The sequence below is a fragment of the Erithacus rubecula genome, assembly GCF_903797595.1.
Source record: "Erithacus rubecula genome assembly, chromosome: 13".
In the NCBI taxonomy this organism is placed as follows: Eukaryota; Metazoa; Chordata; class Aves; order Passeriformes; family Muscicapidae; genus Erithacus; species Erithacus rubecula.
In genome coordinates, this window is record NC_136665.1 from 17,628,838 (window position 1) to 17,773,016 (window position 144,179).

Genomic DNA, 144,179 nt, shown 5'->3' on the forward strand with positions numbered 1-144,179 from the left:
CCAGAAACATCCCTAGAGCATCCTGGGGCAATTCCCAGCTGGTTGATGGTGTTGATAGAGACCAGGCTCTGTGGCCCCACAGTGCCAAGGCACAGGTGAGACATCCCTGACTCAATTGGGAATGAATTCTCTCTTTTTTTTGCTCAAGGTGTGAATCCCCCCCTGCCAGGCTGCTGGGGGCAGGGCAGCTCACAGGGCTCTGATGTCTCTGCTGCTTCCCACAGCATTGACTTGGGGGGTTTCTTGCTCCCCAGAGCTTGAATTAGCCTAAAAATTGACCAGATTTCTGTAGATCTCTAGAGGAAGAGTAAAATCTGTTGTTGCAGTAAAGCCTCATTATAGACGTGGTGTTATGTTCCATCAGGGATCAGTTTGGGAACATCTGTCATTGCTCTGTCACAGAAGGTGGAGAGTGGAGCTGCAGAGAAGCTGTGAGTTGAGTTTGGGGGATTGGGCACATCAGGGACTTGCTGAAGATTTGCTGTAAATGAAGGGCTGCTGTCAGAGGCCAAGCAGGCAGAAAAATGCTCCTTCCTCAGCTGCTGTGCCCTCAACCTTTGGTGGAGAATTAAATTTGGAGGTGGAAAAGGGGATGACTTGTGCTAGGGATGCTGTGGTGACTGTGAGGGTGTCCAGTGTGCACAGACATGCAGGAGGGGGTCCCTGATCCATCAGCCAATCCCCAAATTATCCCAAAGGCTCTGCAGGGAATGTGCTGCACCCCAGCTGTGACTGGAACAACCACCTCTGCTGCACCACTCAGGAAATCCTGTCCCACAGGCTTGGAGAAGATTTTTCCTTGGCACAGGTGATCCCAGTGTAGCTGGAATATCCAAAAGAAGGAGATGCTCCTGAGGGTTTTGGGCAGAGCAGCTCCTGAGCTGTGTCTGTGCTGGGTGGGACTGGGGGCAATGGTCACATTTCAGCAATTTCTGCAGCCTGCTGGGGCAGAGAGAACCATCAGCAGCCAAAATCCTTCCAAACTGAGCAGAGCTACACTGAGCACCCTCCCAGCAGTGACCACAGCACTCAGACCATGCCTGGAACAATTTGGGTGCATTCTGCTGGACTTGTGGCCTCCCTCTTTGCAAAGAATAAGATTCTGTTTTTGCTAGGAGAAAAGATTCATTCCTCCATTGTTTCCTTTCCAAACATTTCCTTTGGTGTAAGTGTGAATATTAACAATTGTGTCTTAGAGTGTGGGAGCTCAGGTTAGGCTGAGATGGTGCCTTGGTGTTTAATGTACATGCACATAGCTTGGATGGAGACATTAATCATATTCCTATTGCCTTTGTTATGGTAATGGCAGAAACAGGCTCTTGGGCGTTTTTTTAATTAAAAAAAGAAGGAAAAAGGGTTGGGTTTTTTTTCTTTTTTTAAAGATGCATTATATTTCAGCAGCTAATGAAGAGGAAATAATGATGACTGTGCACTGTAATCTGTATTAGAGCACTAATTAGACTATAGCAGAACTGCTTACAGATGTCTTTTAAACACCTGCTTGGTAATTTTCAGCCCCACGTGCTCCTGCACTCAGAGCATGTGTGGTGGGAGGACTGAGGCACCAGAGCAACATGAGCAGAGCACACATCAGCCCTGGGCTGTCTCCTGCTTGCCCTGCTCCATGTCTTTAAAAATGGATTATGTGGATGGGCACTGAAGGGCCCTTTGGGCTGGGGTCTCATTGCCTCTGGCAGGTATTGGGAAAGGACTCAGATGCATTTTCTGCCTTCCTTGTGACCTCCCAAAGGCAACGTGGTGTCAGGACAAGGATTCCTGGTCCTGCATGTCTGTTAGTCCAGAATATTATGTATTGTACCTCCAGCATTTGCTTCTCATTGATTCAGTTGTGAGTGTGTGTTTTCAAGACCATTAAAAGCTCCAAATCTGGAAATAATGTTTTGCCTTCATTTTTAAAGCTGTTTCAAGGTTGTCTTTTACTGTCATAAGAAACCACAAATATTTTCACTCTGTTTTATTTGCATTTACATTTCTGTCAATTACGTAAATAGTTGAATTCTAAACATGAATTACAAACATGCCCAAAATCAAGCAGAATTAGAGTCCCTAACTCAACCTGTGACTCAGCTTGTTTTTCTCACCTCTTCCCAAAGGAAACCTTCCCTGAGTTCATGTTCAAGGGTTGGAGGATATGGAGCTGCTGCTGCTTGAGATCCTGAGCACAGCCCAGAGTGCCACAGGTAAGCAACTCTGATTCAAAGCCTTCCAATTTTTTTTATCTTTGTGATGGCATTTTTCAGCAGATGCACTCAATCCTGAGATAGTCACACATTAAAATGGAGTTTGACCACATTTTTCATGGAATAATGTGTTTAAAGTAATTGGCAATATTTTCACTCCTAAGTATGTCAGATTTTTTCTGTATTTTTTAATTTTTGGTACTACCTGTAATTTCATAAAACCATATTTCAGCTGATTATTGAGAGCTACAATTGATCTCATCCCCTCTGAGGATCAGTTCTTCCTTACAGGGGTGCTGCTGCTTTATGTAACTTCTGCTCTGAACCCTGAAAGCAGCAGTAAAATTTATACATTTATACCTGGGTGTGTGTGAGACAAACCTGTCCCCCCTCTCCCTCCCTTGTGGCTTCAGAAGTTGTGTCCCCTCTCCAGAGGAGATGGAACCAGCATGAGGTAAATGTCCAGTCCAGAAGAGCTGAAATAAAAACCCTCTGCAGGGTGTGCCCTGCTTCCTGGGGGCACATCACTCCCTGCCAGCTCCCCAGGGCATTTCAGGTGAACCCAAGGGTCTTGGCTTGTATTGCTGTTTAATTGCTCACCTATCCCAGCAGTGTTTTAAGACATGAGCCACATCAACCTAATCACAAACCCAAACAAAGCAGCAATCACTCCAGCCCTTTATCTATTGGCAGGCAACAGCAAGCCCTCATCTCTTATCCACTCTGCATACACACAATTTTTCTGCAGCCTTCATCAGCACCAGGAATTCAACAGCTGAGACCAGCATTTATCTCAGTAAATCCAGCATGTGTGTCTGCCCCTGCCCTGACTATTCAAACACGCAGCCACATTGTGCTGCTCGTCTGGAGAGCGATGACAAGGGTCATCATTTTATTCTTTATCTCCCGCTTCACCTGCTCCTGATTGCCCAAGCAAGGCAGGAAACAGCATCCTGGGGAGCTGAGGGGTGTGGGTGACAGCCCTGCCATGCCTGGCTGTTCATCAGGGTGTCACAGGAAGATGAGGAGCAGCGGGAGGCAGAGCTGAGCATCCTCGCTGAGCTGGGAGGGAGAGGATGCTGCCAGCCCTGCCAAGCCAAAGAATTGCCATGGCAGGCAAGAAACCTTCAGCCTGGTCAAGAGGCAGTTTAATTTCTGAAGGCAGGTTTGAATTGAGTTTGAATGTCTCATGCTTCTCCTTAGGGCTGTGTTTTTGGGAAAAGGTTTTGTTCAACCGCTTTCCACTCACGTGGCATTGATGTGCCTGAAAGGATTCAGCTGTCACAGCCTGACAAGAGCTGAAAAGCTCTTGTTAAGGTCACTGGTATCAGAGAAGTGTCTCTCCTACAACATCCCAGTGACTCAGGGCCAGTGGCACAGGGAGGCAGGGGCTGATGTCAGGGCACTGTGCTGCAGACAGGACTGTGACCTGCTGTCCCAGCACGGTGCCTGCTCCCGAGGAGAGCCCTGCAACTCTGCTCCAGCTCAGTGCAAAAAAACCACCCAGCTCTAAACATCCCTGACCTTTAAATTCGGGCTGCAGCGAGCAGATCTGCTGCTAACCAAAAACCCAGGCTTGCTTTCATGTGTCTGATGCTCAGGGAATAGATGTAGCTTAACATGCAAATGCTTCCTGCAGCACGGCTTCTCGAGCTCTCTCATTCCATGCTGTTACCTCCATCCCTGCTGTGCCTGTGAACAGAGCCTCTCTCAGGAAAAGTTTCCCACAGACACAAATTTCGACTGATGATGTAAAAAAAACCCCAACAACCATTCATTTATGGTTTAATTTCTGAATGCAGTGTCCATCTGCAGCCTGGCAATCTGCAGCATCTCTGCTGCCAGCGTGTGGAGACACCAGCCCCTTATTCCATCAGGTTTTGGGTGTGTATTTTATATATTTGTCCTCATGTTTAAGTGAAGAAGGGCTGAATTTGTGAGCCAGCAGCCCTGTCCTGCCACAGGTGTGCAGGGGAAGGTTTTCCCTCTGGAGCAGTGATGCTCCAGTGCTCTTTGGTGTGTTCATCCGAGCATCTCTGTTTTGAGTTCCTGTGCTCTGCAGAGAGAGGGAAATGGATGTCTCTTGTCCCAGGTAACGAGCCATAAGAGAGGGAAAATGGCCTCAAGTTGTGCCAGGGGAGGTTTAGATTGGATATTACGAAGAATTTCTTCCCTGAAAGGCTTGTTAAGCCCTGGAACAGGCTGCCCAGGGCAGTGCTGGGGTCACCAAACCCAGAGGGATTTAAGGGAGGTGTAGATGTAGTGCTTGGGGATGTGGTTCAGTGGTGACCTTGGCAGTGCTGGGTTAATGGTTGGACTTGATGATCTCAAAAGTCTTTTCTACACTAAATGATTTTGTGGTTCTCTGTTCAAATGCTTTTTTCCTTATCACCAATGAAAAATGCCCTTCCAGCCCATGTACAGCAGCTGCTGGGCAGGTGGGACTCACCAACAAAAATGTCACTTCAGATATCTTCCTTGAACCTTTTTTGAATCCTTAAAGCAACACATGAGGCATTATTGGCAGGTGAAATAGCCAAAATGTTCAATGTTTTCTAATGCTCTTTTTTATTCTCTTCTAATTTCAATTTTTCCCTATTCTATGCCATTACCATATAATCCAACACTTTAAGCATATTGTCCCTCATGGTGTCTGTTTATATTCATAAGCTTGTCTGGTTATTTTGGCCACAGGAGGCATCATGAATTCCATCAGCAATTCCTCTCCTTGGGAGCTTGGGAATCCCAGCCCTGTGCTGCCCCAGTAAGAGCAGTTTGGGAATGGCAGGACTGGGACCTGAGAAAAGAGCACATGCCATACTGGAAATTAATTGAAAGTGGGGGGGAAAAAAGAGATTTAAAGCTGTTTTTCATCAATTCAGTCTTGAAGTTGTGGCTGGATGTGATGGAGGCCATTAGTAGATGATCCAGGTCTAGAAATCAAACCATGGTCTCTAAAATTTGGGCTTTCATCCCAAACGTGCAGCTGGGTGTTCATGCTCTTCAGGTAAGGGAGAATTCTGCTCCATAAAGCTTCCAGAAAATTAGGAGATATTTAATTTTAACCCCCTGAAGAGAGGCCTGACCCTGTCCCACATTTTCTAGCACAAATTCCAGTCTAGCAGGGAAGGGGCCCCAAGCAGCAGAATCTCATTTCATGAGAAACAAGAGCAATCTTGCAGCAGCAGGAGTGACTTTTCTGCAGGAAAGGGAGGTGCTGGCAGCAATGCCTGCCTCTCATCTGGGCTTTTCCAGGCTCCATCAGCTCAGATGGCAACACTCTGACCCCCAGCCACCTTCTCCATCTAAACAATCATTATGGAGCACTCACCCAGGACAGATGACAGCTCCAGAGCATCACACAACTCTCCTCTTTTGAAGAAAAGGGTTTCATTTAAAGCAAGGCCTTTCTTATTTCTTCCCAGAGAACTCTAATTAAGAGCAGGAGGGACAGTTCTGCTCCTCCCAGGGCAGGCACAAGTGGGTGTTTGATATCAAAACATTTATGGTTTGGTTTGGTTCCAGCACATCAGTGAGGAGAGATGATGAATTCAGTAGAATAAATATCAATAAATGTTTTGAACTCCCTGTTTTATCTGAATTTGGCAGAGCTGGCCAGAAAGAGGTGAATTCTGGAGAAATAGCTTGTGAAAAAAATGTCTCTAATTTTTTATTGCAGTGGCCAACCCAAATTCTGTGTTATCTGTCACAAATTCTATTAATAGTCTGCTGCCAAAATTGGTGATTGCAGCTGGTTGAAACAAAGTTCTTGTCTTGCTTTCCAAGGTCTGCCTGCTCCAGCCCAGTTGTTCCTGGCTGCCCTTTCCCAGCTAATTGTCTGTGGTGGGAAACTTTATTCTCTTTTCCTCTTGTGCATCCAAATGGCTCCAAGAGATTCTTCTCCTCCAAGAAACTCTGGATCTTTTCAATCAGCTGCATCACAAACTGATTTCCAGCCTTGCCTCTCTTCTCTTACATGAGTTATAAAATCCCTTCTCTCCTCCCCAGCTGAACTAAAAATGGCCAATTTTTTAACATGATTTTAACAAGCGTGTCTACATGGTAGAAATGAGGAGTTCTGGCTTTTCTTGTGTTATGTAAATATTTATGTGCTTCCCAAACAAAGTTTTTCTTTCCCTTTGATCCAGCTTTTCTTGTAGCCAGTTTAACCTCCAGAAAGAGTCAGGAGATTCACAGAGATTGCCACTGGCATCAGTCCTGAGGAAAACTGGAGAGAGAAAAGAAAACTCCAAATTACTGCTGTAAACAGCTCATTTAGAAATGGATGCTCACCAAAGGGAAAGGTTGTCTTTCAGTGTCCTTTTTAAGCAAATTTTCACTTAAAATAGCTGGGACCAATATAAAAATAGCATTTGCTTAGTGTGGTACAAGATGAAAGTGGAGCTTTTCCAGCAGCCTGGGAGGTGGCTGTGCCCCAGACTTGGGCTGTGGGCAAGATCTCAGAATTGCTGGAGTTATTTTTATCCTTCTACACTTTTTGTGCCTAAAGTTTTCCCTGATTGCTTTGGGCTGTGTTTGCAGGGGGGTGTAACATTCCCAAAAGAAACTTCTATGGCAACTTCAAACTCCTACAAGAAGAGACTGATTTCACAGAGTTATTTATTATTAAAGTTATTTCAGAGTTATCCTACAGAGTTCTATTTCCTAATTATAAAATTAGCACCAAAGCACCAGTATTAGAGGGAGGAAAAATAGCATGTGCAGTCTGTAGATAAAAATGTTTAATTACACTTAGAAGTTGTTATACAGAAGATGGGACAGCAAAGATTTTGGCAGTATTTTGGGTAGAATGACAGAAGGTCTGGCTGAACTCCTGGTTCTGTGCCAGTGGCCAGGACTACCAGAATGGTTTCTACATGGAGGGAGGGGAAAAAAAAACCCCGAAAAATATATATTTATATATGTGATGGGGGATTTATATAGGGCTTGCATATGTGTTTTCCTGGACATTTATCAGGTCTGCTGCTTGCACCTCCTTGAAGAAAAAGTGCATTTATTATAAAAACCAGCCATCTAAAGATGTTTTTGAGGTCATGGATGTGAAGACAAGAGGAGGCAGTGCCCTGGGAGTGCCTGCCTGGAGCCTGGTGACACTCTGGAAGTTGGCAGAGCTTTGCTGTGCTCAGCCCTGCCCTGGTTCAGCAGGGCTGATTGATCAGCCCAAGCTGCTGGAATTGGGGTGAGGGATTCATTAGCCTGGGATCAGGCCCTCAGCACTGGATACACTGCTTGCTTCAAAATAGGTAATTAATGGTGCTTTATTTTCCACGTTTCCAAGGCAACACAAACCCCCAGGACATTGTTTTCCAGACCATGAACTGATGTTTTGGCTGCAGAAGCTCCCCCATCTCATCTGAGGCTGCTGCAAAGGTATAAAGCCATATTTTCTGTCATTATAGTCTATCTGCATCCTATATCCAAAAAGTGATGATGATCAGATGCTGCTGCTGAAATGATCTGCTCTCACTGCAGAACTCATTCAATCAGCAGAGAGCTCTGCTATTCAAATAGATAATTAGTGTTGTGACAAGGGTGACTGTAAGTGCCTCAGTTTGGTGGCAATGTTAGGAAGTGTGACAAAAATTAAATTATTTGTCTGCCTTAAGCATGGCCCTCTTTGGATTGCTAATGAGGGAAATTCTTGTTAAACACATGTCCTGTTCTGACTCCTCTACAGGTCCTGGGAAAATGATTTATTCTTTGTATCACCAGGGGGAGGAACGACAGGGCTTTCCCATGTTCTCCCTGACTCTTTTTTGTGTTTTTTACCTGGTGTAACAGATCACTGCTTGTGTCCCAGCACAAAAGAGAGATCCCCCAGGGACAGCAGTCCCAATGGACACCTTCCCTGCCCATCTTTAGAGGGAATTGGCTCAGGGAGAACCTTTGGGTGCTCCAGTCTCAGGGGAACATTCAGAGCATCTTCTCTGGGGGTGACAAAATCCACTGCAGGGTTCAGGGTTTGTCCCCCCTGTCCTGGGAGTCCCTGCCTCCCTTTGCAGGACCAGGAGACCCCCAGAGCCCTGAGCAGGAATCCCTCTGGGGCTGCCCATGGCTTTTGTTCAAAGGAATCACTTTTACTGTGCATTTCCATTGCTGGCCACCTGCTTTGGGTCCCACCTTTGCCCAAGGACACTCAAACCCTCCCTGTGTGCTGCTGGGCTCTCCATGGAGTGAGGAAACAAATCCCTGTCCCTCCCCCTGCAGCTCTGCATCCCCAGAACTGCAGGATTTGGGGAACCAGCAAGGAGCTGGACTCCCCCCAAACCTTCCCTTTCCTAATGGACAATTCTGGCTGCCCCACTGTCCTCAGAGCTGTTTTGAGTTTAAATTATCATGGGCTGAATTAATGAACATCCTGAAGTTACATCCTTTCACAGGCTCCTAATAGGATGCTTTTGGTTTTTCCTTTTCAGCCTCTGCCAGTGTCTTGATGTTCTCCCCCCAAAGGGAATAAATGGCTGGGAAGGAAGAGCACAGCACAAAGAGCAGGCATGGCCCAGACCTCACAGGACTAATTATGCTCTTAAAGGGTAAGAAAATAATCTTGGGTACACTGGGAAGAAAATGTCTCAGTAATGCTGCATGGGGTTACAGGCATGTCTCCTATATTTGTGCATCTGGAAAAAAAAAAAAAAAGAGTTTCAAAGACACTTTTTGACCTCAAAAAGATCAGTGAGGAGTTCAAGAAAAGAAATTTAATTCCAAGCGAGTTTACCAAGTTTTCTTGACCCTTAAGGATGGAAAAAGCAAAGGAAGGATGCACATGAAGGTCCTGTGAAATTCTAATACTAAAACACTCTCATGCACAAACTGTGAAGTCTGGAAACAGAGTTCAAGCCCAAAGCAAACCCAGGGCAGGGAATGAATTCCAACGAGGGCAGTGCAGGCTCAGCTGTGCAGGGGGAACAGAAGGAGAGGTGAGTGTTTAATGAAACCTCAAAATGTGGGGACAGCTCTGGGGTGCATCTGGGAGGGAGGACAGAGGAAAACAGGGAAATCGATCCCAAATTGGTGCCAGGGTTATTTGGGAGTGACTGTGGGCTGGAATTTGGCAAAGTGCTCGTGCACAGCCCCACTGGTGCCTCTCCAGGGACAGTGGCACCCCAGGACTGTCCTGGAGGAGATGCCACTGAGGTGCCACCCTCAGCCACCTCCAAGCCAAAGATGACACTTGAACAGCTGCAACAGAGCTTGCTGGGGCTGCTGAGCCTGGAAAAAAAGGAAATTCTGTCCTCTCTCCTAGGCTGCTCCCTCCTCTCAGAGACCAGGCTGTGACCTGGGGGATTCTCAGGAATCCCTTTTCCCAGAGGACAAGGACAAGGCTTTTCCCAGAGGACAAGGCTATCCCCAGAGCAGCTCCCAGCTTCCAAGTGCCTCTTTTCATCCCTCAGCCCTTCTAAAGCAGCTGCAAGGTGCACCCAGCTCTGTCTCTGCCAAACCCATCCCTTTTATTGCTCCTCAGCACTTCACAGCATTAGCATAAAACAACCCAGGCTGTTGTTTCCCCTAAGAGAGCCAGGGCCTGTTTACAAACTCGTTTTATTTTCACAATATTCCATTGTTATTTATTTCAGCCAGAGCTGTCAGATGAATGCACTCCCTCATGCTGGACAGCTTTGCTTTATTGCCTGTTATTAAGACATAACAGATAGAACCTGGCAGGCTCTGCCCACGTCTGCCTGCCACCACTGAAAGGCAAATTAAGTAGAAAATGGAGATCTCCAATATTTCTTTGGCCCAAAGTGATATTAGTTTTAAACTCATTTTGTATTCATGGAGGATCCTGCGTGTTTGTAACATATCCCACAGTAAACTGTTCAAAGGAAAAAAGTTGGGTTTTTAAAAAAGAAAAAAAATCGTTACTCCAAGTACCTCTGAGAAATTCAGGCTTTAGAATGCAGTTTTAGAATTCAGGCTTTGGATGGGGAATTGGAAAGAATGCAATTTCTAAAACTGTAACTGAAGCCTTCCATTCTTCGCTATGAGATTTCAAATATTAGTTGTTACAAAGTGCTGGTTATTTTGGGGAAGCACAAGTCCAATAGAATGGCAGAACCACCTTCCCCACCACTTGCAGTTCTTGTTGTATAAGGAATTCTATTAACTTTTTTTTTTTTTTTTTTTTTTTTTTTCCCCAGGACTGAGTTGTTAATTTGGGATGGTCACAGGAGGTGCTCTGGAAATGCCTGCAGGAGGTAGGAATATCCCTTACTGCCTCTCCACCCTTTCCTCCTGCATTTTCCCAATGCCAGCTTGTTTTTTATCAACTCACTGGAGACCCAAGCCACTTCTATTAGTGCAAAAAACCCTGAGCTGCATTAACATAAGAGAAAGAAAGATCAGTTTAAGGGAATCTGGACATTGGGGAAGGAGTGTCCACCCAAAACCATCTGAAAGGAAAGAAAACCTGATTTACTCAAGAAAAATGACTTCAGTCTTGTGTCCACACTTGTGAATTGTTGGGATCATTGTTAACCCTTACTGCAGCATAGGTTTAGCTCCCTGTTATGCAGGTAAAACTTGAAAAACTTAAAATAAATAGTTGTGCTGTGTCTGTGTTCCCAAGGAAAAGGTTTTAGTGCTGGAAAAATCTCAGGTTTTATGGGAAGCTGCAGTGTGTAAGGAACAGGGAACTGCAGCAGCAGCAAGCAGGACCTGTAATTTAATGTTAAATAGTGATACACTAAGAAATAATTATAAAATACTAATTCTTCTTCAGTGTAATTATATTGAGGTTTTTTTTTTTCCACTTAAGGGAAGAGGAAACAGCCTGATTGGATAGATGGAAAGTGAAGCCAAGGAAATGGAGGTGGATTTTTGCCCATCCTGCTGTAAACCTGTAGGCAGAAGCTTGGGCACAACCATTTTCAGATGTATTAAACCCCCAACGTGTGCAAATATGCAATAGAACAAGCAATAACACTTTGAGATATTCTATTATCCCTCAATGTAATAAATATTTTATTAGAGCCATAGAAAAGAATGCATACAGATAACCATAGGATACACACACAACTGGAAGTTCAAGGATAAATTTCAACCTTTTCAATATGAAACAAGGTACTGGGTACATATCTCATGGAGATATAGAACTAGAAATCAAGTAAGAATACAATGTAAGCTCATGAAAAATGGGCAGTACAGGAACCTGGACTAGAATTTTGTGAAACAAGAGTCACCCTTTGTTGCATGAAATATTACTATTTACTCACTAGGAACACCTGGATTTCCATGTCCCACCCACCCCCCTGTTTGCAAGTGTCTGAAAACAAGACTGGTCAGCCACATGGAAAAACAACTAATTTTTAACTCATTTATAGCTCTCTATGTACAGTATATACAGCTCTTGCTTTCCTCAGCAGCACTTTGTCTCATCTGGAACTCATCTATCAGCTGAATGTGTATCAAGGTATTTTCTTCTACAGTGCTACCATCATTTTATTCATCCTGGTTCTCCCTTTGTAGTTCTGTGTGTTGTAATAGTATTGTGAAATGAAAAAAAAATAAAAAATAGTCTTTAAGAGGAGATGCTTTATGCCATGTGAACACGTGCTGGAACAGGGATGCTGTGACCTCTCTAAAAAGTGTCTGAAAGGTTGATTTGACTGAAGCCACAACTCTGCAAGTCAAATGGACCAGGCTTAATGGATCTTTAATTTCCTGCCAGGAAAGAAAGCACAGATTTCTCTATAACAGCAAGTCTGAAGAGTTGTTTTACCATTATTTTTTTTTTAAATACCCTAATATTGCCATGAACTTCCCCATGTGACAGCAGTGGGATGCAGCTGAGAGCCAGAGCAGTGGAACAGCTCAGAACTGAAACTCCTGAAGCTCCTGAAAACACTGCCAGGAGAGAAATCACACCATCCTCAGGGTGGGGGAGCCTGGCTATGAACAGAGCCTGGCTGGGAGAGCTAAGGTGGGGAGATGAGGAAATGAACTGCAGAATTCACTGCTGAAGGGTGGGTGGGTGGGTGAGGAGGTGTAAACATCCCCAAAACACAGCTGGGGTCATTCCTCAGGAGCAGCAATGGAGGCCCAGCCCCTGCCCTGCTCCAGATGGGATTTCTTTTGGGATTTCCTTCCATTTAGAGCAAATCCCACAGGAAAATGAGCCAAACTCCTGGGTGCTGGCACTGCTTGTGTTACCCTCCCACTGCTAACAGCCACATCTCTGATTTCAGCTTTTTCCATGTTAAAATGTTATTTTAGCAATGCAGAACAGAGCCAGAACAATTCAGGGCTGCTGCAACAATGGAGTTTTTCACTCTCCCTCCTAGCCCTGACCTCACAGTGCCATCCCTCCCCCTCTCTCTCTCACACTGGATCTGAAGTATGGAACATGTAAACTCCTTTGGTTCAAGTATTAAGGCATTTTAGATTCCTTTTTAAAGGATTTGCTAAACTTTACATGGTATTTTTTTACTTCAACTTACAGTGAAATATAAATAATTTAAAAACACGTCAGGATAGAAGAAAAAAAACATGCATTAACCACTGCAGTTTTTTTTTAAAAAAAGCACTTTAGTAACCAATTTTTTTCCTCCCAGCAGATGCAAATGATCAGCACAACATAGAATTAAGGGTCAAGGAAAATATTGTTGCTAAGAAGCTGGAGACACTGAAGATACTCAAGACTGATGGACCAGAACCTCTTGCATCCATACCTGTGACAAAGGAAAAAATGAATTGAGGATTAAAATAAAGCATAAGTATGTGCTGTGCCACATGCTAAGCAAAAAATTACTGTAATTTATTTTTTTTCTTGCAAACACTAGATATCTACAAAAAATACAGTAAATATTTTAAAATTAAAGAGATACCTTGCAAAATACTGTGATCATGAATAGTTTTAGTGCTCTGGTTTAGCTGACAAGGTGGTCAAAGGTTGGACTCAATGATCTTGGAGATCTTAATGATTCTTTGAGTCTACTGTCAAGGTAATAGGTTGGGGTTTTTTTTTAAAAGAAATGGAGAAAAAAGTAAAAACACTTAACATTTTCAATACCAATTTCCATGTTAATTTAGCAGTTCAGCAGAATGGAGTTTGCCATGCATAAGAGCGTGAGGATTTTAACTGTTTCCTTTTGATTACCTTATTACCCTACAACATCTAAACATTAATTTTAGTTTTTTTTTTTTTTTTTTTTTTTATCATCAACAAAGGATGCACAACCAAGCTGGCACAAAGGAGAAGTGGCTGAACCTACTGGCTGTCCTGGGGATGAGGATCTGCTGGCTGCTGCTGCCATCTCCCCCCTCGGTGGTGGCTCTGACCTCGATGAGATAATCGTCCTGCAGGCGCAGCCACAGCTCGGCCGTGGTGCTGGGTGTGCTCAGCACCTCCAGCCTGCCCTGGCTGCTGCTCCTGTACAGCACCTGCAACACAGCCCAGCTCAGCACCCCCACAAACACATCCACAGCTTCTACAGGGGGTGGGAGGGAAGAAATGAGATGGGTTTTGGTTAATATCCCAGCGCGGAGTTACAGTGAAAGGAAGAAGGGAACGTCGGTCACAGCATTTTATTCCAGATTGAATTTAAAACGGCACAATGGGTGATAATACCTACTATTTATTATTTTTATTACACTAATATGAAATAATGGCTGGTGGGACACTGGAACAAGCTGTAAACATGTTCATCTTGCTTCTACAACTCGGTGTTGTGCTACACAGCGGTGTTGTGCTCAGATCTTCAGCCTAAATCTTTTATTCAGGAATATATCATGTAGGATCCAGCTGTACAGAGCTTATCAGCAGCATCCTCAGCTATTTTTTACAACCTTATATGACATATTTAAACACCTTCTAAATTTGTGTGCTGATCAGATTTAGAGCAGATGTAACAGTGTAATTTCTACCAGGGAAATGAACATGGTCCACAGCAGGTAAGAGGTGAAAGGGTTTTAAAATATCAGTTTAATATATGTGATAATATATAATAAATATAATACATGTATCTGGCCAGCAATGGAAGCTACATCCATCAGGCTAAATCTTTCTTTCAAAGTTTTATCCATTGGGGTAGGTGTTACACATTTCAAATCAGTGTTATGGATGAGGTAAGTGTTTAAATGTTCTAAGATCCAGGTGTGGGTGGGATCCCAAGAGCTGAGCTGAGTGGGGAGGGAAAGGGAGCAGGGGATATTAATGGTGAGACACTGATAGAATAGGATTTAAAATTTCTAAAAAATGGCTGAGGGTGGTATTGAGCATCCCTGAACATGCAAACACACCAGGAAATGTCTGGGCTGCCCCAGCTCTGTCCCCACTGACCTTGTAGCCCGTGACCTCAGACTCATTGTCCATGGCTCTGACCTCCTCCCAGCTCAGGATGACTCTGGAGTCTGTGACATTCCACACCACGTTTCCTGGGGGTTGGCTGGGTGCTTCAAACACACAACAAAAGCAGGAATTTAATTTAAATGGCACTGGTGATGGACCCACCAGCTCAGGTAATTGGCTGTCATTACATTTGGGATGCAAAAGCAGCTCCAGTGCAGGCTCCTCTCTGTGCATGTTATGGTTCAGAGGCTGAATTCCAAAACCAGAAGGAAGGAAAAAGCCAGAATGGCACATAAATGTTGGTTCTGAAGTTGAAATATCTGTTGCTGGTCCTTCATTCAATACAGCCAGACTGAAGCATGTGCCTTAGGACATGGGTGATTAATTACAACAAACTCTTAATGATGGAAACAGACAATTTCTAGTTTTAGTACAGTGCCAAGAACAAGAAAATTCTTCACAATACATTGTTAGACCAATTTAGTCTTAGTGAATATTCCAATTTACCCACTATGTTGATTTACTTTAGGATGTTATGTAAAAGATTTGAAGGGTTTTTTTTGTCTGTTGCTTCTTCCAACTCGAGTTGTGGTTCTGAACTGAGCCTGTGCCAAAAGTGGGTTTTGGCCAAGGAAACCTGCTGGGATTTTTTGTTCATTAGCAACCCCAGGCTGTTATTTCCAAAGCTGCTGCCTGCTCTGGGCTCTGCCCCTTGGAGCTGCCAAGCTTTCAGGGAAGTACAAACCTCTGCAAACACCTCAGGGTTGGTTTCCCAGAAAATGAGTCCTGCAGTGACACAAATCAATGATTAAAATCTTTTCTAAATGTGTTAAGGAAAACAATTTACTGTTGCTGTCACCTAGTGGAGGCAACTGCTGCTTAGGTGGACTGAGCTGTGCTTTGAGACTGGAGATTCCAGCTTTAAGCACTGAGAGTGCTTTGGAACACTTATATCCATGTGATTATGGGTTTTTTCCTCTCTTTTTTTCCCTTCCTCTTTTCAATTCTTTCAAACAGGAAGTTCCCTGCCTTCTTTCAATAAGAAGTCAGATCAAAATTCACCTGATTATACAAAAAAAAAAAAAAAAAAGAAAAAAAAAACAAACCCTGTGAGGCTTAAAAAAAAAATATTCCAAAGTCAACCAACCAGCCACAGCTATTTTTTTTTCACTATTTGTCTTGTTCTGTGTACTGAGGAAGATTTAACCTGATGTTCTAATAATAACCACTTCTTGTAAATGTAAGAGGAGATTGTTTCACTCCTGAGAATGAAGTGTTACAGCATGTATGAATCGTTTTCACACAGAGATATTACAGCTGAATTTCAAAGGAAATGAGTCAGCCTTGAAATCCACAACAAAATATTAAGATGACACGTGGAAAAAAAAAAAAAAAAGAAGAGTAATTATCTCTAAGAACTGGAAGCCTCTGTCTGTGGGATTCAGAACTCCATTTGCTGCAGACACCAAAATCTCCAGCAATCATCAGTGCTCAGAAATTCATCTGTGGCAGGTCCATCAGTCACATCAGGACATGGCCAGGGAACTGCAGGGATTTCTGAGCTGCTCAGGTGCTCTCAGACACAACACTGGCATTTATTTTAAGACTTTCTACATGTGAAATAATTGTAACAACTTTTGCAAGTCTTCCCCACTGACTTGGCATTTTACACAGCAATATTTAAATCTCCACTTGTTATTCTGGGCTGTAAATATATTTTAAATTTAAAAGCAATGATATTTGAATTGTCAAAGGCTCAATTTCAGTTTTGAAATACAATGCCAATAGAACTGAACTATATGTATTCCTTGATATGGCAAGAGTTTCTGAGATGTACCTGGCAGGTCCTGTGGGGGGATGCAAATCCTTCACAGTGAAAACCACACCAATCACAAATATTCAAATTAAATTACAAATTGGGATTGATTAAAAATCATACATTTGAATGAAAAATCAGTTTCTACTGCAGTAGCATGGAGAATTATTTCTCTTAGCAATTAAACTAATTTATCAAAATCTTCAGACTGACATTACATGGTCTTGCTCTCCTTATTCACCAGAAAGATCCATGGACATAATGCAATTAATTTTCCTTTTTAATTATTCCAAACAGCAGTGACTTACCCAAGGGCCTGATCCAGATCCTGGTCACACCAGTGACATCAGGGCTTGTCCAGCCATCAGTCACACACCCCAAAAGTGGGGGGCACACTCAAAAAGGACTGAAAATCCCTGAGCTGACCAGCCTGCCACCACCTCCAGTGAGCAGCCACAAAGAAAAAAAAAATTCCTTTTCCCATGTCCTGTCCAGGCAGTCAGTCACTTCAGCCAGTTCATGGTAATTGTGCAGATAATATATTTAAACTCTGGCAAATCTGAGTTGGTTTAGTCCTCAGTGACAGACTGACACTCATTTTTGCATATAATAATTTCTGATAAACTAGCTTATTTCATAATATTAATGCTACAACTCCGTCTGCTCAGGGGATGTTAATGACTATTGCAGGGAATTTGACCCTTCAGACAGATTTAATTGTGTGTTCTTGTGCCTCTGACAGAAACACTTCAAGACTGATGACCCTGATTCTGAGTTGTATTACAATGGAAGAGCACACTAAAAATATTTCCACTTGTAGAAAAATTAGTGCAGCCTTTGACAATCTGTTCTCCAGTTTAATTTTGCCTCTGCAGCAGCAGAGTGGCCTCCTGTGCAATTTGTTCAAGGGGAAGCAGTGGACATGAAGGATTGTTTTGCATGAACTCCATGAGGTTCATTGCATTTCAAAAGCCATGCCCCAGAGAGCTCATAAATATGTTATAGAACACTGAAAAATTCAACAAGTCTCTTTTTTTTCCCCCCCTTCTAAATAACACAGATTTTTCTTCTCAATTCCTCCCAGTCATTAGCAGCATAATAAAAGTTCTGTGCAGAAATTCCAGCTCTTCCTTGGGCTGCCTGCTTGGGTTTTACTCACCCTGCTGCAGCTCTGTGCTTGACTGCAGGGAAATTTGGCTCACTCCTACTGTGATTCCCAGGAATTCTGTGGTGCTGCCACACCATGTCTGGCTGTCCCCATTGCAGAGTGAGATACTCACGTGGCTTTTTGGTGGTGGCATTGACAGTGGCACTGAAGGGACCTGCTCCAGCACTGTTGTAGGCACGCACTGCTGTGTAATAAGCCAAGTTGCTCCTCAACCCTGTGATTTTTATTGATGTTTCATTCCCTGCTGCTTTCACTCTGTTGGAAGATTCTTCTTTTTGGTCATTATTCCAGTACCTAACCTAGGAGATAGAAACCAAAATCATTTAAGGCTTGCTGTTCACCCATTGCACTGTACTCGACTCTTTTCAGTGCATTCCTTTTTTCCTTCAGCTGAAAAATGGTAGAAATGCATTCAAGTTTCAGAAATATGTTTACTGGGCAAAAATAAAATATTCTTATCCATCTGCTTCTCACGCTTGCTGCTCTTTTCAGTGTGACTGCAGGAAAAAGGCAACTGAAATATTAGATCTTGCTTGAACTAAAGAATGACAAGAGGAAAAACATTACTTCATTAAGAAGGAAACAAGCTCAGAAAAATGCACCTTATGAAGAAGTTTCTTTGAAAGTAAATGTAATTCTGAAAAAAAGTTGGAGTTATGTCAGATGCATGACTATCAGCACACAAAGCAAAACACAACTTCATTCTGTGTTGTTTTTTTTTTACAAAGATAGTAAAAATTATCCTTCTTCAGGCTGTAGGTGAGGCAGGAAGAGCAAGATTTGGGGTGAATCTGTGTGGTTGTGCTGCACGACCCTTCTGGCCCACATCCCTTTATAAAGACTGGATTTTATTGAACAAATAAAGTTGATTCATGGAAATATTTGAATTCCCACAGACTCACCTCATAGCCCAGCAGCCTTCCATTGCTCATCTTCCAGGGAATGGCTGTCCAGGACACCTGGATGGCTGAGGAGGACAGGCTGGTGGCAGACACCCCCAGGGGGGCTGTGCTGGGCTCTGGTTGGGAAATCAAGCAGGGAGAGGTGACTGGATCAACCCTGTCCTCATGCCAGCCCCCCTCACCTCCCTGAGCTGCTGCTGGGCTCCTGCTGGTAGAAAAGCCAATTCTTTATTCACAAAAAAAAAAAATTATAGGAAATACCAGAGGGCACCGTGTCAAATCTAACTGGCTAATGACACACTGAAAGCCAGTTTACTTGTTGGCCTGTATGTTCAACAAATCTCTCTGTTGCTGGTTAGTTTGCATATTTTCTTCACAGATTCTCATGGGACAGATATTTTGTCATTACAGGTGCAACCTACTTTTCTCTACAAGAACAGACTGCTATAGAAACTGATTCTTATTCCTCTGATTTTTTTCACACGGAGATTTATAAGCTAACTGCCAGCTTAGCTAGAGCAGCAGGGCCTAAACCATATTTTATAAAGACTAAACCATATTTTATAAGGACTATACCATATTATATAAGGACTCTAAACCATATTTTATAAGGACCTAACCATATTTTATAAGGACCAAACCATATTACGTAAGGACTAAACCATATTTTATAAGGACTAAACCATTTTTATAAGGATGAAACCATACTTTATAAGGACTAAACCATATTATATAAGGACCTAAACCATATATAAGGACTAAACCATATTATATAAGGACTAACCCATATTTTATAAAACTAACCCATATTGTACAAGGACTAACCCATATTATATAAGGACTAAACCATATTTTATAAGGACTAACCCATATTATGTAAGGACTAACCCACATTTTATAAAACTAACCCGTATTATATAAGGACTAACCCATATTTTGTAAGACTAACCCATATTTTATAAGGACCTGAACCATATTATATAAGGACCTAAACCATATATAAAGACTAACCCATATTATATAAGCACTAACCCATATTATATAAGGACTAACCCATATTTTATAAGACTAACCCATATTTTATAAGGACTAAACACTATTATATAAGGACTAAACCCATATTTTATAAGACTAACCCATATTTTATAAGGACTAACCCATATTTTATAAAACTAACCCACATTATATAAGAACTAACCCATATTATATAAATATTAACCCATATTTTATAAGGACTAACCCATATTTTATAAGGACCTGAACCATATTATATAAGGTTCTAAACCATATATAAAGACTAACCCATCTTGTATAAGCACTAACCCATATTTTATAAGGACTAACCCATATTATATATATAAGGATTAACCCATATTATATAAAGACTAACACATATTATATAAAGACTAACCCATATTATATAAGCACTAACCCATATTTTATAAGACTAACCCCTATTTTATAAGACTAACCCCTATTTTATAAGACTAACCCCTCTTTATAAGGCCTCTCTTTCCCAGCCCTGAGCAGGGAGCTCTGGGGCTGCAGGCTGTACCTTCCTCAGCTGAGAAGACGGTGGCCACGGCGCTGAAGGGCCCCTCTCCCTTGTTGTTGTAGACCCCCACTTTGACCTCGTAGGGCGAGAAGGGCAGGATGCTCTCGTTCCTGAAGACATATCTGGGGGTGTCAGGGGAGGTGACCACGGTCTGGATCCACGTGCTGGTGCCCGAGGGTCGGAAGGCCACCACGTAGCCAAAGCCCTCCCCGTTCTGCAGCTCCTCAGGGACGGGCTGGGACACAGCAAAGGGGCAGCTCAGGCACTGCACTGGCAGCAAATCTCAGCCAGATCACTCTGCTGCTCAGCCTGCAGCTTCAGCTTTTCCATTTCCCAGGTTCTGCACTGCATTGGTGACTCTGCACTCCATAGAAAGTGTCCCAGGTTCTCCTCCCAGCTCAGTCACACAACAATCCTTCCCCAGCCCCAGAACCAAGGACACACTGCAGCTCCAGCCCCAAAAAGTGCAAACAGAGAATTGAGGAGAGAATCTGGGAGGGTGGGACTGCAGAGCCTGGAGCTGGGATGGGACAATGAACCCCAACGTGGAAATGGAGCAAAACTTATAAAAGTGTGAAACTCCTGGCTTAGAGCCCATCTTGGGTGTAGCCATGGCCAGGCTCTTGCACTGCCCAAGAGGAATCCTTTGAAGGGTTTTTAATAAGCCCCTGCTTTATTCCTTTAGCTCTGTCCAGCCTCTGCCCCAGGTCAGCCTCTCTACAGCACAACAAAATGTGCTCCCCTCAACCTATTTTAAGGTCTGCATTTCAAGAAGAGAACAACTTTCAGGTATAACCTCTGGTTTTCTCTAAGTATTCTGCTTCAAGACACTCTTCAGTAAATACAACTTTTCTTTCATCAATCCACAGTTTATAAAAAATGAATAATTGCTTGGTCAGCTATTAGAGAATCCAATACCACCTTCATATAGTGGCTTAAACCTTCTTCTGATGTGATTATGATTAGATAACCACACAGAGTAGTCAATGCTACACAGAGTAGTCAATGCTAGGAACAGAATATTAACAGTTCTTTAAATCATTAAAAAAGGGATACATAATATGAACTGTATTGGTTAGCATGTGCATCCAGATTTAATGGTGGGAAAGGAAGAACTGCAGATCTGCACTGCAAAGTCCAGTTCTCTGCTAAACCATCCCCCTTCCCTCCTGCCCTGCCCTCCTGCCTCCTTTTTATGCTTTAACATTCAGAGAGAGCAGAAAGAAAAGAAAGAAAGAAGTTCTGTGAAGAAAACTTCTCCTCAGCAAACTTACATCCCAGGTTATGACCAGCTCAGATCTGCTGCCTCCTCCCCCACTGACCTCAGATGGGGGAATTTCAGGAACTGTGGAAAGGAAATGCAGAGATGTCTGAGGGAGTAGAGACAGGAGAACACACCACATCACCCCCATGCACAAGTTTAACACATTCACACTCCCTTGGCAATCAGGGTAGATGTTTCTGGGGCAGAACTAGAAAGCCCCAGCCCTGACCCACATTCATCCTTCCCTGGGCCAGGCTGGGATTTCTCAGAGCACCTGGAGCTCCTCAGCAGCTCCCAGAGAACACCACATCTGCTGTGTTTAGGAACTTGGAAGAACTGGAGACAAGCTTCATTTTTCCAGAGTTAACTCAGAGAATGGCCAAAGATCATCTGGTTCCAGGACACCTTCCAGTAAACCATGCTGCTCAGAATTCCATGTCCTTGAACACTTCAAGGGGTGTTATGCAGATAAACTAGGAAATGGCCCCATTCCAAGTGAACTGGGGTTATAATTGATGGGTTCTTCTGAGCCACATGCTTGTTACATGGAAGGGTTTCACTGATCAAACACCAGGAATGAATAGTCCCTGTCAAAATTAACCTCTTTCCATCCATTAATACCTTCAGACTCTGCCTGAACTGGCAGATTTTGGCACAGTAAATGCAGTTTAAATGGATTTAGATGTTATGCTTCTGTGATGTTCAGTAATGCAACACAAACTGTTCCACAGCTCAGTGGAAAAATATAAATGAACTTGTTACTGGCTTTTATATGAAATGGCAATCCCAAGCTTGTCTGCAAACAGCCAAAGACAGGAACACTCCTTTTCTTTATTAACATTCCAGATTCTTGAATTAAAAACAAATAGAAGGACCCACTAACCTGCCTCTTCAGTTCTTACTTTTTCTGAGGGCAAACTAGGCTCTCCACCTCCTATTTTGTTACTGGCAACTACACGAAATTCATATTCAACCCAAGGATTTAAATCCACTACTGTGCTGGTGAAGGTTTTGCCATCGATCACATCTGGAACTAGGAGATAAAGAAGGAACAGGCAGGTGAGGAACAAGGTGCAGGCATGCCCAGGAGCTGGGCTGGGGGCTGTGCTCACCTGTGGTGGCTCGCTGCCAGCCCACTGAGAAGGGAGTCCTGGCCTGGATGCTGTAGGTGGTGACAGGGCTGTGGTTGTCTGTGCCCTCCTGCCAGGAGATCTGGGCAGTGGTGTCTGTGATCTCATCCACCTTCACGTGCCCAGGGGGCCCAGGAGAGCCTGCAATGGCATGGAAAGCAGGCAGAGGTTTGGGGGAAGCCCTGCAGCAGCCTGGATGGATTCCAGGAGGAAAACAATCCAGACTGAAATAAGAACACCTGTAATTATGGTTTTACAGTCATTAAACTTAACTCTGATAATCTCAGCCCGAAACACTCTCAAGCACAGAACAGACAACTGGATTCTGTTTTTTTTGGTTTTTTTTACCAAGAACCTTTGCTCAGCACATCCCTCTGTCTTTCCAATATCTTTTCCTTTACTCCTAAATATCATATTTAATATACAGATACATCGCTGTGGTCTGGATTTTTTTTTTTACCTACAACTTCTTTACTGTAAAAGGCACTGGAACAATTTTTCAGCACCCCAAGCAGCAATTCAGTCAGACAAACTTCATACTGCCTTCTGGAAAATCCTCATTCTGGGCATTTCCTGGGTTTTGGCTCACATGCATCAGCAACTGGGGTTGAAATGAGTAGCACTGCATTAACAATGAGAAAATACCCAAAATATTTTAAAATATATTGATTAAGTGCTGATTGCATAATATGCAATCTAGATCAAAGCTTTTACCTTGCAATAAATGTAGCTGTAACATCAGCAAAGAAAGCCACAATTCTGGCTCAAGTGTGAGCATTCCAGCTCAGAATGAAAAGGAATAATTCTGCATTATAGGCTTTAAACCCTCAGACAAAGCCTCTCCTGGGCTCTGGCAGAACTGCCCATTTCACAGGATTCTGGAGTTCCCAACACTTCAGTCTGCACAGGCAGCAACTCCAACCCCCTCAGAGCTCCAGTGAGTTCCTCTTGGCACTGACCTGAAGGACTGGCAGTGAAAAGAGATGTGAAATCACTGTCATAACCTCCAGTTCCTCATTTTTCTGATAAAAATCAGGCTTCACCCAAAATCTGGGCTGTAATTCTCCCTAGCTGCAAGTCAGAATGACACAATTCAACTCAGAGCCATTCATCACCCCATCCAAGCCATGGATTGGTTCTGTATCCTCCAAGATCAGCTGTTTCTAGAGTTATAAATATAAAATGAGGTGGAAAAGGTGATCCTGGGCTGGGCTTTACCTCTCACAATGAGGTCAGCAGCAGAGGCCACACTGTCCACCTCTGTCTTCACCATGCACACATATTTCCCACTGTGCTTCAGCTGGATGTTCCTGATCATCAAATCACCTGAGGCACTCTGGGGGAACACAGAACATTCATTAATGCAAATAAACCTCTCGTGCAGCCCAGTGTTTTCTTTGCAAAGGGAAAAGAAATCCAGCAAAAATGTGAAGTTGCTCAAAAGCTGCTCTGCAGGACAGCAAATTACTGCCCATCAGCAGCTCCATGCTTGTTTGGGAGCATTTTCACAAAAAAAACCCACATGAGGTAATGTTCTTTTTTTGGGAGAAATGAGCTACAACATACTCATACTGGGAACCCCCAATAACCTCAGTGCCCTGTGACCATTTGTCTCAAAGCCCTAAAAAGAGAGAAATTATCAATTTGATTTCTAGACAGAATTCACAGAGTTTTGATCTAGAACTTTTAAGTCAAGTCATGACAGATTTTTAAGGAGTTCAAAAGAGTAAAAGGCAAGTCGAATTCCGTCCATTCTCCAGGTTACTGTGAGCACTTTTTTAAAGGTTGCACATTCTAGGCAAACATTCTAAATTTCCCATTTTACAATCCCAAGTTCTACTCCTTGCTATTCACTGAATTTTTAATCTTTAGTGTTTTCCCCCATTGTTCTCTCTCAGATCACAGCATGTGGTTTTTTTCTGGATCATGGGAAACAGAAATAAAACCTGAATGAAACTGTAACTTCCTATCACATTGGGGCTCTCTGTGCCCTGTTCGTTTTCCACACCACTGAACACAGAACTTGATATTAAACCTTTGCTAGACAATATCCCTTAAAAAAAAAAAAAATCATCTCCTCTTTGTGTCAGCTGAATTACTGCCCTAACTCAGTTCCAGTTGAATTTTCCAGGTGAAAAATGCCTCAGTCAGATTTTAATTTTTAAATTTGAAGTTTCTGGAGAAGCAGCATTTTCTTCAAGGGCAGAACCCTAATTCATGGGTATTTTCATCTACTTTTGGCCACTGATTCATGGGCAAACAGTAGTTTTGGGAGAAAGGCAAAGACATGACTTTGAAGCTTATTTTACTCTTGGAAAAAACACGAACCTTTCAAAACATTTGGTTATTTTTCTTTGTTTCAGCATTACAATGTCTCAATTCTTTACTCAACACAAGCTGAAGCCAATTCTGCCTGATTCCCTTCCATGTGTGTGCCTGGTCTTCTGTGAAAGCACAGATGGAAGTTGTTTGCAGGACAATTCAGTGCTGATTGCTTACAATAAATTAGAAGTTGAGTCAAAAGCAATCTAAAATCCATCTCCTTGATTGGAAGAGGATATTCAGGGAATGCCCAACACCAGTGAATGCAAGCAAATCACGTCCTGCACCAACTGAGCTCAGCAAACTCAATTTGAGCCATCTCAGCAAAGGGGAGGGGGATTCAAATAGAACAGTTTGATTTGAAATAGCCCCCAGCAGAATGTTAACAGTGCATTTCAGTTATTTGGGGGCTTTGGGATTTCTCAGGGGGCTGGGGAAGAGCAGGAAGCTCTGCAGCAGGGACCCCTTTCCATGGGTATCCCATCCTGGGTCACAGCAGCTTTTGGCAGGGTGGACAAGCCCAGGTGACAGTGAAATGTCCCTCACCCCTTCCCCAGCTGCCTGGAAGACAAACACAGAGTGTCCCATTCCTCAGGGCTGCCCTGGCTGCAGAACAACCCCAGGCATCACTGGTGATCCCCAGTTTTGGGGCAAGTCTGCTCAGAGTTTGGGCATCTGCTTGGTCTGCCATGCTCTTTAATAAATCACCTGGCTGACAAAAAAATCCAAAAAAGCAGCAAGACAGCCTCGTATCCCACAGTTTTCCAACCATCTGGAAGATCAGGAGGTGCTCCCAGAACATCCAAATAACTACAGGATGTCAGAAACCTCAGGCCTCCCAGATGTGAGTACGTGGAAATCTATCCATCAAAAAAATAATTTCCAACCAAGAAAACAGAATTTATTTTTGCAATGATACTTTCTTTTAATAAATACACACTGTACCTACTGTAAGGCTTAGAACATATTTAGGATTATTTACTTACCACAACCTGCATGTAACTCTAGACTGAATTATTCCACTGACCTTCATGTGATACTAAACCCATCAAATATTTCCATGGATCTCTTGGCAACCTGTGGAGTTTTCTACAAATGAGCTCAAATTTCCTCTTTACACAAAAAACAGCTTAAAAAACAAAAAACCCTGAAGTCTAGTCTAAAAATCAGCTTAAAAAACCAAAAACCCTGAAGTCTAGTCTAAAAAATCCCTCATGACGAATTTCTTTGTGTCAAGTCATTGCTGTGTTTCATGTGATCTTGAGAAAAATTAGGTAGAAATGGAGGGAAGAACTTAAAAACTTCAGGTCTAAAACACAGGGCACAGCAACAGTGAGTGATGGGCAGCAAGCTGGGCTAAGGGACCATTCCCTTTTAATACAGAAGAGGATTCCCAAAAAACAAACATCTTAAATTTTGGGATGAGGAAAAGGGGAGGGGAAGGGAAGGGAAGGGAAGGGAAGGGAAGGGAAGGGAAGGGAAGGGAAGGGAAGGGAAGGGAAGGGAAGGGAAGGGAAGGGAAGGGAAGGGAAGGGAAGGGAAGGGAAGGGAAGGGAAGGGAAGGGAAGGGAAGGGAAGGGAAGGGAAGGGAAGGGAAGGGAAGGGAAGGGAAGGGAAGGGAAGGGAAGGGAAGGGAAGGGAAGGGAAGGGAAGGGAAGGGAAGGGAAGAGAAGAGAAGAGAAGAGAAGAGGAAGAGAAGGAGAAGAGAGAGAAGAGAAGAGAAGAGAAGAGAAGAGAAGAGAAGAGAAGAGAAGAGAAGAGGAAGAGAAGAGAAGAGAAGAGAAGAGAAGAGAAGAGAAGAGAAGAGAAGAGAAGAGAAGAGAAGAGAGAAGAGAAGATTTGCATCTCACCCCTCCAACCCTCTCGAAGTGGGAGGCGTCCCCCTGCAGGTCGGTGAGGGTCCCGTTGAAGTACCAGGTGAAGCTGATGTCCAGCAGGGGGTCGTGCTGCACCTGGCAGGGCAGCACCACGCTCTCCCCCACGGTGACATCCATGTTGGAAGGTGCCAAGGTGATCCTGGTTGGCTCTGCAGGGAGCACAGATATTGGTTGTTGGGTTTTTCTGCATTGCTGAGCTTTGCCTGCCTCTGCTCTATCCCCCCAAAGATGGGATCAGTGACCCACTGATGCAGCTGGGCTGGGAATGCTGCCTGTGTCCAATGCTGCCTGCAGCTCTGTGTCCTGGCAGTTCCCAGCAGGAGCTGCAGGCCACTGGGAAGGTGAACTGGAGCCTGCTGGGTGCAGCCAGCCCACTGCCCCAAGCTGAATCCCCAGGCTGGAATTGCCACTGCACAGCTGCCTGCTCTCAGCAATCCCACTGAGCTCTGGAGCAGCAGCAGCCCCTGGGCAGATGAAGAGGTGGGAGTAAGGGAAGAACCTAATACACCCCAGAAACTGGAGGAAATCCACTTAATGAAGAATACACTGGATATTTGGGTCCATATATCACACAAAACATAAATAGTGTCAATAAGAACAGCTGTTTGTTATTCCAGAATCACATTAACGGAGAAAAAAATTTAGCTACTGTAAATACTGTAAAAATAAAATTTAATTCTAGGAATTCTCTGTATATAATTCTATTATTTGTATATAAAGGGGATATGAATCATTTAGGAGCACAGGCTGAAAAAATGAAGCTGTTAATTCACCAAACAAAATAATTCCGTTTGGGCCTATGAGATATACAGGATATGTAATGCAGTGGGATAGTAGATCATTCTGAGTTTGGGAAATCTTTCAGGTATTAAAATCTTTGAAAAAGAACATTATGAGATAAGACATTTTTTAGATAAACTTCACAAACTCCTGGCTCTTTTCATCCAGTATCTCCAGAAGCAGCCAGGAATGGATGACTTGGAGGAAGGATCCCTCTGAACAACCATTCTTTATGAAATTTGCTTTTGAAAGACTCTGTTCTCCTGCCTGTGGAGCCCCTGAACGGTCCCCTGCAGCTGGAGTTTCCACCACATCTTTTTCCATAAGCAAACAGCATTTAAACCTCAGTTGGGCAAAACAGATTTTCGAGTGAAATATAAAATTACCTCCAAGATTTTTTTTTGATTGACATGTTTTTTTCATAACAAATTAAAAACCCCCACGAACTTAAAAGCATAATTGCACTATTTAGTGTTTAGAGAAGTGAGAGGAGGGAGGGAAGTGTTCAGAACTCCCTCACATCTGAGAAACATCTCTGTCAAAGACAGCAAAATCCCTCAGTGCCTTTTCAACTAATAGAAGAGCTGTAACAGCTATCTTTTTATCTTTATACATTAAATAAATAACTTCTCACACTCTTTACATTCTGCCAGGCTCCTGAGTCTGTATTTCCAGCTGCAGTCCCAGCTCACCCACCTGTAACCACCAGGCTGGTGGAGCCCCTGGCTGTCCCAAACTGGTTTGTGGCCAGGCAGGTGTAGCTGCCAGCATCCCCCTTGGTCACGTTGGCTATCCTCAGTCCTCCATCCTTCAACAGGCTGATCCTACAAAAAAATCACCAGGAGATTTTAAAACTTGCAGCTTCTGCAGACAAAATGCTTTCATACTCAACTGTTATCTCAGACATATTAAACTGTACCAATAATTAAGAAGAAAATTAGTTTTATGCCAGCTGAAATCAGGATAATTACCAGCCTGGGGTCTGAAAATGTTGTGACCATCCACTGGCAATACACAACAAATCTGAACCCAACCATGTATCACTTTGGAAATAACACTCTGGACACCAGCAGAACCAATGTTTGAAGAGATGTGGGCACATGTATATGTGTGAAAGAAAAATCCTACATGAGCTCCACCTTTTTTAGCTGCACCAATTGAAACAGGAATAATTTTCAGCTCTTGTTGTTTACTTCAAGCAATCATGCACAGCAACTTTGAAATAACTGTGATTACCATGACAACTCCATGGGATTGTTCATGAACTTGCTTTGTGGAAGGACTTGCAGGACAGAAAATTCCCTTTACCCCACACAACCTCCAGCAGTGAGAGCATGGAAAAGCAGGGAGGTGTTTATAAAAGATGTGGACTGAAAAAAACCCAGAGCAGTGAGAGGGACAGAGGAGCAGGAATGTCCCCACAGCAGAGGTGACATCCCAAACAGCATCACTGTAGGTAGGCACAGGGAAGGCTGATTTGAATCCCTCTCTCCCTATTTCTTCTCCTCCCATCTGTTCTATCCACAGCTTCAGGGACTTCTACCCTAAGACAACCTGCAGTGAGCTGGAGGGTTCTCCTGCTCACTTCCCCCTGCTGCTTTCTTCAGTACAAAAGGAATGAATTAATTACACACCTCTGTGCTCTTTTTATTTTCAACACTCTGGAGGTAAAATGATGTCAGCAGATCCCTGTCACTTGTCCCAGGTGAGTGCTGGGGTTAAATCCTGCTGTGTTGGGATAAATTTCCCCAAGGTTGCAGTGAGGGGTGGCTCTGTCCCTTCTCCCAGGGGCAAGGAGCAGAGGAATGGCCAGGGAGGCTTAGATGAGATTTTGGGGAAAATTGCTTCATGAAAGGGTCATCAAGGGTTCAGTGATCTTACCCTGATCCAAACCCACATTCCCTAAATTCCCCCCACAGCAGTGGGAGTCCAGCAGGGCTCTGGAATTCCACTGCCCCCCTCCCCCAGCTGCAAACCCATCCTCAGAGCCTGTTCCACCCCTCTGAGAGCAGGAGCCTGGACTCCTGCCACAGCTGCACTGCTCTGCACAAGGAAACAGGATTTTTGGAATTACAACACTGAAATATACACAACTTTTAAACACTTTTTTTCCTTAATTAGTTCAAATTGCATTTTGTATTTCCTCAAAAAAGGTGTTTCAGCTCTCAGGGCTGTAGCTGAGCTATTCTTCCTCTGGGCAAAGGCAGTGCAATAATGAAATTAGCAGATGCAAATTACAAGAGATAACAAGTCACCCTGTTAGAACAACAGACAAAAGCATCTTATTGGGGTGAGAAAGAGAGCTATAAATAGGCAGTTTAATCCATTTATAACCACAAAGCATCCCGAGGTAGCTCAGCTGATGAGGTGGCATTTGAGGTGTTTTTTTCAAGGGAGGATGTGCCTCACCAGTGACTTCCCTGAGGTTCATTAACTTGTTGGGGAAAATTCCTAAGTCATATTTGGCTGCACTTCATGTGAGATGGAACATTTAGAATTAATTAAACCGTGCCATATGGTTTATAGGTATTTTAAATGTGTTAAAGACATGAGTGATACATTTTATAGGTAATTAGAATGGCATCAAGAAAAGGTGTTAAAATATATCAATTATGGTTACAAGCAAGTGCTGCTGCACTTTATAGCTGAGGCTTCATCTACTTTGATGCAATTTCCAACAGAAAAAATACAAAACCAAAGAAACCCCAAGTGCTGAAAACGCCTAAAATCAAACAAAAGAAAAGCAGGATCAGGGAATAAACCTGGAAATGTCTATTGTTTAATTAAAATGAATCACTTTTAGAGTGCTCTGAGCTACCTGCAAGCCTAGCTTGCCTAAAGTAATTAAACAGAAAGCTTATTAAAACTCAGATATAATTAAGAAATTTTTTTTCCTAGAATTAAAAACAAAAAGAAAACAATACACCAAAAAAAAAAATCAATTGGAGAAAAATATTGTAATCGAAATAAAATCTTTACTGGTAAATTAGAAAAAGACCAAGGCTCCACTTTTTCCAATTACGAAACAGTAAATGCAGCTCAAAGCCTATGGAAACCCTAAACCCAAAAATAGCTTTGCCCCTCCTGCTAAACATGAGATAAAACACAGTTTTTAGTTTACTCAGAATTATTCAATATTCACACAGGGTGCTGGAACACTGCCAGGGAGAGACCCAGACCTGGGACACACCAAAAAAATGCAAGTCTTTGGAATTCCCTGCACCTGCAGGTGATTTTCCAAAACATTTTGCTCAAGGCCAGCAATTTTCCATGGAAATTCCATTTTCCACAACTTTCTGATACCCTGTCAAATGGCACAAAACCTTAAAAAAAACCCTTTAAAGGGATCATGGGGGGAATGATGGTCCTAAATCCACCTCAATTCCAGCTGGAGATGGATTTTGGACCTGTTTGGTCATCAGATCAAAGCATCACTGACAAACTCATCATCTCCCACTAATTCCTGAGCAAAACTGGGGGAAATTGATGTTTGGGGAGATTCTTTTTCTCTACAGTCAAATAAATCTCACACCCACACCCTGAAACTGAGATCAACAGGATGGGGAGGAGGATTTAACAACTTCAGGACTTTGGAGTTCCCAATTTGAGAGAAATGATACCTCTTTACCTATTTAATGATTAAATTTTTTACCTATTTAAATATATATAGAAATAAATATATAAATATTAAAAATTGATATTTAGAGAGCAGACAGAACATGCCCCAGTGCCATTAATGCAAGTGTTAATGACTGCAAACCTGTTCATCCTCCCAAGGCAATCCTTTCTTCCTGAGCTACCAGACATCATCCAACTCAGCAATCACAAAAGCACAACTATTTTAGATCCTTGTTGATATGGTAATAAACACAAACACATTCCAGTCTGTAACACTTCAGTGCAAAGGAACAGTGGAAAAGTGGGTCACCACTGTCTTTTAATGTATCAATCAAATTCTAACTAAATTAAAGCAGATTAATTAACAGGCAAGTCAGCAAAAAAAAAAAAAAAAAAAAAAAAAATCCCATGCAAGTGCTGCTAAGTAAATGCATTACATTTCACATCACAGCATTTCAAACTGTAATACAAAATGAATAAAAATATTTAATTTGAATTGCAGGGAAGCTAAAGCCATTAACTAACACTTCTAAATATCATACAATTTTTTTAACAGGAATCATTTCTTTCCTCCCTTAATTTTCCATCACTTGGCCACAATGAAAACTGCTAAAACTGGAGTTTTCCTAAAGGAATTGCACTGGGAAGTCTTTTAGTGAAGTTTTTGCAGCATCTCCTCATCTTTTTCTAGTCTTGGTAAATTTAGAAACATCTAGGAATAAAGGTGAGTTTGTTTAAAGGTGAAATGCTGCTCTGCATTTTCACAAAATCCTGGTTTTAACCCTTTTCCAGTCAGATATTTGAGCCAGGAGTTCAGGACCCATTGCAGCCCACAGGCAGTGACTGTCAAGTACAAACTGAAAATTCAAAGTCATGTTCATCCATAAAACATCAAGGAAATCTTGGAAGGGGTTATGTCTGGGTTGCAGCTATTTTAGTATTTATCCTGGTTTTGGTGTGTTAACCTTGGTTAAACATCTAATCCTCCTTTTCTGGAGGATAAAAATACAACAAAAATTCATCCATCTGGAGGTGGAGTGTCTCAGGCACCTGATAAATTTAATTCCCTTTTTCTATCTTTCCTTCTGCCTGTTATCCAATGCTTTCACTTCTCTCTGCACTCCACTGCTCTTTAATGTTTAGCTCTCTTTATTAAAGATATTCTAGGAAAAAAAAAAATCACACACTTTGCAAAATTAACAAGAAACAAGATTGCTTTCTTCAATGCTGAGCGATTTCTCAGCCCAGAGCTCATGAATCCATTTTGAATTATATTTTCTCCCCTCCACAAGACACACTATATTCAGCTCATTTAATTAAAATTTACTGAGTCATTATCCAAATCTCCTACATACGGAAAAAGCAGCACCATTTAAAAATAAATGAAGAATATCAGCAACAGTGCCATCAAAATGAAACTCTGAGGCTTTACTGGAGCACTGTGGTCAGTACCTCAGTGCAACCCAAGTTCTCTGATGACATAAAATTCAAGTATTTCTGTTTTATCTTTATTACTCAAATAGGAATTTCCTCAAGACATATCAATCCTACCCCTGCTGCTGCAAATGTAATTAAAATTCAGCTCCCCACCTCTCCCAGGTGTTGTCCACGCTGGACCTCCCTTGTGGGAGGAACTCATTCCTCCTGTTGGCTGCAATAAAAAAAAGAGCAATCCCTCCCCACCAGACCTCTCCACTGGAAATGGCAGTTAATGGCTGAAAAATATCCTGCTAATTTGAAACCCTTTCCCGAATTGCAGGAATTTGTGGAACTGCATGAAATTCATGAATTGCAATTATTCACAGCAGACAATAATGAACTCCAGGGTTTTCTGCAAAGAACCACACTCTGCTCTTCTCCAAAGGCCAGTTTACTTCATTTAGATTAATTTAGGATTACTGCTTTGTTACTGGGCTTCCTCTGGAAGCCATTTACAGTATGTTGTCAAAAATAAAAGCTCTGGGTCATATTTTGGAATTACCTGCACTTGGCAGAAGTAACAGCTGTAATTTATGTTCATAAACCTAAGCAGGCAGCATCATATTCAATTCATTTTTGGAAACTGAGTGTGGATTTCTTCAGCCTGGTATGATCACCCCAGATGATTCTATTTTTTATAGAAATGGAACTGGGACAAAAGTTAGGAATTTTCCTAAATGGACAAAATCAGGTGCTGTGCATTTTTTGCTTGCTTTACAAAAGTGGCCATAAAAATAAAACTGATTGAGATCCATCAAAAGGCAACAAGTTTCACATAAATTTTACAGGTCATTGTTTAATTTAATATATTAATATTGTTTAATTAATGGCTAGAAGCATTCAATGACCAAGTAGTGCTGTTTTGGAAGGGACTGTGCTTGCCTGCTTGCAGGCAGGCAGCCAGTCAGGCTGTGGCACCACGGCCAGCTCTGCAAAATTGACAACTCCTGCCAAATTGGCACATTTGACAACACTTAACACCAGAACACAGGAAAACTCTTGTGGCCCCTGTGAACAAAGAGCCAGGGCAAAGATGAGAGTGCCCAAAGCTTCTGGGTACAAGGAGACAGCTCCAGCCAAATAAACAAATAAATTCTCCACTGCAGTCTCTCCAGGTTTCATCTACCTGGGAGCAGCTTCTGTGCTCAGGAATTGCAAAAGAAAAGCACAACGTGGTGTTTTACAGGAATAGGACCAGAAGAATGCTGTCTGATTTAGAAGCAACACCCAGTCCCAGAGGAGCAGGGACACATTCCTAAAATCACACTGTCACAACCCTCCTTCACACCCCAAAGGTTTGGTTTCTTCAGTCCCACATCTGGCCTTTTGGACTCTTTTGTGACCTTCCAGGGCTGGTGCCTGTGTCTGGCTCAGACAGAAAATCTGACCTGGTGCCAGAGTGAACTCCTAAAATCCAATTCTGGCTCCTATGAGTGTGCACAGCCTGTCCTGAGCAGGAAATGCTGCAGCTGGAATGCCCAGAGTGCCACACTGACCTTACCCATGCTAAACCAGACCTGTAATTATCTTAATCACACCTCTCCTCCAAGGAGCTTCTTTGCTGCCCCACTCCACTCCCAGTCTGTGTAAATACTGAAATGTAGAGCAGAAAGGCTGGAAAGTCAGCAGTGCCAGTGTGAGAGATGCAAACCCAGAGCAGCTCCAGAGCAGAGAGTACAGCCCTGCATTGTCTTTTTATACAATTTAACCAGCACAATTGTGCAGTTTGAGTTTATGACTAATTCAATTATGCTTTAATGGGTATTTCTGGGGAAAAAAAAAACCTATTTACATGTTGTTGGAAATCAGCAGCTGGGGGTATGGGTGAATCACAAGCTCTCCCCTGAGAATTTCAATCCCAGAACACATCCACTATCACTCTAACCTAACAAATAAACAAACAATGATGACATCTGTTATCCCTGGTAGGATCATGGCTGCTTGAAAAGAACCTGGAAGCGCATTTTCCTTTTCTTTTCATCTTTTCATCTGTTATTCTTGACCTCCCAATTAACTTTTCTTTCTCTTCTCAGCTGTATCATCCCCATGGCTGTAACACACCTCAAATGCCCCTTTGCCAACATTTTCAGAGCATTTTGTTGAAGCCTTTTAGTACTTTTGACAGCTTTGCATTTCCAGTTTTCTACCTGGTTCTCTCTAAATCAAGCCCAACTCTACATTAAACTGAAAACAAAATCTGGCCCCTGACCTCAGAGAAAGCACCACACTTGCACTTTCAGTGCTCTTATACCATCACAACAAAAAAAAAATAAGCAAAGAACCCCAGGCCAGGCAGACTTCAGAGAGACTTTACAAGTGTTTGGATCTACAGCTGACACTGCTGCATAAAAAGACACACAAGAGCTTCTTGTAAGATTAAAACAAATAAACCAATGTAACGTGATACCTTTCATTTTCGTGTAGCTGCTCACCTCCCTTCTTCCAGGAACATTTGGCCTTAGGGAAAGCTTTGGGTTTGCACTCAAAATCAACTGTGCTGCCTATCTGAACCTGGATCAGCTTCTTCATTGGACTCTTGGAAAAATCTGGAGCAGAAGCTAAAACAGAAGGGGTAGTAGTAGTGAAATAAAGCACATTTAATGAGATTAATGATACTGCTATTTAGCACTTACACGGGCACTTCTCAGATTCCAAACATAATTAACACCATTAATTAGTTCAGACAGATCTTCTATTGGGCAATTAGGCATTTTCTCCTCCTTTTTTGTACCTCATGCTGCTACCAAAGCTGCATGCATGCAGGTGAGCACCCAACAGGGCAAGCAGAGAGGATCTCAGCTCAGTGACTCCAGGGAGTGCTCAGCACCTGCCCAACTGATGCTGTGCTGAAGAGAGCAGATTTATTTACCTGATCACTCTGATCTGTGTCACACCAGGAGCCTCACTGAACCCCAGGGAACTGGAAGGTTCCCAGTTCCATGTGTCAGATGACAAGAAATGACAGTGCAGCTCATTCTGGGTGAAGTTCTCACGAGCTCACAGCTTGGAAAAGGCTTGTGGCCTCTCCCTGTGCTAACACTGAACTTTGAAAGGAAATTCAGTGTTTGAGGAGAGCAAAGCTGAAGGAGATAACCAACAGCACAAAGGAAATAAATAATCTGTGTCCCCAGCACACAGCTGGCACTATTCCAGCCCCAGCACAGGCAGGTTGGGATGGGGGATGCCACTCCCTGTCCCTGCTCCAGAAAAGCTGCACATTTTGGTTTTTAACCCCATGGTGGTCCCAGACAGAGCTGAGAGCAGCTGATGGAGCCAGCACCACCTCCACACCACACCAGAGGTTTTAATCCTCTGGCCCAAACCCAAACCCCCATCCCTGCTCTTCCCCTCGTGAATAATTTATCCTGCTCTCTTTTAAATGAATGATTGGCCTGAAAATCCTCTGGCAGCAGATGACTCAACTCCTCAGCTCTGCAGATAAAGACATCAGGTTGACAAAAATGTTTTATTTCAGTGACAGAAGCTGAGTGAGTTAAATCTGAGGGGGTGTGGAGAGGGATAATGAGGTTTGTGTTTTAGTGAAAGAAGTAACATCTTACCTACAACCCTGAGCTCTGCACTCGAAGAGATGACACCATGTTTATTTTCAGCTATGCACTGGTATCTGCCAGAATCTGTCAGATTTAGATTTGATATTGTAAGTGCACCATTTTCAATTTGGATCCTTCCCTGAATATTAAGAAAAATATCTTTATTGATGATATATTTCCTGTGAAAAATTTAAAATAAGTAAGGAATAGGACAGCATAAATACAATGAATAGGGTCAATGCAAAATATAATCATGAAAACAATTCTGAAAGAAGTGACACAACTGCATCATGGTACAGCAATGGTGATCAGATATGCAGATCAGTGCACTGTATGAAGTCATTCTTCAAACTTTCCCAGTTGCACTGAGGTCTGGCAATCTCAAATGCCCTTTTGTTTCTCCAGAAATATGGACAGAATCCTCCCAGCCCCTCAGACAGAGCAGAGTAACCAAACTGTGCAGATGGCACTGGCATTTGCACTATTTAGGGATTTCACATGTGCCACTTGCTGATGAGCTCTCTAACACTGTGCAGAGAAAATTCCACCAGCCATTAAAGCCAAGACACAAACTGAAGTGCCAGCATAGCTACTCAAGGATCTGGCTCTTCCCACCTTGCTTGTTCTTGGAAAGCTCAATTACAGCAGGAAGTGACTAATCTGAGTGCAGAACTGGTGAGAAAAGGAACCATAAGAAAGAAAAACCAAAGGAGCATCAGCTGTGGGGAGCAACCTTTGGGGAAAACCAGAGACACAGCAACTAGAGCCCACACTACCTGCCCAAAAGTGTTTTCTAAGGGCTGGTTTTTGGATGTGGACCCAGAAGGAGACTCAGAGCAGTCACAAGGGCAGCACCCTCAGCTGGTCCCAGCACAGCTCAGCTCCTTCCCTGACAGGTCCTGTCCCAGCTGAGAGTGAGGGGCTCATCCAGACAGACAGAAAACAACCCCAAAGAGGAAAAACCCTGAGTCTCCATGTTTCATCTCCCAAGCTGCTACTCTGAGAAAAATTCATGGAGAAGGGGAGAGCTGAGTGAACAGCCCCAGGAGATGTTTGTGAAGGAGACCCAGCACAGGGATTTCTGCAGTGAAGGAGCAGGACCCTGATCACAGCTCACAGAAAACTCCCCTGGGTCTGCTCAGTGCTCCTCAGTTCCCCCACACCTCTGCCCTGACACCACACCAAAAGGCTGGACAGCAACACTCCAAACTGAGACAGAGAGACTGAATGATGCCAAGGTATTTTTGTACTTCCTGAGGTAAAAAATGGCATTACCTCAGTGACTGTGTATGACACAGCAACAATGCTCTTAAAGCACCCAGAAGAGATTCTGTGCTCCCTCATTTAACCTGGCCACAAAACACCACCACTCCTTTTAGCCAGTAAGAAATGCTCCCCAGTGCTCTGCTCATTTTTCAAAACCAGTGAATTCACCTGAGCAGTCCCTTTCTTCCCAAAATACTCAGTGCTGAGCACAAGGCACTGGCCAAGGGTAAAGTGCTTTCCTGCAAAGTGCCTGGAGTTCATATTCCTGGTAGCCTGAATGGGTCTGCTTTCCAATGAAGCAATGATACTAACATCAATAAATAAGGGGTAGCAGATCCTGTTCTGCATTTCTGACCTTTCACCTTCTAAGTTCAACCTCTTTTTCCTGTCACCAAATGCCTTACTTTCAATTATTTTACTGTGACAACAGCATCAAAGCAAATTGCTGTTTGTATTCCATTCTTTGCAACAAGTAGTGGTAAACCCATGAATCCTCATGAAGTTTTGTCAAGAAGTTGGAAAGTATTTTCTTACTACCTTTAATGAAATGGCAGCTGCAAATACAGTAAAATAATTCAAGTTCTCCATCCTTTATTTATAACATTATTAAACTTCCTTCTCCAGTCGTTCTTTACATGTTTCATTCTGTGGTTCTATCGTTTTCAAATCTGCTTTTAGCTGGAATATTTTTGTACAACTAACTTGTCTTTGCAGCTTTTGAGGCTTCTCAAAAAATACAAACCCAGTATCAAAGGTTTCTCATGACTAATACCAGGAATTTTTGGATTCTCCCATTTACACACTGTTTTCCCAAACAGAATGTTACCTCTGTTGCCAGCTGCTCTCCATTCTTCAGCCACCTGTAGGATGGTTTGGGCTTCCCACTGGCTCTGCAGTCCCAGTATAAGGTGTCCTCCACAGCAACTTCCACATCCTTTATGGTCTGGAGCCAGTGAGGCTTTGCTGCAGATAAAACACAACAAAGACCCTCACAAGTTATTGCTCCAGATCAGCATCAAAGGGTTAAACTGGCACAGAACTCATCTATTTTCTGCACAGGCTGATCTGTACCAAAGAGCTTCCCACTGCTCCTGCTTCAAGCCCCCTGATGAAACAAATAACTTATTGCTCCTCTTATACATTTTTATTATGAGCACTAAGCCAGGAGAAAATTGAGAGTACAGATCACTAAAGCTGGACTATTGTGAAACCAATATTAAAGTCACTAATGATTAAACAACATCATTTTGCAATCGAGGCAAATGTAAGAGAAAGACATTAATGGTGAGATTGAAATTAAATAAGTGATGTGGCTAAATCATCAAATTAATGCTGAAGAGAATCCTTTAAGTCCTAAAAAAAAATAATGGTATGTCAGCCTTAGTGCTAAATACCATTTAAATTGTTTTCTAATGCAAGGCAGCACTTAACTGGATGAAAACATGGATCTATGAGATTGTTTTTGAAAGCAGAAGTCTTGGCACAGAATTTGAGTAACGCAAACCAGTAGAATAAAGTCCATAAAAATCACCATTTTTTAAGCCAAAATTTGATGCAATAATACCATACATCCTTCAGAATTACCCAAAATACAGTTAAAACTGTAAAGATATTTAAAACATCTGTTACAGCTTTCACAGGAAGGAGAAAGCTCACTTGGAAAATAAACATCAGTGCATGAAAGACAACAGCAATTTATTTTTATTCCTTTAGTGCTATTTCACACATCAGTTCAACACTGTTTTATAGCCATTTGTGAATTTTCTTTGAATTTATTTAATTTACTGGAAAGTTTATAATCTCAGCCTTTGCTATTTCTCCAAGAAAAGATAAATCCTGAACGTTGCCTATGGAGGAAACAGATGAAAAAGCAGGATGAAACTTGGCTGCAAACTCTTAGCTATGGGCAAAGAATTTTCCAGAGTTCATTTGCTTATCTTAAGTAAGTAATTCAGGAAAATCTCATAACATCCTCATATGAGAACAACCAGGAGAAAACAAATCCCTGGTGATGTAGGAAACATTATTTAATGTTTTATTTAATTAATAATTACTAATAAATATTGGAATTTGCTGACAGTGATACTCTGTGAATATTACTTTTTTTTTTTTTTTTTTTTTTTTACATCCCCATGAGGATTTACACCTTTCACTGATTTGGAGATAATTTATTTTTTGCACCCTCAGCTGCACAAGACAGGATGACCTGATCTTTGTGTCACATGGATGTACAATTTCTCTGGTATTAAATGGGGTTAAATCTTCAAAGTTGATATCACAACACTGGAGCTTCAGCCATTGCTTCATCTCACATTGTCACTGGGAGGATTTGCCTCCATGTAATGAGCACTTTGCACCCCTAAATATTTCTGCAACATTCAGCAGGGCTTGAATTACTGATGGATCCATACATGTGGAATATTTAACATCTGCTGCCTATCTCCACTTGAAAGTAAGTTAAATATAATCTGTTTTCAAGCCTAAAGATCTTGGATTCAATTCTACCAATAAAAAAAATCATTGTCTATCTGATCTTGTTTTAGAACGGTGTGTCAGGCAGTCTCCATAGGAAGGTTTCCCAAGTTTCACTCAATGAAATAAAGCAGAAATGCACAGAACAGCTTCCCAAGGCACAGGGTGAGAAATTCCTGCTGCTTGTCCATCCACAAGGGAGTGCTGATGGAGACTTCAGTGATTTCCTTTTTCCCTTCCAATTACTGATGAAGGAGTTGAGCAGGGACAAAAGCATCATTTTCAATCTGTCTTTGAAAGAGAAGAATTTGACCAAGCAGCTCAGAATTGAAAAGCAGCTCAGCAGGGGCAATTCCAGCTGGGAATCCTCTGACTTCTGGCCAGGATGAAGGTTCTTCATTGCAGAAAGGAGGTCAGGTACCAGGAGCTCTGGTACTTTGACACCCTCTCAAAAGAGGAGCAGTGTTACATATAGATAAAAACTTATAGGAGAAAGGCTTAGTAAAGCCAGGCCTTGTAAAATCAGGACTTGTTACTTTGGCTAAGCTAAAGCTAGCCAGGTAAGTTCCCATGAAAAAAATAATTGTAACAGTGAGAACCAGTTAACAATCTATTCTAATCCATTCAACAACAATCTATTCTTGTGGAAAGACAGTTTATACCTGTGAAGAGAAAGATTTTACCCGTGTGAAATATCTACTTGCCAAGAGACAAGAATGTAAACAGATCTAACAAGAGAAAAGTTTGATGAATATTTACACTAGCCATTACCAACCAATGAACTGAGTTTCAGTGAACTGCTGTCCAATTAGATTTAAACACAGTACCTTCTAACAATCACATAAATATAAGTTATGTGAAAAAAGATTCAGCTATTCTACATGAAGAAAAGTGTTTTTCTCTGTCTCTATTACAGCAGAGCAGGACTTGTCAAGCCCAGCACTGCCCCTTTCTGTTGAGCTCTGCCTGAGGACACTGGATAAACAGCTTTATTCCTCTCAGGGTTTAGTCACTGCCAGGCAAATTTTACTGCCCAAAATATCTGATTCCACCATCACTGCCACATCTGAAGAAAGACTTGGTAGCAGCCTCATTTTCTCCTGGAACTACTGCACAGTCATTGTGAAATCTGGATCTTCCTGAGGAGAGAAGAAGGAGTCACTTCTTCTAAAGCAAGAACAGGCAAGCAGGCAGAACATCCTTGCTGAGATTAAAAAAAAACCCAACAAAACAGACATTGTCCTGTAAGCTGAGAGGCTGGAAGTTAATTCTAAAGGAGTTCACAGGGTTTGAGACTGTGACAGGAATCAGTATTTTGGGATAGCATTAAGAATTCTTTGGAACTTGCTGTGCAATCTTCATGAAAGATTCATCTGGAGCTCCCCCAGGATGAAATGCTTGTAGGTAAGTGATTTTCTAAGGCAGGTTAGCCATCAGCTCCATGGCCAGTCACTTGGAAAAGCACCAGCCTGGATTTTGCTTCAGTTATTTTAGCCTAAAATATTCCTTGCAGTGCTCATGGTCCCAGAGGCAGGGAGAGAACAAGTGTGTAACTTCATAAAAAGCATCCCAGGGAGAGGCCTCTCATCTTTTTTTGGTGGTGATGATGACCCTTCTCTTCCAGCCAGTTAAGCCTGAAGCAAACAATTGTTGCTTCATTACACTCCAGGCCTTCAGTGGAGGTCAAAAGGGAAGGAAAAATCATTTTTTTCCCAGATTTTACAAAAGCCTTTGTGACATTCTGGGAGTTGATGAAGGAGGACCAACTGCAGTGATGCTCCTGGAAGCAGTGGCTGAAGAAATGAGGCTGTGCTGGGATTTGTGAATTATTTGTGGGCTAACTATTCACAGTGCATCCAAACAACTATTTTTATCTATTATTTCCTTCAGAGTGAGAGAATCCAACAAAAATCTGTTTTTAATCCTATAGGCCAGGGGAATAGAGGGAAGGCAGAACTTCAGGGGCAGAGCTCTTCCAGGGAGTTCTGTGCTCTGGAGAGCCAAAGCCTCTCCCAGCACAGATTCACACAAGATTTTGCCTTCTTACAACTGCACTTTGACATTCCCACTGTGAAAGCTGGGCTGGAAATCTCTGAAACACTTTGGGGAGCTCAGAAATCAGAGCAGGACAAACCTCCTGGAGCACCAGAGGATGCAGGATGGAGCAGCAGGGGAAAACCCAGCCCAAAGTGGAACCTGCAGGTTTCCAGCAGTCTGACCCAAAGTCAGCCTCTGACACTCACACTGATGCCTGAACATTTATTTCCTTATTTTATTTTCTCTGAAAATGTCCATTTTTTGACTCCACTTTGAAAATGAGAACCCCCCCCCTCAAGCAACAGGTAATTCCAAATCACAGGGAAAAGCTTTAGCATGTAAAAAAAGACAAACTAGTTGTCTGGGTAGCAAGAAAATTATATTATTAGACAGCATTAACAATTAAATTTGAGGTTGATCAAACTCAGCAACTCATTAATATTATTTAATTGTTTGTAGCTTTCCTGTTGATGGTTTGATGACATCTCTTAGTCAAGCTATCAGATAAAAACTTTAAGCAGAGATATTCTTCCACATACACAAATAACACAGCTTCAGTTTAATTTTGCTGGTAGATTATTAAAAAAACCACCAAAATATACCAGTATTTTTTAATACTCTAAAAAAACCCCAAAAAGATGTAGATTCTACTTATTCCTGGGGGATTTTGTTATCACAGCTCAGCACTGCAGAGCAAAAGGAGAACAGCAGCAGAATTTCCTTCTCCCTGTCAAACATTTTACCTTGGTGCTGCCAAGCAGGACCACTGGTACATCAGCTAATTAAGAATATATTTTCTTCAATTATACTTTAAATTAATTGTTTTACATATCTTTACCATGCTTCATGTTTAATTGCATCCTAAAACACAAAAAAGCAATTGTTTCATCTCCTCTCATTTTTCTCTGCCATGAAACATCTCCCTGAAATTTTTTTTTTTCTGTTATCTTTTTATGGGAAGCTAAAAGAGATGACAAATGAACAGGCTAATAAAAGGAAAGCAAATTATTTATATATTCAGATTCTACACTCAATCAAAGTTGGATAATCTTGTCCTATTTTTAGCACAATCTGAACTCCCCTGAGTAGAAAACTGGCATTTAACAAATGTTGGAACTGTAAAAAGGACAAAAAACTGAATATTTGATGTTAGGTTTTTCTCGATAAAATCCTTCAGGAGAAAAAAGGAAGATTAAAAGTCTGTGAGTATTGTAATGAACCCAGAATATCTGGTTTAGAATATCTGTTTTAATTAACAGCAATGATGGATTGAGAGCTACAGTTACAACACACCATAACTACATAAAACAAAGTAATTTCATTTTTTTTCAGGATGAGAGTTACAGATGTGATAAATTTACAGGAATTCTTGAGGAACTGGCCATGGGCAGGAGTGAAGCTGAGCCTGTGTTCAAGAGCTTTGTGGATTTAAGGCTGTAATTCATTATTGGGTGAAAAGAAGGTTTTAACCAAACTTTTTATGCACTGGAAAACCAGATTTCCAGATTTGAAACTTTCCAGTTTCAGCTCATAAACCAAAGCAGATTAGGAGCAGAGCAGTTCATGTTTCAAGCTTTTGTTTAGGACCAGCTTTATGTTACATTTACAAAGAATCCTTAAAGTTTGCAAAGAAAGAAAAAACCTATTTTTCCAGCACATGAAAGATTTTTATCAATATCTTTTCTTCCTGAAGATTTCTTTTTCACTTTATCTCACTATGAAAACCTGCAAAACATTAACTCCAATTCTTCTCATACTGTTTTTTGTGGGTCAGGCAGAAACATGCTTTGTTCTGCCAAGAGGAAAATCAATGTTGTCACTACTGAAATAAAAAGATATTTGTACTTTTGTTATGTTTATATTTTTCTATGTTTGACAAGCAGATGCCTTCAACTTTTACCACAGCAGCCACCATCCCCTAGAACACCAGATCTGTGGATTTTTGACAGCATTGGTATTTTCTGGCAGATTTTTTACTCTGTCTTCAGTTTATTGCATTAGTTTCCCCAAAATCCTCATCTGCTTTTAGAACAACTTCCTTAAATATTGATCTTTTATTGGAAGGCTGAGTGGGATGTGGTTAGATTTCCTCACCAGACAGATTTCTGGGCTTTGGCACCAGATGAGGTGGCAATCCATCAGAATATCTTCTGAATATCTTATCTCTAACTTCAAATTATCAAAAAGAGTTCAATGCTCTCATCCTGAATCCAGGCTTGTTGGAATTCTAACTGCAACAACAAAGCAAGTACCAAAATAAGAAAGATTACTTAAATCTATTTAATTCTGCAGAATGGGTTCCATGAAGCAGAACAAATGAAATGAAACAGTTGGAGTCCCATTACTGCCATTACAGCTCTCATTATTCTTTTGAAGATAAACATCCATATCAGGGATGACTCTAAACATGGGCAGCCATTCCTGCTGGAATATGAACTCCATCTGAGGGTTCAAATCCCTGCCTAGATTTGCAATGGAAACATTCACACTGATCCAAGTGTTACAGAACTGCAGCTGGGTTGATTTTATTGATCAGCAACATCCTTTATTTCAGCTCTGTGGCCTTTTAATGGGAAAAGAAGAATTTGGGCAGCAGGGCATGTACCCCAGGAATGGCCACTGTTGGAATTACAAGGCTGATGAGCTAATCAGTCCTTGTAATTCCATCAGAAAAACTCTATTTTATATGTAATTTATGCTGATGTATCTCATAACTGTCCCAGTTTAACACTGCCATAGGAATGCTGAGCCAAAATGATGCACAAACCACAACTCTGGAACTTTCAAGCACCAAAAAAAGGCCACTTAATAAAACCAAAAGCACAGTGCCAAGTTTGGAGGGGCAGAGCACACTGGCAGGTGAAGCAGCTTGGATTTATTGCCCTATGTTAATCACAGGATTTCTCAAAAAGTCATAATTACAATTAATGCATGGAAAATTTGTGTTGCTTCAAGTCCTGACCATGAACATTTCCAACAATGGGGCTTTCATTCAGTGTAAAGATTAATTTGGAAGCTGGTAAGGAGAGAAATCTCTTTTCCTTCCTCCTTAAAAAAAAAAATCTATTGTGACTTAAAGTAAAATCTTCATGGACCAAAATCTGTGTGTTCTACCAACCACAGCTCCCCGTGGAGAGGCAGTGAAGAACTTGCTCCCAGTTGCAGAGGAATTGTGCTCTGTGCCTTTATCCAACTAAAAAACCATCTCTTTGCTCAAATATTTCTCCATGAGGGAAACATTCCAAGGCAGAGTCAGAACCACTGTTTAAATTGCCATTGAAGTAAAGAAAATTATATTTGCTGAGATCTGGCTTTAACAAAAATTGTCAATTACCACTTTGTTGCAAATCACTCTTGCTTTACACCACCACCAGTGTGCTTTGCTGATACTCATTTCACTCTATAGCCTCTAAATGCACAAGAGACTGCCTTTTTTCCAGCTATAAAATTTCATATTATTTCATTTCCTATACTGGATTATATCCTCCCATTTATTTACTCATTTTAAAATAAAATTGGCTGTTTTGAAAGCACAGGATTGAGAATATCCATCAGTAATCTTTTCACAAAGCAAGACAAAATTTGTACTTCCCATAGATGGGAGGCCTAAATGATCCCCCAAATAAATCCAATTGACTGAAAATTGAAGGTTTCACCAATGGAGCAAGAAATGTTTTTTAAAAAAAGTCTGTCACAGAAAAAAACAAGCACTTTATTCTCAGCAATCCTTGTGAGCTTTAAAACCATTTCTTAGAGACCTTACCAAGAAACTCCTGCAGAAATTCTCATTTTCTGGGAGCACTTAAACACCATGGATTTTTGAGCCCAAATAACTGATGCAACTGCAGAAACTGGAAATTCCAGAGCACCCCAGAGCAGTTTGTGTTTGATGAGCAAAGAAAGGTGGGAGAGAGGCAGACCAGAGGGTCCTACCATAGTAAGTGAGACGTCCTCTTGCAATGTTTTTGCCTCTGGAGTTTTCAGTGATGCATTCATAGAGCCCTGCATCCTCCTGCTGGAAATCAGGGATTTCAATCATGCCATTGGATTTCCTCAGCTTTATTTTACTTGGGAATGGCAGCCCGTCAGTTCTTCTCCAGTTAATCTGAGGCACAGGGCTAAAGAGAGAGTAATGAGATTTTAAACAGTTTTGCTTGAAGTCCTTGATTGTCATAATGAGATACTTAAAGCAAACTAAATTCAGCAGTGGCTTGCAGGCTGTGTTAAAAGCAGTAACCACGCTGTACATGACAGATGGGCAGACACTCTGGCACCTGATTTGCATTCACTGCTGATTCCTACACTGCATTTGTGGTACCAAATTTGTCAGGAATAACTCTGTGAATGCCCAGTAATTGCAAAATTTCCTGTAAATCAGCACTGGCCTCCCCAGAGGATGGGTGAGGAAGAATCCAGGCAATGCTTTTGGAATTGCCATCCTCCAGCAGCCTTTTATACTCTGATTTGCAAACCTTCCCTCCCCTCACCAGGCAGGCAAAGCAATAGTGTGTGATCAAATTATCAATCTGATATGGGCACCTGACAAAGCTGCCTGCAAGCAAAACCCACACTGGTAAGTAAATACATTTACAGAAACACAAATGCATTCTCAGATCATCTGTGAAAGAGAAAAGGTATCAGCTGTGAGTGAAGCATCACTCAGAGGAGAAATGCATTTCAATCTTTATTCTGGCTATAAAGAAAGAACAATATTATGAAAGCATCAAGTACATTTAAGAGGAAAATTCAGACAACGTTCTCACAGACTTCAGCACCATTACCCTGCACAGAGAAAAGAGACTTAATAAAAAAGGTCATATGCAAAACCACACTGAATCTACTCAATTCAAAATGAAATGTAAATTCTTGTGCTGCCAACATACACATCTTAATTCTAAACAAAATCAAAACACACTCCAGGAGTCTTTGCCCTCTTAATTCAAGGCAGGAGCTGTGATGACAAAAATCAGAGAAAAATTGGGAAAACACAGAATTACTTCCAGAACCCCACAACTCTTGTGCAGGGGAACCCTAAAGTGCTTCAATTTTCAGTGAAGATGAGAACTTACTTTCCCAGTGCAAAGCACTCCAGCTTCACAGTGGAGCCCTTGGCTGCTGCAAGAGTCTCTGGGAACTGAACTTCTATTTTGGGCTCATATTCCCCCATCACACCTGTGGGAAACAATTGAGAAGGTCAAACTTTGAGGGTGATTTTCTTTTGCAATTCAAAATGAAGTTTATTTCTCTGGCAATCTGCTTATGAAGGGAAGCACAGTGAGATCAGGGACAGAGTCAGGATGCAACAGAGTTTATCTGTGTAGAAAGATAACACTATCTTTGTATCTTAATGCAATTATGTATTAAATTATTTCAAAAAGAGAAAAAAAGAGAGTACACCTGAGGAGTTTGAAGGGGACTATATAGACAGCAAGGAATGTGTGGTCTTTCCAAATGGGAAAGGTAGAAAATATTGGAGAACTCTGTACAGAAGAGCAGAGTGGAGATCACAGGGCTGAGGGGCTGCACACTGAGTTAGGGACTAAAAAACCCAATTTCAGCTGTACACCAATACATGAGACTACACACAAAAATTCATGGTGCTGAGAGAGTAGGATTAAAATGTTTATAAACATGGGAATTGTGTACAAAAGATTCAGGGGGTGGAAAGAAAGATGGGGTCTGGTAGGGCTGGGAAAGGCAACCAGGCCCTGGGAATGAACATTGAGCTTTGTCTGCACCTGTGTATTCATCACATGATAAATAATATGATTGTTAAATATAATTATTGTTTGGTAATTTAATATAATTATTGTTTAATTATAATAAGAATCATGAGAAATGATGTAATAGTAACAAGAATCATGAGAAAGGATGTTTGGGGGGTCCTGATGAAAACTACAAGAATTCATGGTTGGATAAGATCAATGTATACAATAGAGCAATATGGGTTTAATAATTAATATACAATTATGTAACAAAAAGGGTATAAAAACAAATCCATCTGGAATCCATGTCAGAGTCAGGTTTGGGTTTGTACCCCTGATTCCCAGAGCTCCTCAATAAAAGCTCCTGCATATAACCATCCTGTGATGATGTGTTTCTAACAGTGCAAGAGCCCAAAAATCCTGAGTGATGCAGGGAATTGTGGACACCACTGAAGGCCCAGGCAGAGTTTGCCAGGCCCTTTTCAGGTTCTGAGATCTTTTTCTCAGGCTGGGAGGTTTTTCCCAAGCTGAGAGAACTTCTCAGCTCCAGCCTGAGCCTTTCCCAGGATAACTTTATGGTAAATGAAAGGAATTAATAATCAGAGATTAACACCTGCTGTTGACTGAGAAACAGTTTTTGTGTTGTACGTGACAGGAGATGTTTTTTCCTATTGTCCAATGAACTACTGTCCTGTTTGAGACTTGTGAACCACTCTGTAAATATGGTTCAGTTTTTTAATAAAGTGCTTCTTTAGCTTCTCACGCTTAAGAAATCATTATTACACCTTGTTGGAAAGGATGAATCAGGAAATCCTTATAAATATGATTGCCTAGCAAAAAAATTTGAGAATATAGAAACCATCAGCGAGATTGAAATGAAAACCATCTTTGAGACACCAAACCTTGGTTAGTAAATAACTAGAAGACAACAGGATGGCTGCTGAAAGTGATCCCCTCGTGATAGAACAATGGTCCAAAGGTCAGAGAAGACCATGCTAGGGTCCAAAGAGTCGTTTTTAGGGTTTAAAGTCTAAGACATGATGGTAATGTAAGGATTCTTGTAGGGTGTGTGTAAGTGCTACAGGATTTGTATCTTGTGTTAGATTGGTGAGAATATTCAACATAGAAGAAGATTTATTGTATTGTAAAGGGGGAAATCACTGTTTTGTCTCTCTCTCTTATTTCTCTCACCACTCTCTTGCTGTTCCTCTTTCCCCCTCTCTCCACCCCGCTCCAGCTGCAGCTGGCATCTCCCAACAGCACCCCATCCCTTTACAACAAACCCAGCTCACAGACAGCACCCGAGCCTGTCCTCACAACCATCCCCCGACGGGTCCCTATCGCCTGTCGCGACAGGCGCTGCCCCCGTACCGTCCGTGCGCAGCACCAGCGGCGTGGGCGAGCCCAGCGCGGGGCTGCCGCTGCTCCTGCTCCTGTCGCTGCTCCTGTCGCTGCTCCTGTCGCTGCTCCTGTCGCTGCTCCTGCTGCTGTCGCTGCTCCTGTCGCTGCTCCTGCCGGCCCCGCTGCTCACCACGCAGGTGTAGTTGCCCACGTCGGAGGGCTCCACCTTGGCGATGTACAGGTGTCCGGTCTCCTGCGACACGAAGCGCCGGCTGTCCTCCTGCACGAACGTCGGGTACTCGTTGAAGATCCAGGCGAAGGACGAGTCTGCGTGGGGAATGAAACGCTCACGGAAAGCTGTTTGATGTGTTTTTCCCGTTTTTTTCACCCCCCTTCAGCAGCTGGTTTGTTGTGGACACATATTTTTTTCCTTATTTGGCGACCATGGATAAGGTATTAGAAATTGCAGTTATGACTCAATTATTTGCTTACTACATCTTGCATTATTTGGTTATTATTTACTGTGCAGTCTCCAGCACACTCAGTGTGTTCACACTGTTCCAGGCCTTTGGTGCATCTAAGTGCTCGATTAAAAAATGCTTATAAAATTACCTGTCATTTTTCAACCTGAATTCTTTATGAAATTCAACAATTAAATCACCACGGCCTTTGAGGTTTACCAGGGTCATTTCCTGCTATTTATGAACCTTGCAAAACCCCAAATTACTGTTGCAAAAGGAACATAATGGGGTAAAACCCACACATTTATTAGTTTTTCACTGTTATTGGCTGCTCCTAGCTCAACAGAGACACTTTATTAATTTGACAGCGTTGCATTGTTTACGACACTTTACAGTGCAACAAACAGAGCCCATGACTGAGAACAGCAGATTTTAAAAAGTACTAGAAACTAGCAACATCCCTCACTTTTTCCTCCTCCAGCAGAAAAATAAGGCTAAAGAAATCCAGTATGTTAGGGGGTTTCTTTAAATCTCCTTAAATCTCTTTTTTTTCCCTTAAATTTAATATGCATGGAAATAGGAGCAGACAGCAAAAATGAGAGCAAACTTTGCTAAAATGGAAAGATTATTCCTTCAGTAGCTGCTTAACCCCTCAGCCAGATGATTAGCAGGTAGAAACAGGACAGGAGTATCCACGTGATGAGAATGTCACAAGAAGCCTAAATTCCCAGTAGGGCTCATCACACAGCAAAACTAATTTTTCATACAAAACTCTGGAAAAGCTCCATTAAAAAATGTCTCCATGATGGGGCAAACTAGCCCTCACTACCATTCATTATGATTATTTGAAAGGAAAGAAAACAAATCCACACCTCAAAAGATAAACTAAGAGATTTGGCAAAAAAAAAAAAAAAATCCACTGAATTAGTTTTGTTTTCTGAGCATCACTGTGAGCTTTGTGTGCCCAATTTTAATTGACAAAAGCCCTTCCTGTGCAAGGCCACCCATTTCCTACAGGATCAAAGGGAAATAAATTTTTAATGGTGTTCTAGGCAAGGAATAATTTTTCACCCACGTGCCACTTATACAAAGATTACAGCTTCTGCAAGTGCTAATTAGCAATGATTACAGCTTGATTGACCTCTCTTGGTGTTGCAGTGGCTGCAGCACTGGCACTGCCCCCACGAAATGCAGATCAGCCCTTCCTGCACAGGTTTAATTTGAAGGTGCACAAATTTGGGTGCAAAGCCAACAGGACAATTTAACACAAGTTAAAAAGTGCAGGTGGAATAAAACCCACTCAATAAATGAAATTATTAAGATATTTATGGGCTGCCTAATGCAAAAAAAGGCATCAAATGAAACTGCTGATCATTAAAGTGCATTTAATTTTCTTCTATCAATATTTAAACCTCTTCCATTATGAGAATTTTGCAGCAGGGGCATGTCCTGACTATTACCAGGCTCAGGAGTTAAACTTCTGTCATATTTAGAAATATTTATTGCCAAAACCAGAACCATAAGGAGGAAATTCCTGCAAGATCACCACCCTATGGACCTGCAGCATCTCCTAGGAGCAACAATGGCTTTCAGCACAATTCCCTCCTCCAGAACTCCAGAGGTGGAATTAATTCGTGGAAGGGAAAGCAGCAAGGATTTGTCAGGAAACAATGAAGGAATTACTGCAGTGGGAAGCATTAAATTATTCCAAAGAAAGAAAAAGGAGAGTAGACCTGAGGAGTTTTTACATGGTTTTTCTAAATGGGAAAGGCAGAAAATAGAGAAAGAGCAGGGTGGAGATGACAGCACTGAGGGAGGGGCTGCACACCAAGTTAGGGACAAAAAAAAAAAACCAAACATTTTCAGCTCCACACCAAACTCAGACACCCACAAGGCAGCAGTGGGTGACACCAGGCTTTACTGGTTCTGGTAATTATTGAAACACTTTTGTTTCCTTGATCAAAATATTATTTCATGCTTTAGAAAAAAAAAAAAAAAAAAAAGAAAGGAGAAAATAAAAAGAAAAATATGTGCAGAACAGTGTGAGGGGTGCAGAGATCTGGAGATGCAGCAGGAAAAGAAGCAGCTTCATTTCATTCCTATGATGTTGGGTTAAATCAAGAGCAAACCCACAGAAATCCCTCACTGGGATTATGGCAGCCATGCAAAGTGGATTCCAGTTTAATTGGCTCCTTCCACAGCCTATGAATAAACACTCCTGAAAACCTAATTCCCCATTCAGCACATATTTTCATTGACTCTCTTAAAAAACTCTGGGGTATTTCTATCCCTGTGCCCCACCACCACCACCACCACCTCATTTTATATTTACTGTCCTTTACAAAATTGTATTCTTATTTTCCAAAATAATAATAATAAACAAAAAAAAAATCACATTAAACAACTTGTGGTGTGATTTATTATGTTTACACCATTTGCCTGTTGCTGATCTTAGGGCACCTCCAGGGACACAAACTCACTCCCTTCCTGTCAATTACAAGTTTTCAGTTGATTTTCTGTTATAAATGGAAGTAATATGTCTCTCCTGGGCTTCCTCTGAGTTCTAAGCCTTTTGCTTTCCAATGCATTTTTTCCTTATTTGGCGACCATACATGGATAAGGTATTGGAAATTACAGTTATTACTCAATTTTTATTTGCTTACTACATCTTGCTTGGCGGCTTCTCTTTATTTTGCATTATTTGATTATTATTTACTGTGCAGTCTCCAGCACACTCAGTGTGTTCACACTGTTCCAGGCCTTTTGTGCATCTAAGTGCTCAATTAAAAAATGCTTATAAAATTACCTGTCATTTTTCAACCTGAATTCTTTATGAAATTCAACAATTAAATCACCACGGCCTTTGAGGTTTACCAGGGTCATTTCCTGCTATTTATGAACCTTGCAAAACCCCAAATTACTGTTGCAAAAGGAACATAAGGGGGTAAAACTCACACATTTATTAGTTTTTCACTATGTTCAAAGTCAAGCCTTAAGTTTATGCACATCCTTTTGAAAATATGGCTTTAAATTATGTTTAAAGAATTTCAGAAATACAGAATTTAAGGAAATTACACATTCCTTCTAAGTGAGACTGAAAAACTTCACTAGGAGATCACTTACAGAATCAGGGTGATTTTACTGCTTGGAAACAGAATTTAAGTGACAACAGCAGTGGTGGAAATCCCAAACTGTAATTAAATTCAGGAAGTTGAAAAAATAGAAGACTGGGGGGGAAAAAAGGCACAAAGTCATGATCAAAAGGAAAAGGACAATTCAGAAAGTTCATTTTATCCACTATTTGCATAAATAATGTCAGCTCTTGCTCCTTGTCTTATGGGCCATCTCTGCTTTAGACCTGCTCAATATGTACCCCATAATTCACACCTAAATGAAACTTCTAAAATTTAAAATGTTCCAAACTGATTGGGTTTGAATTAGCCAAGTGGGTGTTTCCAGAAAAACAGCTGGTAGGAAATGAAAATTCTTAATTTTTGGGGAGCATGGAGCACACTGAACAATACAAGGTTAAAAAAAAAAAACAAACAAAAAATACAAATCAAATTCATGCCAATCATTGACACCCAAATCCCAATTATTTAATGCACTTCTCCAGATCTGATTTTACAATATTCTGTAGCAGAGACACAAGGAGAAGCTAAAATACTCTGGAATTTTGTCTCCAAATGGCTCTCTGCCTATCACGCAGGATGGCACCTGGAAAACTGTTTCCAAGAAAGTAATCAGACAGAATTTAGCAATGTCAGAAACTGCAATTAAAACCATGGAAATCTGTAGCAAACAGCTATTTTGAATTATCTATCTTAGGTTAAAAATAATAGAAAAGTAACACTGATTTTGAGAGGATAATAACAGACTCCATAATTAGGGCAGAAACCAATTAGTTCATCACTTGGCCCAATTTCAGCTCAAAGTGTGATGAGATGGCAGAAAAGGGAGCAAAGTCTCTGGTTTGTGGATGAGCATCTCTCACTCACTCTGGAGGAGCTCTGAGCACTCAGCTTGGGTTTTGTGGGACCATCACCCACAAAAATGTCCATTCACCATCACTGGCTGTCTGCAGGGACCTCTGGGAAAGTGCAAACAAATCACCTACAAGGAGGAAATTAATTAATGAGGTAAAAGTGCATGAAGGTGCCAGAGGATGCTCTTGGGTGCAAATCCTTGGGTTACACAGCTGTGGGATTGGGTAACTGCAATGTGAGTGTTCCCAGAGGTAAAATTGATTTTATTTGATATAAATTACCTTCAAACTTCTCCTTAATACTTTTGTTCCTTAGGTCAATGTTCCTGCATCCTCCCCTGGGCAAGCCCCCACCAGCAGCTGCTCCTGGTGGCACTTTCTCTGTGCCATAAAACAAGCAACATCTCCCTCATTTCTTCTGGCAAACGTTAAAGGTTGCCTTCCAAATAAAAATCTTCTGCTCTGGAGGCGTGGGACAAGGTGTTTATGTTCTCCCATAACATATGTGTAAACTGCAGCTTCAAATGTCACGAGGTGCCACTGTCAGAAATGGAAGCATTTTGGCAATGAAAAAGCAGTTTAGAGAGTTATTTGGGATAAACTGTACATCATTGCAAGGGTTTAGGGTGAATTCTTGTACATATTCAATGCCCAGGAATTAAAAGGTGTCCTAGGTATGTGCAGCTGGGAAAAACAAACCATACCAAGGCTCAGATTGCATTTCCAAGGGGGATCATGGGCTGTTGGCATTCAAATAGTTCTGTCACTGATAATGAAAAAAGTCTTTAGCTCCAGTCACACTTCAGAGAACAAACTGGGTTGGTATTTACTTTTTGTTCATGTGCTCCATATAAAAATAATGATAATTATAGTAGGGCTTGAATTGTGGCCTCCAGGAGTGATGTGAGACAGTGAGATCTGCTTGAAATAGGTGCAGTGTTCTCTCAGCATCTGAAATTTCACCTGAACTCTGCAGAACTCTTTTGGCTGAGTTTTTGTTTATACAAATGTAAACTGCTTGATGGGAATGCAAATCCAGCTACAAAAAAATGAAGAATCCCCAGAAATTAATTTTATTCCAGAATATAATGGCAACACTCTAATTTGAAACTAATGTATAACATTAATTGTTTTGGCATAAAAGGAGAATTATTTTATAGCTAAAATATACCAGATCAATTTTCAGCCTGCTGAGCAGGTCATCAGGCATGCAACTGGTGTGTATGGAACAGCCCAGAACAACGAGAGCAGTGAGACACACACAGTATCCTGCAATTCCAATCTTCTCATTTAATGAGAATATTGAAACATTTCAGCTGAAGTTGCAAGGTTCCTACTTCAGGCTAAAACCTGATTTTCATTTTTAAATGAAACAGGGTAAGAGTCGACTTGTTTTTATTTTATTTTGGAAGCTTTAGTTTGATGTAAAAACAGATGTAATTCTTCAAGAAGACTAAACTGTATTTTTTTTTGCTGTCCCCACAGCCACAGAACTGGCCAAGAGGAATTGATCTGTCACACAGGGATGCCAAAGAGCCACTAAAGGTCCCTTGTTCCACTTTATAATTCCTGGAGCTTTTCTAAATCATTCAAAGCACCATCACATGCAATGCTCACCACTGGAAGGAAAGCACCAACACTTCTAAGCTCATCCTTGGGGGGACACAGATGCTCCAGACTGGCAGCTGATTCCTTTATCACCACCAAACCCCTCCTGCAAGTCCAACTGCAAAGAGCACATCCCTGGGGAAGGGCTCAGCAGCCCAGGGACCATCAGCCAGGAGCAGCTTCTCATCCCCAAGTCTCCTCAGCTGGCAGCTCACACATCCCTTGGTGCTCCCAGATGTTAATGAGAGCTGCCAGAACAGCCCTGTGCTGAATAAAAAAAAAATAAAATCCCCATTTCCCTTCCCCTGGAGCTGTGCAAGGGATGGATTGGTTCCTCTCCATCACATCTCTGCACTAATTGCTCCAGACTCGCTGTGGCATTCCCAGAGTCCTGGCTCTGAGCACGCTGCTCCCACTCTGGAAGCTGCAGAAAAGGAAGAAAGTGCTTTAGGAAGCAATATGTAAATACATCCCCATTAGCCATATCCATTTCAAGTGACAAATTGTTCTTTTAATCACCTCCCTACAACTTTACATTTAATTGCTGAGAGCGTTTCCAGAACTCTGTTGTGCTTTTTCAATAGCTGGAAGGATTTTAAATTGCTTCCTGCCTGTAATAATTTTGAGGATTAAAAAAGGCAATAGTTTAGTTTATTGCTGAACTAAAATAAATCTGATTTCTTGTGAATGTTAAATATTAGGGACATAAACCAAGAAAAATTAATGGAAATACCCAGGAGTCAATTTTCAAAGTAAAGCGCCAATACTTATATGTGGAAGCAGTAATTAGTGACACTTTCATTTGGTACTCTTGCACTCTTTTAGGAGAGGGTACTTGATAAAACCCTTGTGAAAAACAGAAATTCCTTTCAGCACTCTTGTTTTGAGTGCTGGGATGAGCTGGGACTGCAGCCACCTCCCTCCTCCTAATCAATTATCCTCTTTCCAAAGAAAAACCCAAATATTTTACTAGAGAAGATAATAAAGAGCTGGAGGAGAAATACCCCACAGTCACAATTTAGGGATAAAAATAAACTTGGTGGAGAGCCAAATGCACTTATTGTCTCCAAGTTTTCTCCTCTTTTCCCCAAGGCATAACTGAGATACCTGGGACTGGGTAAGTGAAAAGGTTCAACTGAATTTTTTTTCTTGCAATTTGGTTCTTTCTAATCTATTTCTCCCTTTTTCCTTCCATCCCCTCATTCTTCCAAGAGATACCCCTCAATGGAATGTGGAAGAGTTCTGTAAGATTTTGGGTTAAGAAACTGGTAAAAGCTTCTTAGGCCACTTACCCACCTCTGTGTCAGCTTAAAAATATGCAGAATAAAGCAACTGAAAATATGCAGAATAAAGGAACTGAAAATGGTGCACAAATATATAAATAAGATATATTAATTCCAGCCTGCATTACCTCAGCCACACAAACACAGGTTTATCAAAAGAAAAAAGTGTTTCAGGAAGGCTGAATTTGACAAAGTGCATAGCAGAGTGTCCCTGCAGCACTGGTTTGGTCCTGGTGGTGAAAATAATGCCCTAGCAGATAGAAATCAGTAAAGATGCAGCTGAGAACATGTATTATCTCCCTTCACATGGACAAACACAGGTGTCTCTCAGGTACCATTTGATTCCAAACTGTCAGCTGAAATTTGTGCAGATGATGATGACAACACCAGCAGGACTATTGAAAAATATGTTTTTAAATAAAAATGCCATTTCTCCTTGGCAGATTGAAACAGCACAGGAACACTATGAAGCTGTTTTTAAGGAGAATGCCCTTACAATATTCAAGGTACCACTCTCCTTAAAATACATTTTTGTGCAAGAAGCTCTGGAAATGTGATTTATTGCTGGTGCCCAGACGTGTCATCCACAACCTGCAATGAAAGCAGGAAGCAAATGTGCAGAACCAGGATGGTGAAAAGGGGAGTTTGGATGGAATATTAGGAAGAAATCCTTTCCTAGGAGGGGTTCTGAGCCCCAGAGCAGCTCTGACTGCCCCTGGATCCTGGAATGTCCCAGGCCAGGCTGGACATTGGGGTTTAGAGCACCCAGGGACAGTGGGAGGTGTCCCTGCCATGGAGGGTGGAATCAGAGCTTTAGGTCTCTTCCAACCCAAACCTTTCCACAAAACACTGATGTGCAGCAAGAAGGAAATCATAATCTGGAGTTGCACCTATTTAAGTTTGCTTTTCTTCAAAGGTACAAAACGTTTCCAAAGCCAAATATGTAAATTTAATTCAACTTATAGTTCCCTGAAAAATGTCATTGCTATTCCAGAGTTGCAGAAAAATCAAAGCATCCAAATATTTTTTGGCATCTGAGGCTCTTTCCATGTAATGCTATCCACAAAACAGAGCCCTGCTGGAACCTGCAAGTCCCCAAATGGAGACACGAGCAGGAATTTGCAAGTCTAAACACTGGTCTGGAACAGACATGCCATTATTCAGGGAAGGATTTGTCATAGCAAACACTGAGTAATAAATTGGGATCTATTTTTCCATGATCTAATATTATTTCCTATCAGCTTGTCACAACTCTGATACAATATGCTGTGAGTTGAATTGATCCCTGTCCTTCAAACCCAGCCTCATTTATGGATTAAACCTGCATTTATCATGAAGAGGGAGGACAAATCCTTGCTGCTTTATCCATGTAGGAACATCCCTGCCTTAGTGCATGACATAGGAACACAGAGCACACAAGGCTGATTAGGAATAAAGCAGAATTTCCTTGCTATTTCCAAGCAGCAGCTCATCAGCTCCACAAAATCCTTGTTATTTATTTAAGTTCTCCTGGGTTATGGTTCCATTCCCCACAGGAATAATGCAGCAGGAAGTACACCAATGAAAAACTAATGTTGAGTTTTTCCAGGCTAACAAAAATTTGTTGAAATTTTCAAATAAGCATCAAGCAAATCTTCAGTTCCACCATTAAAAATCATCTTTTTCTCTGTGTATAAAGCAGATTTAAACCACCCCAGCCAACACAAAAGGACTATGCCTCATTGCCTCCTCCTCTCTTGAAGAGCAGAAATACCTCATAAATCCAAAATCAATGTCAGATGAGGAAAACTGACTGTACTAAACAAATAGAAATCAGAGTATACAGGAACAGCAATAACAACTGAAGACAAGCTACACAATAATCACAATTCAGTACAGTAGTAACAGGAGGTAAAACCCTACAGGAACTCAGATTTTACTGAGGGCTTTGTCACTCGTTAGATACCAATTTTGGAACAAAACCAATAGCAGAGAAAAATCATTTTTAGATCTCCATATGTCTAGCTTTCCCCATTCTTGGCAGAACAGGCAAAAATTAGCATCACATGAATGTTTTTTAACCAGCTGCACATTAAATGTGTCCAACATTAAGTTTGGGATATTGAGATGTTTGTTGGATCGACAGCCCCTTAAAATCATTAAAGACAGAACAGTAACACAGTAAAAAGTCAAAATAGCTGCAGGGATTCCAGTGCAATTTAAAGGTTGTAACAACTGGAAAAGTAGCAGGACAGCTACACAAACCCATTTTTATGGTATTTTAACTTTTGAGAATGGGGGTGAGGTGATTTACTGATTTTTGGTGGCAAAAAAAAAGGGTATTTTTACAGGTTCCCTGCAACAGAATTCAAAGATCCAGAAGTATGGGCATTTTAATTATCCAAACATCACTGCTCAATTATGATACAACTTGGAGTATTTAACATAAAACCAGCCTGGATCAGGAAAATATTTGGGGGGTAAATGTCTTCACACTCAAAGCCAGTCATTTAGCAAATCTTCCACTCAGTAAATCCCCAACAAGACTGCTAAAAAATGGAATTTTATATAATTTTCAGAAAGGGGAAATGTTGTAGCTCTAAAGAAAATATTGGAGTGGTCTGTGATTGGTAAATGGAGTTTCATTGTTGGTTTAATGCTGGATGTCCACACCCCAGTGGAGCTGGAACTGCACATCAAAAGGACAAAACCACTGCTAACAGCAGGAATAATTTGCTCCCCATTGAAAAGGGACATTCATATGACTTATGTAAATATCTGTGCCTAAGATAAGCAAGGAAAAAAAATATGATAAATTGTAGAAGGGAAGCAATTTTCTTTTCCCATACTATGAGCTGGGGATGAACATTGGTTTCTATTGTAACTGGGATGCTGTACATGGAGGAATAATCACTATTTAATCAAGTCTCTTCTTGCAAACTCTTTACAGAGAATGCAAGAAACAAGTGCAATTAAGTTAGTAAGATCTTAGAAACTGCACAACATGCCAGAAAACAAAAGCAGAGTGTTTTGGAGGCTGCAGGGGGAAAGGAAACAAGCTGGTGGAGAAGGTTTTTAGAATTAATATGGTCTGGAATTCTTCGATAGCTCAGCACAATAAATACAGACTCAAAATAAAGAAATAAAAAAAACCATCAGATCACTGACCTGCAAAGGGCTGAACATCCCTCAGCCAGGTAAGCTGGTCCTAAACCATCCCTGCTCTTCCTAACAAACCACTTCTGCTTCCTGGCTGGATGTTTTATCCCAGGCTTCCTGCCCTGGATCCCACCCTGTCAGAGGCACTGGGTGTTTGATGCCACCTTGCCACAGCTTTATTTCAGTGAAGAAAGGAGGAGGGTTTTTCTTTCCACCTTGCTCCATGTCTCCTGAAAACCTTAACAGTTAATCCTCCAACTCTCAGACAGATTCAAGGATCTGAAATAATTCTGGTACCAGTTCTCATTCTCAGTCCCATCTGGTAACTCTGGGAGCGCTCAGTTCTGCTTTTTGCATCAACACCACAATTAGTGTGGGGGTGTCAATCCTCTCCCATCTGCTGACTGCAAGAGGAGTTCTCACCTCTTCCAACCACTGTTCCCAGCTCCATGAGCATGTCTGGCATCACCTCCTGCTCCACACCTCAAACCCAAACCTTGCCAGCAGCGTTGCCTCAGCTTGGCCATCACCTCTGGGTGTAAACCCACACACAGGACACAGCTGCAGGAACAGCTGGGGCAGTTCAGACTTTGGACTGCATCTAGGAGGAAAATGTTACCATTCTAATTCTAATAGATAGCTGGGAGAATGACCCATTTTCTCAGCTGCTGAAAGACAAAGCTGTTGTAAGGCCATAAAGATGATTTAAGAGTATGTATCAGTTTAGAGGGGAAAAAATTCTGCAAGCTCAGACAGTTGTAAAATTGCCACTTTTATGGCTGTGTCTGCTTGGACTCTGCCAAATTTATGAGGCCACAATGCCTATATTATTGAATATAATGTCTGGCTTCTATTACCTTGTCTTTGCAATCAAATCTAATGTTTAACATCACAGCCCTTCAATAATGACACTGTATCAATTAAAAACAATAAAACCAGTTCCTTTCAGATATTACTTGAGGCTCAATAGCAATTAGTCAAAGACTGAAGATGCAGAATGAAGGATGAAAGGTACTTGCAACTTCTGGTCCACCAAGAATCCATATATCCACTTTTCTCAGCCCCTCAGTGCAGCAGTGGTTTAAATTGCACAGCATCATTCCATCCCACCACAGAATGTCTTGATTGCAAGAACACAGGCAGACACCAGCACTGGCAAAGACAAGCATCTCCTCTCTGCAATTCTCTGCTCACAGGGAAAACTGGATTCATCGAGGCTCAGCAATTGTGAAATTGGGCAGAATGTAACTCCAGAAGATACTCCATTAATTGCAGGCAATCCCATAAAAATCAGACACATTAAGTGCCCAGAAATTACTAGGAACCAGAAAGGCATTTCATGATAAAAGTAAATCCTCTTAAACACTTCCCTCCTCCCTCTTTTGTTTTAGGTTTCTTTCTCTCTCCGCTTACTTCAGAGCCCAGATTTTGCTGTGATTGTGATTTTTAGCATTTCCAGGGGTGCTGCCCAGCCCAGCAGCCCCAGGTCCCCCTTACCTCCTGCCTGGGGTGGGGTCCCACAGAGCAGCACGACCCCCTGGCCCTCCCGCACCGACACCGCGCTCCTCATCTTGGTCCTGGAGCTCTCCACATCTGCAGGGAAACACAGAGGAGCAGGATTTCAGGAGACAGCAAGAGACACCCAGAAACACAACAGCCACCCAGAAACACAACAGCCACCCTGACACCCTGAGCTCCCCTCTCCTCTGTGCAGCTAAGCCCAGCAGTTGCAGAAGAGGATGCTCAGCACGAGGGAGGGGGACAGAATTAGGGATGAAGGAACTAATCTGCAGAGAGATAATTGAGCAGATCCTGTGGCTAATTTTGTTCTTCTGCCTGGCTTCTGCTACTCTGCCTTTGATAATCAAAATAGAGCCAATAACTTAAAAATAGGTCCTTAAGCCACTGTTTCTCTGCAAATGAAGGCTGTGATGAACACAGCATCAAGATCCAACTAAGCTCCCCTGTCCTATGTAAAATAACATTAATAACAGCTATTCAGAAAACAGATATGGATCTTTTCCAAGAGAAATGACCCTCCTGGACCATATTCCTGCAGGAGAATCCCTGGAGCATCACTAAGCCAGAGCTTTGCACCTCAGTGTGCTGACCCAGTGCTCTGCTCTGCCTGGACTCGGGTCTCTGGGATTATTTTAGGCTGTGTAGGGACCACAGGATGTCCTGAGTTTAAGGGATCCACAAGGATTATTGAGTCCATCTCCTGGCCTTGCACAGGGCACCCCAAAAATCACACATGGCATTGTCCACCACTTCCTGGGGGGAAGCAGTAAGTTCAGTTTCCATAAATGTAAGAATTTTATCATAAATTTATACTGGCTTTCCTTCTCCCTGGTGAGTCAAGACCCAAGAAAGTTGGGCCTTATTACACCCTTAAACTAAAGACAACATGTAATACAAACCAAGTTGAAGTCCTACACTGACAAAGGCTTTTCCATAAATAAACCATATATTTTTCCATAACAGAACAGAAGACAAAAAAAATGTTTATAACCTTGTAAAGGATATTAAACTAACACAGTCTTTAAATAAGGCTGTCTTTATAACCAAGCATAATGGGAGCAGTGAGTTGACCAACAGTAGCTATTTCCCCATAATATAATGTTTTTTATTACTGCAAAGCAACAGCTGCTACAGTGAGAACACTGAATAAGAGCGATTAGAATTTCAATACTTCCTTTAAAAAATGCTGCAGTCAGAGAGTGTTGTACAATCCTTTGTTAGTGCACATAAAGTTCACAGGAATGTTGCTCAGAAGGGCTGTTTTCAACTTCCCAAGTGAATTTCCACACAGGTATCCTCAGAATAAACTCAGATCCTTTTGCTGGACATGATGCAGAAGTCACATACAACCCCAGCCAGACTGATTTCACTCAGGGATCAAAACAGAACAGCCTGAAATTCTTGTTTCAGGCCTTTCATGCATCTTGCTCTTTCCCCCATAACATTATACATTCATCAGCTGCCCCAACACCATTCCCCAGAGCCATGGAAGGAAAAACCAGGAGCTGACAGCACCTCAGAGAGCACACATAATTCTACATCAGGATGAATCACATCAAAAGAATTAGTATTTTACATAAAATATTAATTTAATCACATTGTGCCCTCCTATATCACAAGCAATAAATCTTAAATAATACAATTTCCATAACTGAAGTGGGATTTTAAGCCCATGTGTTCATTTATTGCAACCACAGCCCTTCAGAACCTTCCTTGTCTTTGTGTTGTCCAACAAATCATAAGGGCAGGGTGGGATTGGGCTGGGAGCACCTTGGGAGGGATGTGGGACATGTGGAGGATTGGGAAGGCAGGACCCACCACAGCTCTGCACTCTGAGCTGCTGCAGTGCTGGAAAAATTGGAATTATTAATCACTGATGGCAGGTGAAGACTGTTGCCACAGAAAACCAGTTTTTGGGGAAACAAGAAGCAATGAATACACATCCAGAATTGGAAAATATGGGCCATGCTACAATAAAAGAATAATTCCCCACAGATTAGCAGGAAGTTCCCATCCCACCTTCCAGAGCAGCTCAGCACACAGCTGCCAAAACACCATCACTTCATTTCTCTACAAACTGCTGTATTCTCTTGTCTGACACAGCTTTGAGCATAATGAAAACCAACATGCAGAACAGGAGCAGGGCTCTTTATTAGCATTGCACAGTGAAGTCCCAATCCCTGACCTTGGAGAGCACTGGCTGCTGCTGAACACAATGCTGGGCTAATTTTCAGGTGTTTCTGCAGCAGAAGGTCAAATCCAAGCATGTCTGGAAGTAAATCAAGAGTGACTGTTTATCCTTGAGCCTCTCTGTTAGGTTTTTATTTGATTTTTTAATAAAGCTGCTATCCCAAGCACAATAACATCAGGGAGAAGAGCTGTGTCTCCTAACAAAACTTAGATGACATGAACTCATTGGGAAGGGACATTAAGTCCTCAGGGTAAATAAAATACCTTAAAAGGTGAAGTAATAATGGCAAAGTTTGTTTATTTTTACAGATTGAAGTGTATCCCTGCAATCAGAGGCTCTTATCCTGCTGAAATGTCTCAGCAGATAAAATATAACTGCAAACAAAGAACAGAGATCAGGACAGAAGATGGTTTTGAGGAGAGGTGAGTCAGAACAGGACAATATCCCATTGTTCAGTGAAAAAAGGCCAGAAACACACGAAGTATTTCAGCATTTTATCTGCTGGACTAAGGACTGGTTCATTCATCAGCAGATTTTTTAAACTCTCTCACCCTGGTCACCAAACTGAAGGGCTTTCATTAGTTTCTCTTGCCTTAATCTTTCCACTTCTTCCTTGCATTTATTGCACCTCACTTCTAATCTCCTTTCATCTGAACTGCAACCATTCATGGAAAAAATTAACAATTTAATTACTTAACCCTACCAGGCAAAGGCTCCAATTGTGACACTGAAAATATTTTGGTTAAAATGTTACAAAAATCCTGACTACAAGGGAAAAAAAAATCCAGCATAAAACCAGCTAGAACTGTAATTTGCAAATTAAATGCTTTTATTGCCTGTTTATAGTTTGTCATATAGAAGGAAGTTTAAAATTAGCAAGTGAGGCTTTCTGACTCCTGAAACAGCATTTTCTTCTCCTTTCCCCTGCTAATACATGTATTTGCCTCATTGCTTTAGTACCAAGTCCATAAAGTTGTATCAATTGAAAAACACATGCCATTGCAATAAAAGGGGGAAAAAAATTCACAATTCAGCTTTGCTGAAAAGTCTTTGATTCTGCCCAAAGTGTCAACAACAAAACAAGTTCCTGCCCATACAAAAAGGATGTGAAAACTGGATATTCCACTGGGTTCTGTCATTGAATAAGTCAAGTTTTCAGTCTCAAGCATTGAGACAAAGTTGCTGAGAAAGATTCCAAAATGTGGAGTGACAGTAATGTGAATATCAAACCTGTAACAGCTGCATTTGAACACTCCTGAGACACTCAGGACAATTAAAAGACATGGATTTGTGGATTCCTGAGGGGAAAACACAACCTGGAGCAGCTCTGCAAGGTAAACCAGACTGAAAACAGTGACATTTTATGAAAGAATAAATCAGAACTCATCTGCACAGCTGACTGACCACATTCACTGTGAGCAGCTCCCAGATCTTTGTGATCTCATGTAATCAAGAAGGGATGGGGCAAGATCACATCAACCCCCACAGCCTTGCTTTGAAGAGACACAGAACATGATGCCATGAAAAATTCAGAGTATTTCTGATGACAGAGCTGCTCCACACACACAACTGCTGGCTTGTGGCAATGCTGAGTTATGCTGCATTTTGTCAGGAAATCTGTGTGATATTTCACCCCCAACACCAATTCTGTACACAGGAACTTTGTAAGATTTGCAGGCACTGCTAGAATTTACACCAAATCCTATTTATTAAGTAATACACAGAACACATTCGCTGTGAGAGGAGCAGGATTCAGTTTTCCACCTGTGGTTTGTTTTTTTTCTCTAATTCAGGTTTTCAATTCCAAGTCTAGCAACACCCAAGCATCTCATCACGCTTGTATCAATTGCTCTTTATTGTCAACACATGTTTATTAGCAATTCTACCACGTTTTGAAAACTGCAGAACAAGAATTCAAGCTCTACAAACATAATTGTCCCTTAATAGCCATGAAAAATATTTATTGTATTGCTACATCAGACCCACTGTTATTCAAAGGAGCAGAACTTGTTAATATACTTTAGGTATAATTCTCTATTGGTAAGATGTTCAAGTGCCTAAATGAGTCAGACAACCAAATCTAAGCTGTTTTCTTGAGTGGGTAATTCTGAAGTGGGGACTCTGTTTGATGTCAGCCCATAATGAAGCACTAATTCACAGCCCACTGGTAAAAATCACATTATTCAGGAGATGGGAAATTCCACTCTCCCAGCTCTTGAGGGCAAATAACAGTCTCAGCACGTTGGAATAGCTGTGCTGGTAATGAGAACTGCTGGAGAAAACAGAGTAACACCCATCTGTTTCTTTAAAAAAAAAAACAAAACCCAAACAGCCTTCACCACCAGCCCCTAACTCACCTGTGTGCATGAACAAACCTCCCCCACACCCTAAAACCCAAAATTGGCTATACCACAGGCATTGCTGTGGTCAGGAATTTTGTATTTCTTTAGGCAGGCACCCAAAACTGAACATGCACTTTGCATCAATAATTTCCATCAGGATATTTGGGATAAACTGCCTGTGAAGCCCAACACACTGCCTTGACAAACACCACACCAGGGCTGCAGGTGAGCCAGTGAAAAAACCCTTCTGCTGCCTTCCCAGGGCCTGGAAAAATCACACTGAGGTAGGAGTGAGGGATGAGACCAAAAATTACCTCTGTAATCAATTTCTGCTGGGCAGAGAGAAGAGGAACAAAAATATGAACAGTGCAGGAGTGAGCATTACTCAAAGCAGGCAGGGTGGGGGTGATTTGTCACTCCAGGAGAGATCCAGAGGCTACAGAGAAATCACAGAATTCCACATCAACCTCTACAAAATCCCTTCCTGCCGTGCCACATGGCTGAACTTGCATTTTATGCCTTGAAAGCTCCATGACAGGGAGAGCAAAACAACCTCCCACCCTTCAAGGCTCATTTTACACCCAAAATGCTGCTCCAGACAACTTGAGAGTTTGAAATATTGCCCCCATCTCTGCTCACATCAGTCCCACCAGCAGAGCCCATCTGAGTGTTGGTGCACCCATAGAAATATTGCCAAAAAAATGCAGCAAACCTCAGTGCAGAACAGGCCCTGCAGGTTGTTTCCATCCCAGGAAATGCTGAATATTTCACAGGTGAGTCCTGCTGGGATGAGCAGGCTGCTGGAGCCAGGTGCAGTGAACAACCAGCCAAGAGTAGCAAAAAAACCTCACAAATCTTTGAAACTCTTCCCTTCAATCAACTTAAGGTGCAGGAAAACATGAAACAGGAGAAAATTGAATGTTCAATTAAAGGAGAATAATTCAAAAGTCTGTGTTATATAAACACACAAAAAAAAAATAGGAAAAGCTAAAAAATAAATTGGCACAGATGTATCAGAATGTGGTGAACAGGAGATGCCAGCATGGGGAAAGGTAGAGGAGCTTGAAATAATCAGGGGAAAATGGACAGAAATGGATGAAGTGATTTGTGGGCTCTGAGGAACTGAAGAAAGGGACCAGAGACAGCAGAGATTAAAAAAAAAACAGGCAGTAAAAGAATATTAACAGCATAAAAGTTGAGTCAACATCCAATAAGCAGGGAGTATTTTTTTAAGCATGCTTTGCACTGGCAAAAACACACTGAAAGAACTGGAAAAAAAAAGCCAAACCAAACTCTAACAGTGTTACTAGGGAAATGCATGTTTTGAAAGGAAAATCTCTCCAATAGGTATTTCCAAAAATATGCCTTTCACAAATTCTTATTATCTGGGAATTACCACTCAACTCCAGGCAAACACAGCACTGAACAAAGCAATTCAAGCAATTTGAGAAGCATCTCAGGAGGTAAGGATGTTTGCTCAAGGAAATTATCCTACAGTCAACTTCTCAGATGCAGCACAGATTTTTTTCCCTCTAACACTTTCCCAAAACAAGCCCTGAGAACATCCTGACAGTGTGCTAAGCACCAGCCCTGGTAACCACAAAGCAGGTTTAGTGCTGGAGAACACCAGGCTATTCACATTTCAATAGTTAAACAGATGGCTAAAGCCCTGCCAGATCCAGCTCTAATTATGTGAAGGTTTGTTTATTTATTAAATATGCAGCAGTGTTCCCAAAAAGCCTTTCCTCAATAAATAAATCAATGAAAACCATCCTACAACAGCTCAGTTTGAAAGCATTGGGAACATGCTGATGACAGTGGGATTTGGTTTTTACCTTTAAAGCTTTTAGAGATGCCACCTTTCCACAGAGAAATGGACAGATTCTGCTCCATTTATTACAAAATATTTCATCCCCAGAAAGGATTCCTGGGGTCTGGCTGGGCAGGATTTGCCATTTCCTCACCTCACAAGGTGTGGAGCACCTGGCTCAGACCCAGCTCTGAGTGACAGAGAAGTGTCCTGCCCACAGATGTCTCACACCTCCAAACCTCCAACTTGTGAGTCAGCACAAAAATCCAATGTTCACAGCCCTTCCAAATAGTTGTGTTCTCATCCAAATGGTTGGTCTTACCTGGACTGAGCAAAATAATAGGAAATATTTTGTTGCATGTGCAATGAAACAAATCATCTCCCCATCCATGAGCTACAGCAGTGAAATAATGTGCCAGGAATAAGAGATCCAACCTTAACCCATTACTGACCCTGCCAGAATCCCCCAGGCCATTTTCTGTTCCAAAATCAGCTGGGTTTTATTTCCAGTTCCAGCTGCTGTTCAGTAATTTTAGCTGGACATGTTAAACATTAATATACTTCAATTTTTTTCTATTTATTTTAATAATTCTCTAGTTTGCTGGTTCTCAACCTCAGGTATGTTATGCCTCAACTCTTTATTAAAAGAAATACAAGGGAACTTGGAGAAGGTGACTATTCCTACATAACTGAATTCAATAACCCACTTGAAGTAAGCTGTAGAGAGGATAAAGTGCAAGGATAGATTCATACTGTAACAAAAATAATATTTACAGAGGAATTTAAGAGAAATTGAAACTTAATTCTATTACTGAAGATGAAAAAGAGGCAGAAATAAAAGTAATTTTTGGAGCACATTTGCCTGGCTCATGCAGAGGAAGAAGTTATTTCACTGTATTAACTATTCACATCACAATCTGAAGGAAGAGGTGGGTGAATTTTCATGTTTGACAATTAAAGTACCTCAGCCTCAGTATCCTGAATGCAGCAGTTGGGACTGACATTAATTGCTCCTGTGAAGTTCAAACCCACCATTTCTGAATGAGGGATAAAATGTGCTTCCCTCCCAACCCCAGCAGGATCTGAGTGAGCACCAAGATGTCACCACAGCATAAAACAGGTTCTGGAAAATTGCTGCAAACATTTCTGACTATAAATCTCTGGGGTTACTCGCTGGGATTAGACTACATTAACAGGCTCAGAAGGACAGCACAGATAAGAAAAATGATCTATTTCCATCCCAGCACCATACAGCAACACTGAGGTGGGAGCTTAATGGATGTTCAGGAGCACATCAAAGCAATCCAGAAGAGATTTTGTTCACCTCCTTCACAGTAGAAAAAAGTGGCTAAAGCAGGTCTGGAGTTATTTCCTTACATTATTCAGGAATGCAGGGAAAGGCATTTCTTACCCTGATGTCATTTGCAGCTGACAAGCAAAACTGGTATTTTCTGTGGTAGATAAGGCAGAAAAATGGAGAGAAACTCCATGTTGCTGTGATGTGGACAGAGGAGATGTTTAAAACAACAACAATTTGCCAGGTTCACATAAAAAATGCAAAAATGAAAATTAGAACTTTATCTCTAGGAGGCAGACCATGGAGGAGTCCATGAGGCAGAATCATTTCTTCAGTGCTGAAGATGAAAACCAAATGATGAAGTTTCCCAATGAAGTCACATCTCCAACCTGTGCACAAGCACGAGCTGTTAATTATTTAATGAAAAGCAGAAAAACACTGCATAACCTATTCAGTACTGCACAAACACATTCCTCTCTAGTCCCTAATAAAATTAAAAGAACACACTGAGGCTGCAAACTCAATTATTTGGAGGTAGAAAACACCAGAATTAAGGTTGTCTAAGACCACAAGCACTGGCAGAGGAACAAACCAAAAGCCCCAGCAGTGAGATTTCAGCACTGATGGTTCCCAGCAGAGCCTCCTGCTATTAAAGCAGCCACTTCCCTGCCTTACCTGGGAACCTCTCCAGTGCTGCTGAGTGTGTTTAATCAGCTTTCAAGAGCCTGAGTGCTCAGAGGAAGGTGTGAGATTCTCTTCACCCAGGGTGAGCTGCAGCAGGCTCTGAGCTCTGGTCTGTGCTCCTGGGGGATGTTTGGGGCAGCCAGAGGAGCAGTGGCCACTTGTAGCTGCTCCAACACGCAGAGCTGGACCTGTGGTTGCTGTTCCACTGATCTGGAGCTCTGTAAACAACTTTTCACACCTGTACTTTCCCCCAGCAGCTCCCAGGAGGCAGGAAAGGCTCCCTGGAGCAGGGTGAAGGGGTTTGGGAGCAGCTCCAGGACATGGCCAGAGTGGCTCTTGGCAGGATGCTCCCCCTTCCTGCCCATCAAAAGGCCAAAGCACTCGATCCTGGGGACATTTCTGAGCCAGGACAGCCCCAAAGGCTGCAGACAAACTGAAGTCAGAATGCCAACCTCAGATCAGTGACAGTGGGGAAGGGCTAGCACAAGGGCCATGCAGTAAAACTGTGCTGGGATAGCTGTGAGAGCAGCACAGACATCTCTCAGCACCTCTCAGCAGAGGGACACAGGAATTACCTCTGGCACAGCTGATTTTCTCCAGGTCAGTGCTGTAAGCACTGCCTTTCATCCCAGCAGAGCATTGCTCCTGCCAGTGACAAGCCCAGGCTGAGCAGGGATAAATTCCACCTGCTTGAAATCAAACCCAAATTCCACTTGCTCTGCCACACATCCCCTTCTGCCCCTCACAGCTTCCCTAAAATCACAGCAGCCTTTTCAGGACATGGGCTAGAGCCTCAGCCTGGTTACAAAACCTCTCTTTCAATATTAATCATTGCTCTGACCCAGATGTAATAGTGACACATTTAAAACCCAATCATTGTAATCCCCATGCAGATAACAAATCCCATGTTTTGCTTTATGAAGGCAGGGATGACAATCGTTACAAAATTAAACAAAGAACAGATAACAAAATTGCATTTGGCCTGGCTCAGCCTGAACTGGGATCTGCACTGGCTGGAGAAAGAGCAGGAGACCTTTGCAAGCATGACTTGGAATAAATTAAATTCATTCCACAAAGCATTTGTGGTAAGAACTCAGCACCTTGACCTGCTCAGTCACCTCCTACAGTGACAGATCAATGGCACTCAGGGCATGTGGCACACCAGGACCTCGCTGTGCCCACGACTGTGGATTCCAGCTGGGAGCAGAGCAGCCCTTTGCAGCCTCTGGGATGTGAGAAACCCACTCTACCCCTGCCAAGGAGTCAGTAAACATCAGAGCCTGGAAGGATGCTAAGGTCCCACAAGTTTAGATACAAAGCTCAGACCTGCCACCACAAAAAAACAAAGTTGATTTTTAATTTTTTTTTTTTTCTTCTACTAAAGAAGGATTTATTATGAGTCAAAAAGGTTTCTTGAAGAAATAAGACAGTAATTCCACTGAATCCCCATCAGGAAAGGCAGGAGAAAAATAAGGGATGGATAAGGTGCAACTGGCTTAAAGAGATGCTAAAGCTACTCTTAAATTGGAGCAAAAAAGAGATACAAAAAAAGATGAAAGAGGAAGTAAGAGCAGCATGTGTTATTAAGAGCTGAAGTTATGAAATACTAAAGAGAAAAATGCTACATTTTGCTAACCAAAGCAGCATAAAAACTCTTCTGAAAAGAATCTAAAATAAAATCAGAAAGAGAGATGTAGTAAGAAATCAGAGGTTCAAAACCAGCTGAATGCAAAGGAGTGCTAACAGATAAGGAAATGCAAAGTACCACTATTAATATCAGATTATTAAAAATCAAAAGCATCATATCACACACTCATTTGATATCCAGAGAAGCCTCTGGCAAATCACACACAAGAGTTCAGCCAGCAGATGAGAAGCTGTGGCATTGCAGCACCAGCCCTACACCCAACAAATCACTGGCTCGTTTGATTTTTAATTTAATTAGCCAGTAAAAAAAAAAATAGCAATGCCTACAGTAGAGACAATCAATGCAATTCCAAGTCAGCAGATGTGACAATGACAGCAAGTTCATCCAGGGAACCTGCACTCAGGGACAGGATTCCTGCTGGGGCTGGAATTGAGTCCCCAGGCTCATTTCTGACCATCCTCTCACTGCCAAAATCAGCAATTGCTGAGCACAGGCTGCACAGCTCTGACCCTGCAGACATTCCCACAAGCTCAGGGAGTGGCTGGGTGTTTTCTGGAATTTACCACTTGTAAATGACAAACAGCTGTGGGCAAAACACTGCTTCAGCTTCAGACTCCAGTGATTCCCCCACACGTCATTAATATTTAAACCTGGCTTAGCTTGTTTTGGGTAAAGAGGTTTTGACTTGGTTATTTCAGGAAAAACATCTGTATAACATTTTTGTAAAAGGTTGTAAAAATAAAAAGTGCTAAGGAAACAAATGAAGACAACTGAAACACAAGTGGTAAAGAGAGCTTCTACCCAGCTGGTGGGTTCATGTTCTATCTGCTCCATCCCCCAAAAGCCAGTCCAAACAGATTATCCAGGAGAACTCTATTTTTTTGCTCTCCTTGCAGCAAGAGAGCAAGAAAGAAAATGCAGGGATCATCTGAGCACATTAACCTCCCTGGAAGAGAAGGGAATGAGACAAGATCTTCAGAGAATTGCATTCTGTCTGCCTCTGCAGTAATGGCATTACACTTGAATGAAAGCAAAATTATGTGGAAGACTGTTAGTTTACTGAGGGGTCAAAGAGATGACAGCTGTGGCAGGAGGAGGCAAACCTTTAATATGCCATGATGGGCCAATGTGCACATCCTTCAGTGGATGAATAAATGTGGCTGAACAAGGGATTACACCTGAGCAAGCAATGGCATAGATTAATAAATTCAGCATCAGACCATTCAACAACAGAGGCTGCAGGAGGGGGAAGAAAGCAACTCCTGAGAAATAGCTGAGTTCTGCTACTCCATTTAGAGAAACAAATACAATCCCAGTGCTGCTGAGGAGAGTTTAATAGATTGAGACATGTACATAAGGAGAAAACCCCCAAAACACAGGGGGACCTCCAATCTTTTTGCTGGTGTCTGAGCAGAACTGCTCTGTGACAGATGCTCCAAGTGCAGACTGATCCCCAGCCTCAGCCAAACTGCTCCTTGCAGGGTGATGTAATCCTCAGAAATATATCCTTAACTGCAATTTAATAAAAAGTCATGGGCTGAAAAAATGCAGTTTCATAAAAAAAGAGAGAAGATGTCTCGCTGCACAGGGCTGAGAGAGGCAATAACAGGAAAATAAAATCAGGTACTGCATCTCTTCTCATAAGTACAGAGAATTTCCTTGGTTATTAAATGAGACTCCCCACAAGTCCCAGCTCTCTGTAACTACTCAGTGCCACACTGGATGAGGAACAAGACAGAAATACATAATCAATACAAGAATAAAGACACAAGCAGTGCAGTGTAACAGGAGCAGCTCTCTAACTTCCACTGCTTCAGTTTTAAGACGCCTCCTTTGCTTTGCAATGAACATCAGAAAGCAAAATACACAGGCTGGCAGCAAACTGGAGCTCTGCAAAAGTATATTTAAAGTAAGAGGATAGCCAGTGAAAGCCTTGAGATTGTTATTTGCAATCTGTCCACGTTTATTGGGCTGCAGCCAGGGTTAATTCAGCCAAACTTTGCTGTGTTATTTCTCATAAATTCACTGAATGTCAGAGTAATTCTGCACATCACAAGACCTGTACTTGTTACAGAATAACAGTGTCATTTAGGCTGGGAAAGATCTCCAAGATCCTCAAATCCCCAGCACTGTCAGGTCCCACTAAACCACATCCCTAAACTCCCTACCCATCTTCCAATGACCTCAAAAGAAAAGGACATCTGCTGTGCATTATTTGAACAACACCTTCAATAGGATAATGTTGTCTAAAACCATTCCAGGGCACTCCACACCTCAAAAAAAAAAAAAAAAAGAAAAAAAAAAAAAGAAAAAAAAAAAGAAAATCAAACCCTACATCTACTAAATGATGAAGTCAAATTCCCTCAGCCACCCAGCCAAGCTTTCCCTTATTTCAAGTCCTTATCAAAAGCCTTTCAGCAACACCCTTTTTTCTCCATCACAGCTTGTTGCTGTAAAACACATTCCAAATTGATATTCTAAATCTTTATTTCAGTTTGAGGAGGTTCCAAATCCAATAGCTTTACGAGCCATGAAGGGTGGGGTAGGACACAGCAATGCTGTGTTCCTGTTGACAGCAACAATTTTCATGTTTGATTTTTTTTTTTTAACTTGCAAAAACTGCAGTTGAAAGATCAAAGCATTCAATTCCTACTGAACATTCCTATTAACTTCAATGGGCTTTAGATCAGGCCCTTAATGGGGTATTACTGCAATGTAAACATTTTTAAGTATTATCTTAATATTATCAGTAGCATGTGAAATGGGCTAACAAGACCCCATTAGGGTAATTCTGACAAACAAATCAAGGGCTGAAATACTTTCCTTTGCAAGGACTTGCTTTGATTTTTCAGTGAATACAAGCTCTGCTTTCCCTAAATAATCCATATTTCAGAGTTTTAAGAACAGCCCTGCAATGCAAAAGTCCTAAGGAACATCACTACTTTTCTTAAACAAAGAAACCAAGCACACACACACAAAAGAATTGAAGTATTTTTGATTTAGAGCTTTCCTGGGTGAGGAAATGGACAGGAAATGCTGACATTTTTAGTTATTTATAAATATTTTTTACAGAAATGAAGCCAGCATTTCTAAAGGCTTGTGGTAAAAAGAATTCAGAATTTAGGCATAAAGTCTAAAAATATAAAATCATATTGGTGTCCACTGTCTCCCTTGCACTTCAGACACATCTTACATTGGCAAGTCCAATCAAGGGGAGGATTTAAGAGGAGAAAAAGATGTGGGGAGACAAAGTCACAGCTGCTTCCAACCTCACTGAGGATGTGCCTTTTGTAGGTTTAATGCTGTGATCTGGAACCTCATCCCTGGGATTCTGAGAATTCAAGGACCAGAATTCTCTCAGTTCTGGAGCTTGGACCAACAAGGAGAAGGGCTGGACACAAACTGGGGGTCCTGCCCAAAATTCCACCTTCTCCCAAGAAATTCCATGAGGAATTCAAGTTCCATGAGGAGCAAAATCATGGCAAGACAAGACCTGCCTTTGCTCAGAGTGGCATTTTTCCCAAGCTATAGAAACCATAATGCCACAGATCATTAAATCTGTATTTTTTTGGCTGAGCTCATGAGCTGGCCTAAAGTTTTTGGAGGAGTTCAGCTCATGCAACATCCTAAAAAAGCACTAAAGCTTCAGCATTCATGAAAAAACTACATGATGCAATAAATAGCTTTGGGAGGAAAAAAAGTATTTTTTAGCTCTCTATTTCTAGCTCCAAAACATTCTTTCCCTTATTTTCTATGCCAGAAAGTCTCTGCTCTCTCCTTGCCACACTCCTCTCCTTCACAAGCTATTCATGCACAAGCTTTGAAAGATAGTAAGAGACAAGCAGATTTACATCAAAAAAAATAAAGAGAGATAAGGTTGCTATGGGAATAAGAAGACAAAAACTGTTACTTAATCCAACATAAAAAGGGATGAGAACTGGAGAGAACTCAGATGGAATTGAAACTGTCACCCCAACCAATGAGGTTATGATCTGAAACAACTGCTTTTTCTCCCTCATTTCCTCCATGCTTTTATGTAATTTCATTTTCTAGTCAGAATCTCTTTACAGAATACAATATTTCACGTTTAGATTCAAAAAAACTTTAAAAAATGAATTAGAAGTAATATTTTCCAATATGTTGCTCACTGCTGTCACTCACTAGGCAAACTCTTGCAAAAGCTGAAATATGTCCCCTCTGCAGCAATGCTGTGGATGGAGATGTGAAATTGGAGATGAATCTTTAGATTTTATATACAAATTATGCATAAAAAATAGATTCAGCCATGCAAATGTCTTACTTTTAACAGTCTATGGTCTACAATGAAGTTTTACATAGGCTAGTAAGCAAATTCAGATTTAGGGTACTTTTTACAGCTGCAATCAAATGCAATTCTTATAAACTGTGAAAGAAGTGTCACACACCCCCTCTCCCCAAAAGTTGAGGCACCATTACTGTCAGTGGTTATCTCACAAAACACTGTCTCTTATCAGGGCTTGCTGGAATCACTTCCCAGCCAGCACAAAACATGGCAAGGAATGAATCTGTCCCATTTTCAAGCTGTTGATACAGGATAAATGTTTCTTTTCATTCTGAAAAGGGTAGGGAAAATGTCTTTCCTTCCATTCCACACCCCCAGAGCTGCCCTGAGTCAATAAATCCAGGGCCAGATGATCTCCCTACACAGCAAACCTTAAAAATGAGAAATGGGATGAAACTTTAAAATACCCAATTCATAAAGTCTCTACCAGTGGATGATCTTTGGCAACATTTAAGACTGGAAGTAATCTGGAATAACCAAGCTAAAAACTTTTCCTGGACACACAGCACAGCTCTGGAAGAAGAATTCTTATTTCCCCTTATCTCTCCCAAGCTATGCCCCTTATCTCCAATATCCAAATTTGCCTTTCAGGTGTTTACCAACAGTGAGATCTTTATGTGCCACCTCTGAGCTACAGGAGAATCCTTAAGTGAATCAAACATCAAACTACCTGAGGATTTTCTTTATTGCTTTCATAGTTATAAATAGCTGAATGAGGAATCAGGATAAAATATACACTAATTACCCTTGACTATGCAAATGAAGCTGTTTTAAATTCAGGTTTAGGCCATTTTCCAGTTCTCTTTGCACAACAATTGCCAAAGGCAGGGGAATGCTGCACTTTCCTTTTGCAGTCCTTTGCTTTTTGGTGCATGCAGAGCACCTGAAGTTGCACCAAATAATTCTGCAGAGCAGGTTCAAGGTGTGACTTGGCAGCTCACTGGGGCACAGCCTGTGAGGGGGGAGTGGCAGCACTGGAGATGCAAAAGTTTCTGATTATTTCAAACAGGATCCAGTTCACTGTGCTGTCTTTGCTGAGTAAAGTGATGCTTGTTCCTCACATGGTACTTTTTAGCAAAATGACACTTCAGAGATAGGAACAAACCCTGATGTGTATTTAGGGTAAAAGTAGCAAGTCTCAGCTTTGGGGCTCTTTTAACCCAGACCTTTGGGACCACACAAAAACTTCCAAAGTGTCATTGAGTCTTTTCCTGGCTACTTAAATGGAAACTTGTGTCAGCTGCACAAGCTCACAGCCATCCCTCTCCAATTCCAGGTCTCCTCAGAACTCCTTGCATTGTGCTATTATTCCATGTTTCAGTGTCCTTACCCATGACAGGAGGTGGAACTAAATATTCTTTAAGGTCTCTTCCAACCCAAACCATTCTGTTATTCTCATTTAACACCATAGTTGGCTTCAGTATGGAATTCCTTAATTTCTATCACTGCACAAAGTCACTCTGTACCTCCCCTTCTCCACTAAGGCTTCCTGTCCCATCTCCTGAGTGAAATACCACAAACCCTTGTAGTGGCTGCTTCAAATAAAGTGATTTCTACATTCAAATGTTCCTGAACATCTGACCCCCAACGATGCAGAAATAAAGGACAGCCAAGCACAAACACATTTACCTACAGATCATCATCTGCTTTCTCTTCCACTTGCCTACAGAAAGTTCTGCTGCCCTGCCCAAAAGCTTTGAAATGCCTTTGATTTCCTTGAAAAGCCCCTAAAAAGTCACCAAGAAAGTCACAACTCCATGTTCCATCCAAGGAGGGGAAAAACATCATGCTCTGCTAGTCAACTACATTTTAATATTCTGTTTATGGTTATGGAAATTTGGCTCGTTTTAGCATCAATAAGTCCTGATTGTGCTAATCAGACAAGAATATAAATGAGCTTTTCTTCGCTTAGGTTTTCAAACACGTTTAGTAAATATGGTTGAGGTTAAGCTTTTCTACTCCACGATGTTGTGTTATTTTGTTACTGAAAAAACAGTGTGTAAATTGTGTTCTAATCCCTGACAAACACTGATCCCTGAAATCTCACTGCTGATATGTACATCCTGTATTGGAAGAGCTAAAGGCTACTATTAGCACATGTGTTATTACACAAAAAACTGAGAGGTTAATTATGGCACAAATAAAGCTTTTGTCCAAGGCACTGGAAGCCACATATTTAAAATCACCCAAAATTAAAAACCTAAAGCATTCATTTTGAACATCATCATTAAAAACAAGAAGAAAAATCAGAACAGTTTTTACTGAAGAGCTTTTTTTAAACACAAAACTAAATTATTCTCAGTTCTGCTGTTTTGTTGAACATCTGCCAAATGACTCAGCTTTAGATTTCAACCTCCCCTGTTTTTCAACTGTCAGTCACAGCCTCTTTAATCTGATTTTTTTAACTCCAAGATGTCCTGAACTTCCCAAATAAAGGGCTGGAAGGGATGCAAGCCTAAAGTCTTCCAAGAACTTCCAGGACCTCACTTTTTTTGAAGCTTTGGCAGTGTTGGCCCGCATTAAAACCCAAAAAAAAAAACAAAAAAACTGTGGAGAGGCTCCTGTCCTGTCCTTGCCACCAGGCAGGCTGGCTAAGGGAAATCAGGGAAAGCTGAGAATCTCCCAAAGTCACTTTTTTCAAAGTGTTTGGGAAAAAAGGCTGAAGTCACACAGCAAATAAGTAGCCATAAACAAAATATCAAATGATCTACCAAAAAATTCAGCAAACAGAAATCCTGAGGCTTCTGTGGGAGTTGTCACAATTCCTATTAAATCAATATTTAGCTTATGGATTGGAGTAAGTATTCCAGTAGGGATTACTATTCCATGTGCTCAAGCTCCATAACAGTTTACAAGAAATATATTGGAATTATTTGCTCTATTGTATTGCACTTTAAACTGCAGTAGGCAGAAGAACTGTCGAAGTACAAATGTACAGCCTTCATGCTCAGTAATATTTGCAGTAAAAGAATTTTATTGCAGGATAAACTGCTTGGAAATTCTTTTCTTGGTAATTTATGTGAAAATCAGAATTGCCAGTAGCTAAAATTTCTCCATTCCAATGCCATCAAATCAGCAATAAGCTTAATTAATGAAGATGAAGGCAGCATTTGTCTTGTTGAAATGAAGCATTAATTGTGTGAAGGTGAGGATTCAGCTTTAAGGTCAGACAGCATCTGCAGCACAAGGGAGATGCTTTTGAGGAGGATTTCTTCAGCTTGAAAGAAAAAGCAGAAACCAAGGAGACTCCCCAAAAAGCTATGAAAGGTCTCTCTTCAAAAAGAATTTGAATCTAACAGCATTTTCTGCACTTGTGGAATTAAATATTGTAACTGGTAAGAGCACACCCAGCATGGAAACCCAAACTCCTGGAAATGCAGGAACTTGGAGAAAGGCTGGATGTCAACAAAGCTCTTTTCATGGGCTTTGCACTTGAATTTATACCCAAGTTTGTATTTAGCTGACCAGAAAACACAGATCCTCATGAAAGAAACTCTTCTTTTCCTCTCACCTAATTCCAAGTGAATGAATTAAATGGTCACCTCACCCAGGAGTGAGGAAGGAGCTGAAGAGAAAGGCAAGATTTACCCTGGTACAGAGTAAATAATTAAAAAAAACAGAAGGTGAAGACCATACAGAAATGAGAAGTGCAAGAATTTACACCTGGAATTAATTCATCACTTCACCATAGCTCACAGATGAGTTTTGCACTCCCAGTGTTGATGTTGTTTTGCATATTTTGCTCCTTTTTGCCTTTGAAGTTGCACTTCAGAGCAACTTAAACATAATAATGCTAAATTGTGAGGTTTGAAATTTCAAACAAGGCAGGCATTTTGAAATTCCACATATATATACATACATATATAGAGAGATAATATATATACACATAATACATATACATTCAATATGTGTATATATGTGTATACACACAAATATATATACACAGACATATATATTCATATATATATATATATGTACACATATATACACACAAATATCTATCTTTTTAATTTTTTAAAATGCTCAGTAATCCCCTTTTTGCTCCCCAAATGGGGCACCAAACACTTCAGAAAAAAAAAGCAGAACCCTTAAGAGTGATTTCTCATTTTTTTAACTAACTGAACCCAAACTTTCTGTCAGTGCAATGAATCCTGGTAGTGCTGCACAAACCATCCCAGCTAAACAATTCTGACAGTCACTACTGCCATAGCTGCACTTGAACATGATGGCTGGACATGTATAATGCACAAAAAAAGAGATTACTATTAATATGCACAAGCATCATGCATCAAAAGCCAGGCTGGCTTTGTCTGAAGGTTGTAAATCTTAATGAAAACTGAATTTGAACAAGAGTAGTAGATGATGCTGTTTATTTTTTTTTTTTTTCTTACAAATGGACTTTTACCCAAAAAGAAACTCCCCACCAAAGACTCTGCTTTCCTTGTGGAATGATTTAATCACAACATCAGAGCAGTAAGAACACAGAAGGTTTGTTTTCATGCTCTCAGGAAAATAAAGAAAGAATCATGCTTTCCAATTTCATAAGTCTCCTAAACTTGATACTAAAAAAGAGGAGAACTGTGAATCTGATACATGACATTGCTGTGCCTGAGGGTTTAACAGTTTATTTCTGTATTAGCTTGAGAAAACAAAATGAAAAAATGAAAATTAAAGCAATAAAACCACCTGAATTGACATAAAGAAATACATAGAATATGATCTAGTTTTAAACTCAAATGGACTGCTGAATAAGGAATTAGAAGAAAAACCTCCCTAGTGACAAATTTTAGTATAAAATGATAGAACAGGAACCAGACTTCAATGTCCAAATAGTTTCTATATATTACAGTAGTGCATCGGCTGGGTTTTTTCTTTGTGGCTTTGTGTTTTTCTTTGGTTCTTGTTGTTTGGTTTTGTTTTTTTTTTGCCAAAGCTTGCAATGGCTGCATGGAAAAGAGATTAATGATTATTTTTGTTTTTCTCTGTTTAAATAAAATGCAGCAAAGACACTGTTTGTGGTGGCAGGGAGTCAAATTTGAGGAGTCAACCCAAGTGGAGTCTCCAGGTCTTGCCCTGGACACAACATTTGAAATGTGCCCTTTCATCTCAAGGAGAAAAAAATTTATGCATTTACACACAGAATCCTCCTTGTTCTGTTTCTTTTGAACTCTCTCTTTATTCACAGCTTTCCTTCCCCTTCAAAAGTTGTTTTTTTTTTTCCCCTAAATTCTCAGAAGAAGCTTTAAGAACATCCCTTTCTGGGGAGAGAGTAGTTGGTTTAGCTTCTCAAGGAAACAGAAATCAGTGCCTGTGCTCTGCAGGGAAGTTTTTACACACTTTGTGTGATGGGGGCTCACAAATTCACCAAATTGCTCAACAAATTCACCCTCACTCATTCCAGACAGGAATTGCTGCCCCAGTGCCCCAAAGGAACAAGTGCAATCAGGGCACTCAGGAGGGGTGAAGACCCCACAAAAATCAGAAGTTGCAGAAGTCACACCTGGAATTAATTCATGACCTCACCACAGCTTAGTCTGGCACTTTCACTGTTGATGGTGTTCTGCATATTTTACTCATTTTTATCTTTGAAGTCGGTCTTCAGAGTAATTTAAAGATAATAATGCTAAAGTGTGTGTTTTGAAATGCCTCTCCTAACAAGGCAGACATTTGGAACACCCCCATATATATATATACATATATATTTAATACTCAGTAATCACCTTTTTGCTCCCCAAGGTAAATGGACAAAAAGACCATGGGATCATTAGTCATACAGATGTAATCATACTTCAGTAAACAAAAATCCAAGGGTCACTGTTTATTTTCATTAGATCCTCTCACATTCCCCTCTATGATGAACTATGAAGATTCACAACAGATAAAGGAAAAGCAATTCAATACAGAACACTGCAATAAGGGGCCTACTTTGAAATACATTATCTGCAAAGACAGAGAATGTCAGGGTATATAAGCCAAGATCAGCATCATCTCCTTTTCTGCAGCTATGATGTTATTTCATAACACTGAACTGCAGACAGCTCTTACAAGAACTGTCTTTTTGCTTATAGGCAAAGCAAAAGAAAAATGGTTTTCTATGGGGAGGCAGAATACCTGCTGATCTGTCTTAATAAGAGGTTAAAATAACATTCTCCAAACTGTCTGACAACTTGTTTTTACATTTAGAGCATGCTCTTACTAAAATCTGTTTTGAAATCAATTCAGCTGCAGGATTCCCAAGTGGATTTCAGCAGCCAGCTGTTCCAAAGGTCCACTAAAGGGATTCATGCAATTGAAGCAAACAGGCAATGTTAGCATTGAGCACACACTTAGGCTCCAAATATCAGGAGATTTTTATGTCAGATTGAGCCCTTCTGCAGAGTTTGGAGGGAGATGGAAATGCTGAGATCCTCAAATTGCATCTGGCTCAACTCTTGTCTCTACAAGTGCTGCCTGGGACTCCACAGAACCTCCTCAGGGACAGCAATTCAACATTAAACCAGGGATGTCCATCCCAAGCAGCCCTGCTCATGCCAGCTGGCTTTTGGAAATAAGAAGAGCAGCTTTTCCCTTCACTTCCTGCTGGTTCTCCAACCTACCAACTCCCCATGGCCACCAAACTGATGTTTGGCAAGTACCAGCTGCAGGGAGTGACCTGAAATAGGTGCAGAGAGGTGCTGGGAGGATGGACACTGGTTTAACAATGACATTTCCCTTTCTTTAAAGTTCTTGACTAAGCCATAAACAAATCCTGGCCTTCTGAAGCTCCATGAAAAGCTGAATCCATCTTCCCTGGATGTGCAGGGCTCCAACCCTCCTGAGCACAGCCAGAACACAAGCACTGGTCATGGGAGGAAGGGGATGGAAGGAGAGGCTGGCACAGCACAGGACCAGGATGAAATCACAGCCAGGGGACTCCCAGGGCAGCCACAGCATTTCCCTCCATCCCTCCTGCACTGGAGTTCTTGGAAAGCAAACTCATCAGTCCACAGCAGAGCTGGGGATAAACCACAGGATGTTCATCTGCATTAATACAGCACTGCCCTCCTGCCCAGGGCTGTGCTGGCCACCCTGAGAGGGCATTTGGGCACTGCCCTGCTCTTGGCAGGCCTGGCAAAGCCCAGGGCACAGAATCCACCAGAGCCCAGCCCTGATGGCAGGACAGGAGCTCCTCCTCTCCCCTGACACACTCAGCATCCCTGGGGGTGCTGGAGCAGAAAAAACTGAGCAGAGATCAGCATGGCAAGCCCTGTGGTGCTGTGAGTGAGCCCTGAGCTCCAGCAGGTACAGAACAGACACTGCAGAGCTGCAGGGAGCAGACAGCAGCTCCAAACTCTGAGAGCTGCCTGGCACAGCAAGAAAAGCAAACCTCTGCACCAACTCAGCAATGACACAGTGCTGCTCCTCAGGAACAAACCCCATTCTGAAGCAGAGTTTTGAGAAGAGCTGCAGCAATCAGCCACAGCAAGAATCTGAAGTGTCCAGTTAAAGACAAACACACTGCAGCTCTTCAATCAGCACACCTACAGTGCACTGCTGCCAACAGCATCCTTAATGCATTCAAATGCCTTCTGCTTGCTTTGAAAGCACATCCCTAAGTAGCAAAGGTGCTTTTAATTCACTCACTTTTAATATTTTGCATTATTTAACATGTCTGTTGCACGGTTGCTTTCTAAACTGCACACAACTTGTGCATTTCAAAGCCTCTGGGTTCCCCTCCTCAAGTGCAGCTGAAACCCTGAATCTGGCAATTTGTGCACAGTTCTAAAAGAGAAGTTAGAGATCACTGTTACCTGCAAGGCAGCCAACAAATGACACCAGGAAGAGCTGCTCCCACAGCAGCAGCAGCATCTTCAGCCTCCTGAATTCAGTGACTCTGCTTGTCTCAGAGGAACTCTGTGTTTAAGTCTTTCAGGTGGCAAGGTTCAACCTGTTAAAAGAACAGACATAAAACTGAATCCCTTGATGGTCCTTAAGAACTGGCTTCCTTGTTAATGCACTTTTAAATAAATACAAAGTTGACAGATCCTTTAATGTTCCTCTTTTTTCCAGGACCTAATCCCCCAAAAGAAGGGTACATTTGTATTTCACCTTTTTTCATGTACATGAGGTGCTGCTGGTTTTATTCTCCAGCAGGAGCAGAGCTGGGAGCTAAGTTGATTTTGCAGTTCCCACTTCCCACCAAGCTCCAGCATTGATTTATTTGTGAGATACAGGGGATTTAAAGGAAGGGAGTGCACGAGGTGCAGCCATTCAGCACTGAACACATCTGGGAGGAGCAGCTTGTGCAAACCATGCTGGCAGCAACACAAACCAGTAACTGATTTCATTAAAGCCATGTCCAACCCATCCTTTTGTTGATGTACTGGAGTGTGATGTGCTCACTGATGGCTTTTCTGGTTTTTAATTTCTTTTTGGACTTCGGCAGCAGGTGCAATGAACCAATTCACTGCCCCTTTGTCACTGGCCAGATGATAAACCCTGTGCCTACCAACCTGGCTAGGACATTATTTTACTTGTAGTTTTTCCCTAAAGAAACTTTACAGTAATTTTTTTAGTTGTAGGACAACTCTGGCCTCTGTATTTTCTGGATGTCACTTCCACAGCATCCTCTTCCTTCAGAGGAAGGGGAGACAGGCAGGACACAGCCCAGACTAAATGATTCCTTCTGAAATTAGCCCACAGATCACTGCATGCAATATAAAGGTAAAGAAAGCAACTACTAATTCTGAGGAACCAAATCTGAGCTGTCTGAACTTGATGTTTCCATGTGAACTACCTTCCTTTTTTTATTTTTTTTTTAATTAAGGGTTTAATACTGCTGCAGAACAACTGTTTGAATTTCTAGCTAAGCTCCCCAGAAAAAGAATTCAGAGGGTTCTCCCTGATACATCCCCAACCTGTGATTAGCTAGGAGAATTCACTCTCCTCCAGAACACATCACCCTTTGCCACAAGGAGAATATTTTTCCTCATCCTGCTCTCCCTGGCTGCTGTGGGACTCACTGTCACCTCCACACAGAGCTGGCAGTGCACCCAGTGTTCAATTCTTGCTTTCTCATTTTCCCCACGTGTTTCTAAACCACAAAACAAGCAAACCCAAGCACTCCCACCTCTATCAGTAACAGGTATTGATCCCCCAGCAAAGCTGGCTCACTGCAGGGATGCAGCAATTCCCAGGCAGCCCAAACCAGGAGGGGAATATCCCACCCCAGGGCAGCTCCATCTCAGGAGCCTCACCCAGGTTCTCACAGATCTCAGATTGAGAAATGTTATTGCTTTCCAAAAGGAGTGATGGGATACAATAAACTCTGTTAATTTTGCATGGTAAAAACTGCAGAGCAGTGCTTTGGCAGCAGTGCAGTTCTTCACAGAACACCCTGAGCTGGAAGGAACCCACAAAGATCATAAATCCAACCCTTAGCCCTGCACAGGACACCCTGAGCATCACCCTGTGCTCAGAGCACTGCCCAAACTTTTCTTTGAGCCAAAAAAAAAAAAAAAAAAAAAGTGAGGTCACAAAGAAATCTGTTCTGTGGCAGATCTGCAGTCCAAGGTTTTACTTGTCTTTTCTGTTTGGTTTTTAGCTTTGATTTTTTTTTTTCCTTAGCAAAGCAAAGCAAACCCACCAAAAAAAACCAACACCAAACCAACAGAATCAAAACAAAACAAAACTCCACAAAAAAGCACAAACCGAAACCACAAAAAATAAACCAAACAACAACAACAAAAACCTTCTTGCTGAAGCTGTAAACTTGGGGTTGGCCATTCCTCACTGGAATTTCCCAGGGAATGTTCTCCAGCACAGGAACATCCCAGAACACCTTGGGGCTGCAGAGCTAAATCCTGCTGGAGCATCTCCACCCCAGCCCCTGGAATCCAAAATTCCACAGCCAGAAGGGCAGGGAGGGCTCAGGGGAGGAGGTGAAGCAGGAATATTAAAATAGGTCACTCCTGTGTGTCAGATTTCTTGCAGTCTTGCAAGGGACAAAAAAAAAAATTATGGAGAAGCTAAATTAATTTGGTTTTGTTCTCTAAGTGCTCTGGGCAAAGCAGAACATGATAGATTTATTTCAGGCCAGAAAAAAACTGCTTTGGTAGAAGCTAAAAAAAATTAAAAATTGAAAGCTTTGTATGTGGGTATAAAGTCATAAAAATACATCCCAACCTCTGGCTGCATTATATTTTAATAAATTTTAATATCTAAAGAGAGAACAGTAGCTACCAGCTAACATTGTAAGACTCGAATTACTTGAAACACTTCATTTTCCCTGTGTTCTGTGAGGTTTTGCTAATCTAGGATCTATCCCTGAATAGCACAGCTTCATTTGCAGAGCACCACACTCAGGAGTGCTCAAACTCCCAGCTCCAAGCCAGGTAAATCCATCCTCGTGCTCAATAATGGCTGTTTTTAGCAAGATGCAAACCCAGATGGACACCCAAAGCAGGAACTTATTGAAGTTTCTCCTCAGTTCATTGCTTTGCTATAAAGAAAAGGAGCCCAAAGTGGTTTTTCTCTGCAGAGGAACATGAAGGGCTACAAAGCAGAGCTGCCCCTGGCCAAGTCAGGGGGATCAGGCTGTTTACAGACCCTTGGTCAATGCTTGGCACTGGAGAAAGCTCCTGCCTTGGAAATTGCTCCAAAAGAGAGAAAAAAACAATAAAAAAAATCAAATATTGAACACCACAGCAGCTCAGCTTCCCTGCAAACTTTTCTTTCTTACTGCAATGATCTAAAAATTAAGATGTTAAAATCCCCAAAACATTGTATTAGAAAGGCTGCAGTGGGTTGTTTTTTTTATAAGATACATATTGCAATTATTTCTCATATGGAAATAAATGCATCAAAGAAATCCAGGGATCCAAAATCTCAGAACAACACTGAGCATCTCTGTCACTACTAATAAAATATTATTCTAAAATTATTCTTCACATTAAGAATCATTTCATGTCCTCCTTTAGAGGAGCAAACCACAACATCCTCTGGGAGGGTTTTGGAAATAAGACTTAAATTGGCTACGCCCCCAAAATTCAGCATTTTGTATATAAAGGCCAGAAAGAATAAAGGGAAACAGCAACTGGTGTGATTGGAAAAGCTTGTAAAGAAACAAAGTAATAGCCACAGAATATGCAAAAGGAAATAGAAATGTGGTTTTTAAAGCAGAAAGTTTCCTATTATTAGGCAGTGCTCTGCTTTCAGAAGCCAAAGTTATTTCAAGGCAGTAAAAAAGGAAAGGTGTGAAGTGGTGCAAAAAAAAAACACCAGAAAAATTAACAGATTAGATTTATTATTTATTTAATTAATTTTCAGAGAAAAGTTAATTCTCAAGAGCTGCTTCAACCATTTTTTTGATGGAAACAACCAGTTATCCTGAAAAAAAAAAACAAAAACAAAAACCAAACCCCCAAACAAACTACCAGCCAAACAAACAAAGCAAGATGGGAGCAAACACATACTAAAAATTCTTTTTTTTTTTTCTTTCCTTGAAAATTAGCCTTCCAGACCTTTGAATTTTCAGATCATATAATATGGCAAGTGATGCACATGAATGTCTGCAAGAAATAAAAAGTTTGGGAAAGGTTCAAGAGTCAGTAATTTTATTCAGTGACCTTAATTTTTACTACACAGAGTCAAACATAAAAAGCAGTAGTTCCCTGAAGGTGGAATTTTTATTTCTATATATAGAACTGGAACTTGTCAGAGCTGGCTGGCAAGTTCATTTTAAACCTGGAGTTTGAACAGGAGGAATTTGTAGAGTCATTGAGTCTAAATTAATCAGAAATTCCTGGAACTCAGGAGAGCTCTGGAGACCCAGAGCTTATTTTTCTGTATTGATCACAAAGCACAGCACAGAAAATCAAGTGATGTCCTGACACTAGAGGTCAGCAGATCTTTGCTAAGGCAGGGAATTATTAAAATCTCATAAAACCATGGGATTGTTTGGGTTGGGAAGGACCTTAAAGCTCATCTCATTCCCATTTCCCATGGCAGGGACACTTCCACTGTCCCAGGTGCTCCAGCCCCAGTGTCCAGCCTGGCCTGGGCACTGCCAGGGATCCAGCAACAGCTGGATAAATTATGAGATCTGCACTCAAGTGAATGCTAAAGTCATCTCCAGCATCAAAGGATGAGGTGCTGAACACTCCACAAGAAGCTCAAGCAGCCCATTTTGCTTATTGTTCAGGGAGGGCAGTGACATCCATTCCTGATTGTCCCAAAATGAAATCAGCTGTTGTGACAAGTGACCCAATGCAGGTGGTTTCAGTGAGGAAAGAGCTGAGCTGGTCATTTCCCTCCTTCCTGAATCCTGCCTCCTACAGCCCCCCTGCAACCAGTGCCATGATGGAAACATTCCAGTTTGCATGGGAGCTCCACACTTACCCCTCCATGGTCAATCAAAAAATAATTATACAAATGCTACAATCCCAGGTGTTTGAAAACCCAAAGGAAAGGAAACCCTTGTGGTATTCTCCATTTGTACCTGATTTATCAAGCCAATCTTCCTCTAATGCCAGGTAAACTCCAGATTTTGCTTTGATACCAACACAGCCCAGTTCATCTGGATCTGTCTGTGTTGAGATGAATCCAACTCTAAAGGTACCTGCAAATATCCAGGCAAGGTCAGACTGTCCAATGCCACAGCTGACCACTCATTATTCACTAAAATCAAACTGGGATCTCCCATTTGTTGCACTGAAGCAGAAATGATGCCATTTAAGTAGAGAATTTAGAAGGGATTTCTGTCAGTTGAAGGAAAGAGTTAATTCAATTTGACATCATCCACCAGGCAGATGCAGAGAGTAAGATATCAGAGTAATTTCATGTAAGAGATTGGAAAAGCTTTGGAAAACAAAACACAGAGGCAATATTGACCAGCACAGAGCCAGCAGTGGCAGCACACTTCTGAAAGAAACACAAATGCATCCACTACACCTGAAAGGCTGTAAATAAAAAAGGATTGACCAAGTTAAAAGCTCCAGCAGCAAGACAAAGAAGAGAGTTAAAAAACTTGCTAAGCAATGCTGTGGCCTGTTCCTGAGATAACTTTAGAATGGTGCTCCAAGGAAAAAAGTGATTGCTCCAACTCCTTTGGGGTCTCATTAGATCCCTGCTCCATGGCAGCATCACTCATCAGGAGCTGCAGCCCAGGAAGCCCCTGTGAGGTGCCCCTGGCCCTTCCTCAGCTGCTCAGCTGTCCCTGCAGGGGCACTGACAGCAGCACATCCTCCTGACCCTGCTGCAAGCACAGACCCAGCCAGCCACTGCCACAGAAACTTCTCCATTACTGAGCAGCATTCAAGTTCTCTCCAGTGTGCCATTAGCAGAGGCCTAGTTAAAAGCATCGTTTTATACAAAATTAATTTACAACAGCTTAATATGGAAGGAGCAGCAACTGTTCTGTGGAGAGTTTTATTACAACTTCTCCTGTCTGGCTGCATTTATTGACTCTCAGGCACTGTCCCCTGCCTCCCCAGCCCACCCACCCTCTGCACCTGACCCAAACTCCCTGGAATGTCTCACACAGGTGGTTCAGCTCTGCAGAGCATCCCTGAGCTAATCTGAGTCCCTCCTTCCATGCAGCAAAGAGCATTTGTAGTGATGAATGCCCCTGTCCCCACATCCACACAGACTGTCTCAGAACATCTCTGTTTTTATCTCTCACTGCTCAGGACAGTCCTGCCCACACCAGAAGGGTTTTCTGAACTCCCCACCTGCATTTCTGCCATCTCAGAGCTGTAACCACCACAAAACCTTTAGCCCAGCTCAGCCTCTACCACAGGGAATTATTCCATCTCAACAACAGCAGCTCAGTTGCAAAAAGAATCATTAAGGAGTGACATTTATCCTAAAGTCCTCAGGAATCCTGCTCTGTGCACCAACCACTGAGAGCCTCTTTACATCTTGGCAGAGGTTTTGACTCTGCAGCACCTGTGGAGACAGCTCAGCTCTACCAACCCTGGGACATCCATGGGAACAATCACAGTTTTCCTTGGAGCACCATTCTGAACTTATCTCAGGAACAGGTCACTGCACACAAGAACCAGCTCTGCACTCTTCACAAAGTTTACCAGGAAATGTTTACCAGACTCTTTAAACTCTTGCCATTGAATCAGTTACAAAATAAAATTTAAAATCAGTAACTCTGAAGCAACTCAACACCCAACACACACTGAACACCAATTCCCACTCCAGTGATCAAATCTCATGCCATGTGCAGTTCCTGCAAATTAGTTTTTGGTGTTGGTGCAGTAAAAGTGTTACACTGCTAGAGCAGGTTAATTGTCCAAATTCAAAATGCAGCTGTTACATTAAATCAGAATTATATTGCCTTTTTCTGCATTACTTAGTGAAACATCCACACAGGGAAGTTCTGTGGAAATCTTTGTGTGCCCTGCTTAACACCAAACTCACTCCCAGGCTCCAAGCAAAACCTCCACTCAGTGCCAGAACTGAACTTCCCAAACATATAGGAGGGAAAGGATGTTAGAAACAAATATTTTCAGGCTGCAGTGTCTTGGGAAGAATTCTTTACCTGTGGTATCCCAGAATTTTGCATATTTAGCACAAAGAAATGTTTGAGATTCTGTACAAGTGTTAATAAAATTGAAAAGCAGATATTCATATTCAGCACTCACTGCCAAAAGTCAATTTCAGCTGCTTTAAATATTTCTATTTATTACTCTGGACAGATTCTCTATACTTCAGTAATTATCAAATGCCTTCCCAACCCATCACAGAACAAACTTGTGCATTTAAAGCCACGCTGACTAACAAAAAAACTGCAATGCACCCTTGATGACATAACTTGTGCTCTGCCCATCAATTCTTCCTTTCTTGGAATAACAATATTTTAAACCAACAATCAACTTGAAAAACTCTTTTTTTTTTTTTTTTTTTTTTTTTTCCAGAAGAGTGACCTGTCACAAATCAAGTATTTCCTGCTATTTTCAGGCCCCTGTTGTTGTAATTTGTATGCCTGAAGCTTTTCCCCTGTGACCTACAATTCCAGACACCTTTCTGATAACATTTATGGGTCATCACCTTTAACCAGGCATCCCTAACAGGTGTTTCCAGAGGTCAGGAATTCTGTGAACCCACATGACAGCATGTCACAAATTATTTCAAAATAATGTAGGGCTTGAGAATTATAAATAAATCAGAGCTGCTGGAATTTTTAAAAAATCAAATATGAAGCTGGCTGAACTCTGGCTTGTGTAGCTGTAGTGGTGGAAAGGGTGAGACCTGATTGTTATTTCTGTATTTCCATATCAGGAGTGACTCTGATGTCTGGATTTGTGTTCCAAACTCTCCAGGGCTGCCAGGACTCACTGCCACGAGCACAGGGAGCCTGGGGATGGAGGAGATGCTGCTGCTGAGTCAATTCTCAGCACCTGAAAAGGAGGGTGACCACTGGAGTCAGGATGGTTTGGGTTGGAAGGGACCTTAAAGCTCATCCAGGGACACCTCCCACTGGCCCAGGTGCTCCAGCCCCATTGTCCAGCCTGGCCTGGACACTCCAGGGATCCAGGGGCAGCCACAGCTGTTCTGGGCACTGTGCCAGGGCCTCACCATTCTCACAGGAATGAATTTTTCCCAAAATCCCATCTAACCCTGCCCTCTGTCAGTTTGAAGCCATTCCCTGTGTCCTGTCCCTCCATCAATTCTCTCTCTCCATCTTTCCTGTGTCCCTTCCAAGGTCACACTGAGCTCACCCCAAAGCTTCTCCTGCCCAGGTGAACAATCCCAGCTGTGCCAGCCTTTCCTCCCAGCAGAGCTGCTCCATCCTCTGCTCATCCTGGAGCCTCCTCTGGGCTCTGCAGCAGCTCCAGCTCCTCCTGTGCAGGGGCAGCTCTGCAGGTGGCTCTCACCTGAAAGGGGCACAATCCCCCCTTTCCTGCTGGGACCAGCCCAGGAGACTTTTAATGATCCATTCCCCACACCTTTATCAACACACTGTGTCTGGTGAGGCACAACCATCAGCATTTCTCTCCCAGCACCTTCAGCTCCATCCACTACAAATCACAACTTCAAAAGCCTCTTTCATCCTGCACGGCTGCCCCAATAAAAACCCATCACTTCCCACTGCATACATAATTCCACTTTGATATTCCTTGGCCAGAACAAAGCTGATCTGTGCCTCTCGTGGTGTCCCAGCCAGAATTAACACCCACATCCTGCACAGATCCCCAGGAATGCTGATCCATGCTGGCTGCCCTGGCTCCAAGGGTCACCTGCAGCAATTTGTCAGCAGTTCCTTCTTCATCAAAAATTTAGAGCCTGCTGAATTTCCAGTGATGCTACAGCTCACGGTAAAACTGTCTACCTCAAATATTTTTTTTTTAACAGAATGTGCTGTTCTGCCTCATATCTCTACTCAAAATCACAGGATAAGATAAGATCCTACACCTGAGATGGACTGCAAATCCCAGAAAGTGAAATTTTTGCTGCATGCAAGAAGCAAAGTGACAACAGGACAGCAAACACTTGAAAAACCAGAATAAACATCCAACACAAACCTGAAGCCTGTCCCCAACTCCCTCCCAACATAAAGATTTAAAACAAATTAAAAATGAAACAACAAAAACAAACCACAGACAGCCCATTAAACAGCACAAAACAGTGACACAGACATTCCACTTAAGAAGTGCTGACAATGTTACTCTGCAACTTAAAAGAATCTAAAATTCAACACAAAAATGCTCCCAACATTCAAATGTACCAAAATTTACATCAGCAGGGCCCTGTGTTTAAAAGAAGTTATTTTGATTTTCAGAGCTCCCTGTTGTTGCTCTTAGTCCCCAAAATTCCTCATCAAAATGAGCAGTGCCTGGTCCCTCTCACTACAGGAGAGACTCAAACTCCATCAGAGCAGACAGAAACAACATTTCCAACCCACTAAACTTCCCTTGCACTGACACTTTAAACTGCAATATATGAGAAAAATCACTCTGTGCTGAATGCCTTTAGAGCTGAAAAATTAAACAGTCAGACACTTTGGGATTGAAAAACTCCAGAGACTTTTTAGGTTAAACAGTAAAATGCTGCCCACACATATGTACATGTGTATTTACAGAGAGATATTGATATATATGTTGGTTTAATGGTGAATACTAAAGAGAGAATGGCAGAAAAACCTCCTCCTTCTCACCCTCTCTTTTGTCCTTCCAAATCTCATGAGTGCCCAAATGTCTGTAAGAAAATTTATTCCATTTAAATAAAGTTTTTGTCCTATGACCAGTCCAACACAGGAAGAAATCCCCTACACACCACCACATCTTTAAACACCCAATCCAACCTTAAAACATGACTGTGCACTGCATTAGCCAGGAATTGCCCAGAAAAAGCAGAACAGGTATTTCTTTGTGCCAACAGAAATTTAAAAAATTCTAACAGATGTTGAGGATGAGAATCTGCACCTCTCCCCCACAAATGCCACCACAGCACTGGGGCTTCCCACAAAGCCCTGGCCTCAACTTGGCTTTTAAATGGAAAAAGCCTCTAAGATTGCAGATTTTAAACTCTTTAATAATGCATTTTAATGCAGACTTTTCTGGCCAATTTACTCAGAGCAAGACAGGACAGCATTTCCCCACTGCCCTGCAGATGTCTGATGGCTGGGTTGGTTTTATTTGGGGTTTTTAACATTAGAGAGTCTAATCCATCAAAAACTCAAACAAATAAATGCATTACATGACATAATGGCAGATGATGGGTTTTACACACAGTGTGAATTTGGTATTTTATTATTGTATTACACATTTGTTTCTTCCTGATCAACATCAGTGAAACCCCCCAGACCAAAGCTGACATAAAATTGATGCTCCAACACCACATTTGTTTACAGCCCAACAAGTAACAGGTAAGGAGATGTTTTATCTCTATTTAATCACAAAGGAACAATTAATTCCCAAGAACAGAAAAATGGGATAGATTCTTCAAGCAGGGAAGCAAACAAAAGGAATAAAGGAAAAAATGTGAAATTCATATTTCATATACAGCTTTGCCAGCTCTTTCTTATTCTTTTCAAACATATATATATATATGGGGGAATGAAGGAGCTTGATAGAAATATTCACCAATTTCAGCAAGGAACTGAGCTTTGGGAGATATGGCCACAGGTACCCTTAATCCATCCTGTCTGTGATTATCTCCCTCCAAGTCACATGCAGGAAAATAATCCCCAGCAGCATAGAGCACTGATGTGAAAGGAAAGAAAAGCTCAAAGTCACAGCTGAATGCTTAGAGCTGAACCCATTTCAGCACTTTTTTTTTTTTTCCCCCCTTCTACTTCTTACTTGAGACCAAGGCAGCTTAATCTGCATTGATGTCTATGAAGTTTCACTTGAAAAGTTCTTCAGTCTGAGAGAGTTTCCTCTCTTATGAATAGGAATAAAATGCTCAAATATTTTTTATGAAAAAGTGTTTTTTTCTTTTTCACAAAGGAAACTATGAGATGTTGCCTGAGAACTTGAATACTGCATCTCAGCCATATTTCAAACCAGTAGCACAGATATCAATCAAAAAATGAGATTGTAAGAGAAAAAACACCCAACCAGGAGGCAGAACAAAACCCTCAGGAGACCATGAGAAAACCATTAGAGATGTTCAGGGGATGAGTTTGGCTGATTTGTGTGCACATGACAGGACAGCAAGAGAATCAACCCATTTTATGGTTATTATTAATAACATAGAATATGTTATTTTCAACTATCATTTTCATTTTAACAAACATTTCACCACCTCCTCCCACTCCTTATTTTCTCTGTGTTTTACTGCCCACATCCCTGCTCCCCTTCATTAATCCACTTAATTCCAGCATTAGTTTAGATACACATTTGCTTCATTAACTCACTGCTGGAGGAGACCAGTACCCAGACCCCTGTGATAGAAAGAAAAGTTCATCTCACTTCTGTATAATCTAGATATTATAGTTATTATTATTTGGGTATCTTTGGTCCTTGTGTCTTCAGGAAAATGAGTCTCAGCCTAAAGACCATAATTTGGAAAAAGCAGAAATTAGAGGTTAAATTCCACTGAGTTTTCTTTCACTGACACTAAAAGATGAATGTTACAGCCCATCCCAAGATTGATGCATGCAAATATGGCCAATCCACCAAACGCAGCAAATAAATAATCAGATTTTTTAGCCAAACTACTGTGGAACACTTCTTTTATCTTTCCCATCTAATGAGGCCTCACTTTCAGGGAAAAGAAAAAACAACCAAGTATTTAAATTACTTAACAAGATCTCTTTAAATATCAGTACAAGGTTAGATGTGATAAAGACTCCACTGGCTTTGCTGGGCAAGTTTGACAGCTTTGGTTTAAAAAAAAAAAAACCACCAAAAACCCAAACAAAACTAGAAGGAGCAGAGAGCTCCACAGAGATAACATTCAGTGGTGATGAACCTAACAGTATCTAAAGAACTAAAAAAATCAATTTCTTGACTTAGGAACTAAATTTAAATTAGGAAATCTCCATCTGACAAAGGGCTGAAAAACATGGAAGGAAGAGAAGATGGGGAAAGAGGTTAATTGGTTTGCAAAGTATTGAAAGTACCAAGATACAAAATGTCCTGGCAGGAAAATAAATCTGCAGAAAGTGATGCAGGGACAGCCCATGGAGGGGAAAGGAGAAACAAGCACAAATTTACATGGTGATGTTCAGGAGCTTCATTTCATAATGATAATGATAACATTGTGAGGTTAATTGTGGCACCAAAGTGAGACTGAGGTACAAAGTTACTTTGGGAGCTTTACTGACCACAAAGCTCCACTTGCCAAAGATCACAATTCTCTTGCACCATGTCTAACAGGAAAGCAGCAGCCAGCCCCAGGCCTGAGGAGATGCTGTTTTTCTTTCAGATCTCCAAGGTTCACTTCATGTCTTAATGCACTTGGCGTTGCTCTCACCATTAATCGTGTATTGCAGACCAAGAGAAAGTGCTTTTCCAGAAATGACCTCAAACTAAATTCATAATTCTTTAAAAACCAATAAACCCACTGAAGCAGAGAGCTCAGCCCTTCTCCAGGCACACAGAGCTGCTTTACTCCCTTTAGCAAGATCCACTAGCACCTTGATTTAAAGCACAGAGTGGGAACTGTCTATGTGGTTTAACAGCAGCCCTGTGTTCTGAGCCAGGAAAGGAAGGGAGAGGCCAGAATACACCAGAGGTCCTTTATAAACAGAGACTAGAGATGTGCTACAGAAATCAACCCACCACTAAATCTGCATTTTTCTGTGTTAAAACACAGTCCTACCTAATACTTCTTCCTAAACTTCTCAGATGTAGAGGCAGCATCCCTTAACTCTTTCCAGATGTTCCCAGAGAACTCCAGATCTTCTGCATTTCATTCTTCTGGAGTTACCATCACCAGGAGGAAAGATCCTCTCTGAAGAATGGATATTTGTGTGTGGCAACACACAATATATTGATGGGTTCTCATCTTCCTCACAGGGAAAAGTTATTCTAAGCTGAGTATAGAATTTGAGTAGCCACATCTTTTTCAAATGGTCTGGAAGAGGCTGCAGCTGCTAAAACATTTGGGACATTTGTGCATCTTTCACTGTACAGGAGAGTGAAGGTGAAAATCAGAGCCTTGAAGAACACATTGTGCCTGGCTTGGAGTGGTTCCATTAATGCAACAACAAAGTATAAACTCATCTGCAAAAAAGCCTTGCACAAGAGTACTTGAAGCTGTGCCTGCAATGTGTGTTTTAACTCATAAAAAAGAATTTTAATTCTACAAAGGCTTTCAGAGCCTTTAACTTTTTTTTTTTTTTTGACTAAGCAGACCATTAAATTCACCTGACCACAATGAATCAGAGAAACAGGATTTTTCAAAGCCTAATATTAAAGGAGATTTTCACGACTTGTTTCACTCTGCTACAATATTAATTGGATCTCCATATACTGGACATCATGGAGAAGAAGAACACAACCACAGAGCCTTGCTGTGATTTTGTTTCTGCAAGTATCAACCCCTGTTTATCATAAAAGTCTTGGGTATTAAAATATACCCTGTGAAACAAAGGGCTGGATTTTTTTAGAAATCTCCACAATGCAAAGAGAATTAATTGAATTTATCAGAATAATGCACCCCTCAGGAGGGTTTGCAAGGAACCAGATAAATAAAAAAATAAATGTACTCAGAACTGCATTTTCTGCATCTGGAAGTGTCCAAGACCAGGCTGGACATTGGGGCTTGGATAATCTTTAAGGTCCTTTCCAACCCAAACCATTCTCAGATTCTCTGTAAGTTCACTATGAGTTAAACTTTAAAAAAGGAAAGAGTAAATGGGTTTTCCATCAGTGCAACATTAACATTTCTTTTGTGAAAGTAAGAAAACCACACCAGTTCTCTGCTGCCATCCTTGCCATATCTCAGCCCTTTTTCCAGGTGCCATTTAACCAGCTCAAATCACTTTCCACAGGAATAAATCAATCTGAGAATGGAATGTCCATTACCACCTTTAATTAGGCTTATTGGACAAGCTGCTGAGCCTTTTGGAAAAGAGAAATGTGGATCTTTACCAATCTAGAATTAAAAGAAATTTGCATTAGAATTACAGGCACTTAACTGTCTGCAGTGCTTATTCTGGGGAATAATGCACTTCAATTTTTTTTCTGAAAATATGGAGGGACTGCTGATTCCTCTGTCCCTGCTGCAGGGAGCCAAGGGCTGGGAAAAGATAGCATTTGTTACAATATTGTAAAGGGGCATCAGGACAGAGGAGACTTTTTTACTCTGCTTGTTTTGCTAGGTTGACTGCAAGGGAAAAAAATTGTCATTTTTACGTTCAGGGTGTTGTTGTATGCTCCAAATAAATTCCAAGCTTGGTTCTCTTAAAAATGTCACTCTGGACTATTTTCTGCTGGACAGAGAACATTCTCAGACACTGAAGGTATGTCTATGCCATTAGGGATTTATAAATTTGAGATATATATATATTTTTATTTTTTTTCCAGGCTGGAAACACCTACTGTGACAATGCCCAAGGTTCTCAGAAAAGCAGCAGGTACCAGGTGAGGAATTAAAGGGATTCAATGACCCAGCTCAGAACTGATGCTTATTCTGCATTAAGTAATCAAGAGTCCACCTCACAATGAGAACAAACTGGAGAAAACTCCAGATTTAATCCCAAACCTCAGCATTGTTTTTTATCAGTTTCACCCATTTTACTGCTGTGTTTTCATTCTGCATGCCCAACTCTGCCAAGGTCTGGGAGCTCTTTGTTCTTTCAGGGGCAGAAAGCAGTTAACTGTGCAGGTTATCACAACCTGTAACATCAGGATGTTCAGAGGCTGGGGGAGGACAGGACTGTGTTAAAAGAGCTCAGCTGATGGAAACATGAGGTGCTGGAGCTTTGCAACTTCCTTAAGCTGCTTAGCTCCAGATAAAGAGCTTATGCAACTTTCTTAACTCTGGAGAACATCCAAGTGATGGCAAACAGTGCTCAGGTTAAGTTACACTTGGGACAGGCTTCAGGAATCATCCTGCCTCTGACCAAGGAAAGATGCAAAAAACCCAAGTCCTCTCCCAAAAAATATATCTGCTCAAGAAAAGTCAGGTCCAGTGTAGTAGAGGAGATGAGTTCCATGTTTTTTTTCCTTACATGGCATAGTAAACTCAGCTTCTGAGCCAGAGATTATTTTACATCTCTAAGTGGAGCCTGACTATGAAGAAGCTGCTTTGTGGTAGCACCTTTGAAAGGAGAAGAGGTTTAAAAAGGAATATAAACACTGCAGCCATTCCAGTCACCAAACACACCTACTGGGGGCTGTTCAGATTCTTCACCTGGAAATAAATCTGGAAATCAACCTGGAAATCAACCCACAATGGGCCTTGCCAAGGGTGTTTATGGAACAGCACAGGGACAAGGTCAAAGCCTCAAGGACTTAAAATAGGCTTGATGAAACTCCATCCAAATAACTGAGAGAGTAACAAACAGGAGAGAGACTCCAGTCCTCTTGGCAGGTGTTGAAGAAAGCTTGGAGAAGTCCATTTTTTCACCTCAGTGCCTTCTGGAGAGGCACCAAATGCCACCCCCACCACTTGCAGAGGTGTCACACAACAGGTCAGGGCTCAGCAAACATCACAGGAGCTCCCAGGGCTGCTCCTCAAGGTCCAGCTAATTTCAGCTGTTTTGTAGGACAGATCTTCCAGTTTCCAAGGACACCTGACAAAATACTGGAACTTTTTAAATCTCAGGATTTTAGTGTGTGAGCCACAGTTCTGTGGCAGGGAAGAACCTGCTACAGAGAAAAAAATGCCAAGAAAAATCCACAAACTCTTATATCAGGACATGAAACTCTACTTCTCCTTCATTTAGCAGTCACAGAAGAACAGCACTGTTAGATGTAGCACCTCTTGTGTTTACATTTTCAGCTTATTGATAAAAAGGGATGCTCAAGGAGACTATAAACTACAGCTCTTAAAGCATTAGAAACACTGCTCTTTGCCAGGGCCATAGCAATTTTTATTTTCTTCAGCAATACAATAGCAAAAATAGTCAACGTGAGATTCAAAATCAAATAGCTACAAAAATTATAGTGAGAAATTGAAAAACTGCAAGATCTATAAACAGATTAAGCTCCACAACCAAAAGGAAAATGACCATGTGTATGCAACCACTTCAAGAACTGCATTTGATTCTACAAATAGTTTGCCAGTCCTCTGTAAGGCTTCATTGCTTTTTCCACTGTAATTTCAACAGGATTTTTAGACCAGGAAAGATGTGACACAATCAATGAGAGAAATAGCACTGTGTGAGAATGCAGCCCCTCAAAAAATGGGTGGGAAGAGGAAAGCAACTCAGGTTTACATTAATTTAGCTCTTTCTGGGATGAAAGCTAACTCTTGCTTAGTCAAGAGCAGAAAATAAACAAGTCCATGCTCAGGAATGGGAGAGGGTTACACTGAGCAGCTGCTGCCCCTCATCTCAAATGGAATAAAAACCCATTTAAGTACATTTCCCCTGCAGGCAGGAGTGATGGCACAGAACTCCTGGGGGCTGCAAATGCAGCTCTGGGCTGAGACAGATCCAGGTAAACTGGAATTCAACTCCAACACACAAAACTGAAGTTTTCAGCAGGAATTTAGCCAGCCAACTTCTTGAACTTTCAGCAGGAAGACATCATGGCAAGTAAGTCAAGGTACAGCTTCCTTCTTTTTGGACCATGATGAGATTTGAAGTCTAAAACAACAAATTGTTTTCTATGGGGTGGAAAGCTCAGTGTGCAAACAGATGCTTTTCATACACCACTGACACACACACAAATGTAACAGCTCTGCAGCATCAATAAATCTTCATCCAAAGGAGGTGCACACTGCTAAAAACATTCACTTAAATGTTCAACTGAGGCAGTTGAGGGACTACAAACCACAGAAACCCACAGAAACCTGGGGTCTCCTACTGATCTTAACGGTGGAAATGAACACACTATGTCTGGGTAGATGCCAATGCTTCTTCATCCTGTTTCTTTAGAGCATTTGTTTTTAAAAAGTGAAAAAAAGGTCACTGTTATTATTTATTTGTCCAGCAGCCTGCTCCTTGAGCACACAAACTTCAAAGATAAAGAGGTGCTGGTGGTCAAGCAGTGACCTGGCAGAAATGTTCCCAATTATACCCTGCTTTATAAATTACCCAGGCAAAGCAAACATGCATATACAGCCTTTTCTTTTTATTGTCATTTACAGCCTACACCAACACACTGGGCTGAGATGTTAAATAAATAACCCAGGGTGCTGCAGGGAGCTCTCCTCCCACTCTGTGCCCACACAACAACCTGCACCACACTCACAGCAGCAGGCACCCAAAATTTCCTATTAAACAAAGGAAAAGTCATCACAGGGATGCTGATATTTTAGTAATGGGATTTTGGTGTGAAAACTTCATCACCCAGGACCACACCAAGGTTATCTCCCTCATTCTGCTTTCATGGATTTAGAAACCAACTATCCTAAAGCAGCAGGACAGATGGACAGGTGGGACAGACACATCCAGGTGACTGCACTGAGCTTTTACAAGGCAAGATAAAATCAAAATATTTCGCATTATCCAGGGAAATAAACAGTGGTTTCTGCACCAGCCACAATTTGCTGGTTTCTCCCTATAAAATACTCCAGAGTAATAAGTCATTAGAACAGTATTCTTCATCTTGCACATTCTACCAGGAATGTAAGAGATGCCAACTTCAACAAATGGAATGTCTTCCAATGCAGAGATGCGTGATCCTTCTGCAAATGAACTATGAAAATCTGTATGCTTGCAAGCTAAACAGAATTTATCATTTACTGATCCACCCTGAATTGGATTAGACAGGAATGGCTCCTTATGTAGTCAAGCACTGCAGTACACTGGAAATTACTGTCCTGACCTCAGCACAAGCTAAAGGGATGCTGGACATGCTTCACATTAAGCCAGACTGTGGAAAACCAGTTGATTTTCCCCACCAGTTTACTCCAACGAGAGGTTTACAGCCACAAACAGCTGTAATTTATTATATTTTACATTTCACAAAAGGCCTGAACATGTTGAGCAGTAATACTCTTCAGAATTGTCAAGGCCTATTGAAGTGAAATATGCTTCCCACATCAGGAACATGGCACTGTGATTTCAGCACTGCTAGAAAAGCAGTAGAATTTTTTTTTTTTTTTTTTTTTTTTGTTGAGAGTCAGTCACAAAAAAAGGAATAGTGAGAGGAGCACTTTTAGAATAGTTAATACCAGGGTAGCTCATTACTCCTTACAATGTTGGTGGAAAAGGAATCTGGATTTAACCATAAATTTTCAGCAAGGCTCAAACCACTGTTTCAGAACTACAGTGAAATTTAAGAGTTCTCACTTCTCTATTAAAATTGAATGTACAAGTAAACCTTTCCTTAACCATACATCTCAAAACCAAAGGAACAGGATACAGGAACAGATCTACAGGAATGGGTGGGGCTCCCAGGGAGGTTGGTGGCACTCTCTTCTAAGTCAAATTTCACTTGCACAAAGGTTTCTTTTCAGCTCTTTCCTGCTCACACCTATTCACTCCCTGCCATCACAGCCAATGCTTCCCCTCCAACTGCAGCTCAGAAATGCATTATTTGTATTTTCCAGCAACCAAGACTGGCAGATAAAAAGAACCTCCAGACAAGTCTGGTCATCCCTGCTTTTCTCTTCCTATTACCTCTCACTCCAAAGCCCTCTACAGCCCACATCTCATTTTCCTGGAGCCCCTCACCCTGGCTGCTCTGCAGTCTGGATTTTAAACATTTCATCACTCAGTCAAATACAGATAAAGTTCTTCCTATGTGCAATCAAGATTAAGAAAATACTAAAATACATGTCCAAGTTGTGGACTGGCTGTTCCCATTAAATGAGTTTCTCCAGAAGAGCAAGAGCTGCAGCTGGGATTGTCCAAGGCTGGGATAATCACTGACTGAACTACTCCTGGTTTGGCTGAGAGAGGGAAACTTCAGCAGTAGAGCTGCAAAACAAAACAAACAAATGAAAACACCTGAAAAAAGAACTGCAGATACACTTTAAGGATGGCAGCAACAGAGCACCAAGGCAAGTCCATTTCCAGCTCCTGTGGCACATCCAGTTTTGAAGAAACAAAGTATTAAGATGCTAAACTTCTTCAAACAAAAGTTAATTTCAGAGTATCCTCCATTTAATCCATCTTGTTGTGCATCACCCATGCACAACAGGAGGTTAAGCAATGCTTGCATCACACAAGTCCCTTGAAAAAGTCATTTCTCACCACTTGTATCTCCAGTAGTGTTCAACTCCAATGTGTGCATGCATCCCAGGAGACTCATCCACTGTTCCCTGGTTTCCCAACATGAACTGGGAGGTTATGGATCTGACAGCACAAGACAGACCTAGCTCCAAGAAGGATGAAAAATTACTTTACAGATGAAAAAGCTTCCCTTGATTTTCTAGTAAGCCAGGCTTGTAATTATTTCCCAAGTTATCCAAAGTCAGGAGGGATGCTCACATCCAGCCCCACCATCCCTCATCACTAATAAGTTCCCTGTCCCTGCAGGCTTGATGCCTCCTCAGACACTGCTCACACCACTGTGAATACATTAAAAAAAAAAATAAAATCCTGTTTGCAGACTGCAGTTAATCTGTGTCTTCTGGTATCAAAGTAAATCCTGAGGATCACTTCCACACATATAAAACCACTGGCTTATGTCACTTGTAAGACTCAGCCTCTTACAGGAAAAACAGTAAAAACATTGAATCTATTTGCAGAAATCTGCTGCTGTATCACAACAACATTAAGATGTTCTTGTGGTATTGCAATGGGAAAATTCCCACAAGAAACACCACAAGAACATAAACATAAACAACATCAAAGACAGTGAGGCTAGCTCAGAGAAAAAAAACAAACAACAAAACCACCGCCCCTGCAGAAGTGGTGGGAAACATTTGTTTGTGGGTGGAAACTCCAAGAGAAGCATTATAGGAAAGTGACAGGGAAATATGGCATTGCTCCTTAGCTACGGTGACGTGATCTTTAGGAATTTAAAGAACAAGTTGTTTAGGTGGGTCCGTGTATCACATCCAGCTCCAGCATTTGCAGGGTGTGCAGCCAGCTGGATGCATCTCGGATTTCTGCACCAGACCCCAACTTAGCACTGGAGCTGAGCGAGTGACAGAGCTATAGGAGCTTGTTATCACCCCACGACAGCTCCAAACCCCCCAAAAATCCAAGGTTTTAACTTCCTTAACACAGAAAAAAACTCAAGCTTCAGATCAGCTAAACAGCCCCTACCTGTTCTATTCACCGAGGCGCCATCCCCAAAATCCACTCTGGAAAAACCCCACTGGCACTGGCAGCTCGCAGACCCTGCGCTCCGAGCAGCACCTCCCACTGCTTTATTCCAGAAAACATCACTGCTGCCAGCTCCAAACCTGCCGCTCACCCACCCCCGGCAGCGCAGGGCAAGGCTAGCAGAGATGCAGGAGGATGCAGGAGGATGCTGAGGGATGCTGAGGGATGCTGAGGAGCAGGAAGAGCGAGGCAGGACAGAGCTCACAGCGCTCTGTGCCTTTAGCTGCAGCCCCAACAGCCCATCGGCAGCATTTTGGCAAGAGTTAAACACCTCCACCAATCACTACCCTCAAAAGCTTTCAGAAATGCATTTGCCAGATTACTATGGGAAGGCTCTTGCATAATAAACAACTTTCTGGAACAATTCCACATGGGGTAGTAACACACTTTCAGTGCTTACAAGTTCAGTGATTTCCACTCCTGATTTTAGTATTTTGTTCATCATTTCCCATGTACATTTCAAAAATACCTCACTGAACAAGCCTGGCATGCACCTTAAGCTAGAGTTCAAGTTTCTCTTGCAAAACACAGCAGTCAATACTTTGGAGAGTTTCCTGTCCAGGTTTTGATTTTTGCCCTCGCAATAAAAATAGTGACATTCTTTCCCCTCGTATAAAACACGCACGTTGAGCACAGCTATCAGTATTGATTCCGTGTGTGTGTCAGTGGCACCACTAAGGTAATCCTGACTGCCCAATTCCCACCCAAGGCTATTGCTGGATCATTCCCCATCGGGAGCAACTGATCTCCCTCCCCAACAGCATCACAGCCCGGCACCACGCTGGATTGGCAACCAGGTGGCACATCACCGTGCTGGGGACACCAGCAGCTCGCACCCAGCCAGGTACGAGCCGTGGAGTTGCAAGAGAGCAGGCGGATGAGTGTTTAGAGGAGCAGCAGAGGCGGCCGAGGCTGCAGCGGGAGCGGAGCAGCGGCTGTGCCGAGCACCGAGCCACCGCCGCCACTCGGTGGCCAGCTCGCCCCGGCTCACGGCAAAGTCCCGCGGTGGCCAGGACTCGGGCAAACCCGAGCGAGAGACGTGCAGAAAGAGCCAAATTGTCATTCGAGAGGAAAAGGAAAAAGCTCTTCAAGGAGCGTTCACCGGCGAGGCGCGGGGCTTGTTTGAAACCAACACGCCGCATCCCCGACACCAGAGCTGGGGGCGAGCTCCGTCCGCGCCTTCTCGCATTTCAGACTATTAGCAGTTGATTAAAATCAAAGCCAGAGCCGCCCAGCTTTAAAACTTGAGCAACTCCAGACTCAGAACAATCCTAGGGGGGAGGAAAAGCGCGAACCCCGTGCAAACGCTCAGACCGGCAGCAGCCGCACGCTCCGGTGCCGCCGGACCGGGAGCATCCGCAGCGCTCGGGGGAGCCACGGGCAGAGACCCCCGGACAGGCGGACCGGGGGGCACAGCAGCTCCCTGCAGCCAGGAGAGGAGCCCCAAAAGTGCCACCAGCGAGCATCACCCAGGCGGGCAGCGGCGAGTACCGGGGCTGCATCCCCCGAGCCCGGCAGGGACGCGGAGCCACCTCCGTGTCCCCGGTTCCCGCTGCCCCAGCCCGGCTGCCCCGCTCCATCCTCCGCGTCCCCGCTGCCCCAGCCCGGCTCCCTCTCTCCATCCCCCCAGAGGGATGCGGGGGGCTCGGCGCTCTCCTCTCCGCCGCTGCCCAACTTTGTTTCCCCGAAGTTGCCCACCTGCAGCCGAGCCGCTGCAGCCGCCGGAGCGCTGCCCTTCCCCGCGGAGCCGGCGCTGTAATCCTGCGGCTCCCGGCGCCTCTTGTGGAGCGGCGCTGGCCGCGCTCCCGGCGGCGGGGCGGGCCTGGCGCGATCTCCCGCCCACCGCCCCTCACGGCTCCGGGGCTGTGCGGCCCGGTCCAGCCCAGCCCGGTCCAGCCCAGCCCGGTACAGCCCGGTACAGCCCGGTACAGCTCGGTACAGCTCAGCCTGGCCCCTCCGGACACAGCCGGGCCCGCCGGCGCCGGGGATGCTCCGCTGGCGGCGGCCGCTCCCCCGAGAGCCCCGCTGGGCTCTCCCCTCGGGGTGGAAGCGCTGCCGTGAGGGGGAAGTTGAGGCGTTATGGATTAAATAAAAATTCCATCTCGCTCTGGGCTGGCAGCCCAGGGAAAGAGTCAAGTTGGCGTAGGTCGCTGTGCAGGAGCCGGATGGAGGTTTTATTGGATCTGGCTCCGGCTGATCACAGCATTAGAGTTGTGTGGTGTAATTAGGGTTGAGCAGAATTCCTTTAAGTCCTTTTTTTTATTTTTTTCTTTTCTGTAGCCGGTAGTATACTAAATTTCCTGAAACCTGTGTTATCTTTCAGCATCCCAAAGCACAGGGAATGTGTTACAATAACTGTGCATTAGCTCCCTGTGCCTCAGTTGAAGTTTGCCAGGGATGACGGGTCAATCATAGCACCACACAATGGTTTGGGTGGAAAGGGACCTTAAAGCTCATCCAGTCTGACATCCATCCATGGGGACACCTTCCACTGTCCCAGGTGCTCCCAGCCCAATGTCCAGCTGGCCTTGGACACTCCAGGGACCCAGGGGCAGCCAGAGCTGCTCTGGGCACTGTGCCAGGGCTGCCCACCCTGACAGGGAACAATTCCTGCCCAAAATCCCATCTCACCCTGACCTCTGTCAGTTTGAAGCCATTCCCTGTGTCCTGTCCCTCCATCAATTCTCTCTCTCCATCTTTCCTGTGTCCCTTTCAAAGCCACACTGAGCTCACCCCAAATTCTCCTCCCCAGGTGGACAATTCCAGCCTTTTCTCCCAGCAGAGCTGCTCCATCCTCTGCTCATCCTGAGCAGCAGCTCCAGGTCTCTCCTGTGCTGGGACATTCCCAGAAGGGGGAAAGGACTTGCTGGCTGTCCTTCTGTACACAGAGGAGCTCTGGACAGGGTGGTGATGCTTTGCTGTCATGGCATAAAGAAGAAGGACGTGAGGAAAACAATTTGCTTCTTCAGCAAATAAGATTTAAGTCACTGCCACCTCCGTTTCCCTTTCTGTCCAGTAGTGTAATGAATTATTGAAATGTGCTGGCTGAGGAGCAATGACATCTCCTCTGGAGATAGCAGAGACTTGACACAGCATCTGTTGACCCAGACTTGGTATAAGAGCCTTGACCTGAAGAGATTTTTCACTTTTCCATGCATGTGCAGGTCTATAATTAAGAAACGTCCAGCACAGAAGTGTAGCCACTTCTGTAATGAAATGTGGCACTGGTCTGAGGAAGGATGTCAAAAAATAAATTATCTCAGCAAAACAAGATGCATTTTTAATTGGCAGAGTGTGATCAAATAGGACTCTTAGAGATGATAGAATTACAGGGATTTAATGAGTTCCCATGAGCTGAGCACTAAGATTTGTACCAGCAAGGTCCAGCTCAGCCCTGGCACAGAGCAGGAAGGTGCTCTCAGCCTCTTTGGGCTTTTGCCTGGAAGATAACACTAACTTTCAGTTAATATTGCACAAAGCCTTAGCTAGTGCTGGGTCAAGCCTTAGTTCCCCAACAAACTCCAGCTCAGGTAGAGCACAGTGGCTGTGAACTCCTCTTTCAGTTAAGGACTTCAGATTCCTATCATAGGTATCAAGTTAGGCCACATAAAAGATGCTTTTATTTTAAGTTTGTCAGACAGGCACTTTATGAGATTGTGAGGTTGAAAAGACGATTGATCTTTAAGATGACAAGTTTAAAAGGACAAAACCCACTCTTGCCCTCACTTATTTTCCAGCAAAACCAGGCATGCAGAAATAGTGGGTCTGTAAGTGCTGTTCCTGTATTCATTTCAGAAAACACAGCAAAGCTGCAGTATCACCACATACTTACTGAAGAGAAGCAATTTGCAGACAGTGAATTCTCTGAGGTTGCCTGGAAGGTTTCCCCACAGCCCCTGAGCCTGTGCTGCCCTTGTGCCACCCAGAACCCACTGCAAAATTCACCTTCAGTGATAACAGCTGAATTGCCAGCCTCACACTCCTTCCATCTAATGATGTTTTTTTTTTTCATTCCCACTTGTCATTCAGACATCACTGTTGGCAGCTCTCTGAAATTACATGTGAAGAACAGCAATGCTTCTACTCTAGTGTTGTCTAATTAATGCTTCCTAAGAATCAAAGTGGCAAAAAAAGCCCTGCACAGGTGTATGCAGGTACATAAATATCATATTTAAACTTCCCAATTAGTGTTTTATTTTGAAGACCTGGCTTAACCCTGTCCATCCTGGTGGCAGCTGGTGTAGACCTAAACTATCAACAAAGCTCTTGCTTCTATAAACTGCACCCTCTCACTGTTCTCTGCTTTAGTTGCTGTGTCCACTTCCAAGCAATTTTTCCACATTCATGTTTTCACCATGTGGATTGCCCATATAACTTTTGTGTCCTGCTTTGACAAACGTTGTTTTTTTCAAATTTTAGATGAGAATTTAGCCACCAGCAATGAGCAGACTCAGATACATGGTCAATTCCTCCATAAAAAAAAAAAAAAAAAAATCAATCATATCCCTTTTTTTAGATATCAGTGCTTTTCTCCCAGCTGCTTTAACTTTTGAAGAGTTTCTCTTACCATTGGCAGAAATACCAAGTAACTCACCTCAAGCTTAAGCTGAACTAGGTTTGTAAATCATCTCTAGGACATTGCCAAAGTGGGATCTTGCCAATGGGGCTCAATGGACCATTAGTCTGCTCTTACCACTGACAATCACTATCAGTTTCAATTAACTGAAACAGACACTAGAAAGTAGAATATTAAAAATAAATTGAAAACCTGTTGAACATTTTAGTTTTCAATCCTAGGTGTAAAGGTTGGAGCAGCCCACCTTTTCAATCACATTTTCAGGCATAATAGTGTCAGTGGCAAAAATATATGGACAAAATGTAGGAAGCTTTGGATGCAGTTAAATCAGGAGAAAATCAACTCTTTCTGGTTATACTTATGGGATTCTTATTTAAAGGGAAGTGCTTAATCTCAATTTAATCTTACTAATTTTTAAGTGACTCTTCCCTCCTTAAGCTGACACTGATACTAACTAATCTAAGGCCTTGATCTGCAGGCACAGAGGTTGTGCATTTCTTCCAAGATTGAGGTCAGCTGTAAAACCTGGGGGATTTTTTTGGAATATCACAAGTCAAGGGGAGATTTCTTGGAGTGGTGGTGCCACAGGATGAGCTGCACTCACCCCCTTGCCTGGCCCATGGTCACCAACAATGACCCCAACATCAGCCATGCTCCTCGTGCCCATGGCCAGCTGGATTTTGACCCCACTTTGGATAATCCTGCTCTCCTCAGGTCTGGGAGGGGTTACTTTAAAATAATTCTGTTCTCAGAAGCAGCCAGCACAATGGTTCAATTTCACCGAATTCAATGGTAACACTTTTGGCATTGAACCCAATTGATTAAATCACCAAGCATCTTAAAATTCCCATTTCATTGCCTCCAGGAGCTGCTGCTCGTGCTAATAAATGGAGAGTGCAACTGGTGTTGGGAGCAGCAGGAGGGAAGGGCCAGAAGGGGGAGGCTAATGAGAGACCCTGTTTGTATTAAGGAAATTAATTCTGTAGCTGGATTCAAGTGCAGCACTGGAAGCCTCACTTTGCCCTGACAGAGTCTGCATTTAAGGGTTTACACCTCTGTAAAAACCCCAGTGGTGTTCAGGGGATGCAAATGTCCTTAATGCAGGCAGGACCTGCAGCAGGCCACTGTGACTATTCCAAAACCCATCAAAGAAAGTGGATTATGTGCAATTGTGCTGGAGAGCATCACACAGAAAGAAAATGATAATAGGAAGGTTAAGTGCCCAGCGAATGCAAACTGATATACAATATCTTGAAATCACAGAGAAAGAAAATTAAAATGTGGAAATGATTTCACATATAGGTAGATGGAGGCATTAAAGCAATCTATAAACTCTGGGAAGGAGAGCAATGAGAGTGGTGCTGTCAGATGTGCAGCCTTTTGCCCATCAGAAAGAAGTGATTGAAGGCTAATTCCAAGAAACAGGCAATTTTAGTTTTGTCATTATTTCAGGGTTGGTTTTTTTGACTCTGCTTTTGTGTGTCGTTGAAATATTTGTGTATTAATAGCTACTCATTTTAATAGCATTACAGTAATTTGAACATCTGCAGCTACCAGGCATTAAAATACCATCACTCCCCTATATTTCAAGTTATTTTTGCAGTACTTCTGCCTGATTTTGTCACATCTATTAAAATGCAAGGGATCAGTTCTTATCATTACCCATTAACTGGCAACCTTGAGCTGAAGTGTTCAGCAGGAACCAGCCTGATGCCTGGAGGCCTGGCCAGCAATTCAGTGGAAGGCAAAGACATTTTATGGCTGTCCTAGAAGCTGAGTGATGGGCTGTGTAACTTTCCTAATCAAATCCAATTAAACACAAATTTCTATTCCCACCACCCCTGCCATCCTTTGTTCCAACAAATTGCCTGATGTAACTATTCAGGTTTGCAAAATATGGAGCATTTTCTAAATGAGAGGTTTTAATTCCACCAAAAACTCAACTTAGTTTAATAAAGAAATGAGATATTTTGTTTAGAGTGTTAAGGAGTTCTCACAGGGCAGGAGTCTCTTTATGGAGGAGAAATTACTCCTCTCCTGAGCTCAAACTGACTTTTGAGGAGGTGAACCCACGAGGATAAAGGAATCCAAAAAACTACTCTGAATTTGCTCTTCAGGGGGTGAGGACACAAACCAAAGCATAGGCAGCCATTGCCAGTAAAATGTGGTTGGTAAATATTTGACCAGCAAAGAAATATTCCTGAAAATGCTCAGAAATGTGATCACTGGCACTGTCATGCCAAGAAGAGGAAAGAGCAGCTCCTCCTCCTTCCCTTCTTAGCCTCACAGAGATTTTTCATTCTACACCAAAGAGCTTAATTCATATTTTTAGAGTGATTTCTATAATGGGACAATGCTTGCTTGCAAATATGATGCAGGATTTTTGTCTTTTCCAAAGCTTTCCCTCTAGCTGGGGAATTCATGGCAGCAAAACATCAGGAACTGTCTTCATCCCTTCAGCCATTCCTTACACAGCACCTTCCATGCAGCCAAGGAGTAATTCTGTAAAACTTTAAAAATCATCTGACATTTTAAATGTTAATATAATAAAGTAGGTTCAGGCTTCAGCATTATGCAGTTTCATTCATGAGTTAGCTCAGGCATCCCAAACATGTCTGAGGGGAAGAAAAGGTAAATGCATTTAATCCTTTGCCAGCAGGATCAGATGCAGCCAGATAAAACAAGGAGCATAAATAACAGTGACCTGGAAAGAAACAAAATGAAAACCAGCCTACCTGAGAGATAAACAAGGCAAAAAAAGGGCCCCAGGAGCTTGGATTTGGTGAAGTATTTCAGCCACTCTCTACATTTGTCTCCATGAAAACACATGCCTTAATTCCTGCCCAGGTAAAGAATATATCCCTAAATCAAATATTAATAATTTTGAGATCTATAAATAGCCTGATGGGAAAACTCTGCATCAGTAATGAATACAAATGACCCTGTGCAAATGTCTTTGAGCAGGAAAAATAAGGAAAACAGCATGGCAGTGACCTCCAGCCAGAACATTCCTGCAGCTCAGCGTGAGGGCACTTGTGAACTTTAACACATTAAAGCAGATTTTAAAACACTTGGAGAATGTTAAAATAAAAGGAAGATTCTAAGAGAATTCAAGTTGACAATATGCTATTTTCCTGCTTGATCCTTCTCGTGCATCTCTCCCAAACACCAATTCCATCCATGGCTGGCAATTTTCCACGTTCTTCAATAATTCTGTCAAACTTTCCTTGACAGCAGAGTGCTGGTTGGCTGGAAGATAACATCTCTAATTTCAGCATTAGAATCAATCCAATATCAGGTTTTCTACTCACTGAAACCCTGCACAGAGCTGGCTCCAAAAATTTAGTGATGTTGGCCAGAAAGTGGAAGAAAACAAGTTAGTGTTTTTTTCTGTGTTTTATTAAACTTTGTCCCACTGGGTGCTCTTTCTGTTAATTAATTTTTCCTTTACAATTCCAGGTAAGCTATTAATCTATTGACTTGAGGATTTTTCAAAGCCTTTCCAGAAATAAACTCTGGGATGAAAGGATCCTAAGCTATGCATGAAAAGTAGAACTGCTGTTTTGTCATTTTCAAGCCCATAGTTTATCCCAAGCCTCTCTAATTCCCTTTATATGGATGTCAGATGTGATAATACAATGAAAAATTACCCCAAGATTTTGTTTCCCATTGCAGAGGTGATTTGTACAGAAACTTTACGAAGTTTTCATTTAAAATTTGATTAAAAGTCGCAAACATTCCAACTCCTATTATTTAAAAGCAGCAAATTAATGGGTGTTTGGGTATAAATTAACACTGGTTTTATTCTTTTCATGCACTTACATCTCATTATCTTTCATTCTCTTAATCCCATTGCCCAAAAATTTGCTTTCTGATAGTGAACTCGACAGGAACACTCAAACACTCTTGCAGTTGTGGAATGCAAAATCATTGAAATAACATTCTTTTTGCTATTAACAGTTCCTGTTAATACAGGAAAATGCCACAAAATTTTCATTATTGGGAATAGATGGGATTTTTTTTTCCTATGAATTTTTAAATTGCCTCTATTATGGTTCACTGTGTATGAAATAAATGTGATTTAAACAGTTGTGCCCTCTACTGGCATAAAGAAAATCATGAAAAAAAAGAAAGAAATCCCTTGTTTCTGGATGTTGTACCAAAACACAGTGCCCATATCAACTTCTTTCTTGTTCCTTGGGGTTTTTAAAATTATGCTTTAGTCACATTTGAAGACTTAATTTGAAGATTGTTTTCATCATTAAATCTTAGCACATTGATTGCTTACAGATTTTTTTTTTCTAAATAAAAAATCTGTTTATTCTGCTAAGAGAGTATAAAAAGGGTTTGCCATAGAAGAATATGATGGTGGGGAGGGTGTGTTTACACAGTTAAGAATAATTTCATTTTTATGAGACTTTTAAGAGCTGTGCTGTCAAATACCATGAGAACAAAGCTGTGTGACAAAGTCCTTTATGAAGTTCAGAGCAACTTTGGTGCTTCATTCATTTTAAAGAAAATCTGTAGGAGTTGATGCATAATGTGACTTTGAATATAGAATTTCATGTAATACAGGAGAATCAAGAACTCACCCTCTGCTGAAACCTGATTAATCAACCCTTCACCTCCCATTTAAAAGAAAACTTGATTTTCTGACCTATTCCTCACTGCTGCAGTTGTCAACTGGCATTAAAGTGGAACAACAGAGAAACAAAACCATCCCCTTTGGTGAGGAACTCGTGTGCTGCAGCTTCCCAGCATGGGCAGGATTAGTCAGGGATGCTAATTGCAATCCTAATTGGCCAATTTGTGCCATAACATGAAATCCATTCAGCACAGTGGCAATAATGCTGATATCTAACACAGCTGTGGGGAGCAGCCCTGTGATGGGAGTCAGCTCCACACCTTTCTTCCAGCCTGTAGCAACACATCAGATCCCTCATTTTTCACCTTTTGTAAAATGTAGTTACACACTGCAGATTAAATAGATACCAGACCACACGGATCAGAGAAGAAAAAAAAAAAAAATAAAATTACATCCCAGAAAACTTAATAATCAGCAGATGAAGGGGCCAGTGTAGTCTTGCCCCTTTCTTTGGCTCCAGCATTGTCCCTCTGCAGTGGAAGGAGTTTGTTTACCAGCAGAATCCAAATCATAAATCACAGAATTAAGTTGTAATGTCCCCTCTAAGTGGCTTTATTCATCAGGACCTGCATCTGGAGATGAGGTGGGTACAAATAGCACAGGGTCAGCCTTCAGAAATCTCAGGCTGCTATTAAGGGCTTCATTGCCAGAGAAAACTGCACTGCCCAAATGAGCTGTAATCACACAGGGAAGCAGAGGATGGACTTGTGTTACAACACAATTCTTTCTGCCAACTTCTCTGTGCTGAACTGTGCCACCACAGAAGTAAATATTCGTGTCTCAGGCATGACTGTTGCTTTGAACTGCTGAGCATTTCAAACATATTTAGCTTTATGGCAGAACCTTTTCCTGGACAAAAAAAAAAAAAAAATCCCTTAATATTCTAAGTTAAGAATCTCCTTTGTGACTTTGCTGAATCAGTGGAAAGCAGAATGTTTGTTTATGTATCACAGGAGTATCTCAGAGAAGAAAACCAATTATTTGGCCATGACCATCTTCCCCCCTGAGCCTGGTAACCAAATTCTCAACTTTCAGGCAGCTGTTGAGACAAGTTCAGTCCTTGCTCCTGCCTTGAGCTGCATGGGGCAGTTTGGGCTTCACTAAGTGGACTCCAACTCATTAATTGGTTGCAACAATTAGCCACAGTGGCCAGGACTTGATGGCCCTTGGTTCCTGTGGGTCAATCATAGATATTCCTTCCACTTCATGCACCCACCAGAGCTGCTTCCCCATTCCTCTGCCCAGATCCTTGTCTCTGGAACAATCCCAGCCCTCTCTGAAACAGGAGTGGAAAGATTTTCCCTTCCTTCCACATTTTGTTGAAATCAGGCATTTTCTGTGGCCATAACTCCCGTGGTGGGAATGCAGGTGAAGGACATCTGGGAGGGAAGTGCTGAAGTGGCCTGGCCCTGAGACAGAGGGAGGGATTGAGCTGGATCCTTCCCTGAAATCCCCTGGTGAAGTAAATTAACTACAGTGATTTATTCTTCTGGCTTCACCACAGGAGCATCTCTCAGTCCCAGACACCCCGCAGGGAGGACACTGTTCTGCTTCCTGCACTGGCAGCTGTGGTTTGACCTCGCCCTGTGCTGCAGCTGCAGCTGAACAGCTCCAGAGGCACTGCCATGGGCAGTGAGGGCACTGCTGGCCTGGGACAGAACAAACCCAGGGAGCTCAGATAAGCCCAAACCTACCAGCAAACCCAGATCCCCCATTCTGTGAGCACTCAGACCTCAGCAGTGAGTGTGGGAAGCTGTTCTGGGATCCCCTGAGCACCTGGGGCACCCACCTGGCCTTGGCTGAGCTTTGGGGCTCCTGGGGGCACTGGGGGTGGCAAATCCTGGGATGTGTCACAGCATCTTCAGGCAGTGTCATCTGGGACTGCTAAAACTTCATCTCTAAGAGCTTGATTCAGCTGCTGACCTCTCTGCAGCTTGCTTTCTCCTCTTTTGAATTGGTTTACAATTCTTTCCCTTTTTGCTGCTGCAATTTTGCTGTTATGGGAACTTTGCAGAAGAGAAAAACAAACAGATCAGTGTTTGATGTTGCTCTTTCTGTTTAGAAGTTTGTTTTCCTTTCTTCTTCCATTGCATCAATATTAACACGTTGATTCATAAGCCAAATAAATAAAGGCTATAAATACATTCTTTCTATTTTGTTTTTTAAATTGTGAAACCTCAAAGTTACAGTTCCCACAGCAACTGCACAATGTGCACATACATTAAAGGCAGGGATATTGCCACCCAAGGCAGCAATCAAATATGCATGAGGGACTTATTTACACATGAGGACTGTTCAAGTTTGAAATCCCAGAATCAAGAAGCACCTTGGATCTATCCCTGATGCTCTGTTGGGAAGGAAAATCCAAACATGTTGATCCTTGTGGGCACAGGGGGACTCAAACTTGGCCTGTGCAGAAATTATGATGAATAATGGGATGGGGTGCCTTTACCAGAGCTAAAGATGCTGTGGGTAAAGTAATTACTGTAATTATCTGAAATCCACAGCCAGAAGGTGTCATAACAACCAAAGCAGAAATCATTGTTCACAGTCCTGACGATCCTTAAATGCTGTGAAAGAATTTCTCCCAGTTTGGTTGGATAGTAGTGAAGAGTGCTCTGTATGTTGGAGAAATTCATGATATGCAAATGCTGCTTCTTTGCCATCCATGAGTTGATTTAATCCTGGTTTCTGCTCCTCCACCAATTACTGGTTAATCAAAATTTATTTTTTTAGGTGATGAATTCAGCATTTCAGCCCACGCCCTTGCCCAGCACTGGGATCTCAGTTTGTACCAAAGGTTGCTCAGCTGCAACTGATGTTTTTCTCTGGCCTTGCCATTTTAAATTCAGGTTTTCCAAAAATGCAAGCAGTGCTGGCACTGCACCTCCAGCCAGAAATTTGGGCATGTCCCTCAGCAGCAGTGTTCTTGGTAATCCAACATGTGCCTCCTGCTCATGGCCCAGAGAGCCCAATTCACTGAGAGGTGCCCTGAGAGGAGAGAGAATTCAGATTTAACAATGAAGCAGTATAGATTATCTTCTTTTCCATAGTCTATTATCCCAAATAATAGAGGCTGTAGGCATCAGATTTCAGTGATAAAAAGAGAGGCAGCATGTCACCAAGTGACTGAATTCTTGGTGCCATTAATCTCTTACAATCTAGCCATTAAAAGGAACTGGAGGATTCCAGAATTTGAAAGGAAGGGCCATTAGCATGTTTAACTATAAGCAGCTGGATATTTTATAGGCAAAAATGGGTGAGTGTTGATTAGTTTTTAGGCCTTTGCAGCCCTTCTCAGCTGCTCTGGCAGCTCTCCTCCAGAGCACACACCAGAGAGAGGATTTATGACCCAGAGGAGAGAGCCCTGTCCCCAAGTGTCACCTTGAACCTGCTCGTACAGATGGGCTCCTGCACTGCCATCCATATCCCAACATGTGCCACGTTCTGTGAGGATACAAGAGCCTGGTGTCTGTTTCTGCAGAGAATGCATCAGACTTGTTTTGATAGAAATAAGAGTGATTAGCATAAATTTACCTTACCACAGGGACGACATTTGAAAGCAGTTGTATCAAAGCACCGTCATTTCTGTGCAGCAAGTTTGTGCAGCACTGTGAAAGATGCCTTTTAAAATGCTTTTATTTCTCTGAAAAGCAGCAGGAATTGCCAGGCAGATAATTTTTCAAAAATGTTCCAGGATTTCTTATGGATATTAATTTCTGTTTAAGCCTCTCCAAACTTTGGCAGAAAGACAAGTTTCATTTTTCTCTAACAATTCCTTTAGTTCTGCAGATGTTGTAGCCAGATTGGCAATAAATTTTGCTGGAACAGTTAACTCAACTTAGGGAAAGGTGCTGTTATTTAATATTCTGTTTCTGTCTCACCTTTTGAACCTTAATTTATAGGTGGTGTCTTTTATAGCTACCATTCCATATAAGTCTGCAAAACTTATTAGATTATTATGTTCTCTGCCAACGAGAATCTGATTGTTTTTCTAAATAAATATCTTCAGAAGCACAAGCATTAAACATGGTGTAAAGGGAAAAGTCCATTTTATGTCCCATTTCCAAATGCATACACGTGTTTTGATTACACTTCCCTAATTTCCACCAGTCTGTTTCTGTCTGCCCTTTATTGGCCTGATTAAAAGCTTACTGGAATGAGTGGGAAATCAAACCTCTCGTTGACTTAAGTGGCTTCAAAGCAATTTTCAAACAGTTGCTTCATATTTGTTCCTTATTACACCTGAGAAAAGCTCTGTTTCCCTCCATTCTCCATTTTGCCTTGCCTAAAGATCAGGAATCTATCTTTTCTCTCTCATAACCCCAGACATCTGCACCAGTAACCATCCATGAAGTGCAACAGCTCACTCTCAGTCCAGGAAAAGACCTGACTGCCAAACATGTTTGATATTCCTGTGAAATGGAGTGTGGCCTTCACCCTGGCCACTGGCCAGGCTCTGCAAGGTCACTTTTGGTTCTTCTGGGAGCACTGCACAGGAATTGCCTTTTTTTTTTTTTTTTTTTTTTTTTTTTTTTTTTTTTTTTTTTTCTCCTCCCCCCATTCAGCAGAAAATCTAATCACAGATTTTGGTCTGTGCTCCACTGGCTGTCAGGGGTTCGTGTGTGACTTCCCAAAGCAGTGAAGGAAACCAAAGCTGCTCCCAGTTAGTCCCAGTTCCCTGTGCTGGGCTCTGCACCCTGCCTGGGTGATCCAGGAGATCCCCAAAGCTCTGCCCTGGCTGTGGAGCTCCTGCCTGGCCCTGCAGGAGCTTTTCCTTGGCATTCACCCCAGCTGATGGAGGGATGGTATTTAAGCTGCCAGTTTTGGCAGCTGTTTTCTGTAATTCAGAGACAGGCTCTGAGTTTGGGGTTACAGGTATTCGACCAGCAGCAATTGAAAAAGACAGGAGATGGCTGGAATTGTATCATAATGCCCATAACAACTAACATTTTCAAAGAGGCAGCAGAACCTCACCTGCAAAACATGCTCAGCTTCAGTGGCTGGGTTTGCTGCAGCACCTGGACTTGCCATGAGCTCAGGGAATTTGTTTTGCTTCAGTACCTTGGGAAGTACAGAATCTATTCCTCTCATTGAGAAATAGCATTCTTTCTGCAGGCAAAGCAATCCCTTTGCATCCCAGAGCAATCTCTCCTGGCTGAGGAAACCCCTGGGAATGTTCCTGTCATGTGAAGGAGGCAGAGAGAGGATCATGCTGGAGGTCACACACAGCCAGGAGTTGCAGAGAGCTGTGCCTCCCTCACTCCTTGCTGTCCTGGGTGGGTTCTTCATTTTATCCATTTGAGGAGCTTTTCCTCCCTTCCCTTCCTCTACTCAGACCTGCACCAGCTCTGTGATCCCCAGGCTCTCTGCAGGTGACTCCTCCATGACACACTGACCATTAGAGCCCAGCTTTAATTATTCTGAGCATTTCTTTTTGCTGCACCTCTGCTCCTTCCTGCCAGGCTCTTGGACATCCCAGGTGATTGTACAGGAGCACAGTGATCAGTTGAAATTCAACCCAATTTCACCTGAAGGTCAGGTGTATCTGATGCTGAGGATATTGAGATTGTGAGCATTCTTGGGGAGAATATGGTTAGGAGTGAATTTGGAGGTTTATATTCAGTGATTGCTCTCAGAGTTACCAGCAAAGGCTCACTCAAGAGGAAACAGCACACACCAATAAATGTAAACAAACAAACTGCAGCCCCTGGAAATGAGGGGGGAAAGAGCCTCAGTGCTGCTGCAGTCCCAGCAAACCTGACTTCTGAGGCTCAAAAAGAGCAGCTTCTCACCTGAAACACTCCTTTGTTCTTGCAGGGATCCAGGGAAGCTTCCATGCAGATTCTGCACTGGAGGCACTGTTCATCCTTGCAAATTTTAAAAAGTCCTTTTAGAAAAGCCAAGAGACCAACAGGGCAAGGTTTCTTCCGTGGGCAGATTGCTTTCTGTTGCACTGCAGTGGAATGGTTGGCACTCAGTTGGAGCTAAATTAATAAACTTCTTTATGATGGCTCGAAGTTATGGCTGCTGTAGTGTGGAGCAGACAGATAATTGGAGTGGTCAGAGTTGTATCTGCAGTGCTGGGAAATGGATGTAATAATTCTGGACTAGAAATTGTCTAAATAGAGAAGAAAGCATGAGCATATGCATAATATATCTTCTAGAATTCTGCCAAGACCTCCAGTGAATTGGATCGAGAGTTAATAAACTGTTAAATAAAATGCCCATGACAAGAAAAAAAACCAACTCATTAACTAGGCCTATTGACAGATTCCCTGATAAGGTAAACAACAGTCTATAATCATTAACAGCTCGTGCAGAGATCTGCATGGGTTTGCTGATAGGAGTTCTAATAGAGCCATTGAGAAGGAATTACAAACACAGGCAGAAAGGACATGGTTCTCATGTGTCACTTTTTATGGTGTTGATTTGTATTTTGATTCCTTTCACAGTGAAGGTTGCCAGGAGTTATTGCTGTCTGAGGGTCAACAAATTTCACAAGGAGCTGGTCCCCTCCATCGGCCTGAAACAATCCCAGAACCTTGAGCTCTGAAATTTGTGACACCCACATGGAAAAGTATCATTTTCTGTGATTTATTCTGGCAGGTACATTATTGGGTGCATGTTAACCAGGACAGATGGCTGTGCAGGAAGGAGCACAAGGAGCTCCAAATCACACTTTTGGAAACTTTTCTCAGTGCTGTGTGTCTGGAGCAGGGAAGAGCCTTTTGTGGGGTGAGGTACCACCAACCAACCTGAATCCATCACTGCTGGCTCTCCCAGCAGAGCCTGCCCAACACTCTCTGCCAAACCTGCACACCAGGCTCTCCACTGGGCTCCTAAATGCCTTAACAACATAATAACTGTGAGTGCACAGAGCAGAAATACCAAATATTAATGTGGTGTCACTGCAGCCTCTTCTCTTTCATTACTTTGCCCTTCGAGGCTGCTGTGCAATCTGGCAACAATACAATCCAGTATTTATACACCCTCTCAATGAAACATCCCTTGATGTCAGGTTTGGTTTTCAGCCTTGCACTCATGGAGCAATTCCTCTCAGCCACAGAAGCAGCAGCAGTGGGAGGTTGTTGGCGTGTCTCCAGTGCCATTGTTAACAATTATGACATGACTGTCAAACCTGATTATCAGCTTTTAGGGATCTCTGTGAGATCCTGTAAGCACAGCTGCTTGGCTTTTCCCTCAAGCACTGCCCTTGGAAGGCAAGAGAAGAGGGAATGGGCTTGGCCTTTGGGAAGAATCACTGGGTGATTGCAGGAGGCCGTGGCAATCAGGATTTTTTGGGGTTCTTTCTACCTGTGGTTATCCCTCAGAGAGATATTTTGGTGAGTCGCCATAGCAGCAAGTCAAGGAAGGATGCTGCCCCAACTGAAATGTCTAAATTGGAAAGGAGAAAGCATGGAAAAAGAGGGGAGGGTTGGAAAAGGGCAGCGCAGTGCTGTGGTGACCTGCATTCCATGTCTGCACCAGTCTGTAAGCCAGGACTCCCTTCTGCACTCACCAAACTGAATCCCCATCACCCCCAGATCCATCACTTCCCATCCTGGAAAACTCTCATGTTGCACCACTTGGTGAAAACAAATTGGAAAATGTCCCCACAGGAGCACACCTAATGCAGGAAATTCATCCCAGGGGCTGAGACCAGCCCTGTTCTGCAGTTAAAATCCCCAGGAATTGTAGAGCCCACACCAGCTCCCCCCAGCAGAGGATCTGCCCTGTTAACTAACACAGTGCCTGTGTGCTTGGCATGGCACAAGGCAGACCATCCTGGTGAAGGAATAAGAAACCAGTGATCCTGGAGTTAAATGGTGAAGGGAAATCATCCATTATCTGGTGTTTTACCTACTGTAGTGATTTTTGTCACATTTTACCCAAAGGAAGCTCTGAGAGGAGGTCCCAAAGGCTGCAGGGAAGGAGCACCTCAGTTTTCTGCTGGATGGGGAAGCAAAAGTCTGCAAACATCCCTGGAAGATGAGAATGATTATCCCAAGCAGGTGTAAACTCTGCCAATTTGCTTTGCATCACCACCCCAATCTGCCAGGGGAGATGGAAGCTGGAGTTTTGAGCTCAGATGTTCAGCAGGCCTCTGTCTCACACCCTAATGGCACAAAAAATAACAGATATTACATTTCACATGCTATTTCTTTGAGTCTGGAACATCCCTCTCCTGCTGGCCTTATCAAAACTCCCACTGTAATTGGCAAGTTTTCATTTCAGTGGGAATCTTGGGGGGATGTTGGGGGGAGGTCATTGATTTCTCACAACCGATTCAATCTTTTTATATGCCTGACTGCCCTAAATCACTACAAGTAGGAAACTATTTTCAAAATTTCTCAAGAGCCCTGAATGTATTGATTGAGTCTAACTTTGACTTCAGACATTAAATTCTTTCTTTTCCTTGAGAAAAACAACCTCTAACCTTCTATAAGGCCACTTGGTTTTAGTTGTCTTTCTGTTCTTGCTCCATTTATTTATGCTCCTCTCAAAGTCAGATCAAGCTTTTGACAGCTTGTTCAAAATTTCCTGATTATTGTTTTCCCATTTTCCAATGAAAGTTAATTTTATTCGAATTTTCTCCCATTGTGTTGGTTCAATTACTAGCCCCAAACAAAGAACTGTTGTATTTTGTGCTTAATAGCAGCATATTGCCTGTGTAGTCATGTTGATAATTATTTCTCCTAAATTCCACTATCTCCAATTAAAATGCAAGAACTTTGAAAGTTAGAAGTTGGTTAATGGGGAAAAAACCCTTCACTGTTGGATAAATCTTTTTGCTAATATCTTCCCTTGCCTTTATAAATATGCCCTGAGATTTAATGCAGTTAGCACGAAGATTAGTGATAACGTTTTACCTCATTTCCCCCAATCTATTACAGTGTGCAGCTCAATTAGAATTTTTAGAGGTGGTCCATCATCTTAAGGGCTTCCAGTTTGGATTTTAAGTCATGCAAGAGCTCAGCACATCTGGAGGCTGCAATATCCCAAGCCTTATCAGCTCAGAACTGGGTATTTGGAAAAACAGGTGGAGTACATGGAATAATTTACAGAGGAGCAAAATGGCAGCAAAAGAAAGAAAAAAAAAATCATTCATTCAATTAGGCTGGGGAACCCAATTCTGTTTTAATGTCTTTGTCACTCAGAAAGTTGAAAATTGTTCACCAAGTGATTATCTCCCAAGTTATTTGGGGATAAAAGGGAATGTCTGTTACAAACAAGAAATGAACATTGAAGGAAGTCTTCATGTGGATTGGAGCCTTCAGTTGTCCACAGGAATTTTCTTTCTGTGCTCACTCTTTTCAGTGGAGTCTCCCAATCATCAGCTTTATATGCAATTAAAACAGAAAAAAGCAAAATCAGATGCATCCAAAATTAGAGAAGTTTGGATAGACAGAGGCATCTTTTCCCAGAGCAGCTGTGACTGCCCCTGGATCCCTGGAATGTCCAAGGTTGGGCACTGGGGCTTGGAGCAGCTGGGACAGTGGGATTTGTCCCATTGCATCACTTTGTCCTTGGATAACAAGGAGCTGGAGAGGCCAGAGCATATTTTATGGCATTGGATTAATCTAAACCACTTCCAGCTCCCCCATACAGAAGCAGATTTTGGAGAATATTCCTCCAGTCTGCAAAACTGTGCATCCAACTATATCAGTGTTCAGGTGTAATCCCAAAGGCTTGCAGGTGCCTTTACATGCAAATTTAAAAAAAAAACTAGCACACACTGCAGTTTCCAGTGCTTGGATTATGGTTAGGCTTTAAATACACAGAGACAGCTTTGCCAAAACCTGGTCCCAGTGGGATGCAGTCCTTGGGAGCACTGATGCACAGTGACAGAACATCACTGAAACATCACTGAGCTGCAGCCTCAAATCGTTCTGGGAACTTTGATGCAGCAACATAAAGCCTGTAAGAAACTGCACTTCATAAAAACAGGCACTTCCACACACCCAAACTGTAATTCCCTATGAAAGTTAATCTTTTCTATTACTCTTATTCCATTTGTAAATGGAATGCTGCTTTGAATTATGGTCTGGTGCAGCACTCATTTTATGCTTCAGTAGTCATTGCTTTGGTATTTCAGGTATTTGTTGTAGAATCTTGTCTACTCTCATTCATCAAGCACCTGCACACTATCCTGCCCAAGGAGGGCTCAGGACCACAGCAAACTTACTGTGGGGATGTTGTAGGTTAGCATTTCTGTTGTGTCTCTGCAAGACATTAATTAGAAAATAAATAATCAACAAGCACTCAAGCAGGTGTTTGAGCCAGCAGCATTTCTTGTGTGCCTAAATTATAAAATCAGAGAATCATTTGGGATGGAAAAGACCTTTAAGTTCATCAAGTCCAACCATCAACCCAGCACTACCATTAAACCATGTCCTCAAGTGCCAAATGTAAGTTCTCTTTGTGCTGTAAGCTGAACCCTGACACAGCCATGAAACCCACTACACAAAACTGAATTTTGCCTTACATATATGATAACATTGATACTATTTTTCCAAGCTGTCATCTGCATGAAAATACAGCTTCCTTTTCATGCAGAGAGCTCTTTATTCCATGGGTGCTGTGGAGAATCTTGAAAAGACTCCTTGGAGCTGTCAGGCACTGGTAGCAAATCGATGCAATCTGCATTACAATGCTTGCATCACGACTTTGAAGAGGGACCGAACTTGTCTGGCTGGCTGTGCATCCAGAATCACTTCACAGATCCCATTTCTGACATTCAGGGATGTCTCTGGCTTTGTTCCAATTCATTGCCTTGCAAACTGAATTCAGAAACATCCCCTCGGTTCAAATCTTTGGGTCGTGCAGCAGCACAGCCCCTGTCTTTGGGCTGGGCACAATCCAAAGATTTTGGCTTTGTGGGGAGGCAGACAGGGTTAAAACAGCACCACTTATTGTGTCCCACGTGTCCCCAAAGGCTTGCTGACCCCACAGGAAAAAACTCTGCAGGAGTGACTAGGAAAGAACCCAATTTATCCCCCTTTTTTAGAGACTGGTGATGAACTGTTCACTGCAGCAACAGAAGATAATGCTGTCACATCTTACAGATATTGATATCCTCCCTCAAGCCCTGGAAAAGGGGATAAATGTACTTCCATGCATGTTCTATAGTTCACATCACCTGAACACACACAAAATAATGTCTGCACTGTTCCACTGAAAGCAGATCACAGAAATCACAGAATATCCTGGCTGGGAAGGGACCCAGAAATCACTGAAGCCAGAGGACACCCCAAGGGCCACACCATGTTCCCAGGAGCACTGTCCAGGCACAAAAGGCTGTAAAAAAAATCAATTTATCCTCCCAAGCTGACCAAAGCATCATCATATCATCATCATCATCATCATCATCATCCCTGCCCTGTAAAACCCCAGAGCTCTCACACCTCCCCCAAATTCTTCATCACACCCAGAGTTCCCCCAAAGCCCAGCCCCTCCCCAGCTCTTCTCCCAAATTTCACTGCTGAGGTGCTGCTCACACACCTCTGTCCCATCCAACCCCAGCACATCCCAGGCAGTCATTTCCCCACTTTCTGCTGCTGGAAGATCTTCCTGAGGGGAATTCCTGCTTTGAAGCAGGCAGGAACAAAAGCAATGAGACAGCAACAATCAGAAAGAATCAAACCTGTACAAGCCATTCTTCCCTAGAAAACTCCTTTTTCTAGGAAATCTTCTGAGAGCTTCAGGCTTTATTGATTCTGTATGAACAGATCCTTTTCTTCAAACACTTATTATCTTAATATCTCAGCAGCTTCTCCAGTCAAAAGGTGGAAAGCAGAGCCATTAGCCAAATTCTAGGCTGGAAATTTCAAAGTGCAGGGAAACATGGCATCAGCCACACTTTTGAAAATGTTGATACTTCTGTTGGCAGTTTATATAAAAGATTTCATCTGGATTAATATAGTAAGGAAGTATTTGAGTGGAATAAAACATGGTAAGGGAAGCTGTCCCTGCAAAACAAAATAAACCTTCAGATTTCTTTGGTGAACTAATCCTGGTCTTTTTAGCACAGACCAGCTATAGCTTTCATGACAACAATGGGATAGAAACGTTTTTTATGAACTCTTTACATATATTAAAGTGGATTTACTGAGGCTGAAAACCTTCTATTGTCTCTTGGTGGACAAGTCAAATATATTAAAATGGAAATTCTTTCCCATATTTTTAATCCTCTCAATGTGTTTCCCTCACACATAGGGTATGAACCAAAGATAGCAGGATTTAGCAGAACATTTGCAAATTTTGTTTTGGCAGATTGCATAACGCAGGTTCGAGGTAATGGAATAAATTACAGATCCCTGAAGGAAAGGGAACATTGTCATTTCTGAAACTCAGCTGTAATAATTGGGCATCCCAATTATGTATAATCCTGTGTGAATTAGTAACTACAATGGTTCCACTGAATAGGTCACAACCACTGCAAAGAAGCAGAATTCTGCTTGGCACTAATTTATCACTGCTTTTAATGAACCCACTGTGAATAAATCTGGTCCATTATTTATAGAGTTACCTACCTGCCCATATATTTCTTTTAATCACAATTTTCAAATTACTCTGCCCTCCCATCTTTTCCCTTCTCTCTCTTTTGTGGCAACCTTTTCCATAAGGCAAAGTGATTTGTTCATATTTCTTGATGTTTACATTTACCAGCCTCACTTTATGGGGTCTTTCTCTTTGAAACAACCAACCAGCACATTTTGTGCAGCACAGTAAAATTTTAGATATGCATGAAGGGCAATACCTGTTCCGAAAGCCCTATAATTTTTTTATTAGAGTAGCAAACTTTAACTCAATACCAAGTCTTTGGGAAGCCCCTTCCTCTCAAATAATTGATATTTTCTTTGGCCTGGGTCTATATGAACCTGCCTGAAGTGATACCACACTCAAAAAGTGATATCAGAACTAGATGAGCCAACATGAGGCTCACTGTTCTCAAACCTGAATTTTGCCTCCTGAACAGCATTTCCATTTTCAGATTTACTCATTGCAATGTTCAGCCTTGCTGTAGGGGTCATTTCCCCCTGACTTTAACAGTGTAGAGCATCCTGCCTTCATTAGGAAAGCATTATGCACATTCCTAGTAGGAAGGGCAAGAAATTAAATATTTTTCATTGGATTATCAAACTAAGGCTAAATTAGATAATGATGTCCTTGCCAAGAGCACAGTTCAGCAGTTTTGCCAAATATCACAACCCAGGCTGGTGGCCCACAGGGCTCAGACTGCTGCTGGAAGTCCAAATTCTCTGTCTCCCGTGGCAGAAGCTGCACAGAGCTGCCCTGAAGTGCTTTTTGTGACTTTTCACAGCAATTCTGCCACCACCACAAGGAAATGCTTGTTAAGAGCTTTTTCTCCAGCCCCTTCTCATATGGTTGCCCTCCCCTGCCTCCTGCACCTCAACTGGTGCTGCTGAATTTACGAGGAACAAAACGCCCTAAGCTGTTCTATTCATGTTTTATTCATCTTCCCAACCTCTCATCTTATTTACCTGCTATGCTGCCTGCCAGAAGTAGTTTTTGGCAGACAGCAGATAATTTATTTTGTGGACATCTGCTCCAAATGTTTTGTGAATAATTAGAGAAGTCTGTAGGGTCTATTCAGTGGGATTGAGCTCTGACAACATTAAGGGATTTCTGATTCTCTGCTCCTCCTCTTCATAAAATAAAGAACTTTTAAATTTTTTTTTTTTTTTTTTTTTTTTTTTGTATGTGAAAAGAAAGTTTCCACAGTAATTAAGGTTTTTTGTGGAGCAAAACAGCTTCTGTTAGGACTGTTTGGGTTCCAATCACCTCTGTGGCATCCACTCTGATGGTGAAAGACAGAAGAATTTAAGGAACAGCTTCATAAAAAAACGAGAGTGGAAGACAAAAGCTCCTGTGTGAAAATGTCAACACACTTAAAAAAAAAACCAAAAAAAACCCCAAAAATTTAAATAAGGGATGGGCATGCAATTATCAGATTAATAATTTAGCCACCAAAATAAGCCAATGACAATGAAGTTTCTCAAAGTGAGTTTGTTCTTTGAATTCGAGCTGTTCATGCTCATTAGGTGAGGGCTGGCCAGAAACATCTGGTGTGATTTAGATATTTGAGCCATTTTTGTTCCCATCCAAATCCATCTGAAAAACCCCTCACTGCTGATGTCCTGTTTCCATTTCAATGGTCTTTGCTTCATGGAGGGGCTCAGAAGGAATTTCTTCCACAGGATTTTAACCCACTCAAAAGCACCCAGGCTTGGAAAAGTTTTCAGACACAGCATATTGGAAACACATGGTTTTAGCATCTTGTTTAATAATTTTAGACATGTCTTTAGAACACTCAGAAATAACCAAAATTAGTTATTAAGTAAGTCATTCCTCTTTCCCTTAGCTCCTTAGCAGGCTAAATATCACAGATAATCCTTGTTATTTGTGTTTTTCCAGAGAAATATCCTCATGACAAAGTGCTTGAAGCATTTAGACCTCACAGGATCCCATCCAATGCAGTTACACCAAATAATTTCACTTTTTGTGTCCCTGAGCTGACTCCCAGCAATGCTGGTTCTGAAGGGTTTGGTAGTATTGCTTTAAAAAGGAAGAATGACATGATAATAACCCAAATTGGTGCCCAGTGTATGGGATTCCATGTGTGCAGTAAAGGCAAACCCAGCTCCTGTATTTTCCCTTGGAAAATGATTAATTCTGTATGTGCAGGCTGACCATATAAATGTGGTTAAATCAGGATTCTGATCAAAGGGGCAATTGCAAGTAATAAAATAAGAATTATAATTATTGCTACCATCCCACCCTAAACCCCAGCCTGACTTCCTTTGGAGCTGCCAGCTCCAAACTTGGATTTTCTGAGGAATATCCCCCCAAACAGCCTCAGCTCTGTGGGAAACTCACAATCATCACCAGCCATTACTGGAGGGAATTAAGAGATGATTGTCTCCTACATCAGCCTTTTGATTCACCTTTCAAGGGTTTTGTTCCCTGCAAAAGGCACAAAATGAGCTCTTGGATAGTTGGCAACAGCATTAACACTTGTACCTTCCTGCACAGCCTCGTTCCTGCACTAATCTGATTTTTATTTTCCCTTCATCAGGAGATTCTTGGCTTGTTTGGGTTTAAATGGATTATTCTGCAGCCATTAATTGGGGGTTTTTGTTGTTTTTAATGGGCCTCAACTCAACAAAACAAAAGTTCAGGGATAATTTCACAGATTGCATAATGTTCTTCCAGAAGAAAAAAAAAAATAAAACAAAACAACAAACACCCAAAAAACCCACCGACAAATAAAAACAAAAAGTAAAAAAAAGAATCTCGATTTTTTTTTTTTTTTTTGTCCAGTTCTAGAACAATCTAGAGAACAAACTCCCCTATCTTGGTCATCACTTCCAGACATTCCAGGCAACCTTTGGAGAAATTTGTAATTCCATAGAAGCATTGTATATTTCCCATAGAATATATGATGTATATTGTATATTTCCCATAGAATAGATTATGTATATTGTATATATTCCATAGAACTTTGTATAGGTCAGGGTAATCCAAGAATTAAAACAATACAAATTAATGCCCTCTCAATTATTTGAACAGAGCTAATTAACCCTAATTCCCCACAATGTTTGTCCTGCTTTGTCACCTGTCCTCAGGTGTGATGCTTATTTTGAACTCTGCTGATGAGAGCACAAGTTGAGAACTTCCATCAAAAATAAAATAAAATTATTTCTAAATCTGTTATCAGCAGCGTTGAGCTTCTTCCTATCCTTTCTCCCTTCCTATTTTTGAATTCTCCACATTTTATTTTTAAATATGTTTGAGTTTTTTACTTATATATTTACTTGCTTGTTTTTACAAATGCCCTAAGAGTGAGAAATAAATATGTGGCCTGGAAGAGTGACATCTGAATGTCATTGGGCATTTTGCTTTTGGAGATAGTGCAAATCTCCAGTGTTTACAATGTTAATATTTAAGACCAATATTTATTGCAAAGTAACAGATGTCATAGAGAACACTGGAAATGACTGTAATATAGCTGGGATTATTTATATATGGGATGTATAATAATATATGTAATATATATATCCCATATATATAAAAATATATATATGTATATGGGATCCTCTTTTTGAATGGTGTTTCTACTTTTCTTAGCTGTATAAATGAGGTTCATGAGTTTCTCTCCTCAGTTAACACATGAAAAAAATCCCAAAAAGCAGCTTGAACCCCAGGAAACTGCACCCACCAAGAGCTTTAAGCAACATCCACCTACAGATTTCATCAGATCTGAAGACAGGTGAGATTTAGGATGAATTACAGTCTTATTAATTGTACAGTACATTTCTGGCTTTAATCAAAGAACATGTGGCTGTTTCTCTGCAGCTGGAGGAGAAACCCTCTGGTGAACCCATGGACACACAGGAGGGTGCCCAGGTTTCCCCAGGTGGACTCAGGTGCCCAGGGGGAGCCAAGGGCTCAGCAGGGTGAGGTGCAGCTCTATTTATTTCCTGGGTAATTATCTCCACTTTATAAAGGGCTCCAGGCAGAGCTGAGCATCCTTCGAGTGGCTCAGAGAGATTCTTGTGAGCATTGTTGGCTCAGGCTAATTACAGAAAGGCAGAGTAGACAGGAGGGTTTCCAGGGAGGGTTTTTCCTGTTCCCAGTGGGCATTGCAGGCATGCCAGTCAAAGGAAACTGGAATAATAAGGCACCATTACTAAGGATTTACTGTAATGTCAAAAGAACTTTAATTATAGTTGGCTCCAGGACTCTGTCCCTGTAATTGTGCATTGGAGCTTTTCAGCCACTGCTCATCAGCAATATATGCAGCAAGAAATAGATCTTACATCTCACTTTCCTCCTCCATGCCATGAATTATCTGGAGCTGGTGGAAAGCTTTGATTTTGGCTTGGCTGCCTCGTGGAAAGTTCAGGATGAAAGGAGGAATTTATCTTTTCTTTCCCCCTGCCCAGCCTCATTCCTTTCTGCAGGGCTGTCTGGGACCTTTCAGCTCTGCAGCAAAGTTCACACTCCTGTTAAGTGAATTCTCCTGGAATATTAAACTGCAGGGGAGGAGACAGGCCAGCAGCAAGCAGTGTGATCAGCAGCTCAGCCCTCCAGGGTCATTGTGCAGCACTGAGACAGTGAGCAGCTTTTTTTTGGCACTGTGGGGATCAGCACAGCCTGGCATGGGACAACAGCAGCTCCTAAGCTGGGCTTGCCAAGGTGGCAGGGGACCAAGTTCAGCTCAATGCACAAAGTTCCTTCAGGCTGTGTTTTTAAAGGGATATGATGCCAAGAATAAAAATAAATAAATCTCAGCCATTTCCTGGGGTGGAACTGGCAGAGCTCTGGTGACATCCTTGGCTGAGGAAGAGGAGCAGCTGCTGGTGAGGCAGTCAAGGAGCCACTTGAGCTGCCCATGGCACTGGGACAGCCTGGCCATCCCTCACCCAGCCCCTGCACCACAGCTGGAACACCTGGAGAGGTAAACTGCAGCTCCTGCCTGAAGGAGTGCAGGTGGTGAAAACAGGGAGGAAGAGTCCAATAACAGCAAAACTGACACGTGGATTTTAAATAGAAAGAATGCAGTTACCCAGAGTGGGCCTTGGCTGGGGCTCCAGGGAATTGAGGGGGTTAAATTTGTGCCTTGGGAGTTTTATGGGCTTACACAGCCCTGTGAGTAGCTGGGACAAAATAATGGCTGTGCTGTCACATCCAGGGGTGGAATGTCCCCAGTTTAAAACTGTGCTGCCACAGCAGAGACTGGGGCATTCACTGTGCTTTTGGTGACCAGGACCCACAGAAACAAAACCCAAACCACAGCAAACAATAACTGAATGCAACAATCCACATTCCAGACTAAGGCTGCCCTTGGCTTGGTGGGGAACAGTCACTTTTGGCACAGAGGACACCAATTGAATTGATTAGACTCCTACCAAAAAACAAAAGTAAAAAAAAATCTTTAGAGATCTCCTTGTAAAAATAGAAACACACTGATTCAAACATACTTTTTTAACCTCAAACAGGTATATAATGCAAGGCAGCACAGGTAAAGAACTGTATTTTGTCTTTCTCCTTTTGCATTTCTCCTGCCTGGCTGCCTGGCATCCTGCAAGGGCTGCATGTGAAGGCAGGAACAGCAGCTTGGTGCTGTCACATTTTGGCACTGACACAGAGGGATTGAACTGTCTGCATGGGAGGAGTCTAGTTAGGAACTGACACAATTCCCAAGCTTTTCCAATACAGTTGTCTGAATGATCAGCTTCTGTTTTCTGTCTTTATTTAGAGAAAATGGCACTTTAAAATAAGTTATTTCTGTTGTGGTCTGCCTGACTGGCTGCCTTCACCAGCGAGCTTTCCTCATCTGTCTAAAATTCCAAGTCTCTAAGAACATAACTGAATTTTCATTATGCTGCAGTTTCTTAAGCAATTCAGAAAATGAATCCTGATTTAAAGTAATCCTGCAGATATCAGCTCTCACAGCCTCAGGTGCTAATTCCAGTTCTGACACAAGCTAAGCACTGTCCAGTTTCTCTTTTGCCTTCCCTTCACTGCACTTTTCCCTTGTTCCAAGCAGTGGAGTTCCCCCCTTCTTCCTTCATGGACTTTAGGTATAGAAAGTCTGGAGAAGTTGAAATCTGTCATTTAATAAATCACCAAATTCTAATGTGAATAGATGTGTTTTTCCTATCTTCTTCCAGGAATTTAGCGTATATTAATGTATTCAATGCCTCTTATCCTGCTGTAAATCAAATTTATAAGGGCAATACTTTAACTCCACAAACTGCCTTCCAAATCAGCAAATGTTGGATATAAACATTCCTAATAGTTGTCTGAAATTCAGCAGTGAGATTTCCTGCCTCATGGCACATCAGGAGCAGAGGGGATGTGCAAGCTCAGAGCTGCTTTGGAGCTTGGCTCTTCTGGATTTTGAGCTTGGCACATGGAAGCTGTGCCTGGGAAACCACTGGTAGTTACTGAGCAACTCCTGGGGACAGAATTGGTCGAAATTCCAGCAGATTTCCTGCTTGCAACAGCATCTCTGCAATCCTGGAAGAGCAGATTCCAGAAGGGACCCCTGAAGGATTATCCTAAATATTAAAAAAAAAAAAAAAAAAAAAAAAAAAGCATGTGTAGAGCATTGCACAGCCCAGCTCACAAATCAGGGGGTTTGTGTTTAGATGCCATTTGGAGATTCTGTGAAGAGCTGGGAGCAAGCTAAATCTCATAAATCTTGAAAGGAGCCTCTAACCCATCCATCACAAGAGGCAGTGAGCAGTGCCAGGAGCTTGAGGAAAAGCAGGAGAGGCAGCCTGGCACTGGGAATGGGTGAGCAGATGTTCCTCAGGGTGGGCACAGGCTGCCACCACAGCCCTGGCAGAGGGGACAGGCAGGGGACAGGGACAGGCAGTGAAAGCCCAGATGATGTTACAGGGTCAGGAGGGTGCTTGAGGCATTCTTGCTTTGTACTTTGATTATTTTTTGCCTTTTCTTCTATGTATTCTCAGTACTCTTAGCATGTATACTTGTAATTCCTTAAATCTGATATTTTAGATGATCCTGGTATTCTGTTAGGCCAGAGGACCAAACTTCCTAAAGGCCTCACATTGAAAGCTACAAAGCCTCAAAAAACCAAAGTCCTCTCCAAAACACATCCTGCAAACAAGATTAAACTGATCTAAAGGGAAATAGTTTGAGATAGAAAAATATCCTGCTATTCATTGAAGCCCCTCACTAAGGTGAGGATTTGTTTGCACACAATGAGAGAGGGCTCCTTACAAGGACTCTGATTTATCAGGCAGAAGTGTCAACCCCCTGGAAGTCCCAGGACTTCCAACCATGAATTGAAGGCAAAACAAAATGGGGGAGGAAAAAAACCTCGAGTTGAACATCTGTTGGCTGTGCAGAGATCCAAAATTTATATCAAAACAGAGGCAGTGATCCCTCTTTAAAGTATCACAAATCTAAACCTCAGCCTGGTGGGTGTCACAGCACACCATCTGTTAAATTAATACAGTTTAATTAATCAAAGGTAAATGTTCTTGCATGTTTTCACTTTTGCAACTGAAGAAGCATTAACTCTGCAGAATTGTGAATATCCTGCAACTGGATCTGAGATGGATGCAGGGTGATGAATGTGTTTACAATCAACATCCAGCCAATGGAAATGCTGAATTTTGAGATCTGTGGGGAAATCTGTAAAAAGAGCCAAATATACTGCAGCAAGTATTTAATGTACCATGTAAAGGAAGGGAGAAGAGGAAGGTTGGGAATGGCAGCTGCCATCCAGGGGATCACCATGTGGAGCAAATCCTAGTCTTACCCATTTTCTTTAAATCTCATACTGGAGATTTTTCCACATGGAAAAACTGTGTCTCCTTTGTATGGCCAGGTAACACTGACCTATAGCCACCTCTGACTCCTAGGGAATGTTTCCTGGGTTTGGATAAAAAATTATTTTCCCTGAAAAGATCAATTCCTAAAATATTCCTTTGAAATAAAGAGCTGCACTGAATGAAATCCCAGACAGATGAGGCCAATGAGCCTTGAATTTCCATTCCAATCCCTTTGTTATTTGCCTGTGCCAGCACAAAGAGCCCCATCCTGAGGGACCTCACGGTGTGAAATGTGTAAAATCCTGATTGCCCCATCCCCACAATTTTCCAGAGAATTTCCTAAGTGGGTGATAATGCTTTGGTTTTATCCATCACTGTACTTACATTGCTACTCCTGCAAAACCTGGATTATCATGGAAAAATTATCTGATGGAGCTGCTAGTTGTTCATACAAAATAGTCACTGTAGTTAGGAAAATGCAAATACAATTTATTTTCTGCAAGCAGAAGATCTTTACATAGCATGGAAATCTGGATTTTTTTTTTTTTTTAATAAAGCACAGTGTGAGATTGCAGCAGAGGATTAATCTTGTCAGTTAAAGCAGATGTTGATGTTTAACCTCTGGTAGTTGACAGGAGAGCTGAGCTGGAATGTACTGGAAATTCGTACAGGAGATTATGATTGGATCAAAGCTTTATTTCCTCATTGCAAACAACGCTGAAATTCTACTGCAGGGAGCAGAAACAGATTAAATGCAAGGAAGAAAGAGCCATAACCATGTTAATAATAAGATACAGTGGGAGTAAGGCTGGAAGTCAAACTTCAGAAGAGTTCAGGTCATGTCTCAGATCTCCTAATCCTGGGACATTTGGGCAGCTCCTGCTGCCTGCAGTCTGTGTTCAGGCAGCACTTCAGGAGGGAGGATAGGGAATATTTGAGCAGGATGAAGGAGCTGGGCCATGAGAACTGTCAGGGACAAAGCAAAATTGGGAATGCTGCCATTGGAAAAGATGGAGCTGGAGCAGCATCTCACTGAATTGATATAAAAAATTAAATAGAAAATTCAAAAACAACAAAAAAGACCAGCTAAACGTGGTTTTTTACCCAAATACAAAGCAAGTAGAAGTGCCCACTCCCTCATCATCCCTCTAAAAGTGCAATTGGCTTCCCCAGCACAAGCAAAACCTGACTTTTATTGCTGTCCTGCTCTACAGGACCAGAGCAGGGAGTGCTGGGGACACAGAGATGATGGGGATTGGAACAATCTTCTCAGAGATGAGATTGGATTTCATTATTTTCCCAGAGGGAAAGAATTTGAACCTTTGTTTCTATTTATTCTGCATAAGCAACTTCTGAATTATTGCTTAGGTAGAGACACAGAGTGTGGAGGGGAAAGAAGAGTTTTATTATTCCTAGAGCAAGACTGTGAAATTCATCCCTCCAAAGCATGGCATGCAGCTGAATTCTTCACTTTGGTGAGAAGGGGTGAGGAAAAACAAATAGCATTTTCCTTGTTCTGTTTCTTTTCTCTCTTTTGTGCTTTGATTCACCTGACAAAGCAATTTAGGCAACAAAGCCAAGCAGAAAACGAGTATTCTCTTATTTTTTTCTTTTTTTGGCCCAGGAAGCAGAGGCAGATCTAGCTGCTCTGCTTTGCACCTTGTTTGTCCATTCCCACCTGTGAGAGCTGTGTTTAATCTCAGCCCTGTCTCTGCTGGGCAGCGTTTTGTGGGGATAACCACAAGTCCTGCTCAGGTTATCCATTGGAGGGGCTGATCCGGGATCCCTGGAATGGCTGCAATGGCCAGAGAGTGGGAAGGGGAAGAAACTTTTCCCTTGGGAATGGGAGAAAAGGTGTCCTGGTTTGAAGGACAGGTGTCTGCCAATAAAGGCAGGAGATTCTCTTTGAAATGGAGAATGTAAACCCCCTCCCTCCAAATTATTGTAATTTTGAAATTAAGGGGCTCTCAGGCAAAGATATGGGAATTAGGAATAACAGTTCTTTACTAGGACAATTAAAATAGAAATGCAGTATTACAAAGAACAATCCCAACCCTGCCAGAGTCAGAATCCAAGCTGGCACAGTCAGTCAGTCAGGGTGGTGGCACAGTCCCATTCCATGGTGCTGCATCCTCCTGCAGGGGCAGATGTGGTTCAGCTGGAGCAGTGCTCCTGGAGAAGGTGCAGTTTCCTCTGAAGCTCCAGGGATGATGTGGAAGGGTCTGGTTTTCCTCTGGAATCCAGTGCAAAGAAGGTCCCTTGGTGTCCAAAATCTCAGTTTTTATCTGGGTAGGAAAGGCTTGGCTCCTCCCCTGGCTGGAGCATCTCCCAGTGAGATGATGGAATTTTATCAGTCATGCACTGGGACTCAGTGGCCATGAACAGGAGATATCTCCTGGAGGGAAGATGGGCTGTGGGAAGATAAAGATGATTGCCCAGCTGGTTTAAAGATGGCCCATTAGCAGAGAATGTGTGTCAGGAGATCAGGGTCACTGCCACACCCAGTTTGTAACAATGGCCCATTAACAGGAGATATCTCCCACAGTGATGAGCATCACTGCCACACCCAGTTTGTAACAATGGCCCATTAACAGGAGATATCCCCACAGGGGTAAGAATCACTGCCACACCCAGTTTGTAACAATGGCCCATTAACAGGTGATACCCCCACAGGGATAAGAGTCATTGCCACACCCAGTTTGTAACAATGGCCCATTAACAGGTGATACCTCCTGGAGGGAGGATGGGCTGCAGGAAGATAAAGATTATTGCCCCAGCCTGGTTTAAAGATGGCCCATTAGCAGAGAATATGTGCCAGGAGATCAGGATCACTGCCCCACCTGGTTCAACAGATGGGGACAGAATTCACATTTCTGGCTACATCCTGTATTTCACCAAGACACAAGGAGAGCACTTGGAGTGAGTCAAGGGGAGCTGAGGTGCAGCACAGCTGCTCTGGCCATAAAGTTATCAAAAATACAGTGTTGGATTTTGTTTGGGTTACTGCTTCATTCCCAAATGCTTCAGTGATTTATGACCCTGAGACTGAACAAAAAAAAGGATTGCTTTGTGTTTCTGCTCAAACCCTGTCCTTGGGAGGCAGAGGGAGAACAGGTCACTGCTTAGGATGCAGGGCTGGGACCAGGAAGATTTTGTTTCTTCCCCTGCTCTGTCCAAAACTTCCTGCATGACTTCAGAAAACAGTTTTCCCTTGCATCTCCAGTGTTATTCAGCAGCTAGTTGAGATTCAGGAGCTGACTGGTCTCTGGAAGGGTAAAAAAAAAAGCACCTTTCTCCTTTGCTGGGGTATGGTGAGAAGGAATAGATGGGATTTTGAGGAGCTCAGCTCTCTGCAGAACAGCTTGATCAATATCTAGAGCAGATTGGAGCTATCTGCTGATGGATGGCAGGGAGGGATTTACCAACAGAGTTCTGCACAAGCTTAATGAAGCTTTTGCACAGCAGGAACTAACAACTATTATCACCTCAGCACCTCCTGCATTCATCAAGTGGTTCTTAGGGTGTGGGGAGGAAGGGGAAAACACAGAATTTATTTTCTTTTTTGTGTTTCCAGATGATGTCCTGATGAAATGAGTGATTTGGTGGTAATTAAATTATTGAGATGGTGCACTCAGCATTGCCAGGGCTGGTCACAGTGTGCCAGGTGCCACTGCTGAAGGACCAAAGCAGATCTCCAAAGGCATCCTGTGATCCCTGAGAGCTGCAGGATCCCCTGGAGCTTTTCTCCTGAGAGGAAAACCAGCTTTTTTAATAAAATCAGGTTTGAGCAGGCTGAACTAGAAAGCTCTAGAAGTTGCTCCTTCTGCAGATTTCTCATTTTGTCTGACCAAAGAAATCCAATCAGCAGCACTAAAAGTTGCTCAAATCCACAGGTTTTCACATTTGCAGGGGATTGTTGCCAACTCTGCAGAAATTCAGAATATTTGTGTCTGAATAATCAGAATTGGATACACATGGCTGCATAGGGGTCACATGAGCAGTGTATACATGCACATATATAGTGAATAAACTCATCCTTTCCAATCAAAGTTTTCTACAGTGTGCAGGATTTGTTTTCTCATATTTTTCTCTGAACTGTATATTTATAAGGACCTCAGCAAGTTGTCAAGCAGAATAGTTTTTATCAACAAAAATAAATTCATAACTGTAATTTCCTTTCAAAGACTGAATCCATTTGTTTCTGGGTAGAGTTTATTCCAGATTTCTTAGTGACTGTCACTTAATTTCAGAATAGTTTATTGCTGCTGTGCTTTGACTTTGGAGATAATTTTGTAAACTCTCTTTAAAAGAACACAGACATCAGATTTTCCTGTTCAAATCTTCACTATTTACCTTTATTCCTGAATTCCTCTGTAGATAATATTGGCTCTCCTAGGTATGTCTAACAGTAACTATTGATAAAGAGATATAATTAAATTTACAGTTGAGACTACTATTCCTACTCCTGTCCTTTTGTGGATGACACAAACTCTGATGTGTAGCTTGACAACTCAGATACTTAATTTTTTAAGAGATGGTGACATCAGGCATGCCTCAAAAAAATAAACTCAATCTCTTGTGCCAGGAGAAATTTAAACTGGATATTAGGAAAAGTTTCTACATGGAAAAGTTTGTCCAGCCTGGCCCAGCTGCATTAAATCCTGCTCAATGCAAGGAAAGGGGAAGCATCCAGAGCTGCTTTCTGATCCTCAGCTGCAGCTCAGACACACTCCTTGATGACAAAGTCACCATTAAAATTACATTATGGGATGTGAAGGGGGTCAACAATCCTGGTAAACAAGAGGTAAAAGCAACCATTAAAAGACATTTGCTGGCGGCGAATCTTTGTAGTCTGAGAGGAGGCCAGGTAGGTCACTGGATGTGAAACAGTGAGATCAAGAAAGAGGATGAATTATTAATTCCCAAAATTCATTATTTATTCCCTCAGTGCTACAGTTTACCCAGAGCTTTATAGGCAAACAAAGGGATGGGAGCCCTCAAATCAAACTTCAGTTCTGACAGTTTTGTTTTGTTGCATTTATAGCCAGGGCTGTGTCATAAATTCAGGGCAGCATGCAAAGGACACTATGGCAAATCTCCCTCTTAATTAAGATAGGAGCCAATTAAATTCTCTAATCAGCTTTATTCCTGCCATCCCAGCACATGACTGTGTCTACAAACCAGATTAACCTCCTGGCTTCCAGGCTGTCTCACACCCCTGTGCTCAGCAGTATTTCTGAAGGATGTTGTATACAAAGGATTTTAAATTATGTTTTACTATCAAAACGTTCTCTGGAAATTTTGTTCCCTATTTCCAGTGGGTAGGTGCTGACTCTGCAGCTATTTGGATTGAAGAGGAGAAAATTAAAAGTTAGTCTTGGATAAAAATTTGAGTTGTTTGACCCCATACATTTAAACATGGGTTAATTAGATAAAGTCCAAATTAACAATCACCTTGGTCTTAAAAAAATCTGATTTAGGTGAGAGTTTTAAACTTACAAGCAGTATCTGCAGATCCAGCTCTTGCTTTAGGCTGAGCTCAGTTAGATGTGCACACACATTTACCATCCCTGTGTGGGCTGGGATCAATATTAGTCTCAAAAATAATGAAGGGAATTTTTCCTTTGGATGGAAATAAAGATTTCATTCCTCGTGAAAAACCTCTGATTATGTAAATCTTGGATAGGACCTTTCTAGGAAATCTAGGAAAGGATTTTTGCAGGATTAGAGCTTTGGAAAAAGTTGCTCTGTATTGTCTGCTGAGTTACAGAGATGAAGTTCTCAGTGAGTTTTTCTGAGGAAAAGGAGTTTTTTAAGCTCTGCCTTCTGTGAATTCTCCTATCCTTTGACTAACAGTAAAAAACAGTTCATGTTGAATGATAAAGTCTTTTAAAAGTCTGCCATTCACCAATGTTCTTTTTTATTTCACCTCATGAATGACATCCAGGTAAGGACCAGTAGATTTGTTCAGACAGTCTGGACTGACCTAAGCTGATGAAAATCTGTTTAAAGAGGAGCTCAGTGGTCTCCCATCAGCAGAGAAAATTCTGTTTTTAAACATGAAGTACTGAAAAAAGCCTGACAGCCACGACTCTGAGAGGAAAAATACTGCAGCAGTAGATGTGCCTGTTATTTATCTGTTTAATTAAAGAGCAAATTAATTCCTGTTAGGAGGGCAGGGAACATTTGACAACCCCAGAATCTATTGCCTAAACCCCTTGGGAAGTAGAACTCATCCAGAAAATGAAATCCTCTACTGGGATCTAAGAGCATCACTGAGATCCAGAAGATGAGGAAGTTTCTGTGATGATCATATAGTACCTAATATTCAAATTTTGTAATCCAGAATTAGGGAATGGAGCTGTACAAACTGGATGACTGACCATTAAAATGCATTCTGGCAAGTAAAGAGGGAGATAAATAATTTTATTTCTAAAAATCAGTATGGGGGAAAAAACAAGTCATATATTATTTAATAATTAATGAGACTTTGGGGTATTTTTATGAGCCCCTGTACTTCAGGAGAGGGTGCTGCTGCTGGAGCACACAGCAGGCATTTAGAAGCAGGCAGGAATGAATAGCCTGTCTGATTCTGACAAATTATCCTTGGAGAGGAAAATAACTCCATAAGAAATATAGTTGGTGTTAAACTTAATAAAAACAGACCCTGATGGACTCCCCTTGGAATTGTGGCAGACCTTGCCTATGCACTTCATCCCCACTTCTGTCAGAGAGCTCCACGAACTTATAATACATATGAAAAAAATATTCCTTTCATCCATTAAGACATAATTACTTTTCCCTTCCCCCCAGAAAAAAACTTGCAGGTGAGGCTCTGTCCCTTGATGTAACTGCTGGATGAAGGACTTACAATTCCAGCTAAAATAGGAGCAGCTTAAACCACTCACTTCTTTTTTTCCAGAGACTCAGCAAGATATGTTTAAGAAGAATTTGCAGCTCTCCTGGGAAATCCATAGAATTTGCTTACCAAGAGGAAAAATCCAGATTTCCATCCATCTCTGTGCAGAAGCATTTGAAAGGGTCACACAGAGCTGCTGCATACATTAAACTTTTGGAAATTTTGCATATGTGGGATGTGTGGGGTTAACCTCTGTCCTGGAGGAGATGCTTCACCTTTCATCCCTTTTGCTGGGTACTTGTCAAGATTTTGTCACTATTTCTGCAAGCAGCTGCTGAGTGCTCATCCTGAGAGAAAGAATTGCCTTCCCAGAAAGATGTGGGGAAGGATGGAAAAATGAAAAAAGCACAGGCAGAGGAGCCTGCCTGCTCCAAACACTGACTGTGGTTAGAGCCACCATAGATTATATTTAGCTCTGTTAAAACTGTAAATTTACCAGCAAGCGTGCAGTGGTAGAAGCCTCCTTTGCATGGTTTATGGAGGGCTGGAAGGATTTATTTCTTCCACCCAGAAAAATTTCTTCACTAATGCTCAGATTTACAATCCTCCAGATCGGGAGAAAGTCTACTCCCAGCTTTATTTGAATATATGCTGATAGATCAACAGATCTTTCTGCCATGAAATCCTCCCTTTGCTGCTGCTTTGTTTGTTCAAAGCATGGAATGTGTGGGCTCAAAAGTACCAAATTCCTACAGCTGCTCTCCTTGGGAGGTAACAGGGAAGAAAAAGGAGGAGAAAAAGAAAAAAAGTCAGTTGATTTACTTTCTGCATAGGGCACACTCCAAATGTTGAATATTGCATTATGTGCACAGCAAAGATTCCAGGCTTAAGTTGTCTGATATGAACAGACTAATGGCATGTTATGGGATTGATTTTCTATCAGCCTGTTCAGGGATATCACTCCTGCTTTGTTCTTCTAATAGATAACATCACCTCCTCTAACCTCTCCTCTCTGCCTCTCTTGGCTGGTGTGTGCATTCCTCCCCTTCCCCCTCTCTTTTTCCATATTCTGTGTCTTGATAGGAATCTCCATTTCCAAATGGGTAATATCTCAATAATGAAGGGACAGGTCTGATCCAGATATGAGCCTTTTTCACAAAAGAAGAAGGAAAAATTGCTGAGCTGAGACTGATGCTTTCATGATACAGAATGAACACTGGTGCAGAACACTGCAGCCACCAGCCTTGGGCTTGGTGTAAAATTACAGCTTAGTTTCAAGAATCTGATCTAAGAGAGCACCTCAGTCCTGGGGTTTGAAATTATATCTAAGCTATTAATTCCTATTAGTTTCTCTCACATGCTTTTGCACAAGTATTAAATATGCATATTAAAAAATCATATAAATTTTAAAGTACATCCTGGAAGATTTCTTTGGCCTTTGGGTTAAGCTCTAATTGATTTATACCAGTGAAATACTTACTATATATTAAATTGTACAAGGAGAGAACTTTTCTGGGACATCGTTAAAAGCAAAGAAGCAGCTCAGAAATGGTGGAAGATTTTGAAATGTGTCATTAATATACATTACAGAGAGGGGAGAAACAAGCTCTAAGTATTTTTTCTGGGAGGCTTTTGGTTACATTTCCATTGCCTCTTCAAACATAACATGTCCTTATCCTTGAAGCAAACACACTCCCATATTCATGGGGAAATATTTCATGTTGAAATTAGCAAGTTGCTGAATTGATGTCACCCGGTCCATCTTTAATGTATTCTCCTCTGTTCCAATCTGTAATATCATCCCAGTTCTGCAAAGCTGACTGAAGGTTGTGCCAAGTTCAAATGAAGTGTCTATTTATCAATGGGAGGTTTCCTGCTGGAGCCAGAGATGTTAATATTGAATATGCCTAATAGCATTTTTCAAACTCAAACAGTCCTGACTCACTGCTGAACATTTTGAAACAGAAATCTCAACTGATGGGTGCATTCTGCCTCAGAAATGCCTTCTGGAATTATGGCTTGTCATGTTATACAATTCTCCCCATAAAATTAGCCAGGGAAGGGGCCTGAGGAAGTCCAGACAGCAGAGTTTAGATTTTCACATCCCAAAGAATATTTCTGTAGTATATAAAGTGGAAGTTGTTAATTGCACACTTTACTTACACCTGTCTTAGGAGAAAAGTGTCAACTCCTGATGCTGTAATGGAAATTGCTCTTTCCTTCACATCTGCTTTATCATCCTAATGCACCATGAAATTGGACAAGAATTTAAAAAGTATAATCCTGTTTGCCTAAAACCCCCAAACCCTACTCAATCCACCTCCTCTTCCTGTCCTGTCCTCCCTCATGCAGCTTTTGAGCTCCATGACCAATTCTCACCAATTTTCAGGCACTGTGTAACCATCTCAAAACTAAGGCATCTCTCCAAGCTCTACAAAAATAGAAACCTAGAGTTTGCATGAAGAACACATTCTCCTTTTTGTATTGAAAACAGGAGAGGGGGTAAGAAAAGTAATACCTTCATTTGTCCTGTCCCTTTCCTCCTCTCCAGGAAGGGGATGTTATGAATGCCTCCTTTGGGTGAGAAACTTGGGCTGGAATTCACTTTAGTGGGCACCGGAGGATCCAACGCCGAGAGACAAAGCCATAAGAAAGCAAAGCTTCATTAGTTTCATTGCTCATGGAAGTGCTTGTTAATACAGACACTCCATTTTTAAAATGTGTTCCTCTGAGCACAGAGCCTGTCTGGTGGAATTAGAGCTCTGCAGCAAATGGGCCCCTTGCCAGTTCCAAGGAACACAAATTAAGGCTCTGATGTTGGGAGCGTTTATGCGCGTGCTTAATTTTACAAACCAGAGGGAGTCCTCGTAGATCTGAAGTGGAAAGTATTTTGTGAGTCTTTGCAGGCTGTTTGTGGGGGACTGGAAATGCCATCATTTTGGGATGTGGTGTATTTGTAGGGTTTCAGCTGAGTGCAGCACTTGCAGATCCAGCTGTGGAGTGAAGCTGGAAGGAAACGTCCAAGGACTCTGCAGTGGATGTTTGTAGTTCCAGGTTTTCTGGTGGGATGGTGGATTTGGGTTCAGCAGTCACAAAGTCTACACAGGTTGTATTGTGCTTAAAACCAGGAAAAAATTGTTTTTCAGGAGAGCTACTAGTGGATGCCAAGTTAGTTATAGTCAACAATAGCAAAATTAGAGGGGAAAAAAACTGATAACAAAGGTGTGTGTGCCTGTGAGATCTGCCCAAAGGCAACTCTTCATCTTCAGGATTTTCCTCCATGATTTTTCCTTCTCTCAGTCCTGTGCTCCACTCAGAAGTGCAGCCTTGCAGTGTGTGCTCCAGGAAGGGGGGGAACAGAGCACCCAATGTTGTGTGTGTACAGAAAAGAGGACTCTCCCAGCCTCAGGAACAAATGAAAATGAGCTGTTGATTTAAAAGAAGAAGACAACCAAGGAAGGAGAGAAATGAGAAGGGTGAGCTGGAGGCTCATCAGAGCAGAGGGCACTGAGATGGGAGTGGGTCCAGGGCAGGAACAGCCAGATCCCAGCTCCTCATGCCCAGTTTAGTGACCCCTTTGACCACTCCAGTGGTTCTGAGGATTTTTTTGGGGTGTTTCCCTGAAGTTCACAGGACTGGCCTGCTGTGGCTCAGCAGAGATGCCACGGAGTCAGGCTGCTCTGAGCCTGAGACCTGCAACCACACCATGCTCTTTTCCTTCCTATTTCAACCCCAAATTCAGAGTCTTGGGCTGCACAAATCCCAATAACCACGTGCAGCCCCATGGATTTGCACCAGGGGGAGATTTGGTGCTGCCAGTTCTCCTTGTTTTCACAATATGTTCCTCCAAAGTCTCAACTCTCCCTCCCAAAAACACTTAACTGGGTTTAAAAACACTCTTTCAAAGATTTAGACAGAATTTCTCTGAATGCTTAATCCAACCTCTTGTAAAAACATGGATGCTGGAAGGGGAATGGACTCATCAGGAATTCAGCATGGATGCATTCAGATCATACCTCCAATGAATTGGAAACACTCTGCCTGTTCCTCCCCATTTAGGACTCCAGGATGTTATAATTTATGTCTAAATATTGCAGCCCACATTTGTCTGTGACATTGAACTACTGCACATTGTTTGGAAATAGAAGGGGGCTATTTTTCAAACCCTGAGAAGATGAACAGGTAAGGAAGGCTCCCTGGGAAGATTTTATCACACAGGCTCTGCTTCCAAGCACAATTAATGAAAATGTATATAATAGTTATAGAAACAATTTACTTAAATCCCCCAGACTTTTAGGCTGATTCTCCTCTCATTTCCATTAATACAGATTGAGACTATCTCCCTCTGAATCCCAAGGTAAATTATCAGCTGATTTCTGTTAACTCAGTGAGGTAAAACTAATGGAGCAAGAATTAGACCCTTTCCATTAACTGCTATATGTTCTTTCACATTTGAAATTAAGATTATACCTGACTGCGAGAGTAATAAAACATTACAGCCATTCTGCTGAGTTATTTCACTGACCTTAGTCATTCCATTAAAAATGATTGCCATCAACATCAGCATTTCCATTTTGGATCATTTTTATAGATGCCTTGCCCGTGCATGCCAGAAAATTTGCCAGTACCTCCTTAATACTCCCAGAAAATGGATGAAAACCCAAAAAACTCCAATATCAGACACAGACTGTTTTTTCTAAGGTGTCTCAGAATAAACTCAGTCTTATCCAAAAAAAGGAAGAGGAGGAAGCTAGTGGGGGAGGGAAGAAACTGTAAATCCAGGTGTCATTTTTGCTTGATTAAGGATTCCTTTAGGATCAAAGAACGGAACATTTTGGAAAAAAA

At 42.0% G+C, this 144,179-nt stretch overlaps 1 protein-coding gene across 1 annotated transcript; it reads right to left on the minus strand.

The window, feature by feature from the left end:
* Positions 1–12,416: 12,416 nt before the first annotated feature.
* On the minus strand, positions 12,417–104,750 carry CNTN3 (contactin 3). The gene is made up of 21 exons (XM_079317199.1): positions 104,614–104,750; positions 82,874–83,010; positions 60,767–60,862; positions 48,825–49,121; positions 46,818–46,920; positions 45,682–45,866; positions 38,066–38,202; positions 35,983–36,112; positions 34,830–34,980; positions 28,022–28,149; positions 26,519–26,694; positions 23,565–23,682; positions 22,329–22,487; positions 22,100–22,249; positions 21,227–21,297; positions 19,953–20,187; positions 18,398–18,513; positions 17,608–17,794; positions 14,503–14,615; positions 13,436–13,604; positions 12,417–12,892 (listed from the first exon to the last, which is right to left on the minus strand). The coding sequence occupies exons 2-21, from the start codon at positions 82,929–82,931 to the stop codon at positions 12,789–12,791; spliced, it is 2,883 nt and encodes a 960-aa protein (XP_079173325.1). The 5' UTR covers positions 82,932–83,010; positions 104,614–104,750; the 3' UTR covers positions 12,417–12,788.
* Positions 104,751–144,179: the final 39,429 nt, after the last annotated feature.

Bases quoted from the DNA above. Each gene is read 5' to 3' on its own strand.
- CNTN3 (XM_079317199.1), bottom strand. From the start codon at position 82,931: ATGCTGCTGCTGCTGTGGGAGCAGCTCTTCCTGGTGTCATTTGTTGGC. The intron at 45,867-46,817 runs GTAAGTTCTCAT...CTCTCTCTTTAG, and splicing joins GAGTGCTTTGCACTGGGAAA to CCCTGTGCCTCAGATTAACT. The intron at 13,605-14,502 runs GTCAGTGGGGAC...GCTGTGTTGCAG, and splicing joins CTGAGGTCACGGGCTACAAG to GTGCTGTACAGGAGCAGCAG.